Source organism: Dipteris shenzhenensis, chromosome 8 (assembly GCF_047967505.1).
Source record: "Dipteris shenzhenensis isolate YYH24624 ecotype China chromosome 8, Dip_SZ_1.0, whole genome shotgun sequence".
In the NCBI taxonomy this organism is placed as follows: Eukaryota; Viridiplantae; Streptophyta; class Polypodiopsida; order Gleicheniales; family Dipteridaceae; genus Dipteris; species Dipteris shenzhenensis.
The window spans coordinates 18,209,430-18,344,876 of NC_141603.1; the positions used below are offsets into that span (position 1 = coordinate 18,209,430).

Sequence of the window (135,447 nt, forward strand, 5' to 3'; positions counted from 1 at the left end):
TAGAGTGTCTAGACTGCCTGATACGTTCGTTCCAGGGGTAGACTATGTGATGCTTACTGATTGCGGGGAGCCTTCTTGCTATAGAGAGGCTATGATGCGTGAGGATCAACGCAAGTGGGAGTATGCTATGCAATCAGAGATGAGTTCACTTATGAAGAATAAGACTTGGGACTTGGTTTCTTTGCCACATGGAAAGAAAGCATTGCCATGTAAATGGGTCTACAAAATGAAGGTCACAGGTGATGATGTGCCTAGGTACAAGGCCCGTTTGGTTGCTAAAGGGTTCAAGCAAGAGAAGGGTTTGGACTTTGATGAGATATTCTCTCCGGTTGTGAAGATGACCACACTTAGATGCATGCTTGGACTAGTGGCAATAGAGGATATGGAGCTTATGCAGATGGATGTCAAGACAGCTTTCTTGCATGGGGATTTGCATGAGGAAATTTACATGGTTCAGCCGGAAGGCTTTGAAGAAAAGGGCAAAGAGCATTTAGTTTGCAAGCTGAAGAAGAGTCTCTATGGTCTTAAGCAAGCACCTAGAGAATGGTATCAGAAGTTTGATGCTTTCATTCGGTCCCAAGGTTTTAGAAGGAGTGAAATTGATCACTGCCTCTACACTAAAAGGGCTAAGGATAATAGCCTGATAATCTTGGCACTATATGTGGATGATATGCTATTGGCTAGCAAGAATACTTATGAGCTAGATGCTTTAAAGGCCAAGTTGCATAAGGCCTTTGATATGAAGGATTTGGGACTTGCAGGTCATATTCTTGGTATGCGCATCACGCGTGATCGAAGTAGGAAACTCCTTTGGCTTTCACAAAAAGAGTATGTTACAAAAGTATTGCAGCGTTTCAATATGGAGGGGGGGAAGGTAGTGAGTACTCCATTGCCTCCATATGTGAAACTGAGTCATACAGATAGTCCCAAATCAGATGAGGAGAGGGCCATGATGGCCAAGGTTCCTTATGCATCAGCGATTGGGAGTCTTATGTATGCTATGATAGCTACTAGACCAGACATTGCATTTGCAGTGGGAGTTGTTAGCAGGTATATGGCTAATCCAGGAAAGAGGCATTGGGAGGCAGTTAAGTGCATCATGAGATACATGAAGGGTACCAAGGAGATGTGCATTTGCTTTGGTAAAGGAGACATGCGTGTACTTGGGTACACAGATTCAGACTATGCAGGGCATGTGGATAGTAGGAGATCCACTTCTAGTTATGTGTTCACCTTTGCAGGTGGTGCAGTGTCGTGGATTTCTTGTGCACAGAAGTGCATTGCTTTGTCTACCACAGAGGCTGAGTATGTTGCAGCCACAGAGGGTTGCAAGGAGGCTATATGGCTTGATCGGCTAGTGGGAGATTTGGGGATTCATACAGGTGTACCGACATTGCATAGTGATTCCATGAGTGCTATTCAGCTAGCACGGAATCCGGTCTTTCATGCAAAGACCAAACACATTGAGGTCAGGTACCATTTCATTAGGGAGGTACTTGAGGACAAGCGCATAGAGCTTGTCAAGGTTCATACAGATGATAACCCTGCAGATATGCTGACGAAGAGTCTACCTAGTCAGCGGTTTGAGTATTGTCGTGTATTGATGGGCATTCGATAATATGCTCACTGGTTGTTCTCCCTTAAAGGCACATTGTCCTTTAAGTGGGAGGTTGTGGGGGTTAAAGGTCACTGTGCCTTCACCCCAGTTATGTACAATACTCAAACACATATATAAATGAATGAAAAAGAAGATTAGGGTGGTTCTGCACCCACCAAACTTGTGTGGCTCTCTATCTCTCTCTCTCCTTCTTACGTTCTTGCTTCTGTTGAGAGCACTCTCAGTAAGCACCTTGGAGACATAAGGAATGAATGCTACATGCTACTTGGTTTCTACAAAATGTAGCATGCACGCATGATGCAAAGTCCAACTACGACTAAATTTTCAACATCTCTAGGTTGCATGCATGCAACTCTCCTTGTGAATTCAATCATATTAAAAGAAAACCATATAAAGTATATATTAAAAAAAGAATATATCAAAACCAAATAACCACATGTATAAAAGTCACCCATGCATTAGCATATCTTCTCTCAAGATCATTGCTTAACAAGAATACTCTTGCTAATATGAAAGACAACATTGCACTACATCTGCAACTTTGTTTTTGTTACTTCATTAACATGTCTTTAAGGTATTTTTTAAGTGTATCAATCTCGTTGATTACCATAAACATACCCTCCCTTGGATGAAGCATGCATCTGGCTTCTTCCCCGCTAGCTTTTTCAAAATTTTCTTTTGTTGTCACTAGCTTGTCCTTCCTCATTAGGGAAGAAATCTCAAATGAGTATTTTCTAATTTCAAGGAATTAGAGAGGGATTTGAGGTGTACCAATAAGAGTGTGCCTTTGCGGGATCAGTGAGCCAATTTATGCAAGCTCAAGGAACTCACATTTGGATGTGGCTAGGTGCATACTCAAATATGTAAAGTCCACATTGCATTTTGGGTTTTTTATGATTCAAGATAGAGATCTAGGTACATGGTATCAAAGTGCGGATCATACTAGCCTAATCTACCACTCAATGAGCATAAAGATCATGGAGGATCAAACCAAGTATGTAAAAACATGAGGAGAGAGACAACAAGTAGGAAACACTCAATCTATAATAATGTGTATTCAACAATACAAGAAGGATTCTTATATAGAGAGGGCCTTTAGAGTAGTCAACACTTGTGGGATCCTCTAATCCACATCTCTCCTAGTGGATGTCCTTGCTCCACACCTTCTCATCATGTAGTCCACATCCTAGTGTGGCTACTTTAATACATTCCTACACCATACCTTAGCCTCTAATCTATGTGCTCATGGCACCATATCTCAACACCTCCCCTTGGTGCCATGATCCATTGGCTACTGCAAGGTGGTCAGATGTGAGTTTACACCTTAGTGCATACATTGCTACTTAAGGTGGTCAAGTGTGGTTTTTACATGTCAATACCTCCCCTGAGTGCTTGCATGGCTACTTGTAGGTGGTCAGGTTTGATTACAAGAATACAGGCCAAAGGTGGAAAGGCTTTTGCTTCTCAATACATGTTGTTCTTGTCATTATGCTCAGAGCTTGATGATGACTCTACATAGTTGACCTACTGGTTCTTCAATTTGTAGTCTTCTTCTTTGTGTCCCAACTTATTGCAATTGTGACACTTTGGTTTGTTCTTTAGTTTGCAGTCACTTTGATAGTGACCCATCCTTCCACAATGGTAACACTTTGTTGATGTTTTATTGAATAATGCTTGCTCTTCATTATTTCTGCTGCGTATAAATGTGGATGTTAATGTCTATGCCTTCAACTCTCTTTCTTTCTCAAGAAGAGGTGATACATATTCCTCAAACTTTTGATCTGGAAGATTCTGCAACGTGGTTGTCAGTGCATTGTACTCTTCAGGCATGCTTTTAAGGAGGATTGCAAGTGCATCCTTTTCTCCTACTTTTTCATTTATGCCTTCTAATTGGGTCATAATGCTTTTTATTTTGTTGACAAATTGTGCCATGGATTCATTGAAGCTCATGTGGAGGTAATAGGATAATAGAATGTTAAATTTCAATGTTGAATATCAAGAAGGATGTCATACTAGAAGATATGAGAAAACTTGAGGTAAAAAAAGAATGTGGTTGTAGTAGAAGAATGTTGTACATAATGTCATATTATGTTTCATTATTTTCAATTCAAATAACCAAGAATGTAAAAGTTAAATTTCTCGCACTTTTCCTTCAAATTTCAATATTTTAGCCTTTAAATTTTAGTAAATAGATTTTGCATTGAGATTTGGTCTCCCCTTCACATGTCATGCCTGCCACATGCAATTTAGTTATTTTGTGTGTGTATATATATATATATATGTAAAATTACATTTTTAAATATATACTAACTAATTATATTTGTATTAAATTTTCTTTTTTTATTAAATTTTATTTTCTTTCTCCCAATAGGTGCCCCTAACATTCAAAAAAATCATATTACTTAATTAGTTGGGGGAGGGGGGGAGAGGAGAGTGGTATATAATGGCAAAACATTTAAGCATAAGGGGACAATAATTAGTCTCATGTAAGGGAGGGAGAGAGCTTGAATTAAATAAAAGGGGGAAGGGGGGGGAGGGGAATTAAAGAGGGAGGGACGTGTGAGATTGGGGAGGGGGGACCACTTATGAAAGGCATTAAAGAGGAAACGACATCCCAAAGGGGTAGGGGGATGAGGAAGGATTTATAATACTATTATAAGGAAAGAGGGATATAATATTACTTAATAGCCTAGTGGTAGGGCTCACTTTTGAGGAAAAGAAGGTTTGAGGTTCAAATCTTGGTTTTTGGGTTCTTGAACGTTTGGGGAAGCCCCCCTTGGACCACCTTCATGGCTTCACTTGTGATGTGCGGTTGATCTTCTTGCTCCACAACGCAAGCCAAAGTTAAGACATGGATGAATAAATTAAGCCATAAAAAAACACAGATTAATTAAATTATAAATAAATCAAGTTAAGCCATGGAGAGACATAGGTTAATTATTGTATAAATAAATTAAGCCATAGAAAAACATAGATTAATTAAATTATATAAATAAATCAAACCATCGATAAACATAGTTCAATTAACCCTCCATATACCAAAACTAATTAATTAATTGAATTTGGTAGGAGAGGTGAATAGGGTGAGAACGTAAATATGTAAATTTGATAGTATTAGGTTTGTATTAATAGTAAGTTTTAGATTATAGATTCATTAGTTTAGAATATTTAGTTATATTAGGTTAGTATTATTAGTATTTGCTATTGTAGCACAAATGTTTATAGAATAATTATGTATTATAATATTTGTGTTGTTAATAATATTAAGTGTGTATTAATAGTAAGTTTTAGATTAGCTTAGTTTAGATTCATTAGTTTAGTTTATATTCGGTTAGTATTATTAGTACTTCCTATTGTAGCACAAATGTTTATAGAATAAATTATGTATTACAATATTTGTGTTGTTAAAACCTAAGAATTACCAATATATATAATCTTTATAATAATATATATATTTATATTGTTCTTCAAAAAATAAGATACTTTATAGCACAAATTTTAAAAAGTTATATATTTATTATTTCTAATATAATAAATAAAATATCATATTATTTGTAATATATTATATGATGTACTACAATATTGTATTATATTTATGTTTTAAATAAATTTTATTTTCTTTATATAATTACTTTAACAATTGTCTATGTAAACCTTTACATGCTAATATCATAAAATTTGAGAAGTGAGTCCCAAAAAAGACCTTATACATTTTTGGCCTACAAGTTGGTCAAGTTTTATCCCCCAAAATAAAATAAATAAATAATATATATATTTGTAATAAAATATTTTTATTATTATTGAAAATGTAAGATATTTTATAAATAAAAAGGGCGTTCAGCCCTACGAGCAAGAGCGACAAATTGTACAAGAAGAATGTTGAACACAAATCGTACAAGAAGAATGTTGAACAAAATTTTGAATTCAAAAATTTCTAGAAGAATGTTGAATTCAAATTTCCCTCACTTTTTTTAAAATTTAAATTTATTTGGGAGTGAGAGGAGTGGGAGGAAAATCCTAGTTTTTTGAATATATACTCTTCTTTCCATTCATTCATTCTCATTCTCTCCTCATTTCATTAAAGCATCCAAGACCAAGCGAAAGAGCAAGGCCAAGCGGAAGAGCAAGGAACCCATACAAGCCTTACCTTTTTCCAGGTACTTGTAATTCTTTTTCAATTAGTTTCTTATTTGAGTTTTTGAGTTCTATTTCGATTAGTTTCTTATTGAAGTTTGAGTTTTTAAATTTGACGAGAGAGAGAGAGAGAGAGAGAGAGAGAGAGAGAGAAGGGGAGGGAGAGAGAGATTAAGAGAGAGAAGAGGGGAGGGAGAGAAAGAGAGAGAGAGAGGAGGAGGAACAGAGAGAGAGAGATTAAGAGAGAGAAGAGGAGGGAGAGAAAGAGAGAGAGAGAGGAGAGAGAGAGAGGGAGAGAGAGAAATTAAGAGAGAGAAGAGGGGCGAAGGGAGAGAAAGAGGATGAGTGAGTAAGTGTGTGTGTATGTGTGTGTGTGTGTGTGTGTGTGTGTGTGTGTGTGAGAGAGAGAGAGAGAGAGAGAAGAGGGGAGGAAGAGAAAGAGAGAGAGAGGAGGAGGGAGAGAGAGAGAGAGAGAGAGAGAGAGAGAAGAGGGGAGGGAGAGAAAGAGAGAGAGAGAGAGAAGAGAGGGAGAGAGATTAAGAGAGAGAATAGGGGCGAAGAGAGATAGATAGATAGAGAGAGAGAGAGAGAGAGAGAGAGAACTCCTGGCAACCATGGTCGCCAGAGGAGAGAGAGAGAGAGAGAGAGAGAGAAGAGGGGAGGGAGAGAAAGAGAGAGAGGAGAGAGGGAGGGAGAGAGAGAGATTAAGAGAGAGAATGAGAAATGAGAGAGAAGAGGGGAGGGAGAGAAAGAGCGAGAGGAGAGAGGGAGGGAGAGAGAGAGAAGAGGGGCAGAGGGAGAGAAAAGGGGAGAGAGAGAGAGAGAGAGAGAGAGAGAGAGAGAGAAGAGGGGGAGAGAGAGAGAGAGAGAGAGAGAGAGAGAGAAAGAGAGAGGGAGGAAGGGAGGGAGAGAAAGAGAGAGAGGAGAGGGGCAGAGAGAGAGAGAGAGAGAGAGAGAGAGAGAATGAAAACTTCTAGTGGCCATTTTTGGCACTTCAATACATAGTCTTAGATGTCCTTACCTATTCCAGGCCAAAAGAATTGCATTTTTAGAATTGCGTATATCTTCTGAATTCTCGAGTGTCTAGCATTAGGACTATCATGACACTGAAAAAGGATTTGGCACCTAATGTCATTATTATCCAAAACACATACTCTACTCTTGTAGAGCAGGTTGCCATCCTCAATAGTATATTTTTTCCAATTGAGTCCTTTATCACCAATGTGTGATGTGTCACCATTTCCATCTGACTCTTAAGTGCAAGCCTCTTGATTAGTTGGATCCCTATTTCTAATTGCTTTCCATATTTCAGAGAAGCGAGGACCAAACTCACATTTCCCTTTTTAAGGATTCTAGGAAATCATTTTAAAATTGAGTAAACTCAATTCATTTAACAATTGGCATTTGGATAATTGAGTCTGCTACCACATTGAACTTCCCTTTCCGATATGTCAATTGTATATCAAAGTCTTGCATTAATTCAGCCCATCTAGATTTTCTACCTTTAAGTTCTAGCTTATTGCAAATTCACATAATGCTTTCTTGATTAAAAAATGATCTCGAGTTTTTGGCACCATACAAATAGTGCCTCCACTTCTTCAAAGCATAGATTATAGCATACAGTTCCTTATCATATGTCGAGTAATTCCATTGGGCACGATTGAACATTTTGCTTTCAAAAGCCATTGGTCGACCTTTTTGTAAAAGTACTGCCCCAACAACAAAATCACTGGCATTTGTCTCAACCACGAATGGTTGGGATCCATACCTTTAAGACAAGGGCTGTTGCTATAGCTATTGTTAATTTTTCAAAACTCCTCTTTTGAGGTTCATGCCATATGAAGCTGCTTCCCTTCCCCTTAAGCTGGTTCATCATTGGAACAACATTCTTAGCGTAATCTTGGATGAATCTCCTATAGAATCTAGACAAACCCAAGAATATCAATAATTCTTATAAATTTTTAGGTTGTGGCCATTCCAATATGGCCCTTACTTTTTTAGGATCCATACGAACCCCTTCTTGGGATATTATGTGTCCTAAGTACTTTACTTCTTTTGCAACGAGTTCACATTTGGATTCTTGAGCAAAAAGTGTGTTATCTCTAAGCAGTTGGAACACTTTTTACAAATGTTCCAAATGATTTTTTTTAATTTTACTATAAATAAGGATATCATCTAAAAATACTATAGCAAATTTCCCTAAAGATGGTCTTAAGACACTATTCATAAGTATCATGAAAGTTGCATGAATTACTTTAAACTGATAATGCCCATACCTAGTATGAAATGATGTTTTAGGGACATCCTCTTCTCTAATTCATACTAGGTGATATCTTGACCTTAAATCGATTTTAGCAAAATACTTTGCCCCTCGCACTTGATCAAAGAGCTCATCAATGCGAGGCATAAGATACTCTTATTTTTTAAGGTGATTTTATTTAATGCTTGGTAATCTATGCATAAACGCATAGTACCATCCTTTTTCTTTACCAGTAAAACTAGTGTAGACCAAGGTGAGATAATTGGTTGAATTTGGCCCTTCCTAAGGTATTCAGTTAATTGTCTTTTGATCTCAAGTTCCTCTGTTTGATTAGGCCTATGTTGGGGTTTGCAAACAGGGGTAGATCCAAGAATCAAGTCTATTTTATGATCTACTTCTCTCTCAGGGGGGAAACCATCAAGAAAATCGAATGAAAAAACATCTTTAAATTCAAACATTAAATCATTGAAAGAAGATTTATACTTTTTAAAATTATAAAAAACAACATTACTTCTTTCTGATACAAAAGACATAAAATCACCAATAAAAGTAAGTTCACAGAGATATACCTTGCATTCTTCTTGGTGTAGTAGTCGTTCCAATTCCATTGAACAAATAAGAGGAGAGTTGGGCACATCATGTTCTCTCCAAAATGGAGGACTCTACCATCCTTTTCAAAGATAATGAGTTATTCAGATAACTCTACTGTAAGCTATGCCCAGGACTATACAACCATTTTTAACCAAGAACAACATCTGTTCGATCGAGATGCATAATTTGGAAATCCAAGGCTTCCTGATAGCCTCAAATATCCACCTCTACACGATGTATCATGGTGTCCCAAACCTTTTTATCACTGCCCTTTGCTAAAGAGACCATATATTTATGGGAACTTGGACTCTTAGGCAAATTTAATTTCTTAACTAATGAGTAGTTTAAGAAATTATGTATTGCACTATCATCAACCATCACTGTTACCCTTTGCCCCTTTATTTTTCCATGCATCCTCATTAAATCATGAGGAACAAAGGTGGGCTGCCACATTGCCGATAATAGATACCACATGTGGGTGCTTTCCTCATGATAAACCTCTACCTCAGTGTACTTTTCAGTACCATTAAGCGGCAACACTTGCACTACATGTTACTTGTTTTTATGGAGGTCTATTTGGGGCTTTAGCTCTTGATTGTTTAGTTTTAGGGTAGTTCCAAGCAGGATGGTCTTTGCCGAAACATTTGAAGCAAAGATTTTCTTGCCTGGCCCTTTCATAATCCTCTTTCTTCAAGAGAGGATAATTTTGTGTTTGAGGTTTCTTATGGGTTGCCTGAGAAGCCTCCTTCTTAAAGTGCCCCTTCCTTTTCAAATTGGAAAATCTATTGAACTTAAGAGCAAAACCTGCTTGTCCTGAAGTTCTAGCTTTGGATTTCCCCATTGTATCGTCGAATATTTGGGCATACTTAATTGCTTCTTCAAAGGTTTTGGGAGAGTTTCTTCTCACCTCAACCTTATAAGTGTCTTTGAGGCCTCTCACAAAACCCCTTATCTTCTCATTAATTCCTTTTAGCTTAAGGACTGCCTCCCTATAATTCGCTATATATTGAGTGTTTTTACCCATAGTGCAATTGTCCCAAGCCTCCCACACTCTTTCTAGTTCATTTTACAATAAAAACTCTTTTGAGAAGGCTAGGAATTCTATCGTTTTCTTTGAGGCTCATCCACCATTTATAGGCCTTGCTTCCAAGGGGAAGACTTACTTCCACGACTTGATTTTCAAAAGGACTATTCTTGAGTCGATGGAAGTCTTACCATTTTTGCAAGAATGTATTAATTGCATCTTTATTATGCTCCTTTTCTTCCCTATTGAAAATTGGTGGTTTCAAGTCCTTAAGAATGTTAGAGGTTTCTCTAAGTCGAGAGGTGGACCTCTCAACTTGATTAGGAGGAGTCGGTGATTTTTCCACAGGAGTTACCAATTGAGAATCAAATAACTTGGTTATGGTTTCAGTTAGGGACTTTGATGTATCATTAATAGTTCCTAACGGGGTTTCAATGTTTTGCATTCGAGTTTCAAGTTTAATGAATTCTGTATACGTAATTTCATAATCACCGATCTATGTCTTCCGTTTCCACGTTATCCTCTTGAGTTTTGTTATGCGCTTCCTCATGTATTCCCTCTTCAATAACAGTCTTTCCCTTTCTACCTCCTTCCTCTCTCTCCCTAATCAATTCATCTCTTTTTGGACTTGTCATTTTTAAAATAAGAAATTTCTAGATTTTATAAAGCAAAAAGCTTTATCGAGAGAAAACTATGATTGCCACTGCCCTTAGGTTTGCTAGATGGCCTTGGATTTGTCTTCATGCTTTCTTTAATTCACGATCCTTTCGATCCCACTTCTTTCACTTCCCTCTATTTCGAACTCCTCGCTTCAATCTTTGATATTCGATCTTCTTCTTTCAATTTGGTGAGGTTCAGAGAAGAAGAGGATGATAGGGCTTTCAGAAAGAAGCAAAAGCTTTAGAGGGGCCTTGGGATTTTGGAGATATAGATAATAGAGGGGTGAAAAAAGGTTCTTGGGACATTGGAAAAAAAAAAGAGGGGCCTTAAAGAAAAATGACGTGGCTTTTTTTACAAAGGTTTTGAGAGCTTTGGAGACAAGGCGAAATGGTGAAATGGTGAAACGGAACGCCATGTGCTTTTTCTCCCACACAATGAAGATGTCCACTCCTCACCCACATCTCTACGTCTCCTGTCTCTCCAAAAACAAGTCACTAGATCTAAAGCTCTCTCCGTGAGTAGATCATCAAACTCGTCTTCCCGGCTGCAACGAATGGGATTCGGTTCTATCCATCCACGCTTTGGTTGCCTTGGTCAAGTCACACGCTTTCCACGGGGAAATGAGTCATCTCACAGCAGCAGATGCTCAAACGGGAAATTGTGCCATCTCTCTGTCAAAAGGTTCCCCAAGCTTCCGCAGTTCACCACGCTTCTGCAGTGCCACTCTGATACCCCTACATAGCTGGTTGCTGCTCCATATCTTTGCTTGCTATTGTATCTTGCATGGATCCAACTACAGGCGGCGCCTCATCCTGAAGGGTACGTGAGCATCGACTGCTGCAGTAGAGACTACACTCAATCTCGCACCGATTCCATTTGAATGTTCTACAATAGCTTCCTCGGTGTAGACATCTACTGCTCGGCTCATACAGTTGCGTACCCTTCAGATCTGATTACGTGCATTCTTAAGGCTCTAATCCCAATGTAACAATGAAAGAGGGCTCTCTTAACTTACCACCCAGCCGCAGATTCCTTTCGAGCTCCCATCTCTGTTTCTTACCACTTCACATGAGGTCTCTTCCAAAAAATGGAGCTCCTTGTTCTAGAATCCTCCCCCTTGCATAGCACTTGCCATATGGCCTTCCCAATTAGTGCCATGTGTCCCAAAGGGGACCTTAGCATATGAGTCCTCTCTTGGACTTCTTTTGCACCTTCTCATTTATTTCCTAGGCCTAGGTGTGACCTCAAACCCAAGCCCTCTAGGCCCCACTCTGCAAGTGTTGTCAAGCCCTTTGGTTTCCCGCCTCACCATAATCAAACCTTAGGCTTCTGTGATTATGGCTGACATAACATTTTCACAATCTCAAGCACCTGCTGCCACCACCGCCACTCCTGGTTCATCTACCACTACTCCCTTCGTGCCTGCCGCCATCGACCCTCCAGCACAAGAACGGATTCATTGGGATCAGCGAGATGCACATGCACATGCAATGCTTGCCATGAATTGCAAGAGAGGTGTTATACCTCACATTTGGTCTTGCAAAACAGCCAAGGCTGCATGGAACACTTTAGCTAGTCTTTATCAAATATGCAATGAGGCCAGAGTTGCTTATTTGTGGGGGTGGCCCTTTTTTTAGTAGAAACCTCTGAGTGTCTGAGCAAAGGACAAAAACTTCACATCTCTACTTCAAAAAGAGGCATGTTAAGGTATGTTACTAAAACCATGTTTCTTAGAGAAACTATATTTATCCATAGATCTTAGCACAAAGATGGAGAACTTTATCTAACAATGACAATGATGTTAGGAATGGTGGATACTAGGATGAAAAGGATTTTGAAAAAACCCACGTGTAGAGTGGGTTTCTCATAGAAAATCCCCTTAGAACTCCTATTTGATAGGGGAGTATACTTGAAGAAAACCTCTCATAACCCCTCTCAATGGGGAGTTTCTCCAAAGAAACTCATGTGAAGGAAGTAGTTTTATTGTGAAACTACCTTGGACTTTGAAGAAACACTCTCATCACCCCTCTTAATGGGGGGTTTCTCCAAAAGAAGCCATTTTTAGGAAGCCTTCCAAGGTAGTTTCGCCGGCGAAACTATCTTAGACTACATTGTTTGAAAATGACATGACATAACTTTCACATCCAATGTCCAAATATAGTCATTTAGCCACTCAAATCGAACAAAAAAGGCCATTTGAGCACATCTACAAGGTTATCAGTTATAAATTATATCATTTAGAGTTTTCAATTCTGAATTTAAAATTTCAAAGTATAAAAGTAGTCGTAATATATATATATATTGTCTTAGTAGATTTTTCACTTTTTCTTGAAATAATCATTAATTCTCATTGATGAAGCCTTTGATGAGAGCCACAAAAAGTGATAAAAAAATTCTATGGAGAGGAGGTATAATAAGCTATGGTTTGATGAAAGCACAATATTTAATTGTTGGGTCATTGTTTTTGCCTTGCTTTCTAATTGCTTACTTAATTAGACAATCTATAAAATTTGTTTTGCTAAACACTCCTAAAGACTCTAGAAATAGCCAAAAAATTGCATTCTACTAAACAATCTAGAATGAAAATGAAGAGAGAAAATGAATTTCCAAGGCAATTTCTCTACTAAACCCTTGAGTGTATTGCTAATCGTGAATCACTCATAAAACCTCGCTCATACAATTTTGCTTGGAGGAAGCGCACGCAGGCAACTTGACAATGTTAAGATGAATGAAGGGGGCAACATGGATGCCTATTTAACACAGGTCAAAGACTTCACAAAGCAATATGCCCAAACCTACATCTGGTACCTCATCCTCTTCCTCTCTTGCCGATGGGAAGAAAACAAACGACATAATTATTACAAGAAACTAGGTCATGACATCTCTGAGTGCCAAAAGCACATTGCTTTTTTTAGAATAAGAAGTAGGACAACCAAGACAGCAAGGTCTTATTGTCACAAATACTCTAGCTGCTGGATAGGATTCCATTTCCCAAGGACAAGACTCTTGGTGTATCCAAGAAGTTGCATCTCATACATAGTGATGTGTGTGGACTGATGCGGACAGCATCACTTGGGGCCACTATTGCTTTGTTACTTTTATAGATGACTTCACTAGGTTCACTTGGATATATCCCATGAGGCTGAAGTTAGATGTATTCTCTTGCTTCAAGCATTGGATTGCCTTGGCAGAGAATGAGAGTGGGGAGAAACCCTTGGCCTTTTGCACTGGTCGAGGGGTGAATTCTTGTCTTGAAAATTTTCAAATTTTTAGCTGCCTGGGGTATCATTCATCAGTGCACAGTGGCCTACTCTTCGCAAAAAAATGGACTTGCTGAGCATAAGAATATAACAAAAATGAAAATGGTCAGGTGCATGCTTTAAAAGGGAAATTCTTTGCCCAATAAATTTTGGTTGGATGCGATTATGTGTGTCAACTATGTGCTCAGCCAAGCACCCACAAGGGCATTGAAGACCATGACTCCCTATGAAGCATGGATAGGCCATAAGCATCATTTCTCACTTACTGTTGTTTGGGTCTCTTGAGTATGTCCATGTACCCTCTCAGTTGAGGCATAAGCTTGATGATAAGGCTGTCAAATGCATCTTCATTGAATATAGCTCACAAAGCAAGGGTTACAAGTTGTTTTAGCCTAGCACACGCAAGGTGATTGTCAGTAGGGACGTGGTTTTTGGTGAGCATGCCCAATTACCTTAGATGGATTGTAAAACACAACCTTCAGTGGAAGCCTCTAATGTGTTTGATTCTATATGCCTTTCATAGATGCAGATGATATAGTGCAGAGCACCATGCCATATGCTTTGAGTAGCTCCATAGTTGCTCCTGATGATCAGCCTAATTTTCCACTGCCAGATGGCCATGCTATCAAGCAAGTAGCTCAAGAGGAGAGGGCTCTGTCATGAGACATAAAAATTCAGTCCCTCATTGGCTTTTGGATACCCTTAAGGACATCAAGCAGACTGAGCTTTTGCTTTCCCACATTACAGGTGCACACAAATAAACACAAGACAATTTTTTGGCTGTAGCTTTGATTGCCACTGCCTATAATGACAAGTCTCTGCGTCACAAATATGCATTTGAAAGTCATGAATGGATGTAGGCCATGAGAACTCACCTTGATTCCATCCACATGGGACTTCTGTGATTTACCTACAAGCAACCGTGCCATCGACACAAAGTGAGTTTATAAATTGAAGCACAAAGATGATCACAGTGTTCATCGCTACAAATCTTACCATTTTGCAAAAGGTTATGCCTAGTCGCATGGTATTGACTTTGAAGAGACATTTGCTCCCACTTTACACATCACAACCATGCATTGTGTCATTGCTCTTGCATCTCATAGGCATTAGGAGGTCCATTAATTGGACATCAAGACCACCTTCTTTCATGGGGATTTAGCAGAATAGGTCTATGTCACTCAGCCTCCAAGATTTGAACTTCCATGGTCTAAAGCTAAGGTATGCTAGCTTAAAAAGGCTCTTTATGGTTTTAAGTAGGAACCATGGTCATGGTATGCCAAGATACATTCTTTTTTACTAGGCCTTGGGTTTCAAACTAAGCCTATGAAGGCTAATCTTTATGTTCAAAAGAGTGAATCAAAATTTTTGATTTTGATTCTATATGTGCATGAGATGCTTATCACTGGGCCATCAAAGTCAGCAATGCAAAAATCTTTTGCCATGATAGATATGTTGCACTATTACTTGGGCATCTAGTTTGCATATGTTGAAGAAGGTATAATGATGAGTCAGTCCAAGTACATTAGACAGCTCTTAGACTACTTCTAGTTTGAAGATTACAGGCTAGTTTCTACACCATTGGAGCCTAGCTTTCATTTCTCCTCTGAGGATGGGTGTGCACCATTTGCTACCACACTTTATCATAGCAGGTTGTGGGCTACCTTATTTATTTATGTCATACCCAGCCTGATATTCAATATTGTATCTCCCAATTGAGCAGGTTTATGCACATGCCTAGTACACAACATTGGCAATAAGCAGTCAAGTAGGTCTTCCGTTACTATGGTGTTGAGTCTCCAACGGTCTTGCATGCTTTCATAGATAGTAAGTGGGTAGGATGTTATGACACGAGAGTGTCCCACAATGGCAACTATTTCATGCTTCGATCTTCATGCATTTCATGGTTAAGCAAGAAGCAGCCTACAGTTGCTACTTTCAGTTGTGAAGCTGAATACAAGGCAGCCTTCATAGCTATAGTAGAGTGCTACTCAAATGTCTTGACATCAGCCAACCAGCTTCTACTACCATCTACACTAATAGCCAAAGTGCTTTGGCTATTGTGAGAAACCCAATGTTTCATGCATGCACAAAGCACATTGAGGTTCATTATCAATATGTTTGAGAGCGACTGTCAGCTAGAGACATCCAGTTGTCCTACATTCCCACAAAGGAAAACTTAGTAGATCTCTTCATAAAGGCTCTACCACGGCCCAAGTTTGAGGCTTTTTGACATGCCTTACACATGGCATCATTTGTTATGTAATTTTGATCTCCCTATACTGAGGCTGCTATATCCATCTTGGATGCATATGTACAACCATGTTATAGTAGTTTCTAGCTATACCTAAGATATATCCAAGATAACTTAGCCATACCATGGAGGGGGGTTTGTTAGCACTTATCCCTAGTAGGCTAGTCTTAAGACTCAGTCAACCCTTAGGTTGACTTCATTGGTAGACCATATGGTTGACTTTGGGGCTGTATAGGCCACACCTTTGTACTTTCTCATTATTAATTTGCATGTACTTCATGTTCCTTTAGCTTATTGTTTTCTCCCTTGCACTCCACTCCCATTCCATTGCTTCTTGCACCCAACAAAGTTTTGGGAAAGGATGTCTATGGATGAGTTGCAATTCAACAAGACTGCTTTTGTAAACCCCATCCATAGAGTTCCTACCCCTCATCTTCAGATGAAGACATCTTGTGTTCCTAGTCTCTCTTTCCTCTTCTATATTTCAAAAAGCTCCTTTCAAAATCTTGGAAGTCTCTATATCCAATCATGTCATGATTAAACTCAATAATAGCCATCCTTAAATGGCCATTAAAGTACCAAACTGTGTACATAGTCTTAAGATGAAAGTGAGAAAGTTTCATTTGTTCCCTAGTTGTACTTATTGATTTTAATGTTATCAGTGCTCATGATTATGCCCATCCATTGCCAAACAAGCTACTCATTATTGTTTTTTCTTTAGGCATCTCCGATTGCCAGTGGAGCAAGGTACTGATGTGTCACCTGTGTGCACATGCAGTGTGCACAGTGTGCTTGGTAGGGGTCCAGTGTGTCTGTAGGAGGCAGTGCTGACTGGACAGGTGAGGTGGCACTCTGACTAACTTAACCCAGGGTCAAGTTGACCTAACCAAGGTTAATTTTACTAACCCAAGGTTTGACAGATCAATGCGGGCATGGCACTATGGATAACCTTGATGACATGGCACTCTGATGTGACTGGACCTACCTACGTGTGGTAGGTAATGATGTGGCAACTGAACCAAGGTTGATGATGTGGTAGGATAGGGTGCCACATGTCACAAATGAGATGTGGTTGATGATGTGGCGTATTGATCTACCACGTGTTAGTTGATTGACCACACCTATGTGTGGTGAACCTAGAGGATAGGGTGGTGACATGGTCGGTCACTGTGGTGCCATGTGTCAGGCGTTGGATCCCCCTTGGTGAGGTACCACTAGAATTTGGATGATTCCACTGGACGACAAATGGAAGCAAGAGAAGGAGATGGCGCTTGCGCACTTGTTGAGGCTGGGCTTGGCTGTTGTGAGGAGATGCCTGTGTGGTTGTGAGTGCTGGAGCTCTGGCTGATTAGAGAGCTCTGGTGGTTGTCTCGTAGAGCTCGTATGCTGGAGATTGCTAGTCTCTTTGCCTTTGTAGAGAGACATCACTACCGGGTTGTTTGGAGCTCAAGTCACAAGTGCATGAGGTTATGGTGTTATAGAGGCGGCCGTCCATCGATGGGAGCTTTGAGGTGCCTTGCCTTGGATGGCTGTGTGTTGGTCGTTTGTCTGCGGGATCTGGAGTAGGAGCATTGGATTGTTTGGAGAGGAGGAACTACATTTGTAGCTGGAGTGCAGGCCTATGCGTTGGAGGATTGGCTATGAGGTCATGGAGGAGAGCCGCATAGTCGAGCTTGCATGCAGGTTGATTACATGAGCCAAGTAGTAGATCTTCCCATTGTTTGGGTGGCTGGAGCATGCGCCGTTTGTTGTAGAAGCATGGGAGTCGCTAGTAGCGTTGAAGTCACCCGTTTGTTGGAGGTGAGGCTGCCTTTAGAGTTTGTTGCTTGCCTTCACTACTGGAGCACTTTGGAGATGAGAGGATCATTGTTGCTAGCTTGCTGCTATTGTAGAAGACTGCAAGGGAGACAAGTGCTTGTCCCTTGGTGGCCGGCCGTGTTGAGGATAGCTGGTTTGCACAAGAGAGAGTCAACTAGAGCAAGTAGTTGTAGTTGGCTGGACATGGAGCTAGTGAAGAACGTGATAGATTAAAGATATCTCAACATGAAAATGCCGTGATGGTAGCTCTCCACAAGAGTAGAGGCGAAACTGTAGCGCAAACTCTCTGAAAGGATCCTTGATTGAAAGTGAAATTGAGGCAAGCAGATTCAGAAGGTGGTTCGTGTCAAATAAGGCATCTCAGCAAACATGAAGGTAGCTGCAACTAGCTTCGGAGGATCTCCCTTTCTCTCTCAATGAAATCTCTCGAATGAAGCTCTCTCTCTCAGAATGGGAAGATGGAAATTTCATAAGAACTCTCTCAATGAATTCTCACAACAGAAATGGATGAATAAGAACTCACAAATCTCTCTCTCACTTAATGGACGAAATTCTATTGAGCAAATGGAAATTCTCTCAGCAGAAGAGAATCCTTAAGAAGAACACTCAAGAACTCTCTAAATCACTCTCACAAGAAGGATGACGCCTCAGTGGAAGGCAGAACCATGCTCTGATACCATGACAAAATATGAAGAGGGGAGAGGAGAAGAGTGGAGATGAGGAGAGAGGGCATAGCTAAAGAGCACACCACAAATGACTAATTATACACTAGATTTAGTTGAAAACGTAGAATATATACAAACCCATTTAGGGTTAGGGAATCTTCCCCTTTGCTTTATAGCATTCTATATATGTGTTAGTGCTATGCACATGTAATCACATGATGTTGAGCGTGGTCTCTTAACATTCCTCCCTCTTTTTCAAATTGAAACCACTTTATCCAAATCAAAACTACATATGAGTAAATGCAACATGCCACCTCAACATACCATTTCCCCACACTTCAGATAACTCTCATTGGTATACCTCAAATCTCTCTCTAATCCCTTGAAATTAGGAAACACTAATTCGAGGCTCTTTTGAGACCCCCTTTTTCCCCTAATGTTTCAAGTTCGATTTATAGACAATGTTTAAGCATCGGGAGAGGGATGGTGGATGGGAGCTCTGCTGGGAGGAAGAACGGTGTTCTCAACTGGCCTATCCAATCAAACATCATTTCTTTGGTGGTTCACACTCCCATGTTTAGTAGAAAGGTTTACTATCATAAAGCACTTGTTGTTGTAATGAAAATATGCCCTTCTAATGCATATCTAGTCAGGTTGACGATTAATACGGATGATGCTCTGCATGCATGGAAAAGATGGTGAATAGAAAGGGCAAGGATTTTTAGTAGACAATTATGGTTGAAGGATGGGATGTACTCACACATTTCTTTTGTCAAGCATTATGCCTTGGGGTAGAAATGTGTGTTGTTGGGCTTTAATCTTGACAAATCCTACCATTGTATGCGGTAAAACAATATCAGTTTAGTGTTAATTAAGGAGGTTGGGATTTGGTGACAAATTTGTGGGGAATGGTGAAATGCTCTTTGGCAATGCGTCTAAAGTGTTGTCCTTAAATGGTGGAGTAGTTAGCAATTTCAAGTTGCATAGGTCTGTATGATAGGGGTGCACCCTAGCACCCTTGCTCTTTGCCATTTACATAGTCTCCCTGATGTCTCAAGTGAACAAAGGAGTGGTTGAGGGAAGGGTTGCCAGCTTGAATTTGCCTTCAGATTATCAGCTATGCATGCAGCTTTTTGCAAATGATATGGTCGTATCCTCAAAGGAAGACCAAGTGAAAGTGAAATATTTTTGTGTGGCTTTAGGTTCACTATGTAACTATCATGCATGATGCATGGTGATAATTGTGAAAATATGCATGCTTGACCATGCAAATCATACCCAATTTATTTAAAACCTACCAAGAACAAGGAATCAACTCTCATTAAGTCCCACGCATTATATTAAACCAATAGGACATACACAAATATTCTAGAAGCACATCTCTATCTCTAGTTTCAGTTGCCTCCAACCTCACCAGCTCACCACCTCCATCACAGAGTCCCACTGCAGCTCCAGCTCCAACCTCACTAGGTCACCACCTCCATCACAGAGTCCCACTATAGCTCCCACTGTAGCTCTAGCTCCTCACCAGCTCCATCACACAATGCAGCTCCCAGCCCCAACCTCCCCAGCTCCATCTCCAACCTCCCCAGCTCCAACTCCAACCTCACCAGCTCCAACTCTGTCCTGAACCATCACCTAGACTTATCTATCATCGGGAGACACAAGCCCAAGTAAGAAATCTATCACCCATCATTGGGTTTTTTTTGTTAAGGTGAAATGGCCATTCTCTAGCTTTCTCTCAAAGAAACTTTATGAGTTGTTTCTGTTGAGCACATCTCATCTGCATTCTAGATTTTAGGAGGATGGTGCATCAAACTGATTGATTACATTATGCTGCAAAGGAATTTGCTCAAAAATGCGATTTCAGGACATTCTTTATATATTTCCTCCAAATTGCATTTTCTAGAAAATTTTTACATGGAGTATTTCTTGTTATGTTTGGATTCATCTTAGTAGCAACAAACATCTGTATTCTAGAGTTTGATACATTAAAATTAGGATTATATTGCTGGAGTGTGTTGCTAAAGTATGCAAAAGATTATTTGCTCAAAAACGCGATTTCAACAATTTGCCTATATCTCTGCTCCAAATCGCGTTTTCAAGCCAAATCTTGGGTGGCTTAATTCTTTGTTCTATTTGGGTTTCTATTTAGGAGAAGACAACAATAGAATATGACAAGAACCAAAGCAACAACCAGAAAGAAAGGCAAGGGACTTGACATTGCAAGGGCTACCACAGCTCCATCCAGATCAAAATCCTCAAAGAAGGGGAAGCCTGTGCACATGCTAGCAAGGAACAAGAAGAAGAGAGTGAGCCAAAGTAGATCTATCTTGATGGAGATCAGGAAGGCTCAGGAGTCATAGGGTATGCAGTACCCATGGCACCATTCCAGAGGCTTGTGAGGGCAATGTGCATCAATTGGCACGTGGACTTTAGATGGCAAAGGACTACACTGCTTGCTCTACAAGAAGCTACTGAAGAGTGGCTTATAGAGTTTTTCCAATACACCATTATGGTAGCAGCATGTGCACATAGGGTGACTATCATGAAGAAAGACATCCAAACACTTGTAAGGGTCAGGTATAGATATGACAAGATCCTTAATGCAGAGGATTGGGATGATCTTAAAATGAGAGATATCCTATTAATACCTCCAGCCAAGAAACCTAAAGCAGATGCAGTAAAGATCATAGAGGTCACTCACCAACTTGAGACGAGAAGCAAGGTTGCCTATGAAGAGTCCCTTAGGGAGAGAGTTAAACAGTGTCTGTCTTGGAATCCCAGACATTACTAAGGCAGGTGCAAATTCAACAGAAGCTCCTACAACTTGGACCAAGGATGATCAGAATATCTATATAGACTATGAATGATGACCTGAATTTGGTATTTGACACAAGATTGCATCATGGCTTTAGCACAGAAAGAAAACCATGTCACTTGCACGTCATGCTTGCAGCTCTATAGTAAGTATATCTTTCTAGGTCAATTGTGTTTATGTCTTTGTAGCATTCACTTTTTCATAGGCTAAGTGAAGTCTGCCAGTGTATGCATCCAATCACATGCATCTTCTAGTTCTGGTAAAGGGGCACACCACGGTTCATCAAGACTCTTCTCACTATCCTCTTTCTCATATTTTTAAACGAGCTTTAGTGGCAAATACATATCGGTGGTATCCAATTCAGCTGCAAATAGGTCTGCAAACATAGTGTGAGCCTTCCATGTTTGGAGATCAACCCTCATGACTTGCTAATCTATCCTTAGATAAATGTTGTTGGAGCACCAATCATGGATCAATCCTACCATATGCAAGAAAGGTCTCCCTAGAATAGCCTCATACCCAGGGTTGCTTTGGAAATCCATTACAACAAGGCACACCTGATATGTGAGACCACAGGTTTTGATTTTAATGTCCTTGAGTACTCGTATGGGATGAGCCATGCCTCCATTAGCTAATTTAACTACCAAGAAAGTATTCTCTCAGTCGAGACTTTCCCACTTTTCCCAACATTGTTTCTTGAGATGATGCTAACACCTGCTCCTCCGTCTAAGATTGCCATAGCTTTCTTATTGCGGAAGGAAATGGGTATCACTGAATTCATGTCATCACTCTCAAAATATTGGCTTAATTTGTTGACTTGCACCCTTGGAAGGTCTTGATCATGATTGGGAGATTCAAAATTATCAAGATTTGTGGGTTGGGGTGTGACTATTTGCCCATTCATCCAATCCAAGAGGTCTCTCCATAGAGTAGGATTACCCCGTAATAGTGTCGCAATGGACATCTTGATCTCAATGAACAGAAATGAGGCTAATCCTGCGATGTCTTGAGGACCAGTCATAGATTTCATGACTATCAATTTAGACTCTTCTACGCCATATAAGGACATGTTGTCATCCTCCTTTTGTTGTTGCAAGGCGGGGTCCTCTTCAAACATCCATTGCATTAGGGTGGATCCCTCTATTGAAGGGCATGACACACCTTCTTCCTCTACCCTTTCAGGTATTTGCAAGGCTTTTGAGGCTCGAGCATTTATCTCATATCTAGGATGAATTGTATCAGTACTCTTGCTTGCCTTGAGACTCTACTGACATTCCTCTTGGCACTTGTGTACCAATTTATGCACCTCAGTGGGACATTGTTTCCCCACCCATGGGTTGGAATATTCATTGTGACCCTTAGGTGTTATCGGTGCCTCATTTGCCTCATGCGGGTGGCTGTTGCTGGTACCTTTTGAGAGAGTATCATTAGAGGAAGATGATGTTGCTAGGGAGGCTGTATCTTCATCCAACCCATCTTGGATGATGACCATATTTTTCCCCTTCCCGATCTTCATTGCACCCTTGGTTCTTACTCGTGCTAATTCAGTTGCCTCTCTAGGCTGTGACATACTAGCTTTATCCCTTTTGGCTTGTTTGCAAAGCTCTTTATTAAGGGCTTTAGCTTGCAACCTCGTGATTACATTCAAGGATATTGATGACACTTGGCCTCTATCAATGCTTAACAAGTGAAGGCTTGTGGACTTAGATGGCCTTCCCATCGAGCAATCCTTAAAAAGATGGTCCACACCACACCCAGTGCATAATGGCTGCACATGTGATTGGCTGCTTAGATTGCCCCTTATATGGTCACTTATTGGCTAGGTGTGGCCCTTGACATGTATGGCATTGAATGGATTGTGTCTTGGTCAAGTTCATATATCCCATTTTTTGAGGAATTGGTGCCGTCTAGTAGACCAAAATGTGTTGGTCACCTCGTATAATGTAGTGACTTATAATGCTAAACCGATTTGCATTGTCACCATTTTGGGGATAGTTGTGTCCACTGTAGGTAGGTTTGGGGTCTCCCCAATTACCAGGTAGCTCTTCCACCAATACTTGATTCACGAGAGTAATTCGGGGAGGTGGTGATTGAGGTCCCGGTACTCGCGGGGGTGATGGAATATTTTGAGCCCTAAATTTCCCTTGATTGGTTGATGTGGCTCCTTGTATTTCCCATTGTGCCTAATTGGATGGATTGGGCGGTGTAGGCAATGGTAGATGTGGCCTTTGTTGATACATGGGTTGAGGAATCACCCTAGGATAATGACATTGGGATGTGTCATGATTTCCCCAACCACCACAATGGGCATAGTAGAGTGTTGGCCTAGCTCTAAGACAAGGGCATTCCTAAGTGGGATGATTTCCAGTGCATACCCCACACCATATGTTATCTCTTTATGGAGAGAGATGGGGGTTGCTAGGAGCATCTTTTGGTGCTTCTATATTCCCTTGTTGGCTCAACTTGTTTAATAAATCTATGGCCAACAACTCTTCCATGTTGAGCACTTTGGGCATCATGCTTGCATTCCTAGTTGCTTTAGAGGTTGAAGCCTATGCTATTTGGGACATATCAGAGGAAGCTAAGGATCTATTCTTTTGGGCCATCTCCCTCATGTTATCCCTTAGGCGTATCGCCATCTTGCTGCATAGCTCAAACGATGTGGGATTCATAGGAAACAAATGATCATGCCGCATAGTTCCTCGTAGCCCTATGAGGAAGTGTGGCAGAAGTTGCACATCACTCATCCTCTCGTGGGGTTCACATCGTGAGTTCATATGTTTCCCATTAGTCCACCTCAAAATCCCTCCCTAATCCTTAATAGTAACTTGAGGACCTTTTGAGACCCCAACCTCTACAAATGTAAACCATAATCGTAGTTGTACCGATTGGCTTTCATTTATATTTTGAAGTAAACAAGCTATTGTTGTATCTTTAAAATTTTATCAATTCAATTGTACAAGATGGTAGCCATGGAATAATTGTATTTCTAGGTATTTTTTATGTCAAAAATCCTAAATACATTTTAGCAATGAAAATTTTCTAAATTCTTATAAACTTGTTTGTTTTGATCAGCTTCTCATGTTTACTGATAAGCTCTTTACCAAATTGTAATATAATTGTTATTAGAACATCTTGGTTTGTTAAATATGTCATGATATTAGGGTATGTGTCAGAAGTCTGTACTTCTCCTAAGAAATAAAGAGAAATCTTTTATATTCATCTTGGTTAAAGAAAGTTGACTTCGGTTAACTAGAAAAAGTTTCATTTTCCTTTGCATTGCATTGGTTAAAGAATAGTGTGGGGATGCCCATAAGGGACTAGGATTAGGCTAAGAACTAGAATGCATGCATTTTCCTAACCTTTTATGGGCTGGCGTGTTGGATACTATTTGTGGAATGTGTAGGACTTTGAAGAGTTCTAGATTGCCCCATCTTTGAATGGAAAAAAAACATGGAAGGTAGCACCCCACATAAAATGGAGGGCCCACATGAGCCAAAAGCAAAAGAGACACCCACTTCTAGGAGAAAGTACCTACTTTGGAGAAAGCACTAAGGCCTGTTTTTGCAAAACTTAAGAAAGCCCAAGCTTTTAGAAAGTAAGGATTGGAAAGGGGGGGGGGGGGGGGAGTGGGGGGCGGCTTGTGCAAGGGCAGCTTTTGAGATTTGTACTCACCTTTTGCTCCCTTGTGAGCCACCTTGCACAAAAACATTCTTATTGCAATAGTGACCAAGGGGGTGGTACAGCCCTTATTTGTGCCCCTAGTGTTGTGCTCTCTCTCTCTCTCTCTCTCTCTCTCTCTCTCTCTCTCTCTCTCTCTCTCTCTCTCTCTCTCTCTCTCTCTCTCTTTATTAGACTTCATCCTAGCCCTTGGCTGAAGTTTTCCCAAGCTGCCATGCAAATTTCCAACCACTAGACATGGTGGATTTTAGATTGTAAATTGTTCTAGAGTGCTACGATTTGCTTCTTGATGCTGTAAATTGGATTACAGCCTCCTATTACAGTGATTTTTGAAGTCTGATTATTGCTAAAGATAAGTTTTGGATTCAATTAAGATTTACATGGTATCATGCTGCTCTAAGAGCTTAGTTTGGGTCTAGAAGTACTTGATACTTTGGTGATCCATCTTGATCATAAAATCAATCCCTAAAAGGTAGTGTTTTTAGATAGTAAGAGCATGAATTATAGCTCATAAGTTCCTCTACATCATACGATCTCCTACCTTCATAGGCTATCACAAGTCCATCTTGATGAAGAGTGGCTTTAACACACTCGCCACATGTATCACAGTCCATCTGAAAGGTGCAAACTTCTTGGAAAATTTGTGTAATGGGGCTGCAATAACAACAAAGTGTCTAATGAACCTCCTATAGTAGGAACACGGTTCCAAAAAGTTGTGCAATTCATGCATTGTTCTTAGCTTGGGCCATTTTCGCATGGCTTTTATCTCTACATGACCAATCTGTATTCCATCCTTGGAAACAATGTGGCTACTAAGATAATGGATTTCATCCAAAAAGGTTTTTTGTCCATTGATGAAAAGCTTATTGTCTCAGAGTTCTTAGAACACCATGGCTAGATGTCTCTTATGCTCCACTTATGCCTTTGAGCACATGAGAATGTCATCAAAGAAAGTAGTTGTGGAATGTCTCCGGGGTCAAAATATCAATCCATCGTCCCATTGAACGTAGCAAGCGATGGGCAAAGTTTTTATCCATAGTTCATTTTAAGATTGTGCATACTCTAGAGCACATAATATATGGCGGATGTCCCTTTCTAGGAGGCGAGGAGGCCCCAAGCAAATAATGACACCAGAGGCCATCATAGAGACCTTGAGGAAGTGAAAGAGTACTATTTAGGAGGCTCAAATTTTGGAAGGATCATGGATAATATTCAGCAAGGCTAGTCAACCACCTAGTATCTCAAGGATGGGTGTCTCTAGAAGGATGATCATCTATGTGTGACTTGTGACATGCAGATGAAAGTAATAGAGGAATCTTGCACCACCTAATGCAAGTCATGTATCCACCACAACATACTAATTTTGGGACTCAAGTATATGGAGGACGTCCATGAATTTGTATCAGAATGCCTTACTTACCAAAAAGTAAAATATGACAGACAAAAGGCACTAGGACAATTGATTTTCCTTTTGATGCCCCAAGCTCCATGGGAAATCATAGCCATGGATTTCATCTTTGTATCTACCAAGATCAAAGAATGGAAATGATGGGATTGGACTATTATTGATAGATTGTTTATGGAATAGCTCCTCCAACACCATGGGCTGCCCAAATCTATAGTAACTGACCGAGATCCCAGGATGACTATTTTGGAGAACTTTATTTGATAACATGGAGATGAAGTTGGTTGTTTCTTCTTCTTTTCATCCCCAGTCAAACAGTCAAATCAAGATTGCAAATTCCACGACGGTGCTGGATCTCTTAAAATGCTATGTCTCTGGGTAGAAAACTAAGTGGGAAAGTATGTATGTAAAATGCTATGTCTCTGGGTAGAAAACTAAGTGGGAAAGTATGTATCTTGCTTTAGCGGAGTTTGTATACAATAATTCCACAGGAAAAGCCCCATTTGAAGTGATCTATGGAAATGTGATTTTACCACCCATTTTAAGGACCAAGGATGAGATTTTTGTGGCTAGCCAATTAAAGATAATGTTTCGTATGCTATAACATATTCATTAAAAGAATCATTTTTTGGGTTATGTAATTAAATGACAATAATTTCAATATAGTATATTAATGTCAATATTGTGGGTGACATGTTACTATTAATGCCACTAGTGTTATTGTTGTTGTGTTTACTTACTGTAGTTTCAATGCCATTATATTGAGAGTGCTTGATTGGATGATTTCTTCAATTGATTGTTAACAACTAATGTGATTCATTCAACTAATTGTTATTAGCTAATGTGATTACAACTTGAGTTCAAGGGATGGAACTAATGACGTTAGTGCGAGGGTACAACACATGTTATATGGAGATGGACCAATTTTTATCACTTTGATATTGTGCACCTTCAGCTATATTTTTGTATCACTTTATTGTTGTATGCCTTAGAAATACTTTTGTGGAAGACAAAACGTTTTTTGAGTAAATGAAGCCAAAAGAGGTAATGTAAAAAGCATCCATTGTTTTAGAGGAGAAGAGGGATGACTTGGCTCCTTATGCTTTAATGGAATATCTCAAATACTCTAGATGAGGAAGCATGAGCACCTCATCTAAGAGCCTAGTTGGTCGTCGTTTCCTTGTGCCTTGGTTTCTTTCTTCACTTTATGAAGTAGCGCTTTTCGTATGTGAGAATTGTTGCTTTTGGTTATAGCGTGTAATACAAATTTTTCAAGAATTTAACCAAAAAATCCATGGCTAGTAAAACTAACTTGGATGCATTGGCAAAGCATTCAAGAACTCATTACTCTAGTACTGAAGCACTTCAAACCTTGTATGACAAGGTTGGATCCATAATGATTTGCATAGTGGTAACATTCTATTGCACTACGCGTGTGAAAAGAATTGCACATTGGCATTTGCGACTACAATTGGAGTTAGCAAAACATCTTACCTGGCACGCTCATGACAAAGAATAGATGCAGATGGAGAGAAGTTGGGATGGCGCATGATTGCCATAAGGTAATTGCTTTTGAGAACAATTTGAAAGCCACATTATGGCTTTGTCTTGAATTTAGGAAGTAGCTTTAGGCTTCCCACCTTGGCCAAATCTACCATCTTTTTAAGCAAAGTTTGTCATTCTTGCTTGTTTTTTCCCAAGAAAGAATTCGCGTTTCTTGCTGAATTTGTTAGATGAAGTAAGGTGATACTTCGTTGAAAAATCTCTTAAAACATTTTGTTTTTTAGACTGCATTAGAAGATGTCTCGAGATATTTTACTTTACCTTTGAGAAAAAAAACCCAGCAAAAACAATGATCTTTGTAAGTCAAAAGCAGTGTTATAAAGAGGCCTCTCAACACACCTTTTTTTGACCTTCAAGATTACAATATTGCATTGCCTCAAGTTTTAAACAGGCCTATTTCAAAAGAGCCTTGGAAGAATGTACTCTATGTATGTATCATAAAAATACTTCAATCCTCGTGAAGCAACTATTGTCGAGCGATCTTAATGCACACATGCGATATGTCTGAACATCAACCCATGTGTACAATTGCAACCAAAGCTTTCATTGCACTTTCTGCCCGTATCCCAACAAAAATGATATAACCTCTCCTTTACCATTAGATCAATAGCTCAAGCTTTGAAATTAGCATTAGAATCGCACATATGCCTTACCAAATAGTAAGTCACAATACTAATGTTGACTAAGTTCTCCCACATTAGATTTTTAGTACAAGAAAAGCAAGCTTTGGAAACTCTGGTTGCTATTCCGCTCTAGATTATTGGCAAATTTGAGTTTAAAATATCAGCAACACTTTCCTGCACCCCGTTCTGTACCATTCTGACACCAAATTTGTACCATTCCAGCACTTGTTGGTAAATAGGCACCCAAAATGTTGCCTTATACTTAATTAAAAACTCGACCCAAACACGTTGCTCAGAAATTGAGGGCCTTCACTTTCTCCCAAAAAGGGCTATCGTTATTGCAAAATCCATTACCAAGCTACAATGTAGTTTGAAATTTGGAAACACAACATCAGTTTAGTTATTCAAAGAAGAATAAAGAGGAACAAGAATTTGGAGAGGGCAGGGGCATGGGCGATTTGGCACCCAAACATCAAACTCTATTCATCTGTCTTCAGTTGCAATACCAATTATATAACCACACAGCTACAGTAATTAGGACATGTGACTATGACGCAAGGAGAAAGTTACAGGCAGCATGTTAACATACCTGAACGACATGAACCTCCGAAAGTTAGCTCAGACAAATTGTCCACATGTCCATAAACACAGAGGAAACGGGTGGCACAAAGGAAGGGATCACACCAATGCTTAGATAAAAATCTACCATCAGAACACTTATGATGAGATTTTTCATTGTGTACGGGTACTGAAATATGAAGCAATTTCAGCTTGTAGGAGAAACAATAGGCAATGTGTCTGAAGACATCCCCTACCAATCCTGGAAGAAGACAACTGAAAAGAGTATATATGGGAGACATGGGTTTAATAACCCTTTCCCAACCATTTCCAAAAGTTGAACACAATTAACAATGTAAAAGCACCAGCTCCACCACTTCATTTAAAAAATGTCAGCAAATCTGTTTCGTTCTTCTCGAAACAGCAATTTGAAATTGCTGGCCACAACACTCACTCATAAAAATTGGCACTATTTCAGGTGGAGCAGAAGCTTTACAACATGACCTAGCAAAAGGCCCGCACTGTTTGAAACTTTTGGAAAGGGCTACTTCGATAATTTATGCTGGCACGTTGGCATCTGTACTCCAGCTTATATTCAAAGAATCCTATCTGGAATCCGTCCAAACACTCCGCGACTTCAGATACTTCAAGCTAAAGTGGAGCTATCATGCTGACCAGCACCAGCATAGAATTCATGACATATATCAGTGTCGACCCATTTGGACTCCGGAGGACAATTGACCCACCAGGATACTCGTACAATCAGCTCACCTAGTGCCCACCTAACATAATACAAGGTGCATCCAATTGAAGCACCATGAACATAGTAACAACATTCTTTTTTAGGGAAAATCTAAAAGCGGTAGTTCATGTCCACATCCATTGCCCATGCAAACTTCGCCAAGAGAGATTTGTTGAATACCTGGTCCAACCATTAACCCAAAATATCATTATTGGTTTCTTAATGAAGAGCAACCGAAGTACTAACAGCAGCCAGAGTACAAATGATCAGTATTAATATAAGTGCATTGGAAAGTGATAAATGTACAGCTGGGAATATGCCCAAAGTTGTCTACCAAAACCAAATAATAACTGCAGGTTTAACCACACAAATTAGGACAAACGACAACATCACAAGAAGCAGCCAAGGGAATTCTCTCAGCCAGCTTGCACCATAGTTTACTAAGCCTCAAATTATATGATTAACAAATAGTGCATTTCTACATGAATAAGCACACATATTACAAGGCTAAGCAAATATCTATTGCGTATCTTAAATGAAAAACATGGCTGGACCATGACCTTCTCAATAGGGACTTCATGGCATTTGCACCAGGCAACTGTGATACGAGGATCCATGTAGTTGATTTTTGATGTCCCCAAGGCTACTGTTTTCAAATCATCCTTAATCCTCATGTCCAATTTCATTTTGTCTATCTTCTGCTCTGTTTGTGCAATCTTTTTCTCCAACCTGCCAAGAAAAGGCCCATAATTATTGTACGAAATATATAAAATGACCCCAAAAGGTAACACTATATGTTTATATCTTACACTTCAGGATTTTGATTCCGTTTGAGTTTCCCATCAGCATCCTTGAGAGGAGGCTTGCCCCTTTTCGCCCTATTCAGATCCGTCCGCAACTCTTTGAGTAAATCCTGAGTTACATGAAAATTACAGAAGGCCATCCATTATGGAATTAGGAGTGTGTCGAAGTGGCTTACTTAGATCAAAATAATGCCCCCATGCACTCTTTGAGATACCACTCTCAAACTTTCAAGCAAGGAGCTCCAATGCGAGAGAGAGAGAGAGAGAGAGAGAGAGAGAGAGAGAGAGAGAACCTCCAGCTCTGTCATTTTGCCTTCCAACTTTTCCATCTGAGCTCCATGAGACTTGGAAACAGACCTTTGATGATTGCACAAGATAGCAACCTGTATCAAAACTTCAAAGGGTTCAAAAAAGTGAACATCACCTTATTACGCTTCTACCTTTTACTACTACAAATGACAACACAAATCAATTAACATCCTCCAAGAGAACTCAGGATGCAGTGTCTACAAAAATTTGGCAGCTTCGAAGTTGCTAAAGTAACATTCTATGGCTTTTAAATTCAAAACAAATTATCCAAACCAACACGCACAAGCTCCACTGACAACAGTCGTTTACTCTTCCACATTAATGATGATATGGCCTTAAGAGACAGCTCCTTAGACAAGGCAAGTTGCCATTTCATCACCTTGCACCAATAAGGCTGGGCTCCAAGAGTTGAGTAGTGGAAAGCTTCATGTCTTATACCTTATACCATGTTTTAAGAGAATTCTTATTTTGTCCATTCACATACCTCTATCCAGTAGGCCCAGCAACCAAAAGCAAGAACCAAAAATCCAAAAGGCAACAGCAATGTATTTCCCATATTTGGAGCCTAAGTGGCATTCAGCCATCCAAAATTGCCCAACCATATGTCTCCAACTCTTTGCAATACAATTATCCTCTTACTTCTTCTAGAACTTCTCATTTTGTTCATTCCTCCCACTCACTTCACCTCTCATTCTCTTACACTCTTGCTTCCCCCCTGCCACTTCAATTCACAAAAACACTACGGCAGTACTGCTATGCCTTTGCATTTCATTGTCTCAATGCCACACCTGTATGTGTACACCTTACCATTGCTCTTCCCTACTAATGGCGTTATCAATTAAGGACGTAAAGCTCATGGCTCCGCCAAAGTCATTTGTCTGATTCCAGCAAACCATATCATCACACACTAATTCCAAAAGAGCCTCTAGTCTTCTTCTGTTTTTCTGGAGAAGAGCGATGAGCCGTACACAATGCACAAATAGATAACTGGGCAGTTGAGAGGGGCTGCAATATGGGTCCTATGCCCCAGATGGTGGACAGAAGGGCCTACAGGTGGGGCAGGCACAAGGTATAACAGCAGGCCCAGAGCCAGCCATAGGGGCAGCAGCAAAGGCTGCATAAGGGCAGGCCTTATAGGCCCTGCAGACAGCATCAGGTCGGCAGCAGCCAGTCGAGTGCAGCATCCCAGAACAGGTTGGGGCATTGCCAAAACAGCCCTGGCCAATGTGCAACTGCCACATGGCAGAAAGACCAGTTGGCAGGCTGGTTGGGCTAGTCTACAGACATGGTCGGCTGGTTCTGGGGCCCTATATAAAGGACCCAATCCCTCCGCCTTCTCATTCATCCATTGTGCCTCAGCATAGGCTGCCGTGGAAAGCAGCAGGGAGGCCAGCAGTCCCTGTAGGTGGTCCTTACATTGCGCAGCAGATTGAAGCAGCAGAGGAGGCCAAGAAACAGACAGTCTAACCACAGATTATCTAGTAGCCTGCCGTTTGGGCTACAGTACAAGCGTCAGGGAGGTCAAAAGGACCAAGAATCAAGGTGCCTTGTGCCTCGTCCATTGGCTGCAGACAGAAGCAGCAAGCAGGTCAAGGAACGGAAGACAACAATACCTCCATCAGAGGAGTAAGGACTGTTTGGCATGTTGGAATATGGAAGCAAGAACTAGAACTAGAAACTGGAAATGAAATAACAAGACTGAAAGACAAGAAATACCTTGAGAAGAGTGTAGACAAGACACAAGCTAGACTGATAGATTACAATGATGTGACCCATTGAATATATGGGCCAAAGTACAAGACATAAAGCAAGAGTGCTTATGGGATAATTGTAGAAGTGCCACATGGCACACACTCAAGACATAAAGACTAGACTTAGACTTAGACAAATATAGACTAGGAAATAGTACACTTAGTGTGCACTTATCTCCAACACCCTCCTTAAGTGGACACTAGGAGTAAGACAGAAAGACAAGACTAGAAAACAGACATAAATACTGATAGATTGAGAGACAAGATAGGAAACATGACAGATAAAAGATCCTGAGACACCCCTCCTCAAGTGATATCCTCATATGGGTCCACAAGGGTAGGGACAAGATGGATCTAAAACAAAACACAGTCAGATTGATAGACAAATAGACAGACAGACAAGACTAGATAGACAGAAGACTGACTGTAGACAAACAGAAAGACCAAGACACTAGAACCCCTTGACCTACATCATCGGTGGTCAAGGTGGTAGACAAGACATAGAAGTAATCAGAAAGCCCACTTCTCATCATGTGAGGAAGGAACAGCAGGATCAGCTGATGGAGATGTTGCAGCAACATGGGCTGAGGTAGATGCAGGAGCTGATGTAGAGGTTTTGGAGTAGCAGTCCCTCTCCCAGTGATTATCACGGCCACAAATGGTGCATGGATGAGCCTTGAAACAGTCCTTCTCTATATGATTAGTTTTGCCACAATGGGTGCAAGGCTTTCTTACCTTAGAACTTCCTTTCTTTGCTAAAAATGCAGTGTCAGTTACCTTTCGTTGTTGAGTTCTTTCTTCCTCTTGGAGAGCATTGATGATACCCTCAAGAGAAGGATTATTATGATACTTGAAGGTAGTGACAAGAGTAGCATCGGTGTCGGGTAAGCTTTTGAGAAGCACAGCAATAGCAATATCTTCGGAGATGGGAGACTTGACTGACACAAGCTGAACCATAAGACTGCGAAGATAATTGACATGAGAGGCTATAGTAGCTCCTTCCTGTATATGTAGATCAAAGAATGAGATCATAAGTGCAATCTTAGAGTTTTTAGATCGGGCTCCAAAAAGGGTATCCAAAGTGATCCATGCTTGAGGAGCAGACTGTATGTCGGAGATGTGATGAATGTAATCATCTCCAAGGCCGAGCAATATAATAGCATAGGCTTTGTCATTCTTGGCAGTGACAACTTGCTCAGAAGGACCTTCGGGAGCAGCACGTTGAACAATGTCCCAAAGACCTTCTTTCATAAGATGGCACTTAATTTTGATTTGCCAAGTATGAAAGTTGGACCCATTGAATTTGTCGATAGATATGAGAGAATGAGAGGAAGATGCCATGTGGGAAGGTCTTACCTCTTGCTAGGATGCAAGGGCAGTGTCTATTCCCTTACAATATTGCAGAAATAAATGAGAGGAGAAATCCAAGAAGCCGGTTCTCTCACCACTTTGTCAAGGCCATAGCATATGACAGCCCATCGAAGCAAGAGGAACCAGCAAAAAAAGGAGAGACTGCTCAGCAAACTAAAAGAGGCAAAGCACAGTACCTTAATCCCAAGCAGAGGTAGAGCTGCAAAAAAGGGCGCAGATCTTCGTGTAGATGGAGCAGATTTCAAACAGCATCTGGAAAGATCAGCCTGTGCAGGTACGGATTCCGTACAGTCGTACGGACAGCTGAGTACTGACGATGCACGGACGGCGAGCGGAGTACGGAGTACGGCCGACATACGGATGACGTGCAAAGTACGGACGACGTACGGACGACGCTGTACGGATAGCAGGTACGTTGATGCAGGAGCGGGTGCTAGACTGCTCAGATCGGTCGGTGCAAGACTGCGCAGATCTGGCGTGACAGCAGGTGTTGCGCAGATCTGGCATGACAGCAGGGTTTTGCGCAGATCTGGCGCTCAGATCTGTGGCTGAGCTGCGCAGATCTGGAGCGCAGATCTGGCGCAGATCTGGCGCACAAATCTGGAGCGCAATGGCGGGGCAGATCTGCAGCGGGAGAGAGATCTGAGAAAAGGCAGACTGCAGCGGGGAGAGATCTGAGAAAAGGCAGACTGAGGGGAGAGAAGAGGGAGAGGAGGGATCAACCTAGCTCTGATACCATGTTGGAATATGGAAGCAAGAACTAGAACTAGAAACTGGAAATGAAATAACAAGACTGAAAGACAAGAAATACCTTGAGAAGAGTGTAGACAAGACACAAGCTAGACTGATAGATTACAATGATGTGACCCATTGAATATATGGGCCAAAGTACAAGACATAAAGCAAGAGTGCTTATGGGATAATTGTAGAAGTGCCACATGGCACACACCCAAGATATAAAGACTAGACTTAGACTTAGACAAATGTAGACTAGGAAATAGTACACTTAGTGTGCACTTATCTCCAACATGGCGGGCATCTATTCAGCTCTGGGAGAGTATGCAGGCTGACAGTGTTTTGAAGGTAAAGGGGATATCAGAGAACAGTTTTGTAGTGACAGGGGTCCACATCTAGGCAGCACCTTAGCTGCTAGATGGTGGCACACTGTGCACAACTTTGAGCAAGGTTTTGTCCATGTTTTGGAGCAACAAATATTTACTTGCCAACAAGGCGGCGTTATAGGCTGACTTGGCTGACCTAAGGTCAGCCCTCTTGTTTGCCAACCCAATGGTTGTCTATTTGTTGACTAACCGCTTGAGTTGATTGGCTTGTGACCTATGTTGGGCCCGAGTTCGGTTGCTTATATGCAAATGGGTGGGATGAACCTTGCTACTTGCATGATATAGTTGCTAGTTAATTTTGTTCGGTTAACAAATCAAGCTCCTTCAATAGGCCTTTGTGCATCCTACAAAGGACCAAAATGGCGTGAATTGGGCCTAGATTCCCATCTAGAACCCTCAAGTCCTCGAAGGAGTGCATACTTGCTGATGTTATCTTTGGAAATTGGCTTCTGGGGAAGCATTTACGCAATCTTCTGTTGTTATGGGAGTGTTGGCTACAGCAAGCAACCTTCTCCTCTGTTTTCAAACATGTAGAAGCTCCAATATATTCTCTCCCACCGCCCTATTTCCTTCCATTTAGGAATAGGCTCCAAGATCTTGAGCAATCAAGACTCATTGTTTGAGCTAACGATTAGGGAGACTATTCAAGCAAAAAGCAATCTCCTCTTATAGAATATATGCAAGGTAAATAACAAATACATACAAAAGGTATATGGGATAGCATATATCTAGATGAATAAAGGGCATGCCCAAACTGATCCTCTGAAAATACTAGTAGTCTCAATCTCACGACAGTCACAAGGTTGTAAACCATGCATAGCAACGTACTTCTGAAAATACAGCAAACTTTCAATGGTGTGCTCAAGCGGAAGCACCAAAGCTTGAGAACAAGGTTAAAAAGTCTCAATAGACTCAAATTCACAACAAATATATTTCACTACAAAGCACTAATTACATGCAGAGTAGTTTTAGAGGAAATGCAACTACTAGCTGGCAGAATTTGCATCTCCTATCATGTACTTGCTTAAATTTGTGAACAATTAATCAAGCCCCAGCATCTATATGAGACCATGGATCACATCATCACGAATGAACGTCCACCGGCAGAGGCTTCCCTAGGTGAGTAGGCTAGCTACAACTAGATGGAAACTTCCTTAAGCCCATGCTAGGTATTTAGATCATGAGCTTTATAATAAGGAATCTTGTTTGAGTATTGAACAATCATGAAAGGATGGAACATCACATTAGCGAGGCTCCTTCCTCAACATATGACAAGGAGGAAATGCAAAGACAAGTGGTAGAGCACAGCTCATTCGGGGGCTCATAAAAGAGCAGTAACCCATCTGTCCTACCGGTAACTAATAAAAATTTTGGATACGGAATCTTTTGACCCAACAATTTTCCGTCCATATCTTCTAACATGCAGAACAAAAACGATTTTAAATAATATTGCAGTTCTCAAAAAACCAAAAGGTCAAAAATTGCAATCTAACCAACAGCATAAAATTTAAATGTAAACTGATGCTTAAACCATCAGTCTTAGGTGCTATGGAATTTTTAGTTGTAGCTTAAAGTTGATAGTATGCTCTTTATGAGTAGGACTCACATGCCCACACGTGTGGGCATGCGTGTGCTCGTGTATGTGTGCGTGCACACTCACACGTGCATGTGCGCACTCATGCGTATGTGTGTGTGTGCGTGTCGTATGGCTAAAACATTTTGAAAGGAATAAAACCTCTCTCTCTCTCTCTCACTCACTCTCTCTCATCCACTCTCCACAAGCTCACACCCGATCTTAACATTGTGCTCGAGTATATAGCTAGACACTAATCTATACCCACTGTTGTGCTCTATAAAATTGGTGAAGAAGACATAGAGTGTAAATGTAGCCAAGTATAGATAGACCTATGCTATACATGATGAGTGGCTTAACTGAGGCATTCTCGAATACTTGGGCTAAGAAATCTTAGCTAGATTTATGTTATTCATAACCTATACTTAACTCCAAGGCTGCTAGCCCAGCAATAAAGAAATGTAGTTGAAGGCTGTGCAAACCCGTGATAGGATTGCAGTGGTCCACAGAAGTAGGAGTGGCAAGTCCTAAATTAAGCATCACCAGGCCAGGCATAATTAACAACGAACAAATACATAAACCACTTGTGAAAAACAAATGCACCAGTACTACAAGGCAGCACAGAAGCATCAGGCTGAACACAACATCAACGAAAAGCCTAGAGAAAGATACCTCCTTGTTAGCTGTTTGATAAGATGCAATCTTCTCTGGTACAATATGGCCATCGGTATTCTCAAGCTGGTAGCACAGAAATGAAATGTAAGTAATAAAAGCAGCATACTACTAGTCTCTCATTTTCCATGAACTAACTAAAAAGCACTGGTGGCCATTTCCATAAGGTATACAAACAACAGCCAGAGCACGCACCAGTCTGTCCAAAGTAATGGATGCATTGTAAGTACGGAAAACTTTGGCAGTTAGATGGGGCATGATGTTCTTCAAATGCGCATTCAGCTTGGAGGTATCTAATCTGTCAAACAGATCTTGCCCAGGCTTCTTCGCTGAGGAGTACACAGGGGGGCGGGGAAGTTAGAGCTGTAACAAAACATCTGTAGAAAATAATACAAAGAAATACAAATACGGAAATGAATACTAAAGAGTACAGATGTACACATTTTTTGAAGTCCCCTATAGCTTTGTAGACCGGTTCAACAACCACAACAGTGTTGAAGTATCTGATGGAGTCTTTTCCCAGAAAATCAAACTGCAATGGGAAAAAGACACTTAATACAGAAAAGAGTATAAGTTTAGGCTAAGATACTACACCACCAGTAAAAAGGGACTTTAAGAACTTACCTGCAGCGACGTTGGGGGAACAAGGGTAACATGTTCCACCTTTAAAGAGCAGCAACCGACTGTGTCTGCTTCATCATCATCCTGGTCACAATCAGGGACAAATTAGAGCAACCAGTGAAAGCGTGGCATCACAAACAATATAGAATTCATCTTCTGGCAATGGTTTTCGGGAATAGAACGTGGTTGAATTGTAGCATGAGTGACGGGATCTTCTCTTTCATCACACTAAGATACAGTGGACAAAGTGCAAGTTTCAAGTCACCAGATGCTGGAGATAATAGTTTAAATGAGACCAAAGATAGGAGACAATGGAAGAGATGAGGATTATAAGGAAACTGTCATGTGACTGGATCAAGGTGATATGTAAAAAAACGAGCAACCTTATTCCCAAACTTAGCACCACGAACTTGAACCAAAACTGTGAAGCATGCTTCAATCTTTCATTTCAGCACATGAGACATATCGACCACAAGATCATAACAGCATTATTTCAGGGCAGGACAGATAATGTAAAAGAACCACAAATTCATATAACTTTGTAAGACTAGAATATATCCAATTGTACAAATTCAGATTTTTGTTGTTCTAAGGTCCAAATTTCTACATTGAAAATTTTTTATCTGTGGGGGCTTCAAGATATTTTGATATAGTTGAACGGCTGATCACCAGTCGGACGAAATTGCATGTCCACTAAGGTGATAGAAAAATATACCTTTGTAACACTATAATATATCCAATCATACAAACTCAGATTTTTGTTAGTCTAAAGTCCAAATTTCTACATTGAAACATGTTTAGCTGTTGGAGCTTCTGCACGCACGTACGGTATTTCAATATAGTTGAACAGCACAAATTCAATTGCAAATATGAGACACGTCTACAACACAAGGGAAGAGAATCCATACCCAGAAACTAAGATCAACATGCTATTTGAAATATAGAATCACAAACTTAAACACCAGAGATAAGCTATATCAGTTATCAAGAAGGTCATTTGAAAGGAGGCATAGAATGTGAGCAATCACTTTGTTATGTGAAATCATTATACAAGAAAGACATAGCACCACCGATGCCTAATGGATGGGAGCAGAGAAGCTTAATATATTTTCACTAAAGATGAACATCATTATACGAGAAAGAAAGGGGACCACAGATGCCTATGGATGGGATAAGGGGAAGTTTGAGATCTTTTAACTGAGGATGGCTGGAAAGTTAGCAGCTGCAGTTAACCAAGGATATACAAAAACTTGAAAGCTGATAATGCAAAGAAGGTTGCCCAATAATGACAGATACGATTAATCACACTCCATAAGGGCGTCTGGGAGAATGTGACTCCATTTATTGGAGTCCAGGAAAATGTGACTTAAAAAGTGGTTATACCAATGAAGATGGACTGAGTAAAGTAGTCAACATGTATGATGCATTGACATGCTGCCTCAAACCTGATGGACTACAGCATGCACTGTACGAGAGAGAGAGAGAGAGAGAGAGACACACACACACACACACACACATATCTCTTTCCCCTGTCCTACTTTATGTTGATAAAGTTTTTCTTTATCATTCTTACCCAACTTTATGAGAAGAGCAGTCTAATGGCTAATGCAATGTGGGCATGTATGTCACTACCAAGAGACATGAATACAAGGAGCAAATGATACAAAATTAACTTGTACGACCATCTAGTCAGAAGCACCTACTAGAGAACATGTGGCCATGTGTCATGTGCATGGTGTACCTAAGGTTGGATATCAGGTGAACGTGGGTTACGGGATAGCATAGGGCTGGATGGCTATTTTTAGCCGAGATTGCTATATATAGAGATTGATTCATATATAGTGCTCGCTTTATATGGAGGGAGCTATTCTTAGCATTGTGCTATCTATAGCGGGTTTCCTTCTATATAGAGGGAGGGCCAGTGCTATTGTGTAGATCAGTTGAGCGCTACTCAACTGATGGATGGGACTTGGCCATCTACATGGCGGATCATAGGTGGTGTATCGAAGGTCCTCTAGACGGGCTCAGGTGGTATGGGATGCCTGGGTTAGATACGGGCCTATGGATGAGTCGAGCTGTAGCCCACATGCTCGGGGGTGGTCGAGAGGATCGAGGCACCTACGCTATGATTCTGGTTGTATCAAGGACGAGATTCTAGGTTAGTAATAGGGTCAGATCCTACGGGGTCGTGTCATCTGGTATCAGAGCCGTCCTATCACAATTGAATTCAACGCGAGGTATGCAGAAAGGATGTCTTCCAGGTACGCTTTTTGAGATTGCTCTTGCAAATCTGAATTTCCGCTCATGTATGGGCTGAATCGTTGGCTGATGATGTGCGCTCATGATTGGGAGAGTTGTGGAAGAAATAGAAGTCCATAGGCTGTGTGCTCTCTCGATTGCTACGTGTTTAGAAATCGTGATTCCCTGAGAAGGGTGGCGATGAGAAGACTTGATGCTTTCAGCAAGAGATATGAGGATGGATCGTTTCTGACCTATAACTTCCCACGCTTGGGTTGTTGATGTGATTGGCTATGTGGGGACACGTGAGAGTGCGCTGATAAGGGAAAGAATTCACTCTAGGTTCTCAAGGATGAGATTCCTACCCTAGAGACCTAGATTTGCTGCAGTTGAGAAGTAGGAGAAAAGAGAGAGTGTTCATAAGTCTAGAAAGCGGCTTGTCTAGGAGATTCGGGCATCAGAGACAAGGGCGATATGATTGGGGGCAGGCGCTTGGCTTTGAGAAGGAGCGTATGGCCTGATTCTAGTGCGTTTTGGCTATTTTTGGCTGGCTGGAGAAAAGCGGGACCAGATCTATTAAAAGTGAGACTATTTTTTGGTTAAAAAAAGCAGGTTGCTTTTTTGTTTTTCTCTAGCAAGGAAAGCACTTGCTCTAAATCAAGCACCCACCCTAAATTCGCCTAGCTTTTGATGGCCCTTCCTGGCTATTTATATACCCGGGATTTCTCTCTCTTTCTCACTTCAGCACTTCAGCGCATGAAGGCGAATTTCCCACCCTCTTTCCGTCTGAGATCAACCTATCAGATTCTGCCATCTTTCTTGCTGACCTCTACTCGCCTTCTTCCTTGATTCCACGCAGCCCCAAATTCTCTTTTTGTTAGTGTGAAGAGCACGCGTTTGGACACAACTGTTTTTCTTCTAGTCCCTCTCCCGTGCGAGATATTTCCTAGCCATGGAAGGACATCAAAGTAATGAGACACCTACGTTGGATTACTGTTTTATTGAGATGGAGGATGAGGCTACATCAGAGGTTATTCCTCGTGGACCTCATGACCTGCTACGAGAGATGGATTCTTTGATGGATGAACTCTGGGCAGCTCTTCACTACTATAAAACCCCTCAGTACCAAAAACATATTGAAGAAGGCTCATGCTGTTCTAAATGTAGACAGCTTGTTTTAGAGTCTTTATAAGGAGTTAGACTGTCACGTGGCAATGATGATGTGGCACAAGTGACGTGGCAGATGACATGGCAACTGAGGTGTAGGCGTTGACTGATCAACGTGCTGATGTGGCAGTTGACTGGTCAATGATGATGTGGCAATCGGCTGGTCAATGATGATGTGGAAGGATAAGATGATGTGGCAGGTGACCAATCGGATGATGACATGGCACTTGGGTAGGATAAGGTTGCCAGTATGTCAGTGCCTTGTTTGGAACTTGATGTTTCTAGATAAGAGATCCTAAGAACTGGATGATCCTGTGATCGGAGCGGTTTATTGTGCACAAGTTTATACAGGATATTCTATAGTGGATCTTGTTTTAAGAGATTTCGGATTGTATGTTTCCGTAGTCTTTGGATCACATAAGATGTTATTCCTATGATGGTTGACTATATACGTGTCTAGAACAGTACCATTGACTGGATATAGCCAACTGAGTTTTTATTGATTATCCTCATGTAGGGGCCTTTCGAGGATAGATCAAGGGGACCATATTTTTTGGTCAAGATTTTGCCCATTGATACTTCCATGAAGATTCTTTCATCATGCGTTATGAACGGATACCTAATTGTTCTGCGATGGAAAGTTTGTCATGTATTTCAACCCAAGAATTTGAATTACAAGGGTATTCTGTTGAGGAATTTAGTGAATACTAAGTAATTAATGAATTAGGGTTGATAGAAATTGCAACCCAAAAATTGGCCTCGAGGGGTTCAATTGATGGGGTTGTTCGAACAATGATTCCTCGATCTCAACCTAAGATTTTTGAGTTCAAGGATACTCAATAGATAAGGTTGATAGAATCATTTACCTTCAGGTACAGATTTTACCATGCTTGTGTATGGGATATGTCAACGGAACTAACTCTGGGGATTTTGGCGTTACTGGATTTCTCGAAGAGAATATATGTAACCTTGTTTAGATTGAGAGATTTACTTTCCTTGGATTGGTTATCACAGATTGTGGCTTTGGCCTTAGATTTTCTTTGATTTGAATCTCATGGAAAGTATAGCACACTCAAACTCATAGTCAGAGTATAGTTATTGGCATGGACTCATCTTCACAGAGAGTTTTCCGGCTTTCTGGTGAACTCAGGAGTGAGTTCTTAGAGGAAGGGGAGTATGTCATGTGCATGGTGTACCTAGGGTTAGATATCAGGTGAACATGGGTTACGGGATAGCATAGGGCTGGATGGCTATTTTTAGCCGAGATTGCTATATATAGAGATTGATTCATATATAGTGCTCGCTTTATATGGAGGGAGCTATTCTTAGCATTGTGCTATCTATAGCAGGTTTCCTTCTATATAGAGGGAGGGCCAGTGCTATTGTGTAGATCAGTTGAGCGCTCCTCAACTGATGGATGGGACTTGGACCCAAGCCGCGACTCTGGCCATCTACATGGCGGATCATAGGTGGTGTATCGAAGGTCCTCTGGACGGGCTCAGGTGGTATGGGACGCCTGGGTTAGATACGGGCCTATGGATGAGTCGAGCTGTAGCCCACGTGCTCGGGGGTGGTCGAGAGGATCGAGGCACCTGCGCTATGATTCTGATTGTATCGAGGACGAGATTCTAGGTCAGTGATAGGGTCGGTCGTGTCACCATGGTTCAAAAACTGGAGAAAGACACAGTTGGAACATTTGCCTACATCGCTCCAGCGAGGAATGACTGAACATAGGATTCTAGTTTTAACAAAAAAACCCACTAATTTCTCTTGAAGACACCCCACACCCCCTGCCCCCCTTCCACCCCCAAAACACCCGATGAGTCAAACTGCAGTCTTCTGGAACAAGGCATGTAGCAATAGCACACTCTGAGTTCATGCCTATTCTGAATTCAAGATAAGCAACAAGCATGTAGCAGTAGCACATTCTAGGACCTGAGTTCATGCATATTCTGAATGACTTAACAAGCAATAGGTTGGAACGAGGCATGTACAGGTTCACTGCAGGTCATTTACCAAGCAATTGGTTGGCACGAGGCATGTAATAGTAGCACACTCTAGGGCATGAGTTCATTGGATATTCGAAATTCAGATAGCCACATTTACTGTAGTTGACTTACCAAGTAGCAAGCAGGACGATGACTCCTAGACAGGAATGCAGTCAAACACACTTTTTGAGGCCATCAGGAGTCTTGGGGACAGATCGGCCCATTCTGGGGCAGTCTGTCAGTGGCCCCTAAGAACCAGTGCTTCCATTCACATGGAAGGGGAGGCCTCACCTTCACTGGTCATTTAAACTTTCACTACTCAAAGAGGAGGAACTAGAGCAACATCCAGCCTCACCAAGCTTCTATTCTTTAAATAACACAAATATCCCCATGGGTCCTCCCATTTCCCATTTGATGCCCCTTCTATGCTCACTGTCAATCTATTGCCCTTCATCCATTTTACATTTATGGGAATGAACGGCTAATGATTCATCTTGAAGGTAGCTTTGTTATCCATGTCTAGGTATCGAGTTAAACTCCTTTACATAGAGAGCCCAGATTGCCCCCAAATGTTGTGCATCATCTTCTCATCTTGTGCTAGACTTTTTCTTGCCATTATTCCATTCGAAGGTATTCCATGAGCATTATCTTTTTCTCTAACCATTTGCCACAACCTTTGGGCAACTCTCTGGTTCACAGAAACCCAGCATGTGCCCCTTGGTACAGTGCTTATATTTTCAACGCCAGATCTTCTGTTAAGAACATTTTACTATTGATCCAATTGAGGCCCACACAAGTTACCATGCAAAAGCTGAAAATGTAGCAAAACTGACATAAGTTAGCATTATTAGACATTTCAACAAATTAGCTCTTGTACTAGAAAACTTTTTTAATGTCTGTTCCATCATTTCCATGATGAGCCACAATAATCAAAACTGTTACCCTGCATCAATTAAATACTTTCTCAATTCATTTTACAGTAGGCCCTTTTCTCATTTTGTTTTACAGCTGTACCTTCTTTCGTTTCAAGACTCTTTGTTCGTTATCTAGACATTCCAGGTTAAATATTTCAAAGAACGAAGGATTTTCAAAAGCTTTTACATATTCACCCTTGTGATGGCAGACACTTTCAGTGCATTCTGTAGTTTGGCCATGTCTGCGTGTCCCCATTTTCAAATCATAGTAAGCACACACAACCTGCTAGTTACACACCTTACTGATCCTCATGAAAATTTTCAGTTCACCTATAGAAACTGAAATAAGGTGAAGAAAAGTGTGCAACCACAAGATCACAGTCCCTAGTCAATGTTTCACACACGCATGTAAGAATTCCACGTACAGATCTGAAGTTGACAGTGAGATATAGCTACCAATAACTCAACATATATGTCCATTGATAGGACCAAAGGACAGTAAAAAAGTGCACTCACAACCATCATGTGAAAACCAACTGCAATTTCTTACCCATGCGATAGTCTCAACCAAGGTCACCTATATCATACTAACTAAACAGGTTGAAAAATAGTAATGAGAGAAAGCACCCAAAGAACAATTAAGATCCTGTAACATTTGAAACACAAGGACAGACAAGGAGAAAGAAATAAATAAAGTTTATTAAAGTCTTTGAAAGACCAATGGGTCTATGAGACTGTGAGAAATCCTGATACAAACAAGCTGTGTGGGTGGAGCTAATAAACGAGCATCCACCCCAATGCAGAAGCAAATGATAAGTGCTGAGAGAGAATCCTGTAACATTTGAAACACAAGGACAGACAAGGAGAAAGAAAGAAATAAAGTTTATTAAAGTCTTTGAAAGACCAATGGGTCTATGAGACTGTGAGAAATCCTGATACAAACAAGCTGTGTGGGTGGAGCTACTAAACGAGCATCCACCCCAATGCAGAAGCAAATGATAAGTGCTGAGAGAGAGTTCAAAACCACATTAAGAAAACAAAGCTAGATACCTTCTCATTCCCTGCTCTCAGTGCAAGACGATCAATAAGATATGTTGCCACAGCAATCTGCTTTGCTGTCATATCTGATGAAGTAAAATTCTTGGTGTAAGTTATTCGAATGTCGTCTATGTAGTCCTGCAAACAACATTCAAAAAAACCTCATCATGCTCTGCCTCATAAGCTTATCTCTGAAGAGATGTACCAAACAACGCAAATGCAAGATCTATACCTTCAATGTCCGAGCTTTCTCATATTTTTCCTTGTCACTTTGTCCCTTCAAACTGCTGCTTGCAGCCAAAAAGACATACTTGAATTCCTTTGTATTGATTGGGTCGTTCCAATAAGCAAGCCACGTGACAGTATTGTCATGCCTTATCTCCTTCCACCTACAGATTAAGAAGAAATAAGGACTGGATGCAAGAATTAAAAATTTTCACATGTAAAAGTACACCTATATACGACAAGAATGTTATGACCTCACTTTCATGGCATGCTCCAGCCTCTGAAGGCAGACAAAGGAGCCTCACAAGGCAAGATTGAGATGGAGAGCCAAATTTAAACATTCAGAACTTTAGAACTGAAAGTAGTTGGGATAACATGTCAATGTCTGTACATCCCTGGTTGTAGAAAACCTCAGAAGCTGCTGATTGGTGCTTAACACCTATGAGCTCAGCTTTGGTATGGGACATCCAGATCAAGTGAAGAGAGCCTTTTCATTGATTTGAGGATGGACTAAGGCCCTGCCAGAGGCTTGCCTTGGAGGCAGTGGCCAGTCAAACAGCATGGATATACAGGGCAAGAAGTGAGGGGTTTGGCCTCAAAGAGGATAAACAATTCCTAGACATCATGAGAAGCGGAGACATACACGTGACGTGCAAGTAACGGCCGAAGTGACCTTTCTAGCCACTTGGATTTGAAGACAAATGAAAGAAAAGCAACAAGCAACCAAATAACGTCCTAAAAGATGATGGCAGATCTAATAAACGTACACCAATCAAATATTAGAAAAGCTTGACACATACAATAAGCACATAAATTTTTTGTCACAATCAAAAAATACTTTGCTACACAAAAAGCCATGTAATTCTCTACCCAAAAAAGCTCATAATGCCAACACCTATAGACTATGGACAATGTCCTACCACTTCTTATGTTTGATGCAATGCCTTTACAGCACCTTTCCTACAAATGTTTAGAAAAAAAGGCTGAATAGAGCATATACACTACCACTATAAAATAAAACTATCGGTGCACAGTTGCAGATGTTGCAATTGTACAAAACAACAGGGATTCCTTTTCCATTTGTCAATTTCACTTTCTCTGCACAGAAAGTCAAAAAGTAGAGGCAACCTGCGACCAGGGATTGGACATTCCGGTACTGGTGCATCTGCTCCAATATTTATGACAATGTCCTCAGGAAAAATGCGGCGCTTTAGTTTCCCCATCTAGAATTGCAGAATAAAAAGAGATCATTAAAATCAGTAAGGGAATAGGATATTTCCAAAATTACTAATTTGAAAATTTTGATGCAACACCAAACCTTCAGGGAAAGGTTTTAGAACATGAATGATACAAGTGCAAGGAGTAAAAGAGTCAGCAAATCTTCTAATCCCATGTTGAGAAATTTTGTAAATATTTGCAGAAGAAGAGCAAGAACTACTACAAAGCACTATCTAAAAGTTTTTTCCTCACAAACTTAATTACATAAATCTGTCAAGAACACACTAAGAAGAAATTAGCATAATTATACTCTGAGATAAGAAAGTGAGCACAATGAAAACAACACTGTAAAAAATGAGCCTTTGCAACATACACATGTGCAACCCCTTCACCTACAAATATTCTATGCACTTTGGTCATCCCATCCAGAAACTCTGAAAGTCGAAAGTCACACTATATAATATACACAATATATAAAACTAAAGATCAGAAAAAGAGCCACCCAATGCCATAAGCTATCAGGACTATCTGTGAGAATCTGTTATTCAATGTAAATGAAAAGCCCATTTCCCAAACTTAGCATGGGAGTCCATTTTCTAAGCTCCATACCATAGTGTCACATATGGAGATATCGACCACAATGTATTAAATTCATAGTTACCAGGGAACGGGAACATTCCAGGAAAGCCCAATGCTGGAATGTGAAGGTTTCGAGATGGAGAGTACATGGAAGGGGAAACCGGAAGTTGGAGCGACGTGTCATATGACACGTCATCAAATCACATGGAAATGTACCAAAATATGAAATGGTGGACTGAGAAGTAAGGGTGGGCTAAGAGCAGGGGGCTGAGCAGTGATAAGAGGAAGAGTGGGCTGAGCTGTGAGAGTCTAGAGGCGAGTGGGCTCAGAGGCTGGTACGTTAGATAGAAGAGAGTGGAGTGAGGCGAGTCGGCGAGCGAAAACAGTGCAGATTTCGCACTATTTTTACCCTTTCCACGCCGTGCCAGAAGGGGAAACGCCAGGGAGCAGGGGGGAACACGTTCCATGTATGAAGAGTGTGTTCCTCTGGCATTCCGGACCCCGTCCATGTTCCAGGAACATGGAACGCATTACAGGTTCCCCTTCAATTAGGAAAGTGCTTTCCCTGGTAACTATGATTAGATGCTACATTATAACCATGAGTTTCTAAACAACAGGAAGGTGAGGGGAAAACACCCTGTAGAGTAGAAGCTCAGAAATATCTTGCTTAATATTTAGGAGAGGGCCTTGCTCAGATCAATGCTTCATCTACCCGTAACCCAATAGACTTCAGCCATCCTCCCATGTATGTCTACCTCTAGCAGGCCAAACAGACCAACTAGATAGCCCACAAGACAAAAAAGTGACTGAGCAACCAACCAGCAGCCAACCCCAAGTGCAGCAAATTTGGAAGACCACTGAAAATCAGTTTGCATTACTTGCCTGTCATCTACTGAGATACAGTTTAAGGGAGCCAAAAATGTTCTCACTGAAAAAGGGCAGCTAAGTTTTGTGATAAAAAATCTGTATATGCCTTACCAATGTTGTGCGTTTCATGCCAAGGCTAAGCAGCTGAGTCCCTCTATGCTTGTCTTTTTTTTTCCAAAGAAAGGAAACTTCTATTAATGCTTGAAAGACTTCATACAAAACAGCAGCCCCGAAGGTGCTGAGTATGGAAAAAAAAACCCGGGAAAAGGCTGAAAGAAAAATCGGCCTGTTCAAGAGAAACCCAGCTCACTGCCTAGGGGATCTCTGGTCCAGGGGCTAACAGCCAGGTGGGGGGACTATACAATCCAAAAAATCACGGTCCCACAACAATGACCGCTAGTGAAAATAGAACTAGGAGGCCTCAAAACATGGGCGTCACTACATAATCAGACTCAGCAAGAAAATCTACAAATCTCTCTTTTTTGCTGAAACTCTGAAATCCCAACCGATGGATGTGAAACCAAGAGTCAACCCTTGTAGTTTACCAGCAACAAATAAACCTTAAGTAACTTAGACCTTAGCAAAAATGCCACATGGCACTTGTGTAGAGCTTTAAAGGAAATATGAAACAGAGAGACGAAATAGCGACACAAAGTTCTGGATCTCCGCGAATACTCCACCGAATCGTGCAAGACTTTGCATGTAGTAAGTTGCTACTGGCTACTCATGCTGCTACCCTCCAAGTGCAACTTGTTGGCTCCCAGGTGCAAAAGTGGCCAAGCTCATCTATTTCATGACAAATAGCCGATTTTCTTTTTTGTGAGTGGCCTTATGTATTGATGCTCAAAGTCTTCACAATGCTCCACTAAATGATCAGGCTAGTCCAGGATACAAAATAGCCACACCCACAAAATGGCTACCTCAGCTCAAAAATTCATCATTGGGTCCCAAAACCACGTTTTTTGCTCAAAAAACCACTCGAAGCTTGGAAAATCACTCCATATACTTCCAAAACCACCAACAGGCTTCCACAAGGTTCAAATACCATTTGAGCAACTAAAATAAGCACCCACAGGCTTGCTCTGTCCTCTCGAGAAGCTGTAGCAGCAGCAAACTTTAGGCTCCAGACACACCCACCGAGCTCAGCTAGAACACCCAGGCTCTGATACCACTAGAGAGATCTCAACAACGGAAGCAGAATGGAAGAGGATGAGAGAGAGGGAGAACCAGAAGAGAGCCACACAAGTTTTGGTGGGTGCAAAACACCCTAATCTTCTATGTCATCCATATATATATGTGTTTGAGTATTATATATAATCGGGGTTAAGGCACAATGGCCTTTAATCCCCACGGTAGAAACCTTCTTGACGGCCATGCTCTAGTCTTTGCAACAATCAGAGTGGCGCAGCGGAATCGGCTCTTGTCTCTTGACACACAGAGACAACTAAGGCCTCACAACGGACATCAACCTCCATGCACACAGCTCCTCTGAGGGCTCCAGCTGCATCAAACAACTCTCCATCAACGGCTATCCCAATAGCCTGACGATCTACAGCCCATCTATGTCCAGCCCACACACAACCTGCAGCTCGCCCAAGCGTCCATCGGTGCACCTGCTCCAAGCTCCAACGGGCTCCTCATCACCAGCAATTGCACAAGCCGCCATCGCCAACGTGTGTCTCCAACAATGCCTCCATGTCATCCTGCTTCAACATGTATCCACTTGCTTGGTACTATTTCTTTTTGTTTTTCAATAGTATGCTTATTAAGAAATGAAATGTTTTCCTACTGTTCAGTTACGGACAATGGGGACTAGGTCTAGCATTTGAGGGTGGACCCCCTAGCTTGGGGTTATGGGCATTAGTGACCCACAAGAGTGATGGCCTCTCTTTGAGAAGGACATCTGGAAACCACACCCCACCTAAGTACCCAAACATGGGACCAATCAAATGCACAGATTGCATACTAACCCAGGAACCATTCAAGAGAATGTTCCCTGAGCTTTGGGTGTGGGCCTGGCAGCATGCCAAGAGTAATGGAGATACAAGATAAGACGACAAACAAATGACCTCAGTATGGCTCAATTATGACCTTAGAGTACGTCAATAGATAGTCCAAGCTGTTAGGAACCCGTGGGTGCAATCAGAATTGAATTCTGACAACTTTGAAATTTTAGGGTTTTTGGGAGTGACACGTGGCAGACTACCACATGGAATCTGAGCTGGCAAGTCAGTCCACCTGTCCCACACATGTGGCAGCATGCATGGCAAGTGGCAGGGCATGCAGGCCAAGTGTCTGGCCCCAAATCTGGTAGATTTGGGGCAGGTTGTGGGCTGTCCTCTTTGGGACTGCAGCCCACCAAAAATCTGGGACAAGTGTCGACCTTCCATTCTAAGCCCAGGGGGGGCTGAGCCTATAAAAGAAGGCCTCTCCCCTTCATTCCCTACATGAAAAATTCGTCACTTTTTCTTCTCCCTCCTTTTGGTTGATGCAACAGAACCTCTCCAACTCCTTGGGTGCAGCCAGCTTCTCCCCAAGCCATTCTCTCACCTCAGCAGCACTTTCTCTCTCTACAGCAGCACACTCTCTCTCTACAGTTTCAGCCCCACCTCTCCAGAAATCTGCCCCCTCTCAGCTCTTCTAGAACAGCAGCATCATCCTCTCTCCTTCTCCTAGCCTGGAGCAGCCACAGCCCCTTTCTCTCTCCTGTGCAGTCTTTCCCTCTCTACTGCAAAATTTCTCTCTCTACTGTTCCAGCCCCTTCCCCTTGCAGCAATCTGCCTTTCTCTGCACCTCTTGAACAGCAGCAGCTCCTCTCTTACATCCCCTCCCTTGGGATCAGCATTGGCACTCTCTCTCTACAGCTATCACTCCATAAAGACTTTCTCTCTCTAGCCTACAGGCTGTTTTCTAAGCTGTTTTCATTCCAGCCCCATTTCCACACTCTCCTCACCCAAGGTAGCTTCAGAAGTATCAAGGACTTCATCTACAAAATGGTCAAGTCACGAAGGGAGTCTGTAGTGTCAAGTTTATCTCATGTACAGCACTATTTCATGTTGTTTCTACTATCTTTCTAGAAACTAGTGCTTGCCTCTAATGTTGGATGTAAGTGGTTATTGTTGCAGGCTTCTTCCTTGTGGATTGGGCAAGCCAAAAGTTGAAACCTGAGCTTGGAGTCCTCCTTTTTGTTGTCTACCTTGTACATATGCTCTTGAGTGTTGTATCTAGGTCCTAGGTTTTCACTGAGTTCATCAATTTGGAAAGTGCATTGCACCTTGGTCTTGTATCTCCATTTTCAAGAATAAAGTGAGCCTGGATAAGGGGGGGGCGGGCCGTCTTGGCCCCTCAATCATATTGCAATTTCCAATGATGTCACTTTGTGTTTAAGCTGTATAAGTCTTAATTCCAGCTTAATTGCACGCTGCTTGCCCTCATTTGAAGCAACCACTCTCTACTTCCTCCTGCCCCACAGCGCTTCAGCCGCCGAGAGAGTATATTCAGCATTTGCCGAGCCCAACTGAAGCAGATATAAAGCACTGAAGGGAAGCAAATCTAAGGAAAGGGGTATCATGTATATACCTAGATGAATCCAAGAACATTCCCAAACTCAAGCTCTAAAAACACAACATAGTGCAGTTTCAATCTCATAATAGTCACTCACAAGGTTCAAAACCATAGACTAGCTACTATGACATCCCCACTAATGTCATCAGCGCCCAACAGTGGGTGTAGACCATAGTATAAAAATATAATCTCACACATACAAATCCACACACCCACACATACTTGAGCATCCATTTATACAAAGTCTTCGTACTAAGTTTCTGTCGGCACTCCGGAGGTGAAGGGCAGACTCAGCCATGACGATAGAAATAAAGGGGTATCATGTATGTATAATTACAGATTTAGAAGCACATATAAGTCTAAACTTGATCGTGAGACTAATAACAAGCTTGCCACCAATAAGATTCCTTTCCATAGTTCAAAGTCCCTCCCTGTTTTCCATTGGCTGACTCCTGTTGACTACACTAAATCCCCCTTCATCAGTACAAAATAGACGGGCCAGAAAATTACGCGTGTCTCAGAAGACCAACTAAATCTTAAAGGTCAGCTCTAAGGCAGCTAGAACACACTTTAGCAATTTGCTGGACTTCCCGGCAATCTCCCACCCTCTTTTTAAAAACCCCGAAAGAGTGCAAGTTATAAACTAAGAAATAGCAAGATTATTTCACACTGTCTGAATGGTTTCAAACCTTTGGATGTTCTCCTCGACCACGGAACAAACCAGGAGGTTCCACACGGAAATTTCCAACCTGAAGCACAAAATGATGTCATGGCATAAAGTCATCTCACATCAGTGGATTAAAGATAAGAGGTTCCAAAAGTTTTCATCGAACTCTCAATCCACTGAAGCATGAGCTTAATAAAGAACAAACCTTTTCTTTTACGCCATCCACAAGTGCCCACATGTACTTGTCCTCCTGCTTTAGCTTCTCCTCTTTCGCTTTTTTCTTTTCCTGACATCACAGTAAATACAGTGAGAAACTACAGTCTGCCTAGTTGAAACTTAAACTAGGATTGCTTGCATGATGGACAACAACAGCACTCACCTCACTGGACATCTGCTTCTTTTTTTCCTTCTCTGCAACACTCCACTCATAAATAGGGGTGAAATCACAGCCCTCTAGTCTCTGTATCACATGATGTGGCCCCAAGATCTTCTTCCAATCACTCCAAAAATTCGACAAAAACTTTTGCTTTGTAACATATTCAGTTTCGCGCATCACAGCAAACATTGTGGCAACCTACAAACAACCCCATTAAAGCCTATATTAGTAGATACAAACATGCACCTGCAACAAATTAAGGTCACATCTTGACGAGAAACCATAACTTCAAAGAAAGAGAGCCATGCCCCAATACGTAAACAATCCTTGAAAAAACCGTATTTGGCAACTCCTAGAATGAGGAAAAGTTAAGCAAGAGCAGAGATGTGAAATACACAACGAGTTGACAAAAAAAAATGTGCAGGACTACCCTTATATCAGTCGAATGAAGATGGAAACATTAAAAACATGAGAAAGATTTCATAATCAGCGATGACACAAGGATGACCACAAAAACCTTTAAGCAGATGTCAGGAAGCAATTTCAGCAACCAACCTCTTCTTGTTCTGCAGTAAGTGTTACAGGCTTCTTTTCATACAGCATCTTGACGCCATGTGGCTTGTAGGGAGGAGGAAATATAACCCCATTATGCACTAGGGTAGTCCATTTCTGCCCACCACCTGCACCTGGGGCATTCTTATCACCCTTTGCATCTCTTGTGTTCTTTATGGTTTTCTTGTGCTGCATTAACTTTGTTTTCCGAGCCTCCACGACCTTCTTGGCGGCCACAGCAGTTCGAAAGTTGGCTGCAGGCTTCTTAACTATGATAGGCTTCTTCATTCGTTGAGCCAGGGGAATATCATCTTCGTCGTCATCTATATCCATCTTTACTGCTGAGTTTGTGGGTGCTGTAGATGGCTTAAGTTTTTTTGTAGCAGGATCATCTGAACCCTTGGCTCTCTCATCAGGAGGTCTCTTTTTTGCAGCGGACTCTACTTTGACGGGAGCTCTCTTCTGATCACCTGTCTTCGTGAGACCGTTTGATGACCTTCTATAGACTAACGGTTTATCATCGTCAGAATCATCAGAATCTGCCGTATTGTCTCTAGCAGTATTGTCTCTGGCAGGGACCTTTAGTTGCGGTTTGACCGGCAATCTGGTTGCCAGAGGCTTGTCATCCTCGGAGTCATCAGAAGCCTGTTCGGAACTTCTCTGGTAAGCATTAGTGAAACCCGTCCTCTCCTTGCGAGGATCATCTCCACATAGGGACAAACCATTTTTTGAAGAATCGTTCGTCTGCACTTTCGCAACAGTACCTCTGGGGGCATTAATCCGGGAGAGCAGCGGCTTATCATCATCAGAATCGTCATCCATCTGTGAGGGTTTACTGGGTGTTCTTTGTGGAAACGAGGAAGGTCGCGAGGTTGAAGGCGCATTTCCACGCATGTGTGGGGATGAGTTAGAGTTTGAAGCCATACTCTTTCCAGATGTTGCTGAAACCACGGGTCTGACAGCAGCTAAGGGCGCCTGTCCAGGGCTAGAGGCCTGCCCTGGGACTACTGCTTTACCTTTACTAGAAGCATTACTGTGTGCAGGCAAAGATGGCTTTGGATGCATCCTACTAGAATTATGGGAACCTGCCAATCAAGAGCGAGGTCTTTCAGAAACAGGACACGCAAACAAAGAAGCACGATTATTCCCCAAATCGTTCGACCAAGCAGGCTAAAGTTTGAGGAAGTGGCAGGCTACAGGTTGAGGAATTGCAAAACTCAAAATTCTAAGGCAATTGCGAGTGGGGAACCGACCGAAATCGGGAGGCAAACGACGGATAATTTTGGGGAAAAAAAAGGCAGCAACGAAGACGACAAGACAAAAGCAAAAGCAACAAAAGCAGGAGGGAGATGAGAGAAGCAACCGACATCAATTCGGGTCGAGGAGGAGGCAATCGAAGGGGAGGATTGAGAGAAATGTCGAAGGGGGATGATGGAAGGAAGGAAGGGAGCTTTTTGGTTGATGATGAGAAGCAAAGATGAAGAAGAAGAAGAAGAAGAAGAAGAAGATGCAGGATATCCAATGACAAAATCAGGGGGAATTTGGTTTGCTCTGTTGGAGCAGTCCCTCACAGGAGCGCGGTCCCCCCAACCTTCCTCGTCCTGCTTCCCAAGCACCAACACCCCCCTCCCTCACACTCCCCCAACTCAGTCTAGGGATCCCAAACTTACCCCATCTCTCTCTCACCTATAGATGTTTGCTCTCAAAGATTCTCTCTCTCTCTCTCTCTCTCTCTCTCTCTCTCCCGCTCTCTCTCGTTTGTTACATCAATTCATCGTCAACTCTCTCGCCTACGGGTGTTTGCTCTCTCTCTCTCTCTCTCTCTCTCTCTCTCTCTCTCTCTCAAAGATTAAGTGCTATTGGGATGCTCTCTCTCTCTTTCTCTCTCTCTCAACATTCATGCTTACCAACCATCCCTTAAAATACAAATACTCCCCCCTTTGTACTTCTATTCATAGCTCACATGCACTATTCCTCAAGTAGGCAAACTTAGCTTAACTCCACTTGTCCTTACTCCTGGCTTCACCCTAATTTTTTAGACTAGATCCATCTAGATTCAAATGCCTCCCACACACACACACAAAACAATGAATTGGTCCAATGAAAATGGCAATGCTAGCTTGAATGAGAGCATACAACTAAAAGTGCACAATTGCTACAAAACGATCATGAACTCAACATATAGCGAACCCCAACATGAGGAAGGAAGAGAATTGTACATGTCCAACCCACAAGTTGTCTTAACCTTAAGGTAAAGCCTCTTGGTGGCTTCTCGCAAAAGCTAGGACTTCAACCCCCTCCTATGTGGCACACAGACATAGTATGCCCAATCAATTTGCATTAAGCACATGCATAAATGCCTTACTAGAATGTGATTGTTAGCCCCAGAGTGAGTGACATGGTGAGAGTAATATTATGTGGGACATACATGAGTTAGACCTGTAAATTAGTCAATGTGGCACTCATCCCGGTTGGGGTGGGGGTTGTTATGCCACATCATGTGCCCCTTCAAAATCTATGATCATTGTCCATACATAGCATCATGAGTGGCCTAACCTAAACCTAAGGTCTAATGACCTCTTTTTACTTTGAATTAATTAAGCCCCCAAGAGTGAATTAATGAGTTAACTCCATAGTTCATTGTCCATACATAACATCATGAGTGGCTTAACCTGAACCTAAGGTCTAATGACCTCTTTTTACTTTGAATTAATTAAGCCCCCAAGAATGAATTAATGAGTTGACTCCATAGTTCATCATTAACTTTATGTCTTTTGCCCACAATGATGTACATGGGTCCCCCCGCAAAAAAAAAAAATCACACACACGCACACACACACACACACACACAGAAGCCATTTAACTAAGAAAGAGGAAGAGAATGTACAAGGGATGGATAAGGAGAGAGTGTGCAATACTATTGTGGTTTGTGAGGTTGTAGGGGAGGGGGGAGAGAGAGAGAGAGACACACACACACACGTCATTTAGCTAAGAGAGAGTATAATGGATGGATAAAGAGAGAGTGTGCACAACTATTGTGGTATGTGAGGTTCTAGAGGTATGCGAGAGAGACAAAGAGGCATTTGTGAGGTGATAGGAGGCAAGGGAGGAGGTAATGAGGGAGAAATGTGGGAGAAATGTGGGAGATAGATGAGTCATGACCCAATGTTTGGCTACAAACAAGGGAAGGGGGTATTGCAGCCTCCTCCCACCATGTTTCACCAACATAGTGAAGAATAGCAGATAATCATGTTGTCTCCATCCTTGGCGTGCCAATGCCTTTACAAACTGACTCTTTGGTCACTCTCGGATATGTTCAATCCAAGAAGAAGCTTGCAACTTCTTCCATGTATCTTTTACATCTTTTATGCCAAGCCATTTTTAGGATCGCCACTATCAAGAAGAAACACTCAACAAAAAGGAGGAAGCAACAACTTGAAGAGATCACAAATGAACACTCGCCGTTGTCGATTGTTACAACAAAGAAATGGGTAGGAGGTGACTTCAAAGAGGGAGCAAAAGGCATGGGCTAAGAAGGGCCTTGGGAGCTCATAGGAGGCTATGAAAACAGAGGCATGGGAGACTAAGACACATGAAAAGTCCAACTTAGAAATAGTAAGGGAGTGTGTTTGTTGAGCACACAAAGGGAGTCCCATGTTGTGATTAGTCCAACTTAGAAACAATAAGGGAGTGTGTTCCTTGAGTGCACTGTAGGAGAAGAGAGACCCGCCAAGAGTAGGACAAGAGCACAATAGTTCGATTGGAAGGATGAGCACAAGAGGCTAGTGGCTCTGGTGGAACAAGTTGCAAGTATGAGAGATGGGGGGGTTTCTAACCACCCCATTGCTATTGCTACAATTTGAAGCTCCATACTACAAATCTTGATGTTGCTCGCCAAACAAGCCATCATTTGGATTTACCTATATGCCATGTTTTCAAGAAATTGCCATAAGTTTTGCAGCCATACATATGCCGAGTTGATGTCATTGCTTGCTGCCTAGCAATAAGAATATGATGTCATTGCCTGTTGCCTACCATAAGTTGGTAGCAATACAGATCCAAAGTTACATTGCCCAAGCAAGAAACTCAAGGGGGTTGCCAACCCACAACCAACTCATTACACTTAAAATGTCAAGAGGGGTGTTTCCAAAGGGGCTTCTCCATGCAACAAAGAAAGTGAAAAAACAACAAGGTAGAGGGATCGAAGAGGTTGAGAGGAGAAAGGGGGGAAGCTAATGTAGAGGGATCGATGAGGTTAAGAGGAGAAGGGGGGAAGCTAATAAAGTAAAAAGGTAACAATAATTGCAAATAAGGACAAAGTAGTCTACCAAGAAGATGGCTCCCAAGGTGGTAATCCAAGAAGGCAACAATGATTGCAAATAAGAACAAAGTTGTCTACCAAGAAGATGGCTTCCAAGGTCAAGAAAACTAAAATATTACACTCATGAAATAGGAGGCTAGGAGGGGGAGTAAAAACTCAACCTTGTCCCAAGTCATTAGAAAATCTACACCTATAGATGCACAACGTGGGTACAAACTACATCATGAAGTGGTAAAAAACAATAGCTACCCAAAAGAATGAAGTAATGATTGTGCTCAATGGCCTACTTAAATGTTGTTGCCAAGAAGATTCAACAAAGGAAATATCACAATAGGAGGGTTGTCAACATCAAGAAGATGATGCAGTCCTTTTATTTGATTCATTATGAGGGTCCGAGGTATTTAGTGGAATTAGTCTTAAGTCTAATACCATTAGGTCCAAAAGACTAATTTTTCTAAATACCTTAGCCTCTGAAGGGGCCAAGATATTTAGTCAAATTAGTCTTAAGTCTAGATACCATTAGGTCCATATGGGCATAAGGATGCTACTTTCAAAACTCAATTGGAGCATTAGAAACTCTTAGTTATGCCTTTCGGTTAACTAATCCCCTGAATACTTTTAGGATAATGATAAATCGTATATTTCTCAAACATCAAGATTGTGTAGTATTCTTTGATCGTACACTAGTCTTTAGTAAAGACATAGAAAAACACAAGAAACATTTGGAGCTAGCCTTTAACCTCTTGAAGGAGAATCAAATATATCTTAATCCTTAAAAGAGTAGTTGTTTTCAAGGACCGATAAAATACTTTTTTAGCTGATAGAATCTGAGTAGAACCCAAAAAGATAGATATGTATAGTCACATGGCCTAGACCGATGGGATATACATGAGTTGAGATCACTTTGGAGTTATGCATCTTCTATAGGAACTTCATCACGAAGTTTGCCTTTATTGCACATCCATTGACAAAACTTATTGGGATTATAGTAACATTTTCATTGGACTGAATGATAGGATAGATCTTTTAAAGCTTTGAAAGAAGCTCTTATAAAAGATCTTGTGTTATAGCTACCATATATCTCTAAACCATTTTCAGTAGTTGTAATCGATGCTAGTGGTTATGGGATTAGATAGTTCTTATGCAAGATGAGAATCATCTTATAGATGACACTCAATGGGCACTCAATGTATGCATGAACGGTTCTTTCAAGTTTTTGTCAACGTCATCAGTTCCTATAATCAAATGTGCAAATGAGATCAACTACTACAACCTAAGCAAGAGGTATGTAATGGGAATTATACTTCTTGCATTACTTGCTTAGGGTATTATAGTCTTGTATACCATGGCAAAGTACTCCATGGAACTGCACGGGATGTGGTGGGGACTCTAGATAATAGTTTGTGTGAATTAGTTGGGGATTCTTAACTAAGCTTGTGTTTTGACATGGTAGATGGTCAATGATTTCGTATTGATATGGATGTCTCTAGTGTTATTGGTATTATGTTTTATTATTGTATGTTACATGCAATTATATTAGAATTGTTGATTTAGTTATTCTTCCGATTGATTGTCATTGAGGAAATTCCATCTTGAGTACATGAATCAAACATATGATGAGGTATTTGAGATAGTGCAAGGAAAATAATTGAGGTGTCACATGATGGACATTATGTGGTGGGCTAGCTCTTGTATTTGCATTGTTATTTTATGTCATGGCGATGTTTAATAATGAGGATAATGAAGGGACATAAATCCTTTTCAAAAAATTAAGCCCTATGGGCTATGTAAAAGTATCCTAAATAAAGGGATAGTTTTGGACATGATTATTTTGTTTCTATGTGTTGCAATGGAAAGATCTTACATCCTATACATGGAGAAGCATGAGCTACCAATCTAGGGGGGAGATTCTACCCAGTCGGTGGCACCATCCTCTCGTTATGATCTTGGTTCTTCTGGTTAATCAAGTGGTGTTTTGTGTATTTTATTAAAATCTCAAATATTTGGTTATAGACTCAGTCATCATTAGTACCCATGCAAGACCGACCTTGTATAGACTCAGCAAGTACCCTTGCAAAATCACGTAGTATAGGTGAACATAAAGTACAAAACAAATGTAAAAATGAAGCGGCCAAGATGGACTAGGAAGAATGTAAGGAACTAAAGCTCAACATTAGCATCATGAGTAGTTGTTATGACTAGCCCCTTATTGTTGCACGGAGTTTTTGTCAAGAAATTCAAGGACCCCTTACTGTGTATGCCCTATTCGTAGAGTACCAAGATGTGTTCACAGCATGGAACTATGTAGACTTAAGAGGTGTACCTCTTGAGATCTATTATCACCAGAATGCATTTTTCTTGTGCCTTATGCCAAACTCGTGTAGCAGTAGAGGTGTAGGCTGAACCCAAGAGTTACACCAACTCTTTTGAAGATTCACATGTGCCATTGATTGGATTAATTGACCATTCCCTATCATGGTAGTACCCGAAACAAATGGTAATCTCTCTGTCAATGTGGACTACAAGATGTTGAATGCGTACACTGTATCAGATACATTCCCAATTCCATTCAAAAATTGCATCTTAGATCAGGTAACATGATATAAGAAATATCCTTTATGGATGAATATATTGGATACAATCATATTTCTTGGAAGGACAAGCTTCATCACATAATGGTGAGCCTATACCTACAAAGCGATATCATTTGGGTTGAAGATGCACCCTCCACTTTTTAATGGTTCATAATAGAAACATTTAGAGAATACCACATTGAAATTTTAGCAACATGTTTGGATGACTTCTATGCACCCCACCATTGATATACAATTTGTCCTTAGATAAACTATTCCACCAATGTTGAGAGACAGGTATATGCTTACACCTCACAAAATTTGGTTGCATCTAGAATATTGTTTGAAACATCTTTTTTCTTAAGAAGGGATTATGAATGAGAGGGCAAATATTGCTTTAATGTTACAAGGATGCAAGCCGGTTTACATGCAAACATTCGTTTACGAGCTTCATTGGCTTCTACTGATAGTTTATATATGGACACATATAAATACTTGTTCTCAGATTAGGAAATGTGCACCTACAAGGCAAGGTGGGGTGTGTATGCAAGGTTCAATCTTTACTCTCCCTAATTACTAAACATGATATTAGAATCTTGTGTGAGGTTTGAATTTATATGCAATTACTTGAACTTCACTAATCATTTTTAAGCGTAGTAAGCACAATGGTATCTTTTACTTCAAATTTCTACCAAGTGGACTTTCCATTAAAAGGGCTTCCCAACTCCTTCAACTTCACTTTGAGATTGGACCTTGTCACATCATCATTGTTGCGTACTAGCCTTCTAGCGTAATGATGTTTGACATGTTAATATCGATGCCTATTGTGATCCCAACATCAAGATCCTTAACAAGTCATCCTTCTACCACATCAATGTCATCAAACTAGATCTATATGCCAGTGGCAAACCTTTTTATTATCAATCTAATGATGGTCTATCAAACTAGAGATAGATCATAATCATTAACATAATATCACCCCAAAGAATATCATGTCTATTACATCTCTTCCTTTGTCATATTCTAAGGCTCTATCATCAAGTGTGATCCTCTAAAAAAGAAAGCAAATTAAAACGCGAAAACGTGAAACACGTGATATCTTTCTTGCATTATTTATATTAGGACCAACAAAATGAAGCCAAAATAATTATTATCACAAGGCAACACATAATGTCTATTGGGACATGCTTTGCTCTACAAATGTTCCAATTGGTATCTTTCCTACAAGGTAAATAAAGAACAACATTTATAAGAGATTGATTGAATAATTTCATAATTTTATTTCTAGGACTCCAATAACTTGAAAGGCCACAATGCCCATTGAAGCTCATGTCCATGATGCTCATAACTTCGAATCTTGGATAACTCCCGCTCATCACAGTGGAAAATTGATTGGTTGCACATTGGGCAACCAAAGGCTAATCATATTAAACTACACCATACATAGAAACACTGAGTGACCAACATTGGTCAAATCACACACATTATTTGACGTGCTTTCTTTCAAAGGTATAAACCCATGATTGGGTCCTTTACTTTCATCAATTCGATTCTAATTCATATGGTCAATAGTTTCTAGTGATGATAGCAATATAATCGTCAACAAGAGCATTTGGAAGCATTGGTTGAGTTGATTCTTTAATCCTCTATACAACAATATAGTGAAGTAGCAATGAGGTTATGTCCAACTAATGAACAAAAAGGGGTTTAATGCACATTTGTGTAAAGACGAGCATTTTGTCAAAAAAACAACTTCCATTCTTCTATTTTACACTAGTTTAAGTTTTTCCATATGGGCATAAGAAGGCACGTGTCAACTCTCCATTTAGAGAACTTTATGATATCTTGTGAGCATAGTGGCAAACACATTTCTGGCGACACACAAACTTGGGTGGTGTCAAATTGGGGACTTGTGTTGAGCAGCATGTCACTTGACTTCCCAATTTTGGTGCAATTTGTGTGTCATTTATTAAGAATACATAATCAAAAGATGTGTATTAAGTGTGAAAGCACATCCTTATTACAACACAAAAGATATGCATCCATCATGAAATCACCTCATTAGATTCCATTTTCATCAATGTAAAGCCAAAAGGGACTAAGATGAATATAGAAAAATAAAGTATTCATTCCAAGTACACTAGTAAGCACATGAAGCAAAAGGCTACAAAATATCTTTTTGCAAGCTTGAAGCCAAATAATGATAGAAAGATAGATAGATAGAGTAATTTCATCATGGATTCAATCAAGGTGATTCCATATATGCAAAAAGAATTCCAAAGAGAGGCCTCAGCAAAGCAACAACCAAATATTTTAGGATGTGGTAGTAGGCTGCATTGAGTTATGATCTGCATCATAGTTCGTCCCGAAAGCAAAAGTGATCAAAACTCTTAGCAAAATACACACACACAAGCTTGAAGCCAAATAATTATAGATAGATAGATAGAGTAATTTCATCATGGGTTCAATCGAGGTGATTCTACATATGCAAAAATAATTCCAAAGAGAGGCCTCTTTAGCAAAGCAACAACGAGATATTTTAGGATGTGGTAGTAGGCTGCATTGAGTTATGATATGCATTGTAGTTCGTCCATGAAATTATGAGGATTTGTTGCTAGATATCTCATGTGCTTAATCACGCATAGATATACATAGTTAATGCACAAGATGAATTCTCTAAAAGTAGTTTAGGTCATTTGGGGCCATTTGGGAAAGCATGCAAAGGTCTTCATGAACCACCTCTACCAAGAGGATAAGTTTTCTTTAAGGAGTGGAGCAACTCCCATTCTTGTCAAAATCCCTCACAAGGTTGAGGTGGCAATTTCAACCTCAACCTTGAGTTATTTATTGGCGCTCTCTTATAGGAGCTTGATTTTACCCTATTTTTGGTATTTGTTTTCTAATGCCTCGCGTGATGCACATCTCCCTTGAGCTTTGCTCTTGAAGTTTTTCTTTCATACCTAATACAAGTCTTCTTTTTTAAATATAAAAAACTAGGTCCAATTTATGTCCTCACTGATTAACAATGTAATTTGGAACAATTAGATTTACATGAAGATCCTTTGTCTTACTCAGGCACACAATTCTCTATATTATAAATCAATTCAAACATTCAATCCACAAGAAGACATGGATATATTTTTTGAAACAAATATCTCACACTTTCAATTTTAATATTTCAAGGATATAAAAGAGGGTTTTTAAACACATTATGAGAACCTGAACACGTGACAACTACCAAAATCAAAGCCATACAAAATTAGAAATTCAATCAAAAGCCAACTCCTTATCTCAAGAGGTGAGAAAAATTCATATTATGATTAGCTTTTTAAAAAATTAGTATCACCTATGATGCATTATGAATAGCACCTATAACCATGTATAGTTTGGTGCAAAATCATAAACAAAAAATCACATAAAAAATCCAGAGACCTATAAGAGAGAAAACTGAGAAAGATGGAGCTACAAGAGAACTTGAATTTGTGAAAATGTACCATCTAGTTGAAACAAACATATCTCGCACATTATATTGGTAAGAAGTCATGGATGAGGAACATGATGCCCTGTCAAAGATGAAAGGACATTTGCTAAAAACAGAATATAAATCTATCGATACGGGGAGATATAGATTAGCTATATCCACTGATAAAAAGAAATCAAAGTGGATGCTATGAATCAAAATGAATCTTGATAGTTTAGATCATGTGGTATAAAGTGAGATCACCCTCCAAGAGTTACGATGAGCTTCTTCTAGAAGGAAGAAGCTTTAGAGAATAGCTTACAGGCAACAGCAGAACAAACAAAAGAGGACAGAAAGAGGTGGGGGCGAGAGAAGCACAACAGAGGGAGGCATTATTTTACCAAAAATGCTGTCCCCCCCTTCTCTCCCCTACCCCCCAGTAAATCAACAGACTTAGATTCATGATGCAAGTAGACATGGAACAAGACCATTGACACCCATGAAAATAACACAAACTTGGAATCATGATGCAAGAAGACATGGAACTAAAATCCTCAGCGAACAAAGAACACTGACACCCATCTAGCTCCACACACAAAAATAAAAGATGGGTGCAAAGAGTCAGCCATATCAAGGCCACCGTCACCTGATCTTTCAGACATTTTCAGAACAATCAGGCAGTAAAATCAATATCTTTAATGATTAAGTGGATCGAGATACAAATTTCCTGGAGAGGTAAGCTACACTATAAAAAATGGAATGTTATTGGCTCAACAAACCCAAAGCTCTTCAATGCTAGCGGGAGAACGAAGAAGCTGGAGCAACTGCAGATGCTGCCACAACACCATTCGCCAACATATAGCTACGTACAGATAGTTGCTTTGTTGTTTCAATTATTTGTTCATACCTGCAACCAACAAACAATTTTTTTAACAATGCACACAAGAACCCATGATGGTAGCATGCCTGCAATCATAGTATACTCAGTCAAAAACATAACTCCAAACGCACCCAATGTATCCATGATGCTAGGAGTATTAAGTAGACAAGAAAATTTTTATTATCAATGCACACAAGACATCCATGATGGTAGGACTTATTTCATTATTTATTACTTCTTGTTCCTGCAATCACAGAGTACTCAGTCAATAACGTAATTCCAAATGCACCCAATGTGTCCATGATGGTAGGAGTATGTACGTAATACATTTCTCTAGACGAGAACCCTAAGGTTGAACATCAACCAGACAATGCAAACTGTCGATCAGCTATTTACTCATTACTGCTATAGTTGCGACTGAACATGTTCAATTGCATCTGAAAATCTTTGGATCATTTACAACTGTGACACCATTGCAGACCTCTTCATAGCAGTTTCTACCAAAGCCCAACAAGAGGAGGGGCAACCCCAGCCATGGTAACGGCTATAACTTTAGGAGTACATAATCTACCTATTCAATCGTTTATTTATTTCATCAATATCAACATACCCACGAGTTGGAAACATACCTTCAATGATTTCAATAACACAGTTTTAAAACATTAATCTGAATAGGGTTTGAAAGACCATATCAAAAACCACTTACTGAACTACAGATACTTCAGCTGAGGCCCTGGTCATCAAAATAGATCTCGCACTCATGTATATGCTGTGTCTAGAATTATATATACCTTCATAAGACTAAAATATACAAATTAACTTTTTTTATAAAACAAGCGAAAAAACAAAAGAAAGAAAGGACTTTGTAAGTTTATTCAAGATTATGAGTAAATGAGAAAAATAAAAATAACTTAGTAAGCAAATCTACGCTTAGGTTCCCCTCAGTACCCAAGCATAAGCTGCCATCTGGATTTTGAAAGATTCCGGAATCTCTTGGGTCAAATTAGACCAACAATTAACACACTACACTTGAAAGCAATTTACTTGCAATAGACGTGACTGTGTGAGAGCATCTCACTTCGGTTTGATAATACTGTCAGATATACATGGGTTGATACCTGCACTCAGGGACTGTAAATTGCTACACAAAATTATAGCTCCAGGTATTAAGTATGGGGGCTTTCCCAATGCAAAGGAGAAGCAGAGGCACGACAAGAAGGATCTCTGTTATCACTTCCATGAGCATGGCTATGATAAGCCACGTTGTCCCCCTTTGAATCCCCCAGCTAGTGCAGCCCATCACAACCTCCCTTCCATCAGGACTGCTGCAGCACCAGGAGCAGTCTCACGAGTGATAGAAACTCAGCCAAACACACAGCCTCTAGGACAACCAATCAGAGAAGTTGTTATATGTTATGGACAGGTAGGGCCAATACCCTTTTTGATAGTGGCACTAGAAGGAGTTTCTTGATAACATGGTGGTTGCAAATCTCAATCTTCCCATAGAACAGTCAGCCAAGGTAGCTCAAGCTGCACAGTGCGTTCAGGCATACTCAGCAACCAGTTGGCACCAGAGCAGTATCACAGGAAATCGAGCTTCACATTAGTGGGATGGCAGAGAAGAGAACCTTCAATTAGGCCCAATTAACATCATCTTAAGTGCACTGTGGCTTGCCAACCACAAAGAAGTACTCAATCGGTGAGACTGCACCATTCAATTGTAAGATACAGACAGGAAGTCCTGGCGGTTTCCCTGAACTCACCCAAAAAAGCTCATAGCCAGCTATCGATGACCAAAGATGAGCCTTTGGGCTATTGGAAATGGCAGAAGATGATGGACGACATGTTCGCTAGCGATGGGAGTCGGGGGTATAAGCTGGATCTCGAGAGATCATGTTGCAAGTATCAGTCCTCCAGTCTACTGTTTCCACATTACAGGTACCATCTTGCCCTCTATCCCAGTCTCAGAAGAAGGGGGTGACGAGGGCATCTCAGGCTGTGGCCATCTGCCTAACCTGAGGGCCAGTCCTGGACCAGCAGCACAGGAGAGACCAGCCAGCAGATATGAGGTGCAACAACAGCAGAACACTGGCATGATCCAATGTGGGTAGTCCATAGCAGTGGGAGGCATTCAAAAGACCCAGGAGGGCCAGCAACCTTTACAGGCTCAGATTCTTCACATCAAGTTGAGTCATTTGGACAGACTACCGAGCAGAGCAAATGACAACAACAGATCGCCATATGTTTCAAAGACACCAAGATCTTGGTTGGGCCCGCACAGAGCTCAAATCACTCATGGCTGATAGTAGATACTTGACTGAATCCCCTCAAGGGCCAGCCACACATATTCACAATGTGTTTCTGTTTTCAGCTTCAAATTTAGATTCCATCAGATTGTTAGGAGTGTGTGAGACACTCTTGTTTGTCTACCAGGAGTTTTTAATCATGATGTATTTCAAAGTTGTCTCGTGGGTCTTTTAGGCCTTCCGTAGGCATCTGTGAAAGTGCCTGATCACTATCCACTTTCAAGTCTAAGTCATATAAGCGGTGTAAAATTTAGAAGTATAAAAAGGTGGATAGAATTGAATTTGATAAACTCCACTTACACATTAGTATGTTGTGTCCCCATGACCACGGTCCCCATGTTGGAATCAATCATGGCATCAAGACGAGCATTCCGTATGAGGTTGACGATCCATCGCTCAGCATCATCATAGTTCATGTTCAGCTTTTGAGACAGCATGCTGCAAAAGATGTAAAAACGATACCAGTATTGCATTAAAGATATAACAAAAATGAGAAAAATAATAATGCCACATTTTAAATACACATAATTCCAATGGCCATAAAAGATAAATGGCAAATCAAGTAGCAGGATTGTTGATGACGACTTATTAATGTATAACATGCTGCTATCATATTCTTCAGGACAGGCATAATAGCAAGCAAATATACATAAATAATCAACTCAAGCTGCACTCTCCATATCACATTGGCTGATTCTTGAGTCAGCATATGAAAATTGCATCCAGCATGTGGACACCTAACACATTTCCGAACTTACAATAGCTTTCACCATGCACATGATGTTATAGGCTAAAAGTTTCGTTGACCAGGGTCCTGTTGAGTGTACCAAAAGCATTTAGCTCTCGCCAGAAAAAATCTTATCCCAAGCCTTAGCCATTTTGTGGGATCTACTCGCATTAACATCTACGATGAAAGTAAAAAGGACAATGGTAGCATGCCCCATCACAGCCATGATTCCTTTGGATGGTAGCCAGACCATGCCATGACACATTTTGGTGCAGTAAAAGTTGGCATGGAAAAAAAGTTATACCTTCATTAAACTGATTTTTATTGCCACACGTACTCTTTTCTGTGAAAGAGGAAATTCCATGTTTTATCATATGTGAAGTATGCTTCCAGAAGAGATGAAATAGAAGGGGGTGTGCCTTGGCCCCAAAACATCCTTGAAGTATTGATCTATGAGGCCAAAAAAGTTGATGTTACATCTATTCCTTTCAACAGGTACCAGCGCCTCACTACATGTATATATAAGACTAGAATATATACGATCCTAAAAATAGCCCATGCAGAAGCAGGGTGGAAGCAGGGGGTTTTTGGGAAACATGAAAGCAAGGAGAAAAGAACAGGTGTGTGCACGTGCATGCGGACAAGCTAACCCTAAGGGGGAAAACTCTAATTTAAACATTCATCAGGACTAGGGCTACTACTCCATGCATGCACCTTGTTGTGTACGGACATACGGCTATCCGTACCGCCGTACGGACACCGTACAGGCATCCGTACTGTACGGACGTCGCCGTACGAACTCCGTCAGGGAGCTGCGTCAGGGAGTGCATTTCGAAATTTTGTTTTGGATCTGTACTCTGCACAGGTACAGCAGGTACAATGGTACCCTGCACGAGTACACAGGTACAGAAAGTACAGAAGTTTTGGATCTGTACCCTGCACAGGTACAGCAGGTACAATGGTACCCTGCACAAGTACACAAATACAGAAAGTACAGCAGTTTTTCTTTGGGGAAATAAGAAAAAGAGAGAGCATTCCCAGCTGTTCAGTTCTTAAAACTGTGTGTTGAAGGTACAGCAAGTACCCTCCTGTCCCTCGTGCTTGAGGTGACTAGTACCACAGTGTGTGGTGGTTGCACAGTTATCTTGTTTCGGGAAGGTAATGCCTTGATATTGCAGAGGGCTTTTATGCTTTTGCTGAGTGCAAATCTCAGCTTTTGGGTGACATTTTCAAAGGGCTTTTGCCTGGAAGCTTATGCAGTGTATGCCTTGAGGCAGTGTGGAGCCAGGGAGCCCACATTGGTCTTGTTTCCGCAGTGTATTCAGTGACATTTCTGCAGGTCACATTTTGTGTACGACACCTTGAAAAATCTCAGTTGAGCCACGCTTCGCCAGGGCGCATTGAGTTTACTCGGTCCCTAACTGTCCATCGTTGACAGTGCTCAAAAGATTTTCTCTTCAGTGTTTGTACGTTGGGATCTGTGTTGTTACTGTGTACACAGGGCTGTTTATGCATTGCATTGTCAGGTGAAAGTGCCAGGAGAGCGCTGTATTTTGTATGCTACCTCAGTGTTGAGGTGTTTTTCACTTGGCACAGGTGTCAAATCAAGGGGCTTTTGCCCAGATTTTGCTTGAGAGCACTTAAGTTACTGTTTGAGACCTTCAGATGCCTTTTATCCCCTTGGCAGAAGGGTGATTGCTTGAGATTTGTCCCATTTTCTGTTGCAAGTTTGTGACAGGCTGAAGTGTCTGGAGCCTCTTTTCAGTGAACAAAACAATGTATGACAAGTGGTTTATGCATATAAAATCAGTGCAATACCTCATCTGAGGTGGGAGAAGTGTCCAAGACAGCAGTGTTTTGTGCTTTGTCAGCTGATGATGCACTGTTAAAGCACTTGTGGAACAGCTGCAGCATTCTGAAATTACTGTTTTATGCCTATTTGAGCACGGTACAGTGTGTCAGAAGGTACGGTAACTGGAGGGAAATTTTCTGTTTTGCTGCAGATTTTTTGACAGTAAAAACAGCACTATTGTGAGTGCTCCTGGCTCTTGATAGAGCAGGTTTTTCTGAGAAATCAGAATTTTATTCAGTCATTTTTTGACTTACAGGGAGTCAGGTACTTTCCTTATCTGATATGGCATCAGGGGGAAGTGAATCATCAATTCTGAACATAAAGAAATTGGAAGGGGCACACAATTATGCATTATGGGCAGAACAGTGTTTGAATGTACTTCTGCTAAAGAAGATTTCTAAGCCCATAAGGGTGAAGGGTGTCAAGCCATCTGGGATGTTAGATGATGAGTGGGAGGAGCTAGATTTGTCCGCGAGGGCTGCTATCATGCTTACTCTCAGTGATTCTCTTGTGTTCAATGTTCAGGCTGAAAAGACCTCTTATGGCCTATGGCAGAGGCTAGCAGAGTTGTATGACCAAAAGAGTTCAGCTAGTAAGGTGTATTGGTTGAAGAAGCTGGTTGATCTTCGCATGAAGGAAGGTGCAGCTATGACCTCACACTTGAGTGAGTTCAATGCCATCTTTACACAGCTGATTGCACAGGGGTTGAACCTTGATGAGGAGTTCAACGCTACTTTCTTGTTGTGTACCCTCCCTGAGAGTTGGGACACTTTCAAGAAAGTAGCCTTGAACTCCTCATCAAGGTTCAACCCCTGTGCAATCAGCTGTGTAAAGATGGCATTGAACTCACTCAAGTGTGAGGTCATAGCTGTACCTTCCTTCATGCGAAGATCAACCAGCTTCTTCAACCAATACACCTTACTGGCTGAACTCTTTTGGGCATACAACTCTGCTAGCCTCTGCCATAGGCCATAAGAGGTCTTTTCAGCCTGAACATTGAACACAAGAGAATCACTGAGAGTAAGCATGATAGCAGCCCTCGCGGACAAATCTAGCTCCTCCCACTCATCATCTGACATCCCAGATGGCTTGACACCCTTCACCCTTATGGGCTTAGATGGCTTGACACCCTTCACCCTTCCTTCGCATGAAGGAAGGTACAACTATGACCTCAAACTTGAGTGAGTTCAATGCCATCTTTACACAGCTGATTGCACAGGGGTTGAACCTTGATGAGGAGTTCAAGGCTACTTTCTTGTTGTGTACCCTCCCTGAGAGTTGGGACACTTTCAAGACCACCCTGTCTAATTCAAATGTCACTCTTATATATGCTGATGTAGAGAGCTCTCTCCTTATGGAGGAGATGAGCAGGAAGAATAATGCGGGCAGCAAGTCTTCAAATGCTTTGCAGGTACTTTGCAGGTACAGTAAAGAGGCAGGACTCAGCAGAAGGGGAGATCTGCTAGTAAGTCCAAATCCCGCAATCAGTCCCGTGGCAAAAAGGATATTGAATGCTTTTATTGTGGCAAGAAGGGACATGTGAAGTCTAAGTGCTTCAAGTTTATATGGGATCAGAAAGCCAAGAAGGCTGAGGCAAAGGATGCAGGCAGTGGAAGCAAAGGCAAAGGCAAGGCCAAGGTAGATGACTTGGATGCAGTGAATGTTGCAGCAGAGGACAGTGACAGTGACAGACATGATGTTTTATGCTCTTCTGCTGTAATTGCACATACTTTGGTTATTGATGGCCATGACATGCACACCTGGCTCTTGGATTCAGGTGCTTCTTTTCATGTTACTCCTCATAGGGAGTGGTTTACTTCCTACACAGGTACTCATGGAGTTGTTCACCTTGGGAACAACTATGCATATCAGATTGCAGGGATTGGCAGTATACAGATAGTATTCCCTGATGGACGCATATTTATGCTTGATGGTGTTCGCCATGTGCCGCAAATCAAGAAAAATCTGATTAGCACTGGCTTGTTGGATGACAGTGGTTACCACACCACATTTGGGGATTCCAAATGGGTGATTACTGATGGCCAGGTTGTAGTGGTTGAGGGTTATAAGAGTGATACCTTGTACCCTCTTTATGTTTCCAGTGTAGGTAATCATGTTGTTGCCATAACCGAGCTGCCAAAGGTTTCATTGTGGCATAGCCGGTTGGGACACATGTCCGTTAAAGGAATGCAAGAACTGTCACGTTTGGGTTATCTGCCGTCTCTTTCATTTTCAGATTTGCCTACTTGTGATCATTGCATATTTGGCAAGCATTCTATGACTCCTCATAAGAGGAGAACTCCCCAAAATAGAGCACCGCTTGATCTAGTGCACACTGATTTGTGTGAGATGCCACAGTTATCACTAGGGGGTGCAAAGTATTTCATTACTTTTATTGATGATGCCACACGCAAAGTGTGGGTCTATTTCTTGAAGCATAAGAGCGATGCCTTAGATGCTTTCAAGAAGTTTGTCGCTCAGGTTGAGAATCGGACAGGTCGCAGGCTGAAATGCCTCAGATCCGATAATGGGGGTGAGTATGTGTCAAATGCTTTTGTACAGTTTTGCGAAGCTAAGGGCATTAAACAGGAACTCACAGCCCCTCATAATGCATCTCAAAATGGTGTGAGTGAGCGGATGAATCGAACTATTCAGGAGAAGGTTCGATGTATGTTGTCTTATGCTGCATTGCCCCATGGCTTTTGGGCAGAAGCCGTGCAAACAGCAGTTCACATAATTAACAGGTCGCCGAACAAGGCTTTGGAGTCGAAAGTGCCAGAGGAGGTGTGGTCTGGCAAGCCACCTTCATATAAGCACTTACGTGTGTTTGGCTGCGAGTGCTTTGCTCATATACGCAAAGAACTGCGCACCAAACTGGAGCCAAAGTCTTCCAGATGCATCTTTATGGGTTATGGTGACGAAGGTGAAATGGGGTACAGGTTATGGGATCCCGTTAAATGGAAGATTTTACGAAGCAATGATGTCATCTTTAAAGAGGATAGTGTACACAAAGAACCCGTGCAACCTGTGGAATACAGGAGGGTTATTTATGATGATGTCGGACAGCAAAGAATGCCCATTTATATGCAGCAGCAGGCTGCTGCAGATAACCCTGTTCAAGAGGGTATACAGGCTGAAAATCAGCCAGATAATTTTGCCAATGATGCACCACAGGATATGCCAACAAATGGGGCTGTAGAACAGCCAAATATGGTGGTACAGCCACCCGTCATGCATGACGAACAGGCTAGACAGCAGCCTAATCCGGATCATTTTGTTAGGAGGAGCACCCGTGTACAACGGCCTCCTGACAGGTTTGTTCCAGGAGCCAATAATGTGGCTGATTTTATTATGCTGACAGATTGTGGTGAGCCTTCCAGCTTCAAGGAAGCTATGGGAAGAACAGAGAAAAGGAAGTGGGAGAAAGCCATGCAGTCAAAAATGGACTCCCTACTTCAAAATGATACATGGGACTTGGTGCAGCTACCTGCAGGCAGAAAGGTTTTGCCATGCAAGTGGGTTTACAAAGTCAAAGTGGATTCAAATGCTTTACCGAGGTATAAGGCCAGATTGGTTGCCAAGGGATTTAAGCAGGAGAAGGGCATTGACTTTGATGAGATTTTTTCCCCTGTAGTCAAGATGACTACTTTGAGAGCAGTGTTAGCTCTTGTTGCTCATGAGGACATGGATTTATGTCAGATGGATGTGAAGACTGCTTTTCTTCACGGAGATCTCCATGATGAGATCTATATGAGTCAGCCAGAGGGATATGCTGTTAAAGGGAAAGAGCAGCTTGTGTGTAAGCTCAAGAGGAGCTTGTATGGACTCAAGCAGGCGCCAAGAGAATGGTACAAGAAGTTTGATGCCTTCATGCAGTCCCAAGGGTATCATAGGTGTGAGACCGATCATTGCTTGTACACCAAACGGGCAAAGGATGGCAGTTTGATGCTACTCATTCTATATGTGGATGACATGCTGATTGCCAGTAAATCTCAGCATGAGATTAGTGCTTTAAAGAAACAACTGCATAAGTCTTTTGACATGAAAGACTTGGGTGATGCAAACCATATTCTTGGCATGCGGATTACTCGTGACAGGTCCAAGGGACTTTTGTTTCTGTCACAGAAGGAGTACATTGACAAAGTACTGCAGAGGTTTAAAATGGAGGGGGGGAAGTCTATTAGTACCCCGTTGCCTCCACATTTAAAACTCAGCAGTAAGGACAGCCCCAGATCAGATGATGATAAGGCTGAAATGGCCAAGGTTCCGTATGCATCTGCAGTTGGTTCTTTGATGTATGCCATGGTTGCCACTCGTCCGGATATTGCTTTTGCGGTGGGAGTCATCAGCAGGTATATGGCAAATCCAGGCAAGCGGCACTGGGAAGCAGTGAAAGGTGTCTTGAGGTATCTCAAGGGTACCAAAGACTTGTGCATATGCTATGGTAGGCAGGATGCATTGGTGCATGGTTTTACAGATTCAGACTATGCAGGGAATGCAGATAACCGGAAGTCTACTACCGGTTATATTTTCACATTTGCAGGAGGTGCTATATCATGGGTGTCTCGGTTGCAGAAATGCGTTGCAATGTCAACCACTGAAGCTGAATATGTTGCAGCCACTGAGGCTTGCAAGGAAGCAATATGGCTTACTCGGCTGGTGGGAGATTTGGGCACTATAGGAGATATGCCAGTTTTGCATTGTGATAGTCAGAGTGCTATCATGTTGGCAAAGAATCCGGTCTTTCATCAAAAGACCAAGCACATAGATGTGAAATATCATTTCATCAGGGATTACTGGAAGACAAGCGACTTGAGCTTGTGAAAGTGCATACTGATGATAATCCTGCAGATTTGCTCACTAAGAGCTTGCCTACAGAGCGGTTTGCACATTGCCGCCACATCATGGGATTAGGATAAGACCATTCTTATTTTATGGTCTTGTATACAGTAACTGTATATTGCTGTAATTTTTATTCTTTTCTCCCCTTTAGGCACATTGGCCTTTAGGTGGGAGGTTGTTGGGGTAAAGGCACATTGCCACCCCGTTATTAAAGATATGACACCTATGACTGTCTTAAGACAGTCATAGGGTGAAAAACCTAATCCTAATAAAACTTATGAGTTTGTGGTGTGGCTCATCACTTCACACCCACATCTATTGTGTCACTCCTCTCTCTCACTCTCTCCCCGTTGTACTTCTCCCTCTTTCCTTCCCTCTCAGCGAGGCTGTGCTAGTCAGCAGAAATATTTGTCTGTTACTTGGAAGCTGAAAATACAGAGGAGGTAATGCCCACAAGTGACCTCATGAATCATGATGCCTTTCAGGCTCCATGTGGGAAGTGCTTCTCCTCCAACTGCCATCAATGCTCCAAAAGCTTCCTTCAGGATATGCTTCAGCAAGCAATGGATGAAATTGGGCTGAATACTCACTCAAATAGCTTGCACTAGCCCCTATGCATGCCTGTGAAGCATTTCTTAACCCACATTGCCCAGGTATCTAGCTGTAAGTGCCCATGGGTAATGAGCCACCCCGTGGACATAGAAAGCTCTATCGCAATGACGAATAGAACGTCCAATGTTTATCCATGTGTCTGTCATTAAACCTCCATACATCACAGTACTCTGAACATATTATCATTCCGTATGAAACCATGATGCTAGGTCCTTCTGCTCCCCACTCCATACTTGTCATTGCGGACATATCTGCTTGAGCCTAGCTCATCTACTAGGGGTCATCTGCTTTAACGCATATCTTTGCCTTTGAATGATCTACTCCAACGACAGAGACAGGGCATTAAAAAACTAGCCTCCCGTTCCTACAAGAGGGGGTGGATCACCATTAGAGGGTTTATTGTACGACAGATGGTGCTCCCATGGGAAGTGCTCATGTTGCGCCTCAAGTGCTCCCATGGCTAGTACTCATGCTGCATACCTTTTTCCAGTTGCTCAGCAGCTCTCTGGCCTTTACACTACCCAGACCACAAATGGCCTTTACACTACCCAGGCCCTTTGTGGTCTGGTCTGCCTTATTTTTGTCCTTACTATGAGCTCACATGATATGTGAGCTGTGAAAAAGCTTCACAAAAAAATATGCTGAATGATATTCATACAATTATTCGGAACAAGGTAATCAGACTTATTCTAGGGCAAATACCAATTATGAGAGCTATTCTATATCAATATAAATACTGCACATCTTCAATCACCTTGCTTGCTTTATTTTTACAAGATAAAGGCACAAGGCCATAATCCGATGCCACAACTTCAAGACACATACAAGCAGTGAGTTCATAAAAACAGCCTCCCGTTCCTACAAGAGGGGGTGGATCACCATTAGAGGGTTTATTGTACGACAGATGGTGCTCCCATGGGAAGTGCTCATGTTGCGCCTCAAGTGCTCCCATGGCTAGTACTCATGCTGCATACCTTTTTCCAGTTGCTCAGCAGCTCTCTGGCCTTTACACTACCCAGACCACAAATGGCCTTTACACTACCCAGGCCCTTTGTGGTCTGGTCTGCCTTATTTTTGTCCTTACTATGAGCTCACATGATATGCGAGCTGTGAAAAAGCTTCACAAAAAAATATGCTGAATGATATTCATACAATTATTCGGAACAAGGTAATCAGACTTATTCTAGGGCAAATACCAATTATGAGAGCTATTCTATATCAATATAAATACTGCACATCTTCAATCACCTTGCTTGCTTTATTTTTACAAGATAAAGGCACAAGGCCATAATCCGATGCCACAACTTCAAGACACATACAAGCAGTGAGTTCATAAAAACAAATGAACTATGAAAACATATTTAGTTTCCCTTTCAACTGCACATTGTGCATGTACACGCCACCAAGCTACCAAACATGGCTAGAAAATATGTTATTCTGTATTTCAAGTTATAAATGCACAAATGGCGATAACTGATCTTACCCAATGTCGATACACTGGTGGATCCGGCAATATGTCTCAAAGATAAAAAGCCTTGCATTTTCCAAGAACTCGTCCCTCAAAGGCACTGTCACAAACCCATTCTCTTGAGCTTGCTTCCCCAAGAAAAAATCATTGACTATGGCCTGTAATTCAACAGTAAGGTTCCAACTCAAGTCTTTGTGATCAATACACATTCCAAGAATGAAGCTTGATTAACAACTGCTAAGAGAAACGTAGTAAAAGAAAGTGGCTGGAAGTCCATGGTAAAGTTTAGCACACATTAAGAGAATTTTCAATATTCAAAAATATAAGTACCCCATCTAATGCCAACTTCCACATCTAAACATGCACAAGGCAAAAAACTGCATGGTAATCATGTTACATAATCTCATAGCGCCAACTAAACTTCTTGTTAATCTCTACATCGAAGTTGTGCTTCTCAAAGTTTTAGGATCAAGCAGGAATAATCTACAAAACTTTAGTACCATGCCAATCTCATGAAGTAAATACAGACTGAAGTAGACGATTTGCAACCTCATTTCTTAGGAGGAACTCGCTACAATTACACAATCCATGTAATCAACTCACATCAATTACTTTAATTGATCATACTAGCCATTCAGCTTCAATAATTGTTCTTGACAGACTTTTAAACTCCATGATTGGCCTCCTAAAAATTAGGAAAACCACATTGAGGTTAGCCTTTCAAGGCACCTGAAAAAGGTGCCTTCAGGGCCAAGGAAGACGGTATCAGCTTCAGTTTTATTTCCTGAGATAGGGAGGGTCACTTTAGGGACAGCCCCCACGGTTTATGGTCCAAACAAGATCTAGTGAGGACAGCATGAGCGATAGTGAGCAGTCCAAAACAGGAGGGGAGGAGGGATCAGGATCCCACCCCCCACCACCACAGAATCCTGCAGATACTTCCACATCTGCCATGACAGCCATGTTGCAGACTATGCAGCAACAGCAGTCCAAGGCTCTCTTCACCAGCATGACCCAGCTTCAAGAATTGCGGGAAGATTGTGAGCAAGCCACAAGAGACCACGAAAGGGCCGCTTGGGAGGCAAAAGAAGAACGCGATCGGGAGGCCAGGACGCGAGGCTTAGGAGACCATGGAGCTCAGAGAACGTGACACTCGAGAAGAGAAGAAAGACCGGGGTCCGGGAGCGAACCACTCAAGAAGAAAAGGAAGAACTGGACCAGCAGCTCCTCACTTCTCTACTCCGACCAGCGGGGCAGGAAAGGGGAGACTTCACCTCTAGTCAAGCCTTCCTTTCTAAGGAAACTCGACTTCACACAATAAGATCGTAAGCAAGAACCCTTAGTGTTGACTTCGTGGCTCAATCAGTTCGAAAGCCTGGTAGCTCAAGTGGCAAAAAGACCACTATGATGTAGACGAGGAGAAAGTCGTGGAAGATCTCTGATCACGGTTCCTGCCACCCCAGTACTTGGACAAACGCCAGAGTCATTTCTACGAGCTACGCCACGGGGACACTGAGTCAGTGAATCATTATGCCAATAAATTCACTCAAGTGTTTGTACAATTGCAGCTAGAGGACAATTAGAAGCTAAGCAAGTTCCTTCATGGGCTGCGATCAAACATGCATTGGTACGTCCGTACTTTTCGGCCACGGGACTATGATAAGCTTGCTCAGAACTTTGAGCTCATGCACAAGGATCAAGGACCCCAACAGGTCAGCAGTAAGAAGCCCCCGGATTCCACCGCTCTTGATGGAGGGAAGAAATCTAGAACGGGGCAACAAAAGAAAAACTGGACGGCAAAAGCTATGGAGATACTTATACGTAGCAGCCCGAGCTACTTATGTCAAGGAAAACCATTGCTTATTTCACCATGAGCAGAGGCACCAAAAGTAGGATTGCCCCCATTTTAAGAAGCTTTAGGGAGATGGAGCCATGCCAGGTGGTTCTTCTATAGCTTTGACTCCAGCCAGACTCCAACCAAGATAACCTGAGTGGTGGAGATTGAAGATCAACAAGAGGGGGACTCTCAACAATTTCCCACTATGTTCCAGTTCTACGGCCAAAAAGTCCTTATTCTCGCAGATTCAGGGGAGTTCCAAGGACATCATTTCTACCAAAGCTGCTCGGCGAGCCAGGTTGACTCTCACCCCCTCAGATACCATAACCCTGAATAGGGCATTCATAGGACTGCAGGCCTCAACAAACACTCTGAAGATAGGAGGATGGGCAAAAACCCGTACTTTCATGGTAGCACCAACTCAGGCAGCGGACATCATCTTGGGAGCCCAATGGTGGCACCAGTTCGAAGTTCCTCCACACTATCAAAACCAGGGTTTGGATCTCAAAATTCCAAATCACGAGAGTAAGTTCATCGCTTGGCTAAAGAACACTTTGCCTCACCCTTTGATTATTGCCATCCAGAAGGCATGTGAGACCCGCAAGGAAGGAGAGGCATATATCGTCTATGCCAACACAACCAATATAAAAGTTTCAACCAAGACCCCCGAGTACGAAGCTTTGCTTCAGCAATACCAAGACATTTTCCACACATCAAGACTTCCTCCAACCTTACCATCGAGTCAACCAAAGGACCATCATATTGAGCTCTTGCATGGATCATCACCACCCAGCAAGCATCCTTACCGTCTCAACAAGATGATGGAGGAGGAACTTGAGTATTAGTTAGAGGAGTTGTAACGCAAACGCTTCATCCGCCTCAATAATTCATTGTATGCAGCTCTGATACTTTTTGTTCAGAAGGACAACTTAGCTCGGATATGTGTGGACTACTACAAGCTAACCATCAAGAGCAGGTTCCCCATGCTGACATATTGGAGAGTCTAAAGAGCCAAGAGTTCTTAAACATTGCTTTGAAGAGTGGGTACCACCTAATCCGGATTCATGAGCCGGATATCCAGAAAACGGCCTCCGCATAAAGAAATCCTAAAATGAGTTCGAGGTGATCCCCTTCGATCTCACAAGGGCACCCGCTTCAACCGTATGACGCCTTGTCACCACAATGTAAATATCCTAAGTCAAAGTACAATTGATCATTTATTTGATCATAATTAAAGAGTTTTCTATTATGGTCAAAAGAGTTTTTCTATTGGTCAAAGAATTGACTACAGTCAAAGATACTTGACTTTGGTCATGTAAGCTTGATCTCGATCAGGAAGACTTGGTTTATACCAAGAAGGTTAACTGCGGTTAACTAAGATGTGCCAACTTCGGTTGGAGAGACTTGACTATAATTAAGGCGCCTCGACCCTTAGTCAAAGCCCCTTAATTATGATCAAGAGCATAGACTCCGGTCAATCTGAGGATAAATATATATTTTTTATATTTGTTATGTGTGCACATGTGTTCAGTGGGGACGCCCACCGTGACTAGAATTAGTCCACAGTGTGTTATTTGCAAGCAAAGCGCTAACAATTAATGGGTGCCATGGTGGTGCGCTTTAATTAATTATTGCAGGTACTAGGAAGAGTTATTTTTCCTAAGCACTACGGGAGCCTAACAAGCATCTAGAAGGCGGTTCGCGTGACCAAGTGCTTCGAAGACTCCAGAGTTGCCCTTAGTGGCATGTAATAGGACTTTAGACAAGTGGCACGTTGCCAATTTGAAATGAGCTTGAAGCTCTTGTAATATGGATTCATGTTGGATTTTGTATGAGGCAGCTCTACGCTGAACTCTTGTAACAGCTTTCTCTCTTCATGAATAAAAGCCTTCGGGGGGGTCTAGCCCGATGCTTTGTCATGAGCCCTAGTGCGTCTGTAGAGAGAGGGAGTGAGGGAGAGCTTGTGAAAGTGTATTTGCTGTCTTTTATGAAGGGGATTACATTGGTATCAGAGCCAAGGCTCATGGCCTCTTTAGGTTGACAAATGGAAGCAATCACGAGTGATGTGACTGTTTGGGTATTGTGTGTATACTCGTGGTGATTTTGGGCTTCTTACGTCGAATCACATGCCTTGCTGAAGGCGATAGTATTCGAGGAGGCTACGCTATGGCATTAAAATTGCCTACAAAAAGCTAATTTGTCACCTTGCATGAGCACCGTGGAATTATTTGGTGCCTTCTAGAAGTCTATGCAGAGAGTGCGCCACGCGAGTGAATAATTTAACGGAAGTCCAAGCATGAAGGCATCGTAGAAAGCATTAATGACAAACGACGTCTTCACGTGAGCTATGACCATCGACGCAGGGGCAGCATCACAGAAGGTCTCTAGAAGACGCTGATACGATGCCCGACCAGTAGAGATTGCAGGCGAATTTCTTACGCCAATATGCATCAGACAGAAGCTGTGCGAGATCTTTGTGCCAAACCAAAAACGCTAAGTTTTTCTCTGACGTGGCAGAGGGTTGACATGTGGCACACAGGCAAGCAGCCATGCTGACGTGGCACTGACACATGGTAGACAGGTGGCTGATGTGGCAGACCATGGGTTTATCTAACCTAACCTTGGTTAGTGGACTGGTTAGAGGTATAGTTAACTTGACCCAATCAGACTAGTCTGGTCACTATAACCAGACTGTGACCAGTCCAGTTAGTCTAGTTGCAGACTAACCAAACCAGAACTAGTCAATCTGGTTAGTGTAACCAGCCAGTTACTTCATCTAGTTACACTCCCCCCCAAAAAAAAAAAAAGACAATTGCAGAAACAGTCCTGGCCATCAATTTTCACTTATCTGTCAGACTTTTACTGTCAGAAAAGCAGCAGAAACACAGTAAAAACAGAGATTTGCAGGAAAAGAGTATGCATGCCCTTGAGCTGTGAAAAGAGGGAAAAACAAATGCATTCTGAGTGCTTTTTGCAGCAACCAACCAAGGGGCAACACAGTTGTTGATGCTTTGGCCACTTTGTGGGTATATGCCTTGAGTTGACAGCCCGGTACTAGCATAGATTGTGAATGCAAGACACCTCTTGTTAAGGTAATTTTGCTCTTTGAAAAGCAAAGGTAGTGTGCATCAGTTGCATACACAGTGTGTATGAGAAACTTGCAGATCTCAGACAAGTTGTAAGAAAATGGCTCAATCACCTATCCAGTGGGATTCACAAGATAGGGATGCACATCCAAGACAGAGAAGTGTGCAGCAAAATCAGCAAAAATTTGAGCAGATGGTACGCACTCGTATGCAAGAGATGGAAAATCTCAAAAGGGATCCAAGAGCTCAACATTTGTTTCAAGCAAAAACTATGTCTAATGCAGCTTATGATGTGCCAATGCCAGAGGCACACTCTTGTGTACAGCCTGAGAGCGAGAGATCTCATAGGGAACGGTCTCATAGCAGAAAGAGATCGAGGCATCATCACCGATCTCCAAGTCCTTCAACGTCTACCTCGAGCTCGACTTCTGTATCTTCTTCTTTATCAGATAAACCATCCAAGAAAAGAAGGAAACACAAGAAGTCTAGGAAGAGCAAGTCTTCCAGAGAGACCAAGGAACTCAAAGATGGAGGTAAATCTGTCAAGTTTATGACCTATAATGGGCAATATGGTCATACAGACAAAGCATTGCAGTTCATTAGACAGTTTGATGCTACATTTGGTACAGAAAAGTTTTTAGAATCCTCCAAGTTGAGAATGGTCAGTTTGCACTTGACAGCGACAACTAGTGCATGATGGAGTGCACAGACCACAGAGGGGTCAGCCCCAAAGAGGTGGTTCAAGAAAGCCTTCTACCAGCAGTTCATGCCTAAACAGTTTAGAGATCATGTTCTTCAAGACTAGGACAGTTTGCATATGGATGCAGGAGATACAGTGGATGTGTACAACCAAAAGTTTTGGGATGCTTATTTGCAGGTTGCACCTTTCAAAAAGATCTCCAAAAGAACCCAAATGAGAAAGTATAGAGCAGGTCTCAGTCCCGAAATTCGGGCAGTGGTGAATGCTTTGCCAATGTCACAAGAAACGTTTCTAGATTTTTACAGGCGTTTCGTCTAGAAATGCCTAAAAATACTATATTTTATAGAAGTTATATATTCTTCATAAATAATTGTCTTCAGATTCTCTCTCTCTCTCTCAAAAGAGCTCTCAGATATCCATATCGTGCACACAATGCACACACATATTACACAGTTGAAAGAGTAAAAAGACGTGTCACGCAGCCTATAGATTGAGGTTTACAAAGACATAGATCTTATAGTTTACAAATTACTATTAACTAATTAGTTGCAAGTGCTAGCATATGCCATGGCCCATGGCCCATAGTTCAAACAATAAACTTTGAACTTTATAATTCAAATTTCAGAATCAAATTTCAAGTTTCAAGATTCAAGATTCAAGATTCAAAATATAAAATGTATTTTGTATTACTGTTTACATATAACATGCCATAATGATATACTAGCAACTAGAATGTGTAAACTGTGTACATAATCAAAGCATGTCGCCTGCAAGCCAGCTGCTAACAACTACACAGGACACTCTAATCTCGACTCTCTAGACCTAGGGACCGCTGCCCTCTCCAAGATCTGTTGCCTCATCACTGTCATCATCAGCACTGGAATCAACAGATGGATCTGCATCCTCTGTGGAGCAAGAGAAAGTGCCACCCTCGAACCAAGCAGGGGCTTGCAACTGATCTGAGTCCTCTGAGTCCGCACTGTCTACCAATGCCTCCTCCTCCTCCTCTGGCTCATCTCTGCCTTGACGTCCTCAGGATGACGATGCAAGAACAAATACTTGTGATCCCCTCGTGAGGCTCGTGCTCGACGTTGATAACCACGAATCTGAGGTGTCCCTATATCCTCTGCAACAGCAACAGCACGTACTCGTGGTGCACGAGCTCGAGCCATCGAACGTGTCTGACGTCGAAATTGAAGCATAACCTGTCGTAGGAACTCGTAAGCATCGTCATTCTCTTGACTGTGCTGGCTGATGGACATTTCGACAGGTTTTAGCTTAATCTTGTCAGTATTGACTTGCTTGGGCTTCCACTCGAAGCTACCGGTACCATCTGCAGACCTGTATTTCTCAAGCAGACGTAGGTTGGCATTAACATATACCAACCTATTGAGCTTCTCCACGCTCAACCTGACATAGTTTACAAAGCATAAAGAAGTCAATTCGTGACTTAAGAATTGTTTTTCAAAATGTTACAAGCTTAACGCTATAGCCTATAAATAAGAACTATAAGAAGTTAGAACTTACTTGTTTCTCTTCCTGGTGTGTATGTCTGCACATATGCTCCATATCCTCTCAACTGGACCTGAAGTGCAGTCTTGTGAGAGGATGCGGAGAGCTAAGTACTGCAATGAGGGATTCAAAATCCCAAATTTCTCCCACCAAGTAAGAGCCAACAGCCTGTTGTCTCTTTCCTTGGCAATTGCACGGGAGAAATGACCCATGTTATTACGGAACTCCACTATGTCCTCTTCAATGCTATTGCAATTTGCAATACAGAAGAAGACAATATAAATAATTAGATAAATCATAAATCATAAATGATAATACAAAGCACTTAGTAGTGAGCAGGCTGCAAACTTGTACGCCATGCTACCTCACCTATTCTGGACCGATGAGTCGCATACTTTCTCCAAGTATTGGGTCCATCCGTTCACAAGCACACGATCATTCCATTTAGCAGGCTCCTTCCACAAGGAATGGAGCATATGAACAGTGTGGATTGGCCGATGAAACCAATCCCATCTCTTCCTCCAAATTCCTAATATGTCATCCTTTCTAAAAATTTACCAAAAGGAATCAAGTTAGAGGCTAGAGCTAGGAGACTTGAATGATGAAAATCGAATCATGATTCATGAATCATACCTGCTAAAAACCACGAAGATGTAGCTCCCACTTACACTCCCTTCTGAATAGGACCAGTGCATGTGGCTTACGAGTGATATAAGTCACTAGCTGCATTGCTTTTTCGACCACACTAGACACCCAAGGCAACTTTCCAATATCTTCCATCATCAAATCAAGAGAGTGTGAGGCACAAGGTGTCCATACTATCTTGGGATACTTCTCCTCAAGAAGACTTCCCATTCTCTTGCAGTTGGAGCCATTATCGGTGATGACTTGCACCACATTATCCTCACTAACCTCCTTGATGGCTGTTTCAATATGACCCCATGTCCACTCTCCGGTGATGTGAAGGCCGGCATGTGAGGCATCAACCACCCTCAAGAATATGCTTCCCACACAACTAGTGACCAAGATATTAATCATATGTCTCCTCTTCGTGTCACTCCATCCATCGAAGACTATGGTGCATCCATACCGACTCCAAGCTTCCTTGAGTCCCTCCATGTCTTTCTTAATTAATCCCACCTGCTTCTTCAACGTGTGGTGCGGAGAGTCTCAAAACTAGCAGGTGTAAGGGATGATGCTCCTGCTCTACCACCAGCTATAACTGCATGATAAAACTTCTTGTAGGCAAGAGTCCTTGCAACATTGAAGGGAATATTGCTAGCGTAGAAAAACTGCTCCTCTGCAATTGCAGCCTCTTGCTTCAGGCGTGGTACCCAAGCAGCTTGTATAGGAGTAACTCTCGAAGTGATAGCTGCTGGACCACGCAGCCTCTTGGCAAGAGGCCATGAAGAAGCTAATCACATAGCTGACAGCCCAATTGAAGCGGATGCCGATGGAGTGGTGCCATGTAGAGGCTGAGTAGAGACTCCCATGAACTTGTGATGTCGATGTAGATGGAGTATACCCATGCCCCTCCTGCTGTGAGTGAGAACACTCCACATTCCCGGTATCTGACTGGGATGATGTGAGAGTGACGGTTGCCTCTATGCCCAACTTCTACTGCTCAACCAACACATTAGCTTGAAGAACTTAATCTGTGATCACGGGATGGAGGGGGGAATGAATCTTAGCAAATTTGGATGGGTTACCTCCATATGCTAAGAAAGTAGAGGCTAGAGGAGAGTAGAGGGTAGAGTAGAGTAGAGGATAGGGTAGAGTAGAGGGTAGAGGGTAGAGGTGAGTAGAGGGTAGAGACTAGAGTAGAGGATAGAGTAGAGTAAAGGTTAGAGGGTAGAGTAGAGAGTAGAGAGTAAAGGAGAGTAGAGGGTAGAGTAGAAGGTAGAGTAGAGGGTAGGGTAGATGGTAGGCACTAGGAGCAAGGGAAGCAATGGAGCGGCGCGAGAGAGGAGCCAAAGGTGCAATCAATCGACAAAGCACTCCCAAACAAGTTGCTTCAATCTATAGCCTCTCTAGCACTGCCCAACCTCATAAATCAACCTTTCTTCGCGAGGAAAGAAACCCAAACGCAATAACTAGCCAGCAACCAATCAGGGAACGGCAAAAGCAAGTAAAGACAAGCCTTCTTCTACCCAGTATTCACAGAAGATAGGTCACCGGGACTGGAAAACCCTAGATCCTGTAGAGAAAAGCTGATTCTGCCTTGGCACAGTCCCAAGAGCAGCTTAGAAGTGAACACCCACGCTTGGAAAGGTACCAAAATCAGCAACAACACCCGAAAGGCTCCAGAAATCAAATCGCAAGTTTCCCTGCAGAGCCTGGACAGCTTGGAAGCAAAATCGCAACCTTCTGTAGCAACTTGGACAGCCTAGAAACACCTGGAACAGCCCTAGAATAAGATGCGGTCACCTGGCACAACCCGGGAGACCTGTAGATGAAATCGCAATCTGAAAGAGACAACCTGGCTGAAATCCCAATCTGCAACAGGCTCCTGGATCAGGTGTGATTTCCTCTGGCACGCCCTAGATGCACCAGAATTGGCCCTGGCTGATGGCGATTTTCCCTGGCAGGCTCTGGAAGCTCCTGACAGATGACGATTTTGCTCTAGCAATACCTGGTAGGCTTTGGCAGCTCACAACTGATGATTTGACTCCTTTGGAACTGATTTTGGCCTTCTGCTCCCAAAAATAGGGCTCCGTGCTCTTTCTGGAGTCCTGTGCTAAAATTAGCAATTTTTAATTGCACCACTCTTTTGGCCCCCCTGGTGCACACTTTGGCCCTAAGAATTAATTACCTAGTAACTGGGCCCACATTCAAAATTTCCAAGAGCCCACTAGGGAATTTTAATTTCCCAAGTCCCGCACCATGGCCGGCCGGACCCTCGCGTCCTAGAGACTCAAGGTAGTCACGCGCAAATTACGAGAGTTGCAAATCAAAAGTCCCATAATTTCACGCCCTCGTGACATGGCGAGATAGAAGTCTATAACCGTTATCATTCGACAATCTAAAGTGCTATGTTGCATATGCTCGGTCCAACTAGGAACCAAGGAGGTCAATCTAGCAGTAATCGAGGGAATTTTCGAGGAAGAGGAAATCATTGCAGTGGACATTTAAGTCACATTCATTATGCCAACAGCCAGACCAAAAATAAACAAGAAAAAACTATTAACGTTTAGTGTGAGGAAGCTTCTTGTCAACCATGAATATTTCTTATGTTGGAAACAAGAGCTCTTAAGCATCTTGTATAGCAATAACTCCAAAGAATTTTGGATGAAGCTCTTGGAAAGGAGATCATCGTGTCCTATCAAAGATCCTAGACTTTGGAAAGCTTATGGAGACACACTCTACAACATTCCTCACCAACACATGCTTGTCTTATAAGACATTACCCGCCCCACCATCTCCACGCTCTTCACCACAACTCGCCTAAGAGAAGCCATCAAAAAGTTCCAAAGCTGAGGATCAAGAGGGCCTCATCCAAGTAGAATTCCTAACCCAGGGGTGAGGAGCACTTGCTCCAATCTTGGAAGCAAGAGATCGCCAAAGAATAGAGCTGAAGGAAGCTGAACTGAAATTGTAGCAACAACAATGAAGTACAAGACTAGGGTAAGTCATAGAGACAAAACCCTACGATGGACTCTAACTAGGGTAAAAACATGTGTGGTGACTAATTCACCCATAAACTCAACCCCTAATTGAGTGCCCCTAGTCCCTTGCATAACATGGGCCACTGCCTTAGGAAATATGAATATTTCCAACAAATCCTAGCCAAGCTATTTAACACCATCTTTTGTAAAGGTTTTTCAAACTCTTGGACTACAAATACCATCGGACACATACATAAGGCAGAGGTTTTCATGGGTGCAAGAAGCTACCAAACTATCACAGTTTCTTACTTGATAGCCAAGGTTTGTGGGTCAGCATTTGAGATAGCAGAAATAAAGATTATATTTTTTTGGACTTTCGAAAGACCTCGTGAGAGAGTTAGAGGCAAAGGGCACACCACACAGGGACGCCCGAGGAGACGAGGGACAGCATTGGGATGAAGGGTAGGCCTTTATTGATGAGTTGGCACACACTAGGAGACAATCTAGCATACCTACCCTGTTATATGCTGATGATGCATGCTTCATTGTTGAACTAGGATAGGCAGCACTTTTAGACATACTTTCAGCACACAAACACACTTCCACCAACCAATCCTCTTTGATTCCCTAGTTCGACCATGTAATTTTCACTTAAATTACTTAATAAACTTAGAAATTTAAATAGCCATTACTTACAAATTAGCAACCCCACACATATCATTAAAATTCCACACAAAGGATTAGATAGACAAGAGAAAAACAAAAGACTCCGACACCCAATGGAGTCTGAATGAGGTACACCCCCTACTTGGACCCTAGGTATATTTCTTTATTTCAATGATGCCCAACTTAAATAGCGATGCAGGTCCTCAAACAGAACCCAAGGAACCCTAGGCATCCTAGAACATGAATATATAGTCTAATGTATACAATGATGTCCACAATGAAAGAAAATGAGATATGAGAATCCAAAGTAGAAGAAAACTGTAGAGCGTAATAGAAAGTATCCACTAGCAGCCCCCAGAGATAACCAAGTGAAGAGAATCCCAAAGTTTCTCAGAAAAGAGCCCAATTTCACCGAGTGCAATAGAATCCCTGTATCTTGCACCCATCTATCTCTTAAGCTCTCATGGCTTGTCCCGGGTATGGAGATTGTAGAAACAGTAGGATGAAGTAGAGCTATCAGCAAATCATTAAGCTAGGAGAGGAAAGAGCAGGTTTAGGAACGGATATGCAGTAGAAGTGATCGCACAACGTTAGAACTAGACAAAAGGAGAAGAAAATTCCATCGGAATTCATTGTGGAAGAGTTCTTGCTGCTGTGAACTGATTCCAGGATTCCTCCTTGCTGTAGAACCTCTGTTGCAGGTCTGGTGTCACAGGCATCCTCAGCCTGTGGCATGCTGGACTGCCACGCAGGCAGCCACATCAGCCGGCTGTCACGTGGATTGCCATGCAGCCAGCAGACCGTACAGGCACCACATCAGCAGGGTGCCACATCAGCAATGACATCAGCAGGTCAGCTGCACATTATTGGCATCATGTCTAGCATTGCTCGCAAATCACATTCTTTAGCTAAAAAGCTTTTCGAGCCTTTGTTGTCCCTTTCCAGGCCTCTGGGTGTTCATTTTCGGCGTTTCAAAATTCAATTTGAAGGTTTTGCACTGCTCAGGACGCAGCAGTGATGTCAGGAACACCAAATTCTGCACCAAAATTAGAGGATCTTGTAGAAGCATTTAACGTGAAGCCCCCATATGTGTGAGTATTGAATGTAAAAGAATATATTTGTTCCTTTCCAAACTGACATTTTTGTAGTCGCTTGTACTTGTTTTGATATTTTTTCTAATTTTGCATAAAAGAAAAAACAAGAATTTGTGAATTTCTTACAGGGCCCCAAAATGAGCTCCCTCTTTTCCTAATGGAATACATTTTGTTGGAATCAACTATGGTTGATTATGCATGTCAAATATGCCTGGTCGGTCAGTTAGAGGCCCAAGGACGGTCTATAAAAGCAGCCCCCTTGGCCTTCGCTTCTCGTCCCCACCTCAGGCCTTCCAAGCCTTCAATGCAGCAATAGACAGGCTTCCCCGTAGCAGACCAGCAGGGTGCCTCAGCCTCTACAGGGATCTAGTGAGGATTCACCTCCTCTAGGTAGTCTAGTTTCTTTCCAGTTTGCAGTCGAGGGTTTCAGCCCCTCCATACAGTTGTATTCAGCCCTTTGGGCATCAGTTATATTCTCTCCCTCTGATTCTCTCACCATCCACAGCATCACTTTGTGTACTGAGTGCATCATCTTGCAGTTTGCAGGTAGTGAGCAGAAGAGAGAGTGAGGATAGTCTATCTCCCGCTACATCTCGCCAGGTTCAAAACATGCCCAAATAAATAGCTCCTAGATGGATCGCAATTGAGGCAGGGAAATCCTAGATAAGAGTTGGACAAAAAGGGTGCAGAAAGAAAACAGCAAGGGGAGCAAAAGAGGGCAAGGGAGCAGCAGGAAAGTAATGCAAATTAGCAAGAGACTAAACCAGCCCTCCGAGAAACTGATCGTACTTTTTTGTAGCATCCAGGTCAAGGTAGAAAGCTGAAAAAGCAGGTTTGGAAAGCTTTTAACTTAATCTTTAAATTAGGTCTTTTAAAAATTTCACCCCATGACCCCTCTACCCATGCACACAATTAATTGAACAAGTCTAGATCCTACATTTGCTAGGCTCATAACTTGACATACATAACTCAGAATTTACCCAAACTGATGCCATTCTTTAGACCTCAACGTGCGCTTACTAAGGTGCATGTGAGTGATCAAGGTGCTAATCCAAACGCTCAAAGATTACAGGTTCACGGTTAAACAGTACCTAATCTTCATCTGCTGACATTACAGGCTGAAGGTGTCAGGAATAAACCATGGGCAGTAGAGACCCAACAGGCGTTAGGAACCCTTGACTTGTCTTGTACGGCAAGTTGATAATTCAATATCAGGTGGAGGGTCTACCTCATGCACTAGCTTCCAATATCCTGTCACTCAATGTAACTATCATGGATACCGAAGATCCATCACCATATTGTAGATGATGTAAACAAGACCGTACTAAAGGCGACAAAAGTAGACCATACTGAAGATAACAAATCGCACTTAAGGTGATATGCTCTCATCATGGCTAATCACCATGGAGTTTATGGTTTTCAACCTTATATGAGTGAATATCATGAGATTGAAACTGCACTATGTGTTATTTTTAGAGGATGAGTTTGGGTATGTACCTGGATACATCTAGAGATATGGCAGATCACCATGTATGCTATCTTCAGTATAGCTCATCACCTTCAGCGTGACCACATTATTTACAGTGCTATCTTCAGTATAGTCTATGAAATTTTCAGTTTGACCATGTCACCTCAATGTGATTCTATTACCCACAAAGACTGGAACATCATTATGTTTACATTAACATATAAAGAGTAGACCCACGATGCACGTCTAGACTTATGAAAAGCATGATGGGATCTAGCCTCATAGAACGCAATCACTTCACATGAGAAGTGGTTGTTACAAGACATCATAATTGCAACCTTGACTTTCAAAGATGCGCATGTCCACTCTCACGAGCTTAAGGTGACTACACGAAAATTAAGCAAGACGTTAGCAGGACTACAAGAGATGGCTGATATGAAAATTAAGAACCAGCTCTCAAGAGCTTAAGGTGAAACAAGCCAATAGGGAGATGTGCCAAGAAAGAATAGTTGCAAAAAAATGTCCACGATCAAGGACGAATACACGATACAAGCTCTTACTGGTGGATCCACATAGATTCCTTCAGCAGCCACCGAGTGAAATAAGTCTTGCAGCATTGTAGTAGGATCAGTGTCACCAAAAAATGCGTTTCGGGGCACCGAAACGCGAAGAAACATTTCTGCTTTTCTTAGAAACACCCGAGACGGCCATTTAGGGCAAAACGCCTGGCTGTCAAAAATTTCACCGCGATGGGTTTAGGGCCGAATTTGGCCGCCATTTCTGCGCCTTGCTCCTAGTGCCTACCATCTACTCTACCCTCTACTCTACCTTCTACTCTACCCTCTACTCTCCTACTCTCTACTCTACCCTCTACTCTACCTTCTACTCTACCCTCTACTCTCTCTCTTTCCTTTCTCTCTCTCTCTCTCTCTCTCTCTCTCTCTCTCTATCCCACTCTCCATCTCCCTTTTTTTGTCCCCGTCTCCATCTCCATCTTCCCCCCCCCCCTTCCTCTGTCTCTTTCCCTTCCTTTGTGTCCTTGACTGCTCTCTCTCTCTCTCTCTCCCCCCCCCCCTCTCTCTCTCTCTCTCTCTCTCTCTATTTATACATCTAACAATGCCACATGGCCAGGTGCATTATTTGTGTCCCTGACTCTTCTCTCTCTCTCTCTCTCTCTCATAGTCTGTCTGTCTCTCTCTCTCTCTCTTCATAGATCTAACTCTGTCTCATGGCCAGGTACATTATTTGTGACGCTTATTACACTCTCAACTTCTCTCTCTCTCTCTCTCTCACTAAGTCTCTCTTGCACTCTAATTTCTCTCTCTCTCTCTCTCTCTCTCTCTCTCTTGCACAATACAGATATACAAATATCCACACAGATTTAAAATTGCAAATATTTATCACTTTATCATTCATAGACCATAGAGAGCCATCAATCTAGAGGTGCAAACTTAATAAATAAAATCTTAACAATAAATGAAACAACACTTTGCATTATTTATGATTTCTGTTCATGCATGTAACAATGCCGCTAAGTGCATTGTTGAAGCACTAAGGATCCAATAACATGGATATTATGAAATACTTGCCATCATGTCTCTACTATCTCTAGAGTATGGGGGGGAGGCAACAATTCTTACAAAGGATGCTTGTCTCATCCCTATATCTAACTTTGCGATTATCAAGTCTAAAATAATAGTAGGGAGGACTTGCTGTTGCCAACTGCAATTCTTCCCTGATAAATCGCATGGTCCACTCCTCTTCTAATTCCAACATTAGATTAGGATGTCATTGCCGATAAATTGATACCTCGACAATAGGACTGTGAGTCCCATCACATAGATCATCATCCATTAGTTCCCATTGCAGGTTCTTCTATCTACATCATCCATTAGTTCCCATTGCAGGTTCTTCTATCTAAACCTTCTACATGTGAAAGTCATGTAGAGATTTTGCCTTCCAATGCAATACCTGCAAAATTTGGGATCTGTTAATACATAACCCTCTACTCTACCCTACCCTACCCTCTACTCTCCTCTAGCCTCTACTCTCTACTCTACCCTCTACTCTAGAGTCTACCCTCTACGGTCTACCCTCTACAATCTACTCTACTCTACTCTCCTCTCCCATACCATGGCCTCAAGACGTGCCGCTGGACCGAGTGGAAGCACAAGGCGGGATGTATGGCAGAATACCGTTTTTATAAAGAGATATGGCACATCTGGCACAAGGAGGTCAGTATGCAAGTTTTGTGGTGACACTTTGACGGGATCTACCCCTCGAGTTCGAGCACATTTTTTATGGACCAGAGGCCAAGGTAACAGTGCTTGCCATGCCATTCCAGAGGGGATCTTCTTGGCATATGGAGGTAACCCATCCAAATTTGCTGAGATTCGATCCCTCCTCCATCCCGTGATCATAGATCAAGTTCTTCAAACTAATGTGTTGGTTGAGCAGCAGAAGTTGGGCATAGAGGAAACCGTCACTCTCACATCATCCCAATCAGATACCGCGAATGTGGAGAGTTCTCACTCACAGCAGGAGGGGCATGGATATACTCCATCTACATTGACATCACAAGTGCATGGGAGTGCCTCTACTCAACCTCTACATGGCACCACTCCATCGGCATCCGTATCAGTTGGGCTGTCCGCTATGCCATCAGCTCCTCCATGGCCGCCTACCAAGAGGCCGCGTGGTCCAGCACCTATCACTCCAAGAGTTACTCCTATACGAGAGTTACTCCTATACAAGCTGCTTGGGCACCACGCCTGAAGCAAGAGGATGTAGTGAAGGGGGAACGGGGAAGGAAAGGAAGGCCACGGAGGGCAGGGTGAGAATGAGTGAAAAGGGAGGGGGGGAGGGTAGAGTGAACTAGGTAGAGGAAGTGCACAGGAGAGGAGCAGCAGAAGTGATGTAGATTAGATGTCAAATCAATACGTACCTTACAAATATTTTGGAGTTGACTTATATAGTCCCCCTCATTCCCCACAATTCCCTTCCTATTTTCCCACCTATTTCCCACATAAAACCCGTCCTTTTCCCACCTTCATTACAGCCATCCCTTCCCAAAGAATTTTGCCCTCAAAATTTCCACGAGGCTGCCTAAAATGGAAAAATACAGCAGAACCCGATCAGCTTTGTAGGAGATAGGGGTAGTCCTGCACAATGCTCTCGGGTTGCCAAGAATTCTCATCTTCAGATAAACCTTTCCATTTGATGAGGTATTCTATGTAAGCCTTGTTCCTGAGCACATGATCTCTGAAGCCTTTGATTTGCTCTGGCACATAAATGATGTGGCCCTCTTCATCCATAGGCGGCAACTAAGGAAGAACCTGGACATGCTGTCCTACATGTGGTTTCAGCAAGGATACATCGAAAACATTATGGATCCTGGAGGTCCTCGGTAGTTCCAACTGATATGCTACCTTCCCAACTCTGCGGATGATTTTGTAGGGACCATAATACCTGTGGGCAAGCTTTGTGTTGGTATTACCTTTCAGCGAGGCATATCGATTCTTATGGAGACGTAAATGCACATAATCCCCTTCTTCAAAAGATAAGTACCTCCTTTGTTCATCCGCATACTTCTTCTGCTTGGCTTGGGCATCCTGCATATTCTTCTTAGCCAACTGCAGAAGGGCATCCATACTCTCCAAGTCATTTCTTGCTTGCTGATTTTTCACAGCCAAGTCTGCAACCCTAGAAGGCATTCCCACTTTGCATCCATACATTGCCTCGAATGGACTCATGCCAATAGAGAGGTGTTTGGTGCTGTTGTAACAAAATTCAGCCAATGCTAACCATTTGTCCCAAGACTTCTGTGTGTCATGACAGTAATGCCTTAAATACTCCTCCAGCCATTTGTTCACCCTCTCTGATTGTCCATCCGTTTGGGGATGATAAGCAGTACTAGGCGCAAGGGAAGTACCAACTGCAGTGAATAACTCCTACCAAAAGTGACCCATAAACTTAGCATCCCTGTCACTGACAATCTCTTGAGGAAAACCATGGTGCTTGAACACATTCTCAATGAATTGCCAGGCAACCTGTGAAGCGGAGTACTGAGTCCTAGTCGGTATGAAATGGGCCTGCTTGGTCATCCTATAAACCACTACGAATATGCTATCCCAACCCTTATCTGTAGAAGGCAAGCCTGTAATGAAATCCATGGCAATGTGAGTCCATTTGCCTTCAGGAATGGGTAGCGGTTGCAGAAGGCCTGCGGGTAACCGGCTGTCCACTTTATTTTGTTGGCAGGGCAAACATTCACTGGCATACTTAACCACATCTCGCAACAAGCCATCCCACATAAAGCTTTCTTTGACCTTCTCATATGTTTTGGTGATACCCGTATGCCCTGACATAGGAGATGAGTGCATTTCCTGTAAGACCAACAACCTGTACTTGGAGTCTGGTACAAGATAAATTCTATCCTTGCACCATAACAGTCCATTGCGGAGCTGAAATCGAACATGTTCTTGGCTGGATGGACTCTGTAACTCCACAAAGATAGGGGCTGCATCAGAATTTTGCATGTATTCCTCCTGAATCCCAAGTATCCACTCCTGATGAAGCGTGGAAATGGCAGACAATTTGCATGACCACATCCTGGACAAGGCATCAGCAACCACATTCTCTTTCCCTTTTCTATACTCAATGTCAAAGTCATAGGACTGAACTGCAGCCAACCATCTCTTCTGCTTCATGGATAAATTAGGCTGCGTTAAAAAGTACTTGAGTGTCCTGTGATCCGTTTTGACCTTAATCTTGCTACCGTACAAGTAGTGGTGCCATTTTGCAAAAGCATGCAAGATTGCCAGCATCTCCTGATCGTAGACATGATAATTCATTTCCCTGGCATTAAACTTCCTGCTCTCAAAAGCAATCACCCCATGCTCCTGTCTTAGGACAGCCCCTAAACCTTTGCCACTGGCATCCGTCTCAACAATGAAAGACCGTGAGAAATCAAGACACACCAATACAGGTGCATTACTAAGGGCATCCTTGAGAATCTCAAAACTGAGTTGTGCTGCTTGTGACCATTGGAAGGCATCCTTTTTCAGCAAATCAGTGAGAGGGGCAGCCCTTTTGGCAAAGTGTCTGATAAACCTCCTGTAAAAAGAAGCAAGACCCAAAAAACCCCTGAGCTGTGTGGTATTATGTGGTTGCGGCCACTCCTTAATGCATTTCACCTTAGTTGGGTCTACCCTGATTCCATGCCTGCTTACAACATGTCCAAGATATTCAACCTCATCTGCCATAAATGTGCACTTGCTGGCCTTGGCATAAAGCTGATGCATCCTCAAGATTTCTAGCACTTGTCGGACATGGCCTATGTGTTCCTGTGCATCCTTGCTGTAAATGGTGGTCTTATTCAAATCCCTGTAATCAATGCACATGCGGAAAGAGCCATCCTTCTTCTTCACCAGGAGTACTGGAGATGCAAATGGCGAGGTGCTATGAGCAATGAAGTTTTTCTCAAGCAAATCTCGCACCTGTGTTGCCACTTCTTCCCGTTCAACCTTAGAGAGTCGGTACGGGGCCTTGTTTATTGGTTTACTACCATGTTCCAGGACTATGGCATGATCAACATCTCTTTTTGGAGGCAACTGAGATGGCATATCAGCAAACACATCCCCAAATTCTAAGAGCAATTTCTGCATTTCACAATTATCCACATGGGGAATGCCACCTTCCTGAGGTACAGAGACATTCAATGCATATATGGCACTTTCTTTCTTGAGCTCCCTAGCTAGCTGCCTTGCTGAAATGACCTGCAATTTCCGAGTTACCACGCCCTGCAATGTAACCGATCTACCCTTGTGGCAAAATTCAAGAGATAAGGCATTCAAATCTATGCTGATTTTCCCCAATGATTGCAGCCAATCACACCCCAGGACAGCATCTATTGGCCCCATATCCAATGCCAGAAGATCACCTGCAAACTCATAGTCTTCAGAGAACTTGATCCTGGCATCCTGGCAACAATGTCTGCTGATCATATGCTGTCCATTAGCTATCTCCACTTTCAGGCCATGGTCTATCTTAGTAGCAATCAATCCCACTCTTTGCAATGTCCTGCAATTAATGAAACTGTGAGTGCTACCACTGTCTACCAATACATGAACAGATCTGCCATTAATCATTCCTTTCAACTTGATTGTGTCAGCACTTTTGGCACCCATCAAGGCATGAAGTGAGATGGTATATAGCTTAGACTGGGCATCCCAATAAATCTGCTCATCATCCACAGGAACATTACCATTAGCATCACCTCTGACATGAAAAGCATTGTAAGTTAATGCTCCACTCTCGTGACATGAAAAAGGCATTGTAAGTTGATGCTCCACCCGAGAGAATGTTGGCTTACAGCCTTTCCTGCCACATGTAGGCTGAATATCAATGTCATGCAACACATGAGTGGCTTGCTCAGTAGCCCCACCCGGGTCAAAGGGAAATGCAGTCCCCTTTGTGGCTGCTGTGTCAGGAGCTTCATCTGCATCATGAGCTCCTGTCAATTCCTCATGAGGGACATCATGGGGGTCTGCAACATCAGTGACTTCCTCATCATCTGAGAATTCAATTATCATGCTGAGTTTGGCTGAGCTGACATTCTTCATCTTGCACACATCTCGATGCTCAGGTGTCCATTTCTCTCCACATCTAAAGCATAGATTAGCCTTTTTCCTACTGTCCATTATGGCCCTGGAGTGTTGTTTAACATCTGATTTGTCAGAACTTGCACTGGGTTTGGCACCTGGCATTGCGTCCGTGGGCCGGTATGGCTTGGCATATGGCATTTTACTCCCTGTAACCGTTGGATATCGTGGAAAGGGGGCAACTGCTGATTTCCTATCAGCCCAATCAGCAAACTTTGACTTCCTGTCAGCCTCATTAACAGCACCATAAGAGCTACCTGACACAAGCTTGTACTTGCCCGCATATTATGGCTCAAACACCTCAGCTAGCTGGGCTGCCCGCTTAATGGTTTGGGGATTATGAGCTCTCACATCAGCAGCCAGAGGGGAATTTAAGCCTTGAATAAAACGCAGCAGCTTCCCCTTCTCAGAAATGTCTTGTACAAACGAGGAAAGTCTCCAAAAACGCTGCAAGTACTCCTGGACCGTACCCGTCTGAGATAGTGCATAAAACTCAGCAAGGTACTGCTCGAGGATTAGGGCCGAGACGAAAGTCGTGACCATAAGCTCCTTGAACTGTTTCCATGTGGTCGGCTTCTGAGGTGACTCTCTCATGTACCGCCACCATGTATGTGCATAATCCTGTAAATGCATACTAGCAAAAATGATCCTGTCCTCATCGTTCTTAGGGTAGAAGCGGAAATAATCTTCCAGCTTCGTGAGCCACTCTTCCAACTCATTGGGAGTGCGAGTGTCCCCTTTAAACTTGTGCACAGAGAGCTTGTCTTTCACATCTTTGGCTGCATTATTCCTGAAGTGACCACCAGCATATCTAGCATCCTCACGCTTAAAGCTCACATATTGTGAAAAGGGCATTTCATCACGTACATCCTCAGGCAAGGCCCTGTATGAACGTAAGGCATCTGAGAACATATCATCCATGTTTGCATGCTGCCCAATTCCAGCATCCTGCTGGATAGGAGAACCACTCCCCTGATGCACAAAATGCGTCTGACTGAAAGCATTAGCTCCCTGATACACAGGCTGAGTTTGACTGAATGTCTTCACAGGAGGTGTCATCGAAGCATGCAATCCCTGCTGAGTCTGCCTACCAAAAACATCACGGTGAGTGGGTGGCATAGAGAAAGGCTGAGAAGAGGACTGGCCTCTCTCCCAACTGCCTCGAAAACCAACACCCAATCCAGGCATGCTCGCCGTGGGCGGAAATGTGCCAGTAGGCCGGCCCAAAATGGATGGCTCAGCCAATGAAATCTGCGAGCCAAATGGCGGCCTGGAATCAAACAATGAAGTGCTCGGCGGCATGGGCAAGGCATCACCCATATCAACATAATCCCCATGCTGGGGTGCATGCATAGAACCAGAATCATAAGTGCGACGGGCATCAGCCATAAACCCCCTGCGCGGGTCAGAAAAATCACCCTGGCTATCCGACAGATCCCCGTGCTAGGGTGCGGGCTGCTTGCCCTTATCATGCATAGTGATGGCAGTAGTGATCTGCTGCCCAATGTGCTGACCCATCTGGGTGATAGCTGTATCGTGCATAGCCATAGCAGTGGTGAGCTGCTGCCCCAACTGCTGACCCATCTGTTGAAAAGCCCCCTGAAGCATCGAGGCCAATGCATCTAGAAACTGTGTGTCGGTAGGCATAGCAGAAACTGGCTGTGAAGGAGATACACCCTCTGTAACTGGCATCTGCTCCTGCTGAGCAACATCATCGCCATGCTGAGACGTCTCATCTGATCGGGGTGCACGCTTGGGGGCCATGAGTGCACGATGTAGTCGATGGAGAGGCTTGAAGAAAACTTGGTGAAGAGGATGGAGAGAATGCTCGAAATGAGCCAAAAAAAAGTGGCTGAGAAGGGCCCAGAACAGGGCTGTAGAAGTGCCCTAAAAGAGGTTTTTTTTTTTTTTTTGGGAAAGCCCTAGGACTGTCCTAGCCTAGCTAGGACTGCTAAGACTGTCCTAGCCTATCTAGGACCGTTAGGACTGTCCTAGCCTAACTAGGACTGTTAGGACTAGACTAACTAAACTAACCCACAACTAACGAGTTAACTACCCCCCAGGTTAACTAACCTTACTAACTTTAGGAAATAGATTAGAAAATTATTCTAAGGTATGAAAGCGGTGGTGGAAACGGTGGCCAACGAGAGGCACGGGCAGGTGACGAAAACGGCGGAACAAAAACGGGACGACGGAAGGCGGTGGCTGTGACGGAGGACTGGACGCACGACGGAGACGAAAACGGTGGGCACGACGGAGGCTGTGTGGCTGTGACAAAAATTGTCGTGGTTGTCTGCTAGCCCGTGTCAGCTTCTACGACGAAGCTATGCAATCGAGCCTATGTATGGAGCGGTGGCGAGGAGAAAAGAAAAACGAGCTTGAGTATGGAGCGGTGGCGAAGCGGTGGCGAGGAGAAAGCTAGAGCAACGGACGGCAGAGTTGGAGGTGCAACGGACGGAGCTGGCGCGACGGACGGCAGAGTTCCCTCTTCCCTTTTCTGCTTCAGCTTATCTCCTTCATGTTCATCAGCACCACGATAACCTGCATCTCTTCCCGCGAAGGAGAACCAGAAAGAAGACGGACGTCGATTGGGTTACGATGTGACCCTGGCAGTATAAATGAAAATGACATCGAAGTATGCAACACTTGAGATGTCTTCTCCCACAATAGGCCCGAGAACTGCTCTGATACCAATGTAGTGAAGGGGGAACGAGGAAGGAGAGGAAGGCCACGGAGGGCAGGGTGAGAATGAGTGAAAAGGGGGGGGGGAGGGTAGAGTGAACTAGGTAGAGAAAGTGCACAGGAGAGGAGGAGCAGAAGTGATGTAGATTAGATGTCAAATCAATACGTACCTTACAAATCTTTTGGGGTTGACTTATATAGTCCCCCTCATTCCCCACAATTCCCTTCCTATTTTCCCACCTATTTCCCACATGAAACCCGTCCTTTTCCCACCTTCATTACAGAGGCTACAATTGCAAAGGAGCAGTTTTACTACGCTTGCAATATTCCCTTCAATGTTGCAAGGACTCCTGCCTACAAGAAGTTTTATCATGCACTTGTAGCTGCTGGTAGAGCGGGAGCATCATCCCTTATACCTGCTAGTTCTAAGACTCTCCGCACCACACGTTTAAAGAAGCGGGTGGGATTAATTAAGAAAGACATAGAGGACTCAAGAAAGCTTGGAGTCGGTATGGATACACCATAATCTCCGATGGATGGAGTGACACGAAGAGGAGACATGATTAATATCTTGGTCACTAGTTGTGTGGGAAGCATATTCTTGAGGGTGGTTGATGCCTCACATGCCGGCCTTCACATCACCGGAGAGTGGATATGGGGTCATATTGAGGCAACCATCAAGGAGGTTGGTGAGGACAATGTGGTGCAAGTCATCACCGATAATGGCTCCAACTCGAGAGAATGGGAAGTCTTCTTGAGGAGAAGTATCCCAAGATAGGATGGACACCTTGTGCCTCACACTCTCTTGATTTGATGATGGAGGATATTGGAAGCTGCCTTGGGTGTCTAGTGTGGTCGAAAAAGCAATGCAGCTAGTGACTTATATCACTCGTAAGCCACCTGCACTGGACCTATTCATAAGGGAGTGTAAGTGGGAGCTTGTGAGACCCTCAAAGACACGCTTTGGCTACATCTTCCTGGTTCTTAGCAGGTATGATTCATGAATCATGATTCAATTTTCATCATTCAAGAATCAATTCCTCAAATTATTCATTGTTTAAATTTGTTTAAACTTTATCATTCGTAGGTTGGTTAAGACCAAAGAGAGCCTTCATCAAATGATGACCAGTTCAGATTGGCTGGATTGGAGTGACTTGAGATTGCCTACTGGACAGAATGTTGAGGGGATTGTCTTCGACAATCAGTTTTAGCAGGAAGCCCTTTGCATTCAAATGTCCATAGAGCCCTTGTACTTCGTGCTTCGACTCTTTGACCATGAGGTTTGTACTATGGGCTTGCTATACGAGTTCATGCTGAAGCTTCGAAAAGCAACGGAGGATTGTCCTATTGAGATCCTCAACCAAAGCACGTACATATAAGTTGAAACTTGTAAGTTTAATACTCAGTTCTCCTAGCTCTAGCCTCTAACTTGATTCCTTTTGGTAAATTTTCAAAAAGGATGACAGATTAGGAATTTGGCGGAAGAGATGGGATTGGTTTCATAGGCCAATCCACACTGTTGCACATATGCTCCATCCCTTGTGGAAGGAGCCTGCTAAATGGAATGATTGGCTGCTTGTGAACGGATGGACCCAATACTTGGAAAAAGTATGCGACTCATCGGTCCAGAATAGGTGAGGTAGCATGGCGTACAAGTTTGCAGCCTGCTCACTACTAAGTGCTTTGTATTATCATTTATGATTTATGATTTATCTAATTATTTATATTGTCTTCTTCTGTATTGCAAATTACAATAGCATTGAAGAGAACATAGTGGAGTTCCGCAATGACAAGGGTCATTTCTCCCGTGCAATTGCCAAGGAAAGAGACAACAAGTTGTTGGCTCTTACTTGGTGGGAGAAATTTGGGATTTTGAATCCCTCATTTCAGCACTTAGCTCTCTGCATCCTCTCGCAAGATTGCACATCAGGTCCAACTAAGAGGATATAGAGCATATGTGCAGACACACACACCAGGAAGAGAAACAAGTTCGTTCTAACTTCTTATAGTTTTTATTTATAGGCTATAGCGTCAAGCTTGTAACATTTTGAAAAACAATTCTTAAGTCGTGAGAATTGACTTTTTTATGCTTTGTGAACTATGTCAGGTTGAGCGTGGAGCAGCTCAACAGGTTGGTATATATCAATGCCAACCTACCTCTGCTTGAGAAGTACAGGTCTGCAGATGGTACCGGTAGCATCGAGTGCAAGCCCAAGCAAGTCAATCCTGACAAGATCAAGCTAAAACTTGTCGACATGTCCATCATCTAGCACAGTCGAGAGAATGACGATGCTTACGAGTTCCTGCGACAGGATATGCTTCGATTCCGATGTCAGACACCTTCGATGGCTCGAGCTCGTGCACCACGAGTACGTGCTACTGCTATTGCAGAGGATACATGGACACCTCAGATTCGTGGTTATTAACATCGAGCACGAGCCTCACAAGGAGGATTGCACGTATCTGTTCTTGCATCGTCATCCCGAGGACACCAAGGCAGAGATGAGCCACAGGAGGAGGAGGAGGCATTGGTAGACAATGCGGACTCAGAGGACTTAGATCAGTTGCGAGCCCCTGCTTGGTTCGAGGATGGCACTTCCTCTTCCTCCACAGAGGATGCAAATCCATCTGCTGATTCTAGTGCTGATGATGACAATGATCAGGCAGCATATCTTGGAGAGGGCAGCTGTCCCTAGCTCTAGAGAGTCGAGACTACAGTGTACTATGTAGTTGTTAGCAGCTGGCTTGCAGGCGACATGCTTTGATTATGTATACAGTTTACACATTACAATTACCAGTATATCATTATGGCATGTTACATGTATGATGTAAACAATAATACATAATACATCTTGTTATATTTTGAATCTTAAATCTTGAAATTTGATTCTGAAATTTGAATTATAAAGTTAAAAGTTTATTGTTTGAACTATGGGCCATGGCATATGCTAGCAACCATATGCACTTGCAACTAATTAGTTAATAGTAATTTGTAAACTGTAAGATCTATGTCTTTGTAAACCTCAATCTATAGGCTGCGTGATGCGTCTTTTTACTCTTTCAACTGTGTAATATGTGTGCGCATTGTGTGCACAATATGGATATCTGAGAGCTCTTTTGAGAGAGAGAGAGAATCTGAAGACAATTATGTATGAAGTACATATAACTTCTATAAAACATAGTATTTTTAGGCATTTCTAGACGAAACGCCTATAAAAATCTAGAAACGTTTCTTGTGACACTGAGTAAGATTTGGATAGAGCTCACTAAATGAAAAGCTTGATCATGGGCACAACCAGATGGAAACATGTGATGCTGACAGCCAAATATAGAGCTGCAAGTTTTATCACATCATACATGATCATTCTTTGTCTCATGAATCGTGTTGGGTCTCTAGTGTCCATTAATAATCTGCTCCCCCCCCCAACCTCTCTCTCTCTCTCTCTCTCTCTCTCTCTCTCTCTCTCTCTCTCTCTCTCTCTGTGTTTCATAGTTAGGGGAAACGGAAACGGGGAAACGGGGAACAGAAACGGAAACGGAAACGTTTCCGGATTTCTGGGAGGGCTGAAACGGGGAAACGCCACGTCGGCAAGGGAGGGGAGTAGATGATGATGGAGGGCTGAAGCAGGCTGCAGGAGAGAAAGGAGAGGAAATGGAGTGAATGGGGCTGAAGGAGGGCTGGAAAACCTTGAGGATGGAGAGAGTATGAGGCTGAAGGAGTGGAAGGAGCTTGGAGACCAAAATCAAAAGCAAAAAGACAAAAAATGTGATTTTGGAGACCTAGCAGCCTGTGTTGTCTGAAACGGCACGTTTCAGAACTCTGAAACGCGTTTCAGACTGGCTGAAACGTTTCAGCCAGCCGTTTCAGGGTCCTGAAACGTTTCAGACTTTGAAACGCGTTTCAGGAAACGGGGCTTCTCTGAAACGGCGTTTCAGGCCTGGCTGGGCTCTGAAACGGCGTTTCAGCGTAACTGTGGTGTGTTTGCTTCAGTTTGTATTTGATTTTGTTTGAGCTCTTGAGCTCATTAGATCTGCATAGATTAGTACTCAGCAAGGGCCCTAGCGAGCCCTTTGCTTCAGCCCATTGAGGCTTGTACAGGTTCTCTCTTTAGTGCCATAGGCCCGCGAGGCTTCCGCAGACGTTAATACATCTCTCTCTCTCTCTCTCTCTCTCGCACACAACATACATAGATGTATGCACGGGGAGGTGTATGCGTGTGTGTGTGTGTGTGTGTGTGTGTGTGTTTTCAACCTTAAAACGAATAATTGTCATAAGAGACCAACCACACCTCTTCGCATTCGCGTAACTTTTGTTGAGCCTTTTCAAAGTCATAATTGACAAATAGGCACTCCAAAAACTCAGTGATGGGATCTTTATAAGCATATTGCTCTTGTTGTATAACTTTCACCAATTCCTTCAATGAATTTCTCCTCCTCTTATTGATGATAGCAGCAATGGCAAGATAACGCAATAAATGATGCGCATTTGTTTGAATGGCATTGAGATACCTGTTCACAACATTAAAAAATGTACATAAATGCATAAAAGTAACTCCATAATTGTAAGAGAGTCATAGACTTTCCAAAGAAATAAGCCAAAAACACCACTTAGAGCCATTTTACTTTTTTCACTCTTCTTTTTTAACTTTATAGCATATCATTTTAGGTATAAGACCCTCACATATAAAATCCCTAGTAAATAAAATAAATGCAAAAAAAAATACAAAAGTACAAGCAGGGCTGTACAGATGCTCTATGGGTGCATGGCAGCAGGCTGGAGCAGGAACAGGGTTGCGCTTGGACAGGGCAGAGGCCTAGTGAGCAGCAGCAGCTACTGGCGAGGCTGGGGCCACCTACAGGCCTGGTTCCAGGGCCGTAGCATGCAGCCAGGCCTGCAGACAGCAGATGTCTGCGCAGAACAGCAGCAGGTCAGGCTGATATCTGCAGACTGGTCAGCCTGTTCTGGGGGCTTCCAAGCCCTATATAAAAGCCCCTCCAGGGGCAGTCATTTCATTCAGTGTTTGGGCCAGAAGGAGGTAGATCACAGTTTTGAGTGATCAGGGGTCCACAGCTGGACAACACCTTGTCTGCTAGATGGTGGCACAATGAACACATCCTTTTGTATCAGTTTGTGTCAATTTGTTTGAAGCAATCTATAATACATAATCCACAGTTCTACTCTACTGTTGCAGTTCTAAGTCTGTGTCCATCTCTCTCTATGCACTTGTATACACATTAAGGAAAGTGAGTGAGATTTGAAATAGCACTATGTGATTTCTGGGCATAGGTTTTCATAATCTTCCGCTGCAGGAAGCATTCACTGTAGCAAGCAACCCCCACCTCTGTTTTCTAACAGCCTAGCTACCAAAACCCTTACAAAGGGAACATTTCTATCTTGAATTAATTCTGCCAGCATTTCTAGCTAAGGAAAAAATCACCCTAAAACAGCCTCCTCTATTCATCTAGAGAGAGAGAGAGAGAGAGGCCCTGCCATTCCAAAAGAGAGCTAGAGCACGTGCTGATTTTTTATCCCATAGTCATCAGGAGTCTAATATTTCTCTTGACAAAACTGCTGAATGGAGTGGCAATCGCAATGCAGAAAGTACAGTAAGTCTAGTCTTTTTCTTTGTCAAACCTGTTAGAAATTTTGTGTGAAGTGGCTTACGATGCCAATGGTCTCATCTACGCATCTAGCGAAAGAAAGAAAGAGAGAAATAAAGAAAGATACATTAACATCTGAGGGAGGCCTCACAGGCTTATGGGACAAAGTACAGAAAATGGAAAGAAACTCATACAAGCCTCGAAGGGCTGAAGCAAAGGGTGTGCGCTGAGTTGCTATGCTAAGCTAAGCTATATAGCTCAAAATCTCAAAACAAAACAAAAAAACTGGAGCTGAAAAGCTGAGAAGCTGACACTTAGTAGCCGAAACCCAGCAACGTGGTGGCTCTCCAGTGGGCTGCAAAATCTGTGTTTGTCAAGCTGTCTCTCGCTGTGGCGGAGGGCATGGTCATTTGGGCTAGAAGCCATTACGCCGATCGAGCATATAGTTCCTAGTTTGCGGATTGCGGTGGAGGACAAGCTCTTCCGCAGGAGTCCATGGTACTTTGATTGGATGTTCTGGATCAGTTTAATGACATGCGGCTGGAGAGATACTATCTGACTCTGGAGGTTCAAGCAAGGCGGAAGCGGAGCAGGCTAAAGCTCTTGAAGACTCGAGACTGGTAATCACCTGAATGGCCTGATGTTGCTGCCTTTCCTTTTCAGCCCATTTTGCCAGCATAGGAGCAGCCAGAGTTGTTCATAGAGATCAATGGATGAGCTAGATAGAGGCCATGTGGTAGCTACAAGGAGGTATCCTGTTTTTGTCACATCTACTTGCTGATTCAATTTATGGATGCACTGTCCTATGTATCAGAGCATGGCCCACATGTGCTCTTGCAGACAGGGAGCAGCTAGCCATTTCGGAGCGTAGAGCCTTCGTCATATGCGCATGAGTTTCAACCATGGGGGCAACTGTCACAAGCCTAAAATTTGATGTGACGATCTCGAATCATGCATGTCACGGAAACCTACAGCCAAGAGCATCTGCCTGGGCTCCAGACCTATGCCAAGCCAGCCAGAAGGGCTGCCAACAGCAGTTAGAAGCAGATGGTCCTGTCACATTGGCAGGCAACAGCAGACAAGCAGCAAACAGGGTACCCAACAGCCATACAGCCTACATGGAGTGCCACGCATGCAGCCACATCATGGGCCAGGAGTTCAACAAATCATCAGTAACAGGCAGTTTGCACAGGGCCGTCATGCAGCATTGGGTCAGCAGCCAGCTTTTACAGTTCAGGTCGCTGCTAGATGCAGGTTATCCATTCTAGGGGAAGGGGCAGCCTGTTGGAGGCTCCCACCCCCTCACGCCCCCCTAATTCTATTCATAGCATAAACACCTGCATCTGCCAACAAGCACAGCCACTCCACAGATAATGTTTTCATTAGCTTCAAAAGGACTCTCCCAATCACGACAATGGCTGAAAATAAACAGAAAGGAGGGAAGTCACAGCATCTGGTTCAGCCTGCCATTGGTACTTCCACTCCACCAATTAGTACTGCCAAGTCAGCCAGTCAAAAACATCCTCGTGCTGCTACTCTTGGCATCATAGGTTACAAGATTTTTGTGGCAGCAGCTGAATTTGATCCATCAACATCTGGCTGCATAAGTTGGCTGACTCACTGAGAAGACTGAGAAGGTACTTGAGCTGCACAGTGTATTTGGTCATTAGTTAGCACTTGTGCGGTGGCACAAGATGTCGAGATATGAGGTGCGAACCTTCATTGTCACCACCTTTGGACCACCATGTATCACATTGGGAGCACCTTCTCTTGCAGACCACAAAGCAATAGCGAGTTGGGGAGATCCAACGCCAAAGATACAGGAGAACCAATCAAGAAAATGTTAGCTGGTATTTACGGTTTGCAGATAAGGGTCCAATGCTAAAAGCACATAGTTAGCAGTATGTTCTTAATTAGATCTATCAGATTCCTAGCCTTTTAGCATGAGCGGAAGTGGATGTCACGGGCATCTTGAGCCTGTGAACATCTGCCTGGGATAGGCCAAGATAGCACATAGTTAGCAGTATGTTCTTAACTAGATTTAACAGATTCCTAGCCTTTCAGCACAAGGGGATGTCACGGGCATCTTCAGCCTGTGAGCATCTGCCTGGGATAGGCCAAGGTAGCCCCAAAGGCTTGCAACAGCTGCATCAGTCGAACCATAAGTGGGTTGTCCTAAAGTCCATAAGGATGATTCACACAAAAACTTGGGATCCCTTCTAGGGTCCGCAGGCAACCACACCATTGTGAGTCAGCAAATAAGCAACAACAGGAGGGGATGCCAAAGCTCCAGGAGCATGTACTTAGCAATAGCAGCAGGCGACGTGGACACCTGCCATGTCAGTCCCATCATTGATCTGGGCAGCCATGCAAAGGTGTGCATCAGGAGCAGTCAAATCACTGTCTGTGACATCAGCAGGGGCGACGGACTGCCATGTCAGCAAGTTGAGCGGCAGCAGGTATAAGCAGGTCCAACCAGAGCCTCTGCCTGATGTAGACTCCAGCTGTAAACTTATTATACTGTTTGTGTTGCAATTGCCACTCCATACGAAAGATTCAACTGTTTTGTCGAGGAAGATTAGACTCCTTATAAACTTTAATTTTCAATTGCAATTGTATTTGATGATATATCTGTAGTAGGTTAGCAAACGCTTGATTTCAAGCAATGGGTGGAGAGGATTTTGGTGGGGACTCTCTCTCTCTCTCTCTCTCTCTCTCTCTCTCTCTCACAAACAGATTAACCTTATCATAAAGTTAGATCTCCTCCAGCTCTATAAATCTCGAGCTTTGGAGAAACCAGGAGCTCCACAACAAGATCCAATTCTATCGCAATCATTTCTTGAGAGATCGAAGAGGATGGACTCATCATCAAACCCCAATTCAACCGCGATCATTTCTTGAGAGTATCGGAGGATGAACTCTTCATCAAACCCCAATACTTTGAGTATAGAGGAGTCTCGCATGCACTGAGGATTGTCATTGGATAGATGCGGGTCTCATCACATCAACTAGGGGTCGAGGCAGGGAGAACTACAAGCATACCTAGACAAAAGCCAATCCACAAGTTAAGCACACTGAAGACGGTTGAGACAGAGGAGCATTTCTTATGGGTCTGCCCAGCCTACTATGAGATCCAGGAATGCTTTCCCTGTCTCTTTCAAGAGGGGCATGGCTTCAGATTGATCCACTTCCATGACTAGGTCTGCATTGGGCTCTATCTGATCGGGATGCGACTACACAAAGAGATGCTACTACGACAGATCAGGCTGCAACAGGCATTGACAAAGAGAGGGGGAGAGAAGCACATACACACATAAAGGGAGGAAGAATGGAAAGACTCCACAACAGAGAGGCAAGTTCCATAGGATGTTGAGGCAAACCGATCACAACATGTCGCGGACTTCTATGCATTTGAGTCGGCTCCGGGCCACAGACGAATGGAGGAGTTAGCAAACATGGGGGCAGCATGGATCAGCGGAGAGAGACGACACGGTACTGTCAAGCGAGGGACACGAGGTCCACACACGACAGAGAGTGACCAGAGCACGCACGATCGAGGTATGACCCATCTCCGCCCTCCTTAGAGGAGGCTTGTAACCTGATGACAAGGCCCAAGGATGTTCATTCTTATGTTAATGATAGGGCTGAAGGACAAGAGGGGTCGGGCAGCACCTATTGTAAGGATTGAAGAATTACAATGCAGCTCAAGTCAACCTTTCAGTAGGATGCAAGGACAGTCCCAATTCGTCTATAGACATGCTTCAATGTACATACCTTCATAAGACCAGAATATATCCAATCTCACAAATTGAATTTTGTATAGAACAAGCAAAAGAACCAGACGCCAACACTAGTCAACATAATCACAACGTGGTTCAGCTTTAGAAGTATAACCACGACTTTCTCACCTTTCTTGGAAAAACAATTCAATGATGGCGTTCCTTCCATTTTCATGGTTGAAGTAAATAAAGAGGCTCCAGTGCATCAACCAAGTCCGATTTTGCAGTTGACTAAGAGGGGATGTAAAATTCTGCAAACCAAAAATGAAGTTCAAGAAAAATAATAACCACAGTGAAACCCCAGAAAACGATATTCCTGGAACACCTTACTTTCGAGTCGATGACTTCTTTAAGACGGTTGAGCTCCTCCAAAGCGACATCCCAATTCTGCATTAGGATTTCGGCTGCAAGCTTTCCCCAGAGAGCGCTAAAGCTTCGTTCGCTGTTTGTGCAGAGCGTGCGGTACTGATAAAGATAATCCGCCGCTCCCGAATAATTTCCACACTCAAATTGAAACTTGGCGTATTGATACAATGCTTCTATTTGAGGTTGCCCAATCTATACTTCGGCAAGACGAAAGCGAATCAAATTATGTTCCAATGACTAGTTCAAACACAACTCAACGTTATGCATAGGGGTCTAACCTGGTAGCGCTCATTCAACATCTGAAGATTATACTGCTTGTCGGACCGAAGTTCCTGCACAAGAGCTGGATTCTGTAGAAAACTGATGAGAGGAGCCGCCGACTCCTCCAGCATTTTTAATCTGGCCACCACCTCCACGCGTCTGTCGACCATTTCTATCGACAAAGAAAGCACCAAGCCAACAAAAATGCGTCTCAACAGGCGAGAGAAAGCCGACGAAAACGACGAACAGTTCTACGCACAATGACAGAGATTGTCGCAAAACCGTCCCTAGATGTCACGTCCTGAGAAGCTGTATATCTGACCTTGCGGAACGTCCTCGGAGTGGTAGAGACTCTTGTGGATGTCCATGGCGTAGTCAACCATGTTGGTCTTAGCGAGCAACTCGATTTTGGCTTTAAGGATTTGATCATCACCATAGAGCTGCTTATCCTGGAGGAATTCGAGGAGAGGGAAGACAAGGTGGCGATCGAGGTAAGGAGCGACCTTACAGGTAAGGTCGTAATGCGCCATAGCTACCTTCACTGCAGGTCCCTTCTTCTTCTACTTCTTCTTCTTCTTCTTCTGCTGTTGTGAATTAGGGCTTCGGAAGAAGAAAGTGCAGACTTCACCTTGCTGTCAAAAAGGCCCCTCTTTGTCTTCCTTCGCCCTTATAACGAAGGGCTTTCTTTTTTTCCGCCCTAGCGGATTTAGACCAAGCGGTTAACACTTGTGGGTGGTGTGTATGCCCCCATCTAGGTTGCAGGTTTGGCTAACACTTGTGGGTGTGTATGCGCCCATCTAGCTTGCAGGTTTGGCCGCTGAATAGCTCCTTGTCGCAAAAGCTCTCCTCTCTTCCCGAGCCTCCAACCTCACACCACCTTGGCACGCTCGATAGATCTGTCCTTAAGGAATATAGGAGAGGAGAAGGGCTCCCCCCCTCGAGCATTTAGACCAAGCGGCTAACACGTGTGGGTGTGTATCCGCCCATCTTACGTTCAAGCCCTCGCGGCCAACTCCCATGCCATATGGGGCATTTAGACCATGCCATATGGGACACGTGGGTGTGTATGTCGCAATCCTACATCCAAGCCCTATAGAGTTCATCTGTAGCACGTTTTTCCTTTTTTAACAAGTCTTTTTTAATCTCTCCTCAAAGCACGGCCACATGCATGGATGTTTGGCAATTTGGACATTCGGAGGTCTGGTCACATGTACAAAAATCAGTCTGAATGATGTGAATTGGAGGTGCCCAAAACCTTCCTCCATTCGGCCTTCATAGCTCTAGTACCCTCAGCGGGGCTTTTAGACTCTTGAGTGAGAACCTTCTAGGCAAGTATCAACCTCTTGTATTTCTACCTCCTCTGTTACTCTCTACCCGCTTCTACCAAGTCTGTCGTTTGTCTGGTCCCTGTGTGAGCATGTGAACAAGCAACAGCTGAAATCAAAGGCTGGCAGAGGCATGCATTTTGATTATGGTGGTGGTACCATCCAAACATCCATACATGTGGCCACGCTCTAAGGCAATTTACACACTAAGAACCGCCCATCGTTGAGCAATCATTTAAACTAGTAGGAGGCGAGTTTTTAACAATGGGCAGGTAACACATTGCATACACACCACTCATGAACAAACCTTCCAGTCTTATATGGACTCAACTTCCTACTCTCTCTAAGCCTATCCGTGTGTGAGCGGCCATCCAACAATGGGCACCTATGTTTTTAAGAGCTTGCATACCATTTGTAATTACAAAACCAATTGTTGGGCAACCGTTGGACGGTGTGTAAAGCAAGTGCCCATTGGGTGGGCACTCAATTTTTTAAAAGCCACATTGGACAGCTAGTGTGTGCCCATTCCAACCTACCTAGGACTCTTTTTGGGTGGCCACATGTTGGGCTATACTTCAGCACCCTTTGGCGGTGTGTAAATGCCTAAGGGACTATGGGCCTTCCATGATTCTTTTTCCCTCAGATAGACACACCGTGGTCTACTACGAGGGGCACATCCACTCAAGACCTATACTACTAGGCAGTAGGATTTCAACATGGGCAACTAGCTCAGGTGGGCAAATGATGTACTGCATGAGCTACCTCCTTCCTTCCATGTTTTTAGTTTGTATTTGGTTTTGTTAATGTTCAAAATTACTTTAAAATGATATTTTTAATTAATAACACACCCACCCGTGGTCCTATCTAGGGGCACATGGCCTTGGACCTACTCTCACTTAGTAGGACTCGAAAGAGGGCAGTCACTCTTATAAGCAAATGCCCTACCTCTAAGTTGTTGCTACACCTCAGACTTTAAGATGTTAACTTAGCTTAGACTTCTTGCTATCCATGTACACTTACTTGACTAAATTCCACCTTTCATGAGCCTCACCAACAATTATTTTGGTACTAACACTAATTATTAATACGTTTGTGTATTGGGTATGTTGCTTCTCCCACCACGTCACCTAGCCTTCTAGGTGTTATCTCCAAAATTAGCCTGCAAAGCGAAGATCATTTACATAAACAACTTGTTAACTTTTAGTTTAAGTGACTTTTCTCCGATGCATGTATCTACTATTTTTAAGGAAAAGCTAATTCGCACTGGCAGCCTTAATATAATGTGAGAAGATGGATAGGATTGCACGAGGACCAATGTTTTGGTTTGTATTGGGAATAGTCATCAGGATAGTCTTAATGATGACTACTGGACTTAGTAGGTTTCACTTATTACTTTTCTACAAAGCTCAAAAGGCAAGCTACATGCACTTGTGGTTGAGTTTAAATTGGTTTTGTACATTTAGGTTTAAGGAAATAGATTTTTATATGCCACATGTCCTCAAAACCCTATTTTATTTGCCATGTGGTAGTATTCCATGTGACTTCGGTGCTTTTCTTGACGTTGTTTGCATGAGTCTTCTTGTATCATCTTTCATTTGCATTGATTCCACGTTCTATTATCAATCATAGTTGCATACTTGCTTGTTGTGCATTGTTTCAATATAGGTCATTATATTGAGCCTTGTGTCATCTTGCCATTGTTCAAGTAGCATAGCTTGTAGTTGAGTAGGTGTGCTATTGTCTATGCTTTTTGCTCTTTCCTTTCTTGAATTGTAGTTGAAAGACCTAGGAAGAAAAGAGGAGCACCGAATCAATCCTCCCCTCAAAAATAACTCACTCATAAACTTAAAAATCTCAAAAATATAAAAAACAGAGCGTATGTTTCTCTGAGAACACTCAAGAAGGACCTCACAATGAGCTAAAAACACTCATTAACTCAACAAAGAACATCATAACTAATTGTACACTATGCCATATTGAACATGATGATGAATATATTCATGTACTGCTTAGAGATAGGGTTTGATCCTATGCCCTATATACATGAAACATGTAGGGTTAGGGTTACGGTTAAGGTTTGACCTATGCCCTATCTCTAGGGTGCAATTTACACCATGCTTAACACTGCTTTCAATCCTAAATCTCCTCTCCTTTGAGAAATGGGGAATAGAATTTGTAGGGCCCATTTCCCCTCCTTCATTCTCCAAGAAAATATATATCCTAGTAGGTACAAACGAGGTACAAACTACATCATGAAGTGGTAAAAAACAATAGCTACCCAAAAGAATGAAGTAATTATTATGGCCAAATACCTAGATGACCAAGTTTAGGGAATAGTCAGATGATTCTCTATCATCCATCAAGCTGCTATGCCATACAACCCTATAGAAAATGGGAAGGTGAAAGTAAAATGCAAGTCCAAGGGGCAATCCTATGAAAGGCAACAAGGCCCCACCCTTGAAATTAGGACCAACAAGTTTTGCAAGTTGTATGTGAGAATGTACTCAACGGAAGCAAGAACGGAAGAGGGAGAGAAAGAGAGACAGAGAGACACACAAGTTTTGGTGGGTGCAGAACCACCCTAATCTTCTTTTTCATTCATTTATATATGTGTTTGAGTATTGTACATAACTGGGGTAAAGGCATAGTGACCTTTAACCCCCACAACCTCCCACTTAAAGGACAATGTGCCCTTAAGGGAGAACAACCAGTGAGCATACTATCCAATGCCCATCAATACACGACAATACTCAAACCACTGACTAGGTAGACTCTTCGTCAGCATATCTGCAGGGTTATCATCTGTATGAACCTTGACAAGCTCTATGCGCTTGTCCTCAAGTACCTCCCTGATGAAATGGTACCTGACCTCAATGTGTTTGGTCTTTGCATGAAAGACCGGATTCCGTGCTAGCTGAATAGCACTCATGGAATCACTATGCAATGTCGGTACACCTGTCTGAATCCCTAAATCTCCCACTAGCCGATCAAGCCATACAGCCTCCTTGCAACCCTCTATGGCTGCAACATACTCAGCCTCTGTGGTAGACAAAGCAACGCACTTCTGTGCGCGAGACATCCACGACACTGCACCACCTGCAAAGGTGAACACATAACCAGAAGTGGATCTCCTACTATCCACATGCCCTGCATAGTCTGAATCTGTGTACCCAAGTACACGCATGTCTCCTCTACCAAAGCAGATGCACATCTCCTTGGTACCCTTCATGTACCTCATGATGCACTTAACTGCCTCCCAATGCCTCTTTCCTGGATTAGCCATATACCGGCTAACAACTCCCACTGCAAATGCAATGTCTGGTCTAGTAGCTATCATAGCATACATAAGACTTCCAACTGCTGATGCATAAGGAACCTTGGCCATCATGGCCCTTTCCTCATCTGATTTGGGACTATCTGTATGACTCAGTTTCACATATGGAGGCAATGGAGTACTCACTGCCTTCCCCCCCTCAATATTGAAACGTTGCGATACTTTTGTAACATACTCCTTTTGTGAAAGCCAAAGGAGTTTCCTACTCCGATCACGCATGATGCGCATACCAAGAATATGACCTGCAAGTCCCAAATCCTTCATATCAAAGGCCTCATGCAACTTGGCCTTTAATGCATCTAGCTCATAAGTATTCTTGCTAGCCAATGGCATATCATCCACATATAGTGCCAAGATTATCAGGCTATTATCCTTAGCCCTTTTAGTGTAGAGGCAGTGATCAATTTCACTTCTTCTAAAACCCTGGGACTGAATGAAAGCATCAAACTTCTGATACCATTCTCTAGGTGCTTGCTTAAGACCATAGAGACTCTTCTTCAGCTTGCAAACTAAATGTTCTTTGCCCTTTTCTTCAAAGCCTTCCGGTTGCACCATGTAAATTTCCTCATGCAAATCCCCATGTAAGAAAGCTGTCTTGACATCCATCTGCATAAGCTCCATATCCTCTGCTGCCACTAGTCCAAGCATGCATCTAAGTGTGGTCATCTTCACAACCGGAGAGAATATCTCATTAAAGTCCATACCCTTCTCTTGCTTGAACCCTTTAGCGACCAAACGGGCCTTGTACCTAGGCACTTCATCACCTGTGACCTTCATTTTGTAGACCCATTTACATGGCAATGCTTTCTTTCCATGTGGCAAAGAAACCAAGTCCCAAGTCTTATTCTTCATAAGTGAACTCATCTCTAATTGCATAGCATACTCCCACTTGCGTTGATCCTCGCGCATCATAGCCTCTCTGTAGCAAGATGGCTCCCCGCAATCAGTAAGCATCACATAGTCTACCCCTGGAACAAACTTATCAGGTGGTCTAGACACTCTAGATGATCTTATCAAGGGCATTTCAGCTTGCTGTCCCACTTGCATATCAGCCACATTTGGCTCATCATTTCCACCAATAGATGATCCATCATCTACCCTTGATTGTATACCTATGGGAGTACTTGGTGGTACTATTTCTTGCACATTTGGTGCATGGACAGCTTGCTGTCTATCAACATATGCAGGTGGATTCACATCCTGGAAAGTGATTCTCCTCATTTCCACATCCCTCATGGGTGCCTTATGCATCTTCTTCTCATTGAAGACCACATCAAGGCTATGTATGATCTTCTTTGCTTCTGGAGGCGATAGCCCATCTCTCCACTTTCACTATAACCCAGAAAGATGCATTTCCTAGACTTAGGATCTAGCTTCTTTCCAAGCTCTTTTGGCACATGTGCATATGCCTCACACCCAAATATATGCAAATGAGAGTAAGAGGGCTTCTTGCCACTCCATGCCTCTTCAGGAATACCACCATCCAAACTCTTACTAGGTGATCTATTGATCACATGCACTGTAGTCTTCATTGCCTCAGCTCAAAAACCACCAGAAAGACTTGCATTGGAAAGCATTAATTGCAACCTTTCTTGAATGGTACGGTTCATCTTTTATGCAACTGGATTTTGCTCTGGAGTACGAGGGGATGTGAGCTCCCTCTTAATCCCACGTGTATCACAGAAATGCTGAAAGTCATGAGAGAGATACTCTCCACCATTGTCAGTCCGTAGGCATTTAAGCGTTCTACCTGACTGATTCTCAACCAAGGCCAGCCATTTCTGAAATACCTGGAACACATCACTCTTCCGAGCTATAGCATAAGCCCACACTTTCCTAGTTGCATCATCAATGAATGTCACATAGTATTCAGCCCCGCCTAATGACCGTGTAGGCATGGGACCACATACGTCTGAATGCACCAAATCAAGCATTTCAAACTCTTTCTTTCCCCTTCTTTTATGGGTTGATTTAGTCTGCTTCCCATAGGACAATGCTCACAAAATTCAAAATCAGAGAAACTCAAATGCGGTACATAACCCAAACAGCATAAGAGTTTCATTCCATTCTGGCTCATGTGCCTCAACCTACAATGCCACAAAGAAGTGCTTGGCTGCTTGGTTATTGCAACAACATGATCGAATACCCCTGATACATGTAAGGGATACAAAGTCCCACACTTGGTACCCTTGGCCAAAAGCATAGAGCCCTTTTGAATTTTCCAAGTTTGAAAGTTAAAAGTGATGTGAAAACCAGCATCATCTAGCTGACCCACTGAAATAAGACTTTTGGTCAACTTAGGCACATGTCTCACATGTTTCAAAATAAATGCCGACCCATTTGCAAAAGAAAACTTTATGTCACCTACTCCCACTATGTCACATGCATAGTCATTTCCAAGATGCACACAACCTGTCTTTCCACTGTCATAAGTGAAGAACCATTCCCTATGGGGAGTAACATGGAATGAAGCACCAGAATCCAAAATCCAATCCTGGGAATATGCATCATCTGAAGTGGTAAGCAACTCTGCAGATAAACTAGACATGAAGAGAACGTCATTGTCACTATCATGTGTGACTGCATTGATCTCCTCGATCTTCACTTTTCCTTTGTCCTCCCTTGGACTCTCTTCCTTTTGATTTGCACCCCAATTTGCATTCTTTTTCTTATCCTTTTGCTCTCTTTTCAGCTTGTAGCAATCCTTTTTCATATGGCCCTTCTTGCCACAGTGGTAACACTCAATGTTCCGTGCCCTGGATTTGCTACGAGACTTCCCTCTTTCTTGGGACTTCCCCTTGAACTGTGATCTGCCCCTTTGCACATTTAAGGTTGCATCCTGCTTGTTGCCGTCCATAGACTTCCGTCTAATCTCCTCGGCCAACAAGCTACCCACAACATCATCAAATTTCAGTACTCCACTAGGTGCAGAGTTACTGACAGCTGTACGGAAGGTATCCCATGAGGATGGCAATGAACATAAGAGAAATATTGCCTTAGTCTCCGCATCAAATTTCATCGTTTGAGCCTGAAGCTCGCTGAAAATAATATTGAATTCATTCAAGTGAGAAGCAATGGAGACCCCTTCCTTCATCTGTAGCTCAAACAACCTCTTCATGAGGTAAACTTTATTAGAGGCAGTTTCCTTCTCATAAGTGGCACACAGTTTCTTCCACAAATCTTCCGTAGTCTGCTCATTTACTACTGTGAAATAAACTAACTCTGCAAGATGAAGTCTAATAGTAGACTTTGCTAATGCATCCAACTCATTCCAATCATCCTCAGACATATTTGCAGGCTTAGCTTCAATCCCTGCCAAGGGTTTAATCTGCTTCTTTTGAATAAGCACATCCCTTATTTGTTCTTTCCACAAAGAAAAGTTTGTCCCATCAAACTTTTTAATGCTGAAAAACTCCTTTTCAGACATGGAAGAGCATGCCATGATGCAAATGAAACAAAATCCCAAATGCTAGTGCCTGCAAGAGAGAATCACACCAAATACCAGGTGCACCCAAATGTGTATGCCACAATAGAGTGAAATATCACCAAAACTCAAAGCACAAAGCATCAAAAGATGCATCTGACTCATGTGCATATACTATGCATCCATATGAGCAAATCTGGCCCAAAAGAAAATGCCAACTGCAATGGCAATCCAAAATGCCAATAAGTGCCAAATGACTCAAGCATAAACACCGTCCACTGGCATATGCATCAATAATATCTCATCCAAGAGAGCATAGCACTATCAGTGCATCACCTGCAATGTGTCAAAGCTGTCCCTTAGCATAAAATAGCATCCATGTGCAAAGCGTCCATAAAAAATAGCATCCCACAAGGCAATTTGGGCCTATCAGCGCATCCAATAAGGACCGTAATCATCCAAATGGCCTATAAATCATCCACTGTAACCCAATCACACCACGAATGAGCGCACACTGCTCAAACTACAACCAGAGTCTGCATAAGATATGCTCAAGAAATCATAGTCCCACGGTAATGACCGCTACTGAAAATAGAACCTGAGATGCCTCAAAACATGGGCGCCATTGCATAGTCGGAATCAGCAAGAAAATCTACAAATATATCTCTTCTGCCAGAACTCCAAAATCCCAACCGATGAGTGAGAAATGGGAGTCAACACTTATCCACTGCCATGTGGCATAAATCTAAGGTTTCAAAACCTTAGAATGAAAAATGCATAACAAAGAGACGAAATCGAATACACAGAGAACTATAACTCTGAAAATCCTCCATTGAATTGCGCAAGAACTGATAGGTAGGGGTTTTTGGGCGTCCGGAACGCAATGGGACAAACGGTTTTAGAAACCGTGGTCTCAATCACTGGGTCTAACACACGGACTGAAAAACGTTTTTGGAAATAGAGCTGTTTGTAAACTCCACTGGAGTGCGAATGATGAGCAACATAGAAGTTTTAGGACCTCGTGAGTCCACCGGAACTGACAGATCTGCAAATGGTTGCTCCAAACTTGAGTTTCAACACCCAGGCAAAAAACGCAGAAACTGACACAGTGAGTCAGAAATCTAATCAAATGATCCCAGATTCAAGAATGAAGGTGTTTCCAAGCTCTTGAAGTGAAGTGGACACCAAAAGCAAGCAATAGTTGCCTCTACAAGTCAATACGGAGTCTCTGTCATCAAACGGAACAGGGAAAAGCTCAAAAAACGACTTTTTCTTTGAAAACTCTTAAGAGGCTCTCAAAACCACTTCGCAAAACCAAAGTGAATTTTCCAAAGGTTCCTCCAAGGTCTCTGCACACTCGGATGCAAGTAAAGTCACCCACAAAGCTTTCCACAGAGCTTCTCCTTCCTCCCACAGAGCTGCTGAGCTTCAAGCATTCACACACGCTCAGCTAGATCACCCGGGCTCTGATACCAGTTGAGAGTGCTCTCAATGGAAGCAAGAACGGAAGAGGGAGAGAGAGAGAGACAGAGAGACACACAAGTTTTGCTGGGTGCAGAATCACCCTAATCTTCTTTTTCATTCATTTATATATGTGTTTGAGTATTGTACATAACTGGGGTAAAGGCACAGTGACCTTTAACCCCCACAGTATGGGCATATAATCTTACCTACTACAAGAAGGTCATGGGACTCTCTTCTTCATAGTCTATGGGAGAAACCAAGGGAGTAGAGAAGAGGCTATACCATATATTTTGCCTTCGAATGAGCCTCCTTAAATGCTCTTGCCAAGAAGATTCAACAAAGGAAATATCACAATAGGAGGGTTGTCAATATCAAGAAGATGATGTAGTCCTTTTATTTTGATTTCAAACACAAACTTTTCCCCCCTAAATTTCAAAGATCTAGCAAGGATCCGTCTAATCAGTCCATGTGGGATCAAATAACATCATCTAATTGAGATAATTCATCTCACTGGAGAACATTTTCCCACAAGGACTAGCCTACACAAAGCAAAACCCTATTGGACACAATTCAGGAAGCCCTGTTGAGCATAAGACTAAAACCCCCCCTTGATGAGAGCAATCACTCCAAATTATTGAATCTTGGGCAAAGAGGAAAAAGGGGGGAGAAAAAAGAAGTGCCTACTGAATAAAGTGAAGATGACCACAAACAATGCTTTAGCATAAAGGGAAAACATATAGAATCTACCCAAAGAATTGAAGGGACAATGGTGCAAGATAAGATAGAGTAAACAATTGATGATTTCTCATTCATTTGAATGGATATATCATAGAGAGGATTTCTCACTATCACTCATCGACTCACCTAAGTGTAGGCAATTACAAAACAAGACCTAAACACGACCTAAACAAATCCTATGAGATCTACTAGTCCTCAAGAATTAGTGCATTTCATGTATGTACTACAAGTTATTTGATCCAGAGGTGGACCTAATCCTCCTCTACGATCCTTGGGAAATAATCCAATATTCTTGTGCGATTGCTAAAAAATGCACCACTAACTTTCACATGAGTGGTCATGAATCAAGGAATCTTTCTCAAGCTAACATTCGCCTAGCCAAATGAGTGGAAGCAAAGTGCATAGTAGAGAATAGGATGATTACAATTGGGGGGTCTTTAACAAATAGCACAGTCATTTGGAAATATTCATTTAGTGTAATGACCTCTCCTAGTGTATCTTTGTTACAACCTAGGATCTTGGTTGGTTGAATCTCTTTTTTAAATGATCATGCATGCATAATTTGGTTTGATATCTATCTATCTTCTGATTCGTCACCTCTATGGGATATGATAATTCTTTCTTATCTTGGGTCCTACCACTCTAATTGCTACATTGTGCTAGAATGTTTTGTGGGGTTAGCAATCATTTGATTGCCAAGGGTTTACCTTCTATCCTAACTAAAGGGCAATGTAATAGTTTCCATTACTTTGCAAAACTGATAGTCAAGATATAATCGACACTCCAAACAATCTACACGTATGCGTTGCTTTGGCAACAAGATGACCCTAACTCCTAGGACTCTAGGACCTTATGTACATAACCTCTGACACTATATGGTGGGTACTACCCAACCACATTTACAAGCCTTCACACCTACCCATTAGAGGGGTAGGTTCCATTACCATTGCCAAAACAACCCCGACACCCCGTTGAATCTCTTGATAGTTTTTGTGGCCCTTGCCATCTCAACTACATCAAATCAATGCGGTCACAACATTGTCTCCTACTTTGTCTTGTAACCAATCCTTTGCTCCTCCATTAGTCCTTTGCCAGCTACTCTTGCCAATTCATTCTTGTTCCTAGTTGAATCCCCGAGGTGTTGGTTTGGGGATTTAATAAGATTTTGAACAATTCTCCTTCTTAGATGATTCAATCCAAGTTGAGGGTAAGAAGGTATGGTTCCTAAAGGTTTCATATGGTTTAAGGTTTTAATAGTATGGGAAACACAAGTAACCCAAGGTTTGTAGGTTACTCGGGTGGTAAAATATTGAGGCTAAAAGGAGGTGGTCAAGGGCTCACCTGAGTCATGAAATCTCTTATTTTTGCACTCAAATGTTGTTTTTCTTTCTTGTTTTTTGCATTGAGTAGGTAGACTATGTAGTTTAGCATCCCCCCATCACAAAAAACCTTGAACAGAAACTCTAAATCTGTCAAGAATCACCAAAAACTAGTCGGTGACATAGCGCATTCCTATCCCCACGGGTTGGGGTCTTAGCACTATCCCGCTAGCCAAACTTCGTTGAGACCATGGCCATAGCCCGTATCCCATCGACCTAACTTCTGACACGATCTAACCCATTGTCCTAATTAATGCATGTCAAAATAAGGTATCCCGTTAGAGTGATAGTCATTGACTGGTGGCCTTAACGCTATCCCCAGATCATCGCCATGTTCCTACCCCCACACCCATTGCTATATTCGTAACCCGCCAATCTAGAGATCTCGCCAATTGATGTGTTAAACTCATCCCCGTGACGACCGTTGCCATATTGCTATCCCCACACCCGTGATCATACCATTATCCCGCTGACCTCATCATCCCTCCTATCGTAGTCTTAGCTCATCCCCATGACTGTGGTTATACTACCTGTGTCTTATCCCACTGACACGTGGCACTATGCATCCCGCTGACTGATGCCTTAGTCTATCCCCACTCCCATCGCCATACTCGCATCCCATCGACTGACGCACATTAAGCCTATCTCTACGACTGTTGCCATAGCCCTATCCCCACGATACCTCTGGGGTAGTCCAAAAAATACATAATTAAAGTTTCAGCCAGAATGTGCCCTTTTAGAGGTCTTATACATGCACTTTCAATCTTGTAAAATTTTGTCCAAGGAGCCCACACCTAAGGGCAGTGCTTTGAGCTACCCTCAACCCACCTTTCGTCATAGTTAGGGATCAGTCCAAATCGAAAGCTCGGTTCCTAGCTCCCAGTAATAGGACCCCGACAGGAGGATCTATCTACCCCTGACGAGATGGAGAGCTTAAACGAGTAGATGCAAGACCCCATAGGCCCAAGGGCATCTGAAGCCCCTTCACTAGTGTGGCTCCCCCCAACTCTCCTACTCCTTCTATAGCATCCAAGTTAAGAGGTACATTCACCAACATGTTTGGACGTTTAGGTCGAACAAATTTGGTAGACATGGAGAACCCCATTGCTAGCATGTTTGCGGAAAGGGAAGGTCAGAAATAACCAACACCCAAACCCCACATAGGGACTTAAACCACATTTGTGGACCCGAGGTCCACAGCTTTCACAGGGCATCCTCAGTGGGAGCGCATGGAGGATGAAGACCCCTGGATGAGGGACTTCCTAGGACAAGACCCTAGCCAAGAGGGGATGCAAGAGGCTCCCAAGGAGGGGCATCTTATGAACTCCCAACCTTCCTAGTACCCTCGGCCTTTGCTGGCTATGCAGCACTACAAGTTCCATCCAATTCCCGAATGCAAGGACCCTCCATGCCAATGCCCAGTGACCCACCTCCTCCAGGAGTTCGACCGTTCCTACTCTCAGCTTTTGCTCCAATGAATGGAGGCCTTGGCGTGTCTGCCCCAATGCTGGTACCAGCAACTCAATGGATTCCACCACCAGGGCCAGGCATAAGGCCACCCCAACGTCCCGTTAGGCCCATAATGGAGCCGCCGCCTCCACCCATATCCCAAACGGTGCTATCAAATGAGGCGATGCACATCTTGGTGAATGCGCTAGAAAGGGGAGCCACATCAGCCCGGCCTATACTAGTGTTTCCAGTAGGGATCACGAATCCCTCAAGGAGTCGACACATAGCCATCTCATTTGAGCAGATATGCGAAGCCTTTGGAGCTCCCGGAGATCTAGAAATGGCTAATGCGTTTGGTCTCAATCTGGATGGCAAGGTAGGCCAATGGTATAGGGCTCTCGCCCTAGAAGAAAAACTCAACTAGGAGACGTTAAGAAAAGCCTTCATTGTGGGGTTCGCCCCCCGTGGACATAAATGGAGCCTAATTAATCACTTATGTGAGGTAAAAGGAATCCCTTCGGGATTACATAGCTAGAATCAAGCACCTCAATTCTTGCTCCGAAGCATACGAGCAGATGAGCCATCTGATGGTTATGAATCCTACCTCCTCCAAACTATGCAGTAAGGTAGCTATCTATATAAGTGATAATATGATAGACATGGCTAACTCATATAAAACTCCGACCCCATCAGAAGTATCACCATCGATCAGGTCTTCCAGTGTAGAGAAGACCAAGAAGGAGTCAACAAGCCCAAGGACTTGGATATGAGTGAGCTGGCCTCAATTTTGATGAATCAGTTGGGCTAGCAGTGGAGATCACGGACCTCGAAGGAGGTGCCAAGCAACCCCCACTTCTTTCCACGGATAGACAACGTCTTGTGTGGGATATGTAATGGCAGCCATCCCTCCAATGAGTGTCCCTGCCTTAAGGCGAGGCTAGCTCTCTACTACGCACTATCATAGATGGGGGAACCACAATACCTCCGGATGCTGATTTCTGAGGTCCTTGCCTCAACCTATGTATCAATCGAGACCCCCATTAGCCTTGATGGCTCCGTCTAATCCTATAAATGCACAAGGTGCCCCTTTGGCTAATCCAGGCCTGTACAGAGCACAACAGGCTCTGCTACCACTGCCCACATTGGGTCCTCAACCTCCCCTATCTCGTATAGCTCCCATCAATCAAGTATTTGTAGAGGAAGTGCCCAATAATTGGGAGGAGACGGGGATCCGGACCACGGATCCCTCGACTACTACCCTTACGAGGAAGGAAGTGGTATCCTAAGTCATTACCTCCTGCAAGAGGATCAACAAGTCCCAGTGTTCTAGACTGCCCCCTCGACCACAAGGACCTAAGACAAATTCTATTGCTCAAAGGCCCCCGATCCAATGCTATACCTGCCAAGGCCTACACAGGGCAAGTGATTGCCCCTACAAGGGTACTTCAAACCCTCCGATGTCATGCTTCAAGTGTTAGGGGCCACATTTCTTAAAGGATTGCCCCTACAGGGATCTTACCCTAGCTGCTCCCCCCACGACAAGCCCTACACCCTTGTGTGTGGGGTGCAAAATCGAGAATTTATTCAAATATTGTCCCTTGAGAAGACCAGCAACCCCAGTCACCCCACCGAAGAGCACCAGCCTTAACTTGTCCCTTGAGAAGACCAGCAACCCCAGTCACCCCACCGAAGAACGCTAGTATCGAACAAGACCAGGTGGCCACGGTACCCTTGAACGTCATCACAAGGATGCAGGCCAAAGCCATAGGTAGGGCAATTAAGAAACATGCAAGGAAGGATGAATACCCCTTGCTACAAAGCCTTGAGGTTTCTCTACCCCCGCAAACCCGGTCCAAGAAAGCCATATGGGTAGGTGATGGGGCCGACCAGGTGCTCATTCAAGATGGTTCTGATGAGGAGACAACCACCCTCGCCACCTCCTCTGCCTCCAAATACACTTCCACCCAGGGTGACCCAAGTGTACCTCCATGCCCAGATGTAAACAAGCCAGTGCAGGCCCAAGGCCTCATACCTCCGCCTCCATATAAGGAAGCCTATCTGGACCAGTCCTAAAAAAACAATATGTAATAGATGCTCAGAACCTGGTACGGGACTGCCAGGAAAAGTTCAAGCATAGACTCAAGGCAAGCAGAGGGTCGGATACCATCCACCTAGCCCACTTGACTAACCACCAAGGGCCAAAGGCACTCAAGGTGCCAGAAAGGGTAGAAGAAGAGGAACGTTTCAGCTACGGGAAGTCAAAGGCTCCAGATATGATGCAACAAATGTTCCAAGAGGACCGAGTATTGCAAAACCTATAGGAGGAAGGAGACCTTTATGGTTTCAAGGATTTGCTACTATTAGTAGGAAGGGAGACCTCACAAGAACCATGCGATAGTGCCAATTGGCTGCCTTCCTCTCGACCGAGGTAAAAATGCCAATCGCCTCCTTGTTGAGAGGGAATCCCACCCTTTGGCAAGACCTATCCAACTGGATGAATGGGAGATCGCTGCCCCTAGGACCTGCTAGCCCTAAGGCTAGCCCTAAGGCTGATCAATCGCCAAAGGAGGGGCATAACTTACCTAAGGTTCCCATCAATAAGCTAGGCCAATACTTTGAAGGTAATGAGACACAAACGCGGCTATCCCCATAACCTATCAGCACCAAAAGGTTGATGCCATCCTTTATGGGAGAACGGGAGTGAGTGTTTGTACCACAGAATGCTGGGTGAAGTGGGGAAAACTTGCACTTGAGCAAACCCATCTAGTGGTGAATTTGGTTGATGGTGGAACCACACAACCTTTGGGAGTCCTCACTGGTATCAACATCAAAGAATTCGAGTTCATGTACCCCGTTAGATTTGTAGTCATGGACTTTACCCAACAGCCAGGATATGAAGCCATCCTAGGTAGGCCCTTCTTACAAATCTCCGGGCTCATACACGATTGGCGTACTGATAGCATCTATCTGCAGCATGAGGAACAAATCATGCGAGTGGACTTGTGCACCTACAAGGCCCACCCATTGTCAGGACACCTTTTCTCAACTAGAAGGCCCACCTCTCTCTCTCTCAACAAATTATTCCCATGCATATAACTTAAGCTACAAAGAAGGATAATTGAAAAGGCCATTACTTTTCAATATTGATTTGTGAGGTGAAAGCTTCAAGAAGGTCATCTACAAAAATCACCATCTATTTCTCCCACCTGGTCATCCTAGATATGTCGCCCCTTGGAATGAAGTGCCTCCACAGTCACTAACTGCAGGAGATTGGAAGAGAATTTGGGACCTTTCCATGACTCCTCCTCCACATGGCATGAGCCAGTAAGGTTTCGTAACTATTGTGTGCTATATTGAATGGAAATAAAGATTGCATACTAACACCATCTTTTGTTTAGATACTCCATCTTTTATCAACTACCATATTGGTCGTACTTCAAGATCAATCGCCTACTTTTTCCCGTGCATATCTTTAAGAATGTGGCATCTACCTTTGGGGATCATTTGATTGGAACAGGAGATTCCTTGAGCATAAGGGAGGATCTACGCATCACAGGTAGGATGCAAGAAGCTTGTCCACAAGAGAGACCGAATGGGCATGTCTTTTTACCCCATGCACCATGGATGTTATCAAAGAAAGAGATGATGGTGGTGAAGCAGGCTATCACTATGATTGGGGGGGTGGATTGGGGCTTGGGAGTCGAGGCAATGGATGGCATCATGTCTTCTCCTAGGTGGGGTTGCCTTCGGTAGAGTCATCCCCTGAGTGATTAGGGAGTGATACCCTGCTTGGATCTTTTCGGGTCGTCGGTGGCTGTTGAAGCAGCACTGAGTGCAGAGAATAACCTCTTGTACCTACTATTCATAGCCTTCCTGAGTGGGCGACAACAGTGGTGGAGTAATGGGCAATCATATCTGGTTGCCACCACGATTGGTACTCTGTTCCTTTCGGGGTTGGAAAGGGTCGGGATTTGGCGGGTTGGAGGTGGATGGAGCTTCAGGTCCACCCTCCCGTAGAACTTCCTTGCCTTGGGCCAGCGAGGGTGTAGTAGAAGGAGCAAGACATGGTTCACACAATGGAATTACTACAATTCTTCCTCCATTTGTGAGGGAAGATGTTCTGGCCCTCCAGTCGATTTGGCAGTTTATTGCATAACACTAGGTCCATCCCAATATTATATGTTTGTGAGTTGCTTCTGTGGGGAGAACATAAAAGTGGATTACTACTACTTGGTGAATAACCATTAGACTCAAGTTCACAAATCCTAAGGTATGTAACAGCTGGCCATTGATAGCACATATCGAAGTGGCAGTGAGGTTTACGGGTGGGTACCTGTAGCTTCTCCCATACATCGCATGACATGAAGTTGTGGCTCGCTCCCAGATCCACAACTGCTTGGATGCGCAAGTTCGGACAATGCAATTGAACATGCAACCTAGCTGGTTCTACCGTTAGCTCCTCAGTTAGTCCCAAGTGTTCAAGCGTATCCTTAAGCAATGCCATTTGCTTACGTTGTATGAGCTTGGCATTAGATGCCCTCGCTTTTTCGATGGCTTGGCGTTTCATCCGGGCTACCTCAGCCTTGAGTTCTTCTTCTCTATGGATGGCTTAAAGGGTAGGTAGGGTGAGTGGTCCGTAATATCTCTTCAATTTGCTCCCGTTAAGACCCATGCCTTAGTACTGGAGATTGCACATGGTATTGTGGATGCTATAGAGGAGTGCAAGATCGCCCTCTACAAGGTCTTTGTTCTTGAGGTTGCGATCGAACCATTTCTTGCATTGTGCCTTTTCCACCGGGAGACAGTAGGCTGCACGCAATGTCATCTCATCCAACTTTTCAAGGTCAATCAAGTGTTCTACCAAGGCATTCTCAATGAGCCTCTCTTTGATCATAAGGCAGAGTCTAGGCACTACATATTCCATTGACATAACTGCCTCCACTCCAAAGGCTAGGCTGAAGGGGGTGTAGTTCGTGGCCATCATGTAGGATGTTTTGTAGGCCCATTGCGATGAGCTTATGCTCCTAGTCAATACGACGGGCCTCTACTATGCAAGTTATGATCTTACAACAAGTTTTATTCGAGATTTCAGCCAAGCCATTCGCCCTGGAATAGTATGGTGTTGATTTCCTATGTATGATCATGAATTCACTAGTTAGGATTGCTATAGTTTCATTGAGGAAATTAGTTCCTCGGTCGCTGACTAGCTCTAATGGGCATCTAAACCGCATAAAACTTGCTCGTATAAGAATTTAGCGGTGAATCTCGCATCGGCCTTCACAATGGCTCTCCCTTCTATCCACTTGGTGAAGTAATCTGTGGCCAAGATAATGTATCTGGCCCTGGTTCCTTTAGCAGATGGGCTTATAGGTCCAATAAAATCTATGCCCCATTCTCAAAGGGCTGGTCAGTTAATATTCCGATTAAGGGCATCATGTCCACCTTATGTGGGATTTGCACAAGTTGGCAGGTTCGACTGCATCTCCACAGAGAGTTGGCCACCAAAGGCCAGCCTGGAGCACCTTACATCTGGGTACCAAAGTTCAATTCCCAAACTGTAAGGGTTCTGAAGGTAAAAACACAAGCACCTGTGTCGATCCTGGATGTAGTACCACAAGAACCTACTGTCGATTTGACTGCGACAACCAAGCCTCAGAGTCCCAAATGTGCCCTAGTACCATGAATTGTACAACTCAACACGAGGATTGCCCAAAACAACGAGATAGCAACATAAGAACTGACCCCTATAGTGCGGGGAGTTACACAAAAACCTCCCTCCAAGTCCGAAGGCAAACCAGCAAAGGTTATTTTGATCATAACACCATCGGCACTGCCTGCCTCACGAGAGCAAGCGTCTGCACCCAGGGCGATCACACAGGAACCCGGATATCCCGCGATGACAAAGGATATTCCCGCAAGGAATCGTTTCCATGCCAATGCACCTATGGCAACCAGAATGAGACACAAGCTGGACACATGCTCTTCAACACCGCATTCCACATGATCATCAAGTCAAGGTCTAGATGAGCTAGTACGGTAGGCATATCACCCCAATGCACCCGCAACACACATCACTTCCTTGCACATACACCCACACGTATGCACGGTCAACACTAGGTGATTAGAGTTTGTATGTCCATTCTGCATTTTTTGTATATTTGCACGTTGACCTCACAGTCTACCACATGCCTCACCCGTACACTTTACATCCACAATCGCCATCCTAATATCTCGTCGATCGTCGCCTTACGCCATCCCCCCAGCCATGGGGATAGCAAAATCTATGTAAAGGGACCCTATCCCCCCGGGTCGTCATCGCCATAGTAGTTTTAGCCAAACCCTGTCAAATTTCTATAAAAAATCCCCCAGCCCCTGTCCTCTTCCAAATAGCCAATCACCACTCAGCACATGTCCTCAGGCTCCTCTTCTACAGATTTCCTCCTCACTCAATTGCCATCTTTTTTCCCTATGGACTCGAAGAACAAAATTTTCAAGTTTGAGATGGAGCTTGGCCTCCACCCCCAACCCTTATCCCATAAGCCAATGGTCCCTTCGACTCACAGAGCACGCCCTCGGCCACGATCCAAATGCCCTCCGACTTCCTAGTTGAAGATTTGCAAGTAGAGAAAGATGTCTTGATGCAGCTAGCTACCCAAGAGATACCTACAACAACAGGCATGCCCCTCTCAAAGACGTCAAGGAAGCGCACCCTAGCACCCACACAAGGGCAATACAAGATAGCACAATCACAAATGCACTTGCCGCTTGGAGAGGCATGGCTCCAATAGCTCGACGCATGTGTCATCCTCTCTCGCTACACATATGAGGGTCACGACTACACCCTGCAATACCACACTGTAGTAGTGTATCAAGCACTAAAGGAGTCACCAGTTCAGAATGCGCTCATAGTGACATGACTGGGATCAGTTATGGCAAACCGCCTTCCTTGTCACTTGGACATGAGGCTCTTGGGAGAGTTTCTCCAGGCCTATAACTCCAGCACGAATGTGGGCATTCGTCAAGACACGACGGGCACTCCCCACTTCTACCACCTCAATGTGAACGTGGTGCGAGCTGCCTTTGGCTTGCCGATCATTGGTGACAAGTACTTAGTGAAGAAGAAGATGCATGCGGTCCTCAGTACAATATGCTGGTATGACCGCAAAAAGAGCAAGGGGTGCATACATTTCTTAGAGATCATTAAGCCAAAAATGGAAAAGCTAGCACATGCCCTCCAATGGTTGACCCAAGTTAGGCACACTGACCACCACCAATCGGTCGTACCAAACATCTTTGTTAATAGATTGGTTAACAATACGCCACCACTAGTTAAGTAATGTGATTTAATGGACAATGGCAAGTCTATAGAGCCAAGATTGTGTCTTGGAGCTAGATGGGCCCAAGAGGATGGTAAAAGAATGAGAAGGGAGAGTGGTATAAAGAGATTAGGGGGTTGGCCCTCCCTTCAAAAGGTGACTTGTATAAAAGGCCAAATGGTTGACTTTGGTCTTCATTGTTGTTTGCACAAGTTTGAATACAAGCTTAATCTTCTCTTCCAAGAGAGTGTTTTAGGTGTTCCCTTGTTTCCATTGTAGTGCCCTTGTGTCTACCAATCCATCTCCCTTCACTCTCCTCTTCCCTTCTTCTTCCTCTTCCCTTCTCCCTCTTCCTCCCTTCTTCCCTCTCCTCTCCCCTCCCCTCTTCCCTGTCCCTCTTTCTCGCATGGAGACACATTATTGCAACAATCCGGATGTTGCTCGAGTGACACTTGCGAATGACTTGTTCCTTGCATTGCTCTCACAAGGAGTAGCTTGGAATGGAGGCTCCATCGGAATCTCTTCAACATCCCCACAACACATGAGTCACCACTGAGACCCACAACATTTTTGGTGCTACTGTCGGGGAATGAAGGTATGCTTTTGCATTTCACTTGTCTTCCTTTGTTATTTACCCATTGCACATGTCTTCAAGCTTAACTTGGAGCTTTGTTAGTGGAGTTGTAGGAGAAGAGAGAGGGAGGAAGTGTGTGGACAAAAAAGTAGGAAAACTGTTTTTTTTTGTTGGAAAGTCATTTTGGAGCATTTGAAGCTTGTTTTTTATGCTTTTTAGTGTTTTGAGTTGATAGGAACTTAGTGCGTGAGATTGCTAAGGAGTGTGTGAGGTCCAAACACATCAAAAAATAACAAAAATGTTGGTTCTTTCCAAATTTTGAAGTTGTTTTGTGTTTCAGAACTCACCCTTCATGAAATTTTGCATTTTAGCTTTCAAAAGTTGTTTTTCTTTCAAGTTTTTTTCATTGAGTAGGTAGATTAGGTAGTTTAGCGTCCCCCCATCACAAAAAAACATGAGCAGAAACTTCCAAATCTTCACAAATCATCAAAAACCAATCGGCAAAACTGCGTGTTCCTATCCCCATAGGTTGGCGCGATAGCTCTATCCTATCGATCGGCACCATAACCGTATCCCACCGGTCAAACTTGCATTGACCCGATGCCATAACCATATCCCATCGGTCAAACTTGCGTTGACCCATCGCCTTAGCGCTATCCTATCGACTTGATATCCCATCGGTCGTTGCCATAGCTCTATCCCGTCGACCTGACAAATGTCAGTACCTAATCCGTCGGCCTAATTAATTACTGTCAATCAGCTATCTCAGCGATCAAACTTGCATTGACTTGGTTCCATAAGGCTATCCCACCGATCGTTGCCATAGCTCTATCCCATTGACTTGCTATCTCGCCAGCCGTTGCCTTAACTGTATCCCATTGACTTGCTATCCTGCCAACCGTTGCCTTAACTCTATCTTGCTGGTTGTTGCCGTAGCTCTATCCCCATGACTGTAGGGATAGCTCTAGGAAACCAAATATCAGGAAAAAGCACATGAAAATTGGGACCCCGAGAATCAAGAAGTGATGAAATTTGCATGCAAATTGCATTGAAATAAACCCCATAGGGAAGACAGGGGTTGTCGCCCCTTGACCCTGTGTCGAGGTGGAGTCAACCTAGAATTGAGGCCTCAATTGTGTCAATGAGCACATAATCTTAAGATCAGGAAGAGTCCTACAAGGTCACCTTGAGCTTAAAGATAGTGCCTCAAATACCATCTTGTCCACCTCCATACCTACCTTGGCATCCTTAGAGTCAGTAAGCTCAAAAGTTGGTTCTCACTCATTGCAAGAACCACCACTAGCTAAATTATGTAGCTCGGAAGAGTCCATGAGTCAGGATAGAGACACGGGTGAACCCTCCAATGTTAGAGCCTCAGTAGCTCTGGACTCCATCCCCATTGATCTCCACTCTCCTACCCCATCTATAGCAGCATCTACATTAAGGGAAACCTTCTCCAATATCATGGGAAGGTTTGGATTGACAGACCCAATAGAGTGGCTAAAACCATTTGTTGGATCGACTAGGGTAATGTTAGAGACTCAAATGCCAGCCCAACCACTAATGTCAGAAGCCCTACTTAGTAAATCAAGTCCCACGATACCTAATGGCAATCAACCCCCCTCATACTAATTCTTTGATGATAGACAATCCTATGGGGAGGGATTTGGACCCACATTCTCACCATGGTTCCAAAATCTAGAGCAAAGGGGGCAAAGGAGTAACTTTGAAGGTCCACAATTAAGAACCTCCACCTTAGAATCCCCTATGATGCCTCCTTGGCAACAAAAAATGGGAGATATTCTTTACCCAAGAAGTGCTCCATATAGGCCTATGCTTGCAGGGAACATACCACTCCCTAGAGGACCTCCAGTAGTCCAACTTGTTAGGCCCAACCTGACCCAAGTCACAATGCCAATGCCTAGTGGGCTTGGATCCTCCCATCCGAATCTTGTGCCATCCAATCCATGGAACCCTTCATTAGGACTACCAATTTATGGGACATCGCCCACCATTCCACAACCTCCTCCTATATCACAAACGGTCCTTACAGACAAAGCTATGAGAATCCTAGTGCAAGCACTAAGAAGGGGGGCCACCGCTCCACCACCAATGTTTCCAAGATGGGATACCAACCCTTCAAGGAGCAAGCCTATTACAATATCTAAGCTAATCACCAAGTTTGTAGGAGAAGGAGACCCAGTCTCCCATGTTGAGAGGTTTGAACAAATCTGTGACACCTTTGGTGATATCAGGGATCTAGACAAGGTCAATGCTTTTAGCTTGAGTTTTGATGGCAAGGTTGGACAATGGTTTAGAGACTTAAACCCTGAGGAGAAAATAAATTGGGACACATTGCCTAAATCTTTCATTGTGGGGTTTGCCCCCAGTGTCCTTTGGAACATTGAAACACAACTCATATTTGGAATTCTAGAATACAAAAGATTAAAATCCAATTTGAATGACATCTTGAAACATTATAGCATTTGAAATTACCAAACAATATACCAAACTTGTTACCCATATTTTCTCAATGGTCCAACCTAAAGGTCAATTGATCATGTTTTACAAAAAATACCACTTATGTCATGTGAGAGATTCTAAATATACACCTGATGGTGATTGCTTGGTTGATACTATGAAATTTTGAGACAAACTGACTTGATATTGGAGGAGCTCTCAATTGATGTAGTCCACTATGATAATTTTAAAAAAGCAATTAAAAAAAAAACAAAAATCTTGTCTTTAGGTTTTTGGTGTGGGTTACATGGTGTGCAAAGTCATGATAAATATATTCATGCATGAGTGTTTTAATAACAAAGAAATCTTGTCTTTAGGTTTTTGATGTGGGTTACATGGTGTGCAAAGTCATGATGAATATATACATGCATGAGTGTTTTTAGCAACAAAACATGGCCTCTAGGGAGATAACTTTGCTATTTTATGGGGCCGATCATTTCTGCAAAGACTAATCCATCTATTTTCATCAGTAAACAAAAGAATTCATGTCAAATATGAGGACAAATTCAACTCAATAATACCACCTTTTGACACAAGAACACATGGGGTAGTGATCCTTCTTAGTAACAACATTCAATGTTTTGAAATCCATAAAAATCCTAAGATTATAAAAGGAGACAGAAAATTAGCTTCCTTAACAAGAAATATAAAACTTGCATCAAGAAGCTTATTAACCTCTTATCTCACTAGCTAAGATGTCTTACCAGTTGTGTCAAGTGTCAACCCACTAGTATCATGCATGTGGGGCCTATTTGAACTCATAGTGCCTTCTTGAGTCTCGGGCAGAGTCTTGGGACTGGGCACAGTCCCAAGACTCTGCTCGAGACTGTGCTCGAGACAGGTTGGACTGCTGTCTCGGGCAGGTGGTCAGTCCCAAGACTCTACCCGAGACTCTGCCCAAGACTCTGCCCGAGATTGTGCCCGAGATGCCCAGTCCCAAGACTCTGCTCGAGACTGTGCTCGAGACAGGTTGGACTGCTGTCTCGGGCAGGTGGTCAGTCCCAAGACTCTACCCGAGACTCTGCCCAAGACTCTGCCCGAGATTGTGCCCGAGACTCAATGTTGCCTTTCTATCAAGGATATCAGAACCTAGTGGCTTTTCCATATACACATTATCCTGGAGATTTTCATTAAAAAAGATAGACTTAACATCCATTTGAAGGACTAGCCAACCTTGTTATGCTACTAAGTCCAATACAATGCAGATTGTGGTTAGCTTAGCTATGGGGAAAACATCTCTTTATAGTTGAATCCTTCAACTTGAGAAAATAAATTTTCCATGATCTAGGTCTTATACTTATCCAATGGGCCATCTGATTTGTACTTGGCTTTGTAGACCCACATGGTATTGCTGACCTTGCATTTCTCTGAATGATCCACAAGGTCCCAAGCATTGTTCCTGAGGATGGGACCATACTATGATTGCATAGCTTCCATCCAATTTTTGTCACCTTGCACTTTTGCAAGACTTGTGGGCTTATCTACCTTCATCACATTAGTCATAAGTGTTTAGTTAACTAAGTGATCTCAGGTCCTATATTGCATCTCTAGTTTCTTTGAATGATTGTTGTGATCATAGGGTGCATCTTGAACCATCCAAAGGTCGCTTTGCCTAGTTAGATAGTGGGATTCACTTTCATGGTTTTGGAGGCTCATCATCATTGTCTTCAACTTCTTTATCTTCAGTTGACATTTAGGCTTCCATCCACCGTGGCATCCTTTTGTTTTTATTTAGTGGAGAGACCATTGTGCTATGAGACATAATCTATCATTTTGAACATTGCCGTAGCACAGTCTCGGGCAGAGTCTTGGGACTGACCACCTGTCATCGCGCAACCTTTTGTGCAGCTTTGCCCATGCAAATCATAGGTTGGCTTGGAGAGACCACCGCGCTAGTTTTTAGCATAATAATGAGACACAATCTATCATTCTGAGTATCGTCTTCGCATAGCTGGATGACCTGTCATCGCCCAGAATACAAGGTTATCTTAGAGAGACCACTGCACTGGTTCTTGGAGTTATAGCTCCATTACCTATTTTTACATATTACAGGAGGAGGTCTATGATGACCAGTGCACTGGCAAACAAAAGGAGATCTATGACAGCCACCACGTTGGTTCTTAGAGTTATATATTTGTGTACTGAGGGGACCTCTCAAGGGCTATATCATCAATTGCATTTTTTGAAAGTTTAATTGTATTTTTCTAGATGTATCTCCATGCAACCACAACGGTGGGTCATTGGAGCTATTTTACAGTATTTTGGTCATAAAC

At 42.8% G+C, this 135,447-nt stretch overlaps 2 protein-coding genes and 1 pseudogene across 2 annotated transcripts; all 3 read right to left on the bottom strand.

Annotated features, from left to right (window-relative positions):
- Window positions 1-29,043: 29,043 nt before the first annotated feature.
- LOC147899213 (DNA topoisomerase 1 beta-like) lies at window positions 29,044-54,800 on the bottom strand. Its single transcript, XM_087377634.1, has 16 exons — window positions 54,659-54,800; window positions 53,295-54,376; window positions 52,743-52,937; window positions 52,569-52,649; window positions 52,386-52,445; window positions 46,597-46,691; window positions 45,476-45,632; window positions 45,256-45,381; window positions 37,902-37,982; window positions 37,719-37,809; window positions 37,473-37,606; window positions 37,278-37,343; window positions 30,774-30,863; window positions 30,487-30,590; window positions 30,238-30,406; window positions 29,044-29,857 (listed from the first exon to the last, which is right to left on the bottom strand). The coding sequence occupies exons 2-16, from the start codon at window positions 54,354-54,356 to the stop codon at window positions 29,789-29,791; spliced, it is 2,580 nt and encodes an 859-aa protein (XP_087233760.1). The 5' UTR covers window positions 54,357-54,376; window positions 54,659-54,800; the 3' UTR covers window positions 29,044-29,788.
- Window positions 54,801-64,151: 9,351 nt separating this feature from the next.
- EIF3E (eukaryotic translation initiation factor 3E) lies at window positions 64,152-110,308 on the bottom strand. The gene is made up of 8 exons (XM_087378448.1): window positions 109,974-110,308; window positions 109,669-109,823; window positions 109,355-109,582; window positions 109,154-109,275; window positions 103,934-104,153; window positions 76,348-76,490; window positions 67,132-67,269; window positions 64,152-64,552 (listed from the first exon to the last, which is right to left on the bottom strand). Exons 1-8 carry the CDS (start codon window positions 110,179-110,181, stop codon window positions 64,441-64,443), a joined length of 1,326 nt encoding a protein of 441 aa, XP_087234574.1. The 5' UTR covers window positions 110,182-110,308; the 3' UTR covers window positions 64,152-64,440.
- Window positions 96,751-98,351, bottom strand: LOC147899215 (uncharacterized; annotated as a pseudogene).
- Window positions 110,309-135,447: the final 25,139 nt, after the last annotated feature.

Excerpts from the sequence above, each read along its gene's own strand:
- EIF3E (XM_087378448.1), bottom strand. The coding sequence starts at position 110,181 with ATGGCGCATTACGACCTTACCTGTAAGGTCGCTCCTTACCTCGATCGC. Across the intron at positions 109,824-109,973 it reads CTCCGAGGACGTTCCGCAAG|AAATGGTCGACAGACGCGTG; the intron begins GTCAGATATACA and ends CTTTGTCGATAG. Across the intron at positions 104,154-109,153 it reads GAATTGTTTTTCCAAGAAAG|GTATCTCAATGCCATTCAAA; the intron begins GTGAGAAAGTCG and ends TGTTGTGAACAG.
- LOC147899213 (XM_087377634.1), bottom strand. The coding sequence starts at position 54,356 with ATGCATCCAAAGCCATCTTTGCCTGCACACAGTAATGCTTCTAGTAAA. Across the intron at positions 46,692-52,385 it reads GTCGAGGAGAACATCCAAAG|ATGGGGAAACTAAAGCGCCG; the intron begins GTTTGAAACCAT and ends CTGCAATTCTAG. Across the intron at positions 29,858-30,237 it reads ATGAAGTCCCTATTGAGAAG|GTATTCAACAAATCTCTCTT; the intron begins GTCATGGTCCAG and ends TGGTTGGACCAG.